At 48.7% G+C, this 144,179-nt stretch overlaps 1 protein-coding gene and 1 non-coding gene across 2 annotated transcripts; both read left to right on the forward strand.

Annotated features, from left to right (window-relative positions):
- The first annotated feature begins 365 nt into the window (after positions 1-365).
- Positions 366-77,443, forward strand: mnd1 (meiotic nuclear divisions 1 homolog (S. cerevisiae)). The gene is made up of 8 exons (XM_038792025.1): positions 366-497; positions 2,635-2,700; positions 12,491-12,548; positions 41,066-41,214; positions 57,948-58,022; positions 66,892-67,006; positions 76,225-76,269; positions 76,385-77,443. The coding sequence occupies exons 1-8, from the start codon at positions 405-407 to the stop codon at positions 76,489-76,491; spliced, it is 708 nt and encodes a 235-aa protein (XP_038647953.1). The 5' UTR covers positions 366-404; the 3' UTR covers positions 76,492-77,443.
- A 49,154-nt stretch (positions 77,444-126,597) lies between these two features.
- trnam-cau lies at positions 126,598-126,669 on the forward strand. The gene has a single exon. It is a non-coding gene; the product is annotated as a tRNA-Met (tRNA).
- The last annotated feature ends 17,510 nt before the right edge of the window (positions 126,670-144,179 follow it).

A 144,179-nucleotide genomic window follows, 5' to 3' on the forward strand; every position in this document is an offset into this window, starting at 1 on the left:
CATTCCCCCAGAGGCTTTATATTTAGGAGTTCAATATTTTTTTCTTTCAGGAACATATTTGTTCAGGTCCTTATCCTCCAATAACTCTCACTGCTCTGACATTGCTTTAGCTTTAAGTAGCTGTTTTAAGTCACTTGACCTTTCTCCAGTTAAAAACTTTTACTCTTGGTCTTCTTTGCCCTTTTCCAATGACTGTGCTAAATCTAACTGAGTTATGATCACTAACACAGTAATGCTGTCCCATTCCCTTCCATCACCCCAGTTTATTCCCCCACTGAATCCCGTGCCCTCTGTGAGCGGCCACTGTCTCCAGTCGGCAGTGCTGAGTGAGATCTTTTGCTGAGCGTCGGGAAAGCCGGCGGGGGACTCTCTTGCCCCTGGAAGTCTTTCCTTGGCAGATTCGCATGGGATGCTGGGTGGCCGGAAGGCGCCAAGATTCGAGCTTTGCGGCCGGTCGCCCTGGAGACGGCGGAGAGTCTGGGCTTGCAGATAACATGGTGGGTGTGAATCTCCCCTGTAACCCGGCCGAGGGGGAAAAGCAGCCGGTCACCGTGTCTGGAGCCGCCTCCTGTCTTGGCTCCGTGTACATCTCCCTCAAGCCTCCCAATGTTCAAACCCTCATCACTTGCCTGCTCCAAAATCCCAAAGAACTGACACCACCTGTGACTCTTGACTGCTTCGTATATTTTCACTGCATTATCCCAGCGAATTAAAATTATAAATGTAAAATCTTCCGATATTTAGAGTCCGACTGCAGTCTTAATCCAGATCACAGTCTATTTTCCAGCCTCTTCTACCGCCCTTTTGGATGTGTTTTATTCAGTTGACTACTTCTTCTAGCCTCTTCTCCATCATCCAGCCCGTGACCATTTCTTGATTTCACTAATATCTTGATTTCGCTAATACCCTGATTTCAGCAGTGGCTTTTCACTATAACTTCCAGCGTGCCAAGAGAGTTTCCTTGAATTCCTCCTCCCCTTCCATGTCTACAGCTTGCCCTGCCTCTCTTTCTGTACCTTGTGTTCACTACAACTTGACGACTCTGGCCACGTTTTTGTCACCCTGAACCTGATTTCTCCAATGCCTTCCTCAGTGGCCTCCAGCATTTTGAAACTCGGCTGCGAATCTCATGTGCTGCACAATTCACTCCTCGTCCTGGGGGCCTCACGGTAGCATGGTGGTTAGCATCAATGCTTCACAGCTCCAGGGTCCCAGGTTCGATTCCCGGCTGGGTCACTGTCTGTGTGGAGTCTGCACGTCCTCCCCGTGTGTGCGTGGGTTTCCTCCGGGTGCTCCGGTTTCCTCCCACAGTCCAAAGATGTGCGGGTTAGGTGGATTGGCTATGCTAAATTGCCCGTAGTGTAAGGTTAATGGGGGGATTGTTGGGTTACGGGTATAAGGGTTACGTGGGTTTAAGTAGGGTGATCATTGCTCGGCACAACATTGAGGGCCGAAGGGCCTGTTCTGTGATGTACTGTTCTATGTTCTATGTTTCTTCTGTCCTCTGAGATGTGCAGTGCTGTGTCCACGCCCCCCATTCAGTTCTCTGTACTTTTGACAGTCATCCAGACACAACGTCAGCTCCCTTCCCCACAGATGTTGTCAGGCCTGCTGTGATTGTCCAGCATTTTCTGTTTGTGTGCAGTGACTCATCACTTGAAAAGAAGGATGAGGACTGGGGTCCAAATTGCCTATTTTAACTATTAAGTGGTGAAAACTGCTCCTTCTCTCCAATGGCTTGAATTGTTAATTGCTGGGGAGACAAAATCCTGTGGCCAAATTTGGGAATTGCCCGAAGAAAATTTCTTGCTGATGTTCAAAGGCGTTTGAATAAACTTCATGAGACTTGTTGCTCGTGATGCCTCACTAGTTATACTTCTTTTGAAAAAACCTACATAATTCAGTGTTAAGCACACAGAGTTGTGTGTGACTAAAATATACAATTTTGATGCATTGGGCCAGTTGACTTGCTTCCCCAATCTGTTGTATTCTTAATTGTAGATACATTTGCTGTCTACGTATCCTGGATCTTACAATAAAGACTAAGTCACCATAGTCCCAGATGATCATAGGCTACTTTCCCCTTTGAGGGTGGGAGCTGACAGGTGATTTAACCTGAGAATCACCACACCTCAGGCGAGGGTAAGGCTGAGAAGGCGAGGCCGTCAAGAATAACATCAGCCAGTTTGGGAATTGGAACACGCACTGCTGGTCTCACTCTGCATCACGAACCAACTGAACTGAACCCCCCCCCCCCCCCCCCCCCCCCAATAAGAAGCACGAAGGAGAAGCCTCAAAAATAAAATACATGGGATTAAGTTAAATCCAGGAAATGATCATAGAATAAAACTGCCCTATGTACAAATGAATGTACCATTCATGGCATTTGTGATTAAAATTTTCATCGGTAAGATGATGAACTAAAATCCCCTAGCATTCGTTCACCACCTAATCCTTTTGTAGTGTACATTTCTTCCACTGAGTCCAAAATAATGATCTTGGCAGAATCACTGGACCAACTTTATAATTTAAACAAAATGGCACGAGTTGCACAATTACTGATTGAAATGCTTTGCATATTGTAACTATCAGGTAAGCTTACATACTTTTTTATGTTAATCCTTGAATCCTTAGTCTAAAAAGAGGGGACTGAGCATTGAAGAGAAGCGAACTCGTATGATGGAAATATTTTTTGAAACGGTGAGTCTTGAAAATTCCTACTGTAAAGCTGAAATACTTCAGTATTGTTTATTTCATAGATTGATCAACACTACATTGCATGTGAAGTAACAGAAGCATGTAATTAAATGTTTATTTTGCACTTAATTAGTTTTTTTTTCAGAATAATTGACTGTTGGACTTAAGTAGACAAATGGGAACAATCGGGTTGCATACTTGACTTTAGAATGACACTCAAACCTGAATGAAGTCATTGGGCCTGCTGCTCTTCGATTATTTGCACCAATAACAATGCGTTGTTGCATCTTCAAAGTCGTAAAAAGCCCCAAGGTGTTTCATAAGAGTGTTATCAAATACAATTTAGTAGTGAGCCTTTAAGGAGATATTAGGAAAGGTGTCCAAAGTTTGGCTGAAAACCTAGGAGATTAGAGGAAGAGAGGGAGATGGGAGGTTTAAGGAGTAACTTACAGAAATTTAGAACCTAAGCAGTGGGAGGCCTTGTTGGCAATAGTAATTAAAACCAGGAATGTGCAAGGGGCCAAAATTGGAGGGACGCAGAGATTTCAGTGGGTTCTGGAGTTGCAAGTGGCTGGGAAGGGTGAGGCAATGAAAGAGATTTTAAAATCTCGGTATTACTGGACTGGGGTGTAGGCTAGCAAACTCAAGGCTGGGTGAATGGACTGAGTGCATGTTAGGATAACATGAAATGGGAGCAGGAGTGGGCCATTCAATTCTTGAGAACCTGCTCTGCCTTTTTAATAAAATTATGGCAGATCTGATGATGCCACATTCCTGCCTTCCATGTAGATCAAAAATGTGTTTAACTTGTAAGGCCTACCAAAAAGCGATTCAACTTTGGCGGTAGCATAGCAGTAAATACAATAACCCATATTTCAAGGGAAGTGGGGATCATGCATGTTAGCCGTTCATTACATTTCACTTGCCAACAGGTGTATTGTGGGTTTTTGGACTGGAGCTTGTGCCAATAAGAGCAATAACATCACAGTGCCCTCTGCAGGAGATGTGTGTGAACAGAATAATTAACTGTATATCTCCTCAAGCAAACAGATTGAAAAATCCTTACTGAGACAAAAAGGGAAAGTGAATGTTTCAATGATTTCAATAATTATTTCAATGTCAAATCATGCAAGAAACTTGGAAATAAGAGGCAGAAAGGAAAAGTAAAACAAAAATATTTTAAAATTTCTAACATTAATTAAAATCTGAATCTATGAGAATCCATATCTCTCAAGTTGATTTTCAATGTCTGAGCAGTTGCTTTGAAGTAATTAAGATTTATCAGGTTGGTAAAAATCCACAAAGTCCACCCTCTTGTCCTCCCCACAGAACCTGGACAGTGAAAAAGGAATAATCAAACCAGGTTAAAGTACAGTGGTACTCCTTATGTCTTGGAAAACTTCAGTTAGAGGGAAAGCCTGTTAGGAACCCTAGAAATACTCAGCAGACAGGGCTCTGGCAAACAAGTCCTCACTGGTAGAATAGATGGAGGAAGTTGTGCCATCTGGAATATCTGAACGGCTTTTCTGACGGACAAAGGCTGCAGCGGAATGAAACCTTTGTCTTGGTTTCCTTGCCATTGGAGCAAGGATTCATTCTGTTGAGACATGTGGAAGCTGCTGTGCAAGTTTAACACCACTAAAAGATGTTGCACGCTGTTGTCTTTCTCTTCAAGCACATCTCCCAAGTCCTTCAATAACTAGCAGGGGGTGATAGGAGTAGGATTGTGTTGTCAGGAAGCTTTTAGGCATAATCTGCAACAGAGGTGGTAGTTACAAGATGGTCGCCTAATAATTGGATGAAGTAGAGGTGCCTTTCAACAACTGTAACGGTTACTAATCAGCCCTTTTTAGCATCCATTCTATCTCCTTCCTTATTGGAGAGGGGGCTAGAAAAGGTGCCCTAAACATAGTCTGCCTCGCCTCTCCCAACTGGATAGCCATGCTCAGAGGATCACCTTGTGCAGTAGAAACACACAAAAGACAAATGTAGTAAAATTTGCTACCTGGAACATCATGGACACCGCTAATGAAAAGCTAGAGCATTGCATGGTGTTTGTCGACCAAGAACTACAGTAATTGCTGCTCTCACTGAGACACGTTGAGTTGGAGAGAGGCAGCTCAAGGAATTTTTGAGGCAGTGAGACTTATTTCTAAAAAGAGAAATCAGAAGAACAGAGAGTTCATGGAGTTGGATTGAACCATCAATAATGAACTTTTGAACCAGCTTCATGAGTTCCCTCTTGGAAGAAGCAAATACCTCATGATACTCTCTCAAACTGGCGAGCAGCAAATTTGCCACCATGATCAGTACATATTCCCCAATTCTGGACACCAATGACAAAACCAACTATGCCAAGTCCTCTCTGAAATTCCAAAAGGAGGCAGCTTATTCTTAAAGACTTCAATGTCAAAGTTGGAAGAGATTCCAGTCTCTGGAATGGAACTATTGGCAAGAAAAGAACTGGCAATGTCAACTCCATCGGCATTCTTCTTACCAAATGTGCAGAGCATGGGCTTATCATCACCAATACCCTGTTCCACCAGAAGATCAAGTACTTAACATAATGACAGTACCCATAGTCCAAGCATTGACACATCATCGCCCGAGCCCGAAATCTCAAAGATGTCAGCACCACCAGAGCAATGACGGGCTGATAACTGCTGGACCAATCACCGACTTAATCATTCAATTGTATCCATCAAGATTATCTCCCAAATGATGGGTGCGATGAAAGAGATGTTCACGAAAGGTCAACCTTAAAATTCTGAAGGATCCAATCAAAAGAGATGATTCCAATAATGCCTTGGGGAAGAAACTTTCAAACTTCAATCACAGACAGAAGAAGAGTGTCCACAGTGGATTGGAATGTCGTTAAGTCGAATATCATCAATGCCTGTAAAGACTCAATTGGATTTTTTGTCAGGAAGCATCAGGATTGATTTGATGAAAATGATCTGAGCATAACAAACTGATCCCAAACATTAAACCTTCTGTACCTGGCAAAATAACCTGAACTCAAAGCAACAGAACCTGTTTGAAGAACAAGTAACGGCTGAGTTACAGAGGTGCACTCATAACATGCAGAACATGTGGGCAGACAAGGAAAAGAAAATTCAACATCTCACTGATGTGAATGATATCTGTGGCTGCATTACTGCCACAAAGATCATTCATAGCCCAAATATTCAAGAACCAGCTCCTCTGAGGTTCAAGTATAGGGTCAGATCTGATCAAGGAAAGGGAAGCGTCCTATGCCTGTTGAAGGGAGCACTTTGAAGAGCTTTTATATCAAGAATCAATTGTTAAAGGAGACAAGGACGTACCCACAACCGCCACGACAGACACTACCGGAAGACCTACTGGACGCAAGTATCCTAGAGAAAGGGAACTGTAGCGACTAGTATGACCCTATGGTAGAAAGGGACGACACCGTACTGGACGCAACAAGAAAGAAATGGGAGGATGACCTGGGGATTGAGATAGGGTGGGGACTCTGGAGCGAAGCACTGCATAGGTCAACTCCACCTCCACGTGCGCAAGGCTCAGCCTGACGCAACTAAAAGTGGTACATAGAGCCCACTTAACAAGAAACCGCATGAGTAGGTTCTTCCCGGAGGTGCAGGACAGATGTGAACGGTGCTAAAGAGGCCCGGCCAACCACGCCCACATGTTCTGGTCTTGCCCCAGACTTGTGGAGTACTGGACAGCCTTCTTCGAAGCTATGTCCAAAGTGGTGGGGGTGAGGGTGGAGCCATGTCCGATAGTGGCGGTCTTCGGGGTTTCAGACCAGCCAGATCTATTCCTGGGGAGGAGGGCGGACGCCCTTGCCTTTGCCTCCCTGATCGCCCGCCGTAGAATCCTGTTTGGCTAGCGGTCAGCAGCACCGCCCAGAGCTGCAGACTGGCTGTCCGACCTCTCGGAATCTCTCCAAATGGAGAAAATCAAATTCGTCATCCGAGGGTCAGACGACGGCTTCCACAGAACGTGGGAGCCATTCATGCAATTGTTCCGGGACCTGTTTGTGGCCAACGAACAAGAGGAAGAATAGTCGGGTGGCCAAGAATCAGGGGAAAATGGACGGGAATCGGGGGAAGGTGAGGTGGGGGGGGGGGGGGCGCTACGGGTTCGTTATGGGGGTTTGTTCTCATGGTTTTACGCTTATTTATTTTTCTTGTTAATTTATTATTTTTGTATTGGAGGGGAGGGGTTACTGTTTTTCTCTGTTGTGATAAAATTTGTTGTTGAAAACTTGAATAAAAATTATTCAAAAAAAAAAGGAAGGAAGGACAAAGCCGCAAGCGACAGTCTGATGGCAAGCTAAGGCCCAAAACGAAAGTGTAAATAAATGCCTATAAACATGTGCTTCGGCCATATTGGGGAATGTAAAATATGTATGCCGGTTAATGGGGGTGGCCACAGTTGTTATTATGAAGCTGCTTACCTGTAAATATACATGTTAATTTATGCGTGTTTTTTTTCTAATAATTTGCACTTTGTTGGATATAAAATATGAAAACTCAATAAAAAACATTTCCAAAAAAAAAAAGAATCAATTGTTGATCAGATATTTTCAACACCATTCTACAACACGCAGTCAGAGACAAACTCGGAATTCTGCCAGCGCCTATGGAAGTGATGAAAGCCATTACACAAATAAAGAACAACAAAGAAGCAGGACGTGGTTGAATCCCCACTGAAATGTTTAAGCGCAAAGGAGGGGAACTAACATTAGAGTTCCATGCCCCTCCTGCAGATCTGGAATGAAGAGGAAGTCTGGAGTGATCTCAAGTGACACCATGATTATGATAATTTTCTAGAAAGGAGGCAAATCCAACTGTGGCATCTCCCTGCTTTCCATTTCATGAAAGATCATTACAAGATTTAAATTCTCAATCGACTTATTGCACTTGCTTGTAGAACTACTCCACGAATCTCAGTGTGGCTTTAGGCTATCAAGAAGCAGAGCCGACATGACTTTTTCAGCTTGCCAAGAACAAGAAAAATGTCACAAAAAATGGCAACTTCGCTACATAGCTTTCTTTAACTTAACAAAGGCCTTTGACTCTAAATCGTGAGGCACTCTGGGAAATTCTGCTGAAGTAAGCATGTCCTCCAGAAATCATTACAATCCATGGTTTGGGGACTCTTGAGTGAAGCACTGAACAGGGCCAACTCTACCTCCTCCTGCACAAGGCTCAGCCTCATGCAGTTCAAAGTGGTGCACTGAGCACACATAACCAGAACCCGAATGAATAGGTTCTTCCTGGAGGAACAGAGGGATCTTGGGACCCACGTACATAGATCCCTCAAAGTTGCCACCCAGGTTCATAGGGTTGTTAAGAAGGCGTATGGAGTGTTGGCTTTCATAAACAGGAGGGTTGAGTTTAAGAGCCGGAGTATTGTGGAATATTGTGTCCAGTTCTGGTCGCCTCATTATAGAAAGGATGTGGATGCATTGGAGAGGGTACAGAGGAGATTTACCAGGATGCTGCCTGGACTGGAGGGCATGTCTTATGAAGAAAGGTTGAGGGAGCTAGGGTTCTTCTCACTGGGGCGAAAAAGGCAGAGAGATGACTTGATAGAGGGGTACAAGGTGATGAGAGGCATGAATTGAGAGGCATGAATAGAGTGGATAGCCAGAGACTTTTCCCCAGGCTGGAAATGGCTGTCACGAGGGGACATAATTTTAAGGTGATTGGAGGAAGGTATAGGGGAGATGTCGGAGGTAGGTTCTTTACACAGAGACTGGTGGGTGTGTGGAATGCACTGCCAGCAGAGGTGGTGGAGTCAGAGTCATTAGGGACAGTTAAGCGACTCTTAGACAGGCACATGGACAGCAGTAAATTGAAGGGGTGTAGGTTAGGTTGATCTTAGATTAGGATAAATGGTCGGCACAACAGCGTGGGCTGAAGGGCCTGTACTGTGCTGTCCTGTTCTATGTTCTATGTTCTATGTTCCCAGAGGTGGAGGACAAATGTGAACGGTGCCAGAGAGGTTCGGCCAACCACACGCACGTGCTCTGGGCCTGCCCCAAACTTGCTGGGTTCTGGACAGCCTTTTCCGATGCAATGTCCAAGGTTGTGGGGGTGAGGGTGGAACCGTGCCCAAAACTGGCAATCTTCGGGATATCAGAGCAGCCAGAGCTACACATCGGGAAGAGGGCCGTCGCCCTAGCTTTCGCTTCCCTTATCGCAGGCCGGAGAGTCCTGCTCGGCTGGCGATCAGCAGCACCACCCACAGTTGCAGATTGGCTGGTAGACCTGGCAGAATTTTTCAATTTGGAGAAGATAAATACACCATCCGAGGGTCGGAGGAAGGCTTCCTCAAAGCATAGGGGCAATGGGCAGCACGGTAGCACAGTGGTTAGCACTGTCGTTTCGCAGCTCCAGCCAGGGTCCCAGGTTCGATTCCCGGCTTGGGTCACTGTCTTTGCGGAGTCTGCATGTTCTCCTCATGTCTGCGTGGATTTCCTCCGGGTGCTCCGGTTTCCTTCCACAAGTCCCAAAAGATGTGCTGTTAGGTGAATTGGACACTCTGAATTCACCCTGTGTACCCGAACAGGCACCAGAATGTGGCGACTAGGGGCTTTTCACAGTAACTTCATTGCAATGCTAATGTAAGCCTACTTGCAACAATATAGATTATTATTATTTGTCAGCCTGTTCCAAGACCTGTTTGAAGCCAACGATAACTAGAAAGGAAGAAAATAAATTCGACAAAGACTGACAGGAATACACAACCCTGGGGGGGGGGGGGGGGACCTGAAGGAAATGAAGGGAACACCAGAGGGAGAGGTGGAAGCCCTCCATCCACTAGGCAGACATGGCAGAAAGCACAAAGGAAAGAAGGGGGGAAGGGAGAGAGCAGAAGCGAGAGGGGGCACATCTCTGAGGGAACAGGGACGATATCAAGGGGGTGGAGGGGGAGAGGAGAGGATAGTGCACCAAGACAGATGGGAACAAAATGCAAATATATATATATAAAAGAATCGCATAAACTATATCAAACACAAAATGCAACTATATATGAAATTGAAAATGCTAATAAAAATATATATTTTTTAAATTGCACTCCTTCGCTTGCTTCACAATGATATATAAGCGATGATCCTTAACAATGGATCCATTTCCCCCTCTTTTGAGGTTAAGACAGGGGTCAAACAAGGTTGTGTCATGGCTCTTTTTAAAAAGATTCCTTGCTGTCATTCTTCAACTAACTAGAGACAAGCTCCTTGCTGGAGTGCAGCTTATTTATCAAATGGACAAGAAATATTTTTTTTAAATGTATATTTTTATTGGAATTTTGCATTTAATATCAAAACTTTGCAGGACAATATAAAAACAATAATAGTAGCCGAAACGAAAACAACACCAACACAGGTATCACACGTTGCCACCACGTCTGTGAGAGTAGTCCCAGCACTATCATTTCCTACATTATTTACATTAGTGTGTATTGTACAGTTTTTAAAAAAGGTGTTCTTATTGGGAAGTTTAACGTTTCAAAAGAATTATACACAACTTTACATACGTATTTATAATTGCTGGCAGGACTTTCAACTTTGTTTATGATTACTTTTGTTTTGGTGGTGATGGGGGTGGGGAAGACCTATTCCCCGGCTTGAGTTCTCAAGGGCGGTTATGATGGTCCACCTCCCCGGTTTCACACGTGTGGGAGGGATCCGTGTCCCCTCCTACAACTGGTCTTCCTCTCCATTTATTTGTTGCTATACGCAAGCTCTCTTTCATCCAGGAGGTGCTCCCTGTACGTCTCCCGCCAATCCTACCCCACCCCTTTCTTTTGCCCCCTGCCCCCCTTCCTGTCTGCTTCCCCCCTAGGTTAGTTGCTGGTTGCGAACAGGTCTGCGAAAAGGTTTCTGAACTTCTTCCACGTGTCTAACCCCCTAATCGAGAATTTTATTATTTCCAGTTTCAGGAACTCAGCCAGGTCTGAGCCACTGCGAGGCCCTGGGTGGCGCTGCTGACTTCCAGCCTCGCAGAAGTCTCCGCCTGGCGATTAGTGAGGCTAAGGCCTTGGTGTCCGCCGCCTTTCCTGTCCAGAGCTCTGGATGCTCTGACACCCCGACGACTGCCACAGATGGACACGGCTCCATCTCGACCCCCACAACCCTGGACTTGGCTTCTAACATGGTCATCCAGAACTCCCTGTGTCTGGGGCAGGACCAGAACATGTGGCTGTGTTTGGCTGGGCACCCCTAACACCGTCTACACTTATCCTCCACCTCCAAGAAGAATTTGCTCATGCATGTCTTAGTAAGGTACACTCTGTGCACAATCTTGAGCTGCGTTACTCTTAGCCTGGTGCAAGAGGCTGTGGAGTTAATCCTGTGCAGCGCCTCGATCCAGAGTACTCCCCCTTACCTCCATGGCCAGCTCCTCTTCCCATTTCCATCTGGTCTCATCCAATTAGGTCCTGACCTTTCCTATGACCGACCGTAAATGTCACCACATTTGTCATCCCCTAACCAGTCCAGCCCTACCACTGTGTCCAGAAATGTGTGTCCGGATCTCTGGGGCCTTATTGCTACTAAAGTGAAGGTTGTGCTGCTTGAGGTAGATGCAAACAGGGTGACCCTCTGTGCCACTCCATAGTTGAGTATCTTACCATCATTGTTGTTGGATTTATCAGCTCTTTGCTGCATGGAAGCTGCAGGTAATGCTGCAGTTCCACAACTGGCTGTCTAATGGCCCAGGCTCTGTGAAGGCTATTTCCCACCACCGTTGTGTCACATTTGAGTGCCAGGGCTAACAGATATGATTTATGCTATCTTGGAAGATGTCCCCACTCTGCAAACATTGTCTGTACACCCTGGCATATCTTCTTTCCTATGCCCATTTCTATTGTAATACGGTGCTGATGGAAAGAAAACTGAACAATTGGTTTGATTCTCATAACCTAGATTGCAGCAGGTTTTATTTAAAAAATTGAACTAGTCAAATTGTCACCCAAAGATTACTTTTCTGTGTGATTTGTATTGGCTACTAGCACAGTTGATTCCCAAGCAACCCTGGTAACCTATTTCAAGGAGAATCTTATGTTTCAATAGAATCGCCTCTTATTCTTCTAAACTCCACTGAGTGGATGGCACAGTGCTGGAAGAACGTTTTCACTCAGAGAGTGGTGGGAATCTGGAACTCGCTGCCTGAAAGGGAGGTAGAGGCAAGAACCCTCACAACATTTAAGAATAATTTAGATAAGCTCTTGAAACACCATAGCATACGAGGCTACGAGCTGGAAAATGAGATTAGAATAGATTGGTGTTTCATGGCCAGCCAATACACGATGGGCCGAAAAGTCTCTTTCTGTGCTGTAAAACTGATGGCTCTAAGACTCAAGGGAATTGGATAGGCACCTGAAGAGAGAATATTTGCAGGATTACAGGGAGGGGGTGAGCTGTGGGACTCGCTAAATTGCTCTAGCAGAGAGTTGGAATGGTCTTGATGGCCAATGTGATTTCCTACTCTGTAACATTTTTGTCACATTTACTAAAGATTTATTGCTTTCCCATAAGTTCCTTTGCTTTACATATTAATGAAAATTTGAATCACATATGAATTTTAGTCAAAATTTAGTATATTTGAAATGCAACCTGGTTTTGTTTCCTTGAAGTTTTTGTGTTTTCTTCAATACTTATGTCTGACAAAAGCATTTTTGTTTGTCTCTGTAGATGGAAGAATAAAATGGATGGTCAGATTTCTGCTAGTGCTGAAAATTTTAGAAAATTCTGAATCTGTTGATGCTTGACTTATAAAATTGTCTATGTTCTTAGAAAGATGTGTTCCAGCTGAAAGATTTGGAGAAGATTGCCCCGAAGGAGAAAGGGATCAGTAGGTATCAATTTTATTGTAACTATTCTCTGCTCTCTTGTCTGCGAGGTTACAGTATTTGGAACTAGTTATGGCTCAGTTTATTTTTGCACATTTAATCATGCACAGATTACATAATGGGTAGTTGGCATCAGTTGACAATAACATTGGCGTCATTTAGGAATGTATGTAACAGTTATATTTAAGAAGTTAAACCAGTATCCCTCTCAACTGGAGTGGATTGGGTAACACAGTTGGTAAACACACTGTCCTTTCACCTCCAGAATTAGATTCATTGCATCTCGCACTGATTGGATTAAAATGTTTCTATGTTAGCATGAGGGCATGTGGAAAATTTCAAACTATTTTAAACTATCCACAATCTGGTACAAATTAACCATCAGAATAATTTATCTGATTCATAATCCTGCCAAATTGGCACCCACTGTTACCAGGCAACATAATCTTTATTATTGTCACAAGTGGGCTTACATTAACACTGCAATGAAGTTACTGTGAAAATCGCCGAGTCGCCACACTCTGGAGCCTGTTCGGGTACACTGTGGGAGAATTCAAAATGTCCAATTCATCTAACAACACATCTTTCAGGACTTTTGGGAGGTAACCGGAGCACCCGGAGAAAACCCACGCAGACACGGGGAGAATGTGCAGACTCCTCACAGACAGTGACCCAAGCCAGTAATTGAACCTGAATGCTGGTGCTGTGAAGCAACAGTGCTAACCACTGCTACCATGCCACCCCTGTGCTACCGTGCCGTCCTTGTGCTACTGTGCCCTCTTTATGTTACTGTGCCGCCCTTATGAAGGCAGGAGGCAATTTAAATTGACGATGCTACGTTTACAGTTGCTGCTAAGATCATCCAGGGCAGCACGGTGGTGCAGTGGTTAGCATTGCTGACGCACAACGCCGAGGATCCGGGTTCGACCGTGGCCCCGAGTCACTGCTCGTGTGGAGTTTGCACATTCTCCCCGTGTCTACATGGGTCTCATCCACACAACCCAAAACGATGTGCAGGGTAGGTGAATTGGCCACGCTAAGTTGCCCTTTAATTGGAAAAAAGAATTGGGTACTCAAAATTTATTTAAAAGAAAGACTTTGTCACTGAGCCGTTTTCTTGTTGAAACTACTTCCCTTCTGCCTTTATATCACTCTAAACATTGAAAGAATTGTCAATCCCCCTCCCTTTATAGCCAGAAGATAAGAACTAGGAGCAGGAGTGAGCAATTCAGCCCCTCAAGCCTGCTCTGCCATTCAATGCGACCATGGCTGATCTCCTCTCAGCCTCAACTCCACTTTCCTCTACCTTCTCCATAACCCTTCAACCTATTACTAATTGAAAATCTGTTGATCTGCTCCTTAAATTTACTCAATGTCCTGGCATCCATTGCACTCTGGGATAGTTAATTCCACTAATTCACGACCCTTTGAGAGAAGTAATTTCTTCTCATCTTTGTTTTAAATCTGCTACTCCTTATCCTAAAACTATGACCGCTCATTCAAGATTGCCCCACAAGAGGAAGCATCCGCTCTACGTCTACTTTGTCAATACCGTTTAACATCTTATATATCTCAATTAGATCCCCCCTCATTCTTCTAAACTGGGGAATATAGGCCAAAACTGTTCAATCTCACTCCATATGACAAAACCCTCATCTCTGGAATCAATCTAGTGAACCTCCTCTGAACTGCCTCCAATGTAACTACATCCCTCCTCAAATAAGGGGACCAAAACTGTGCACAATTTTCCAGGAGCAGATCGACAAGTTTTCAATTAGTAATGGGTTGAAGGGCTATGGAGAAGGTAGAGGAAAATGGAGTTGAGGCCGTGATGAGATCAGCCATGATCGCATTGAATGGCAGAGCAGGCTTGAGGGACTGAATTGCTCACTCCTGCTCCTAGTTCTTATGTTCTGGCTATAATATGGAGCGAGATCTCACCAATACCTTGTACAATTGCAACAGACATCCCTACTTTTATACTTTATTTCTTTAGCTAGAAATGCCAAAATTTCATTTTTGTTTCTTTGTGTCTTGGAAGAGAAGGAGTACCAATGTATATTAGCAAAGGCTTCTCCTTGCACTCAATCATGAATCAGTGTCTCTGAGGGTTCCACTTTCCAAAGATATTATATTATTGTTATTATTATATGCTGGATGTTGAGAGTGGACTTTGAGCCCACCTCTTCCATATGTACCACTCTCCCAGTGACCGTTAAAGTCACAGGTGTTATTAATGTCTGTCCCAACTTGTTGTTAGACTGTCTCTAGGAACATCAACATAATTGAAGGAACTGTTGGTGCACAGTTAGTAATGGCTGCATTGCTTTGTTATCTAAAGCTAACCGTAATATTGGATTCCCTATGGAATTTCTAAACTGGTGCCAACATGCTAGGTCTGGTTGTATTGAGTGACTGGATTTTCCAAGGTGTCCATAGAATTTATAGAAAGCGTGTCAGGTTATCAGTTGAATCCCTACAGTGCAGAAGAAGGCCATTCAACCCATCGAGTCTGCACCAACTCTGAAAGAGCACTCTACCTAGGCCCACTCCCCCGCCCTATTGTGGTAATGTTGTGCATTGATCATGGCCAACCCACCTAACCTGCACATCTTTGGACACTAAAGGGTAATTTAGCACAGCCAATCCACCTAACCTGCACATCTTTGGACCTTGGGAGAAAACCAGAGCACCCGGAGGAAACCCACGCAGACACGGGAGAAAGTGCGAACTCCACACAGAGAGTCACCCAAGGCTGGAATTGATCCCGGGACCCTGGAGCTGTGAGGCAGCAGTGCTGATCACTGTGCCACCGTGCTGCTGAGGTCCACAAAGCCATAGATTGTACTCATGTAGCCATATTTGTTCTTGATCATTGGCCAGGTAAATGTTCACAGATAAAGACACCACTCAGTCAATGTGAAACTCATTTTTGACCAGCAGTAAATTATTATACTTCCCCTCAGTGCTATTAAAATTATTTTATTGTAAGGTTTTCCACCAACGTTAAGTATTTGGGTGGCTGCCTTCCATTGGCGGCCATGGTTTGAGTGGTCGCGCAGAGGGCAACTCCTGCTTGAAGGCATAGAAAAGAGCTCCTTTACCCAGAAACAGGAGTAATTTTGATGGAACAGTGTAGCTGAAATGTGGAGGAGAAGTCGCCCCCCCCCCGGGTGGGGTATGTCTGCTGGTTATCAAATCCAGCAGAACAAGTTGAAAGACCTGGCCTTGGAGTTGGAAGAGACCTGTGGCACAACAGCTATTGGAAGGATGGCAGAGGGGGATGGGTCAGTTGGAAGGCTCCAGATGGACCAGTTTATGGCCTTCATCAGGGAAGAGCTCCGTCAGCAAAGGAAGGAGATATAGGAGAACAGATCAAGGGCCATCGAATGGGCTGTGGCACAGCTGAAGGGCTCGATGGAAAAGGTCGAGAAGTGTTTGGACGCACAGGGGTTGCAGATCCAAGAGATAGAGAGGGTGATGTTGGACCACAGCGATTGGGTGGTGGCGGCGAGCATGGGGCTCTTAGGAGACCATTGCAAGATGTTGAGAGAAAAGGTGGATGAGCAGGAGAACAGGTTGAGAAGGCAGAATTTGCATATTGTCGGCCTGCCTGAAGGAGTGGAAGGTACGATTGCCACGAGGTATGTCTCGAGGATGCTGGCGGGGCTGGTGGCGGAGGAAGTGCTGGACAAGGCCCCTGAGGTGGACAGAGTGCACAGATCTCTGAGGCAGAAGCCAAGAGCTGGGGAGTCGCCACGGGTGGTGATCGTGAGACTCCAGAAGTTTGTGGAAAAAGAGAAAATCTTGCAGTGGGCCAGCGAGAAGCGTAACTGCGAATGAGAGGGGAACGAGGTCCATGACATTGGAGCTGAATTGGCAAAATGGCACCCTGGGTTCAACAGGGTCAAGTCAGTGCTGTATCGATGGCAGATCAGGTTTGGGGTGCTCTACCCAGCAAAACTTTGGGTGATTTATGATGGCCGGGAATATTATTTTGAGACCCCAGAAGCGGCGAATGACTTTATCAAGAAACATAAACTGGGGGAGAGCTGAACTTTATTGGGAGACGGAGATGCTGTCACTTTGAAGTAATGGAAAATACGGGTAGAGTGGAGGTTAGCGGGAGGGTGGGTTTTTTCTTTTCCTCCCAGGCGGGTATTTCTTTTTCCTGTGTTTTTCTATTTTGTTTGCCTTGGGGGAGGCGACCTGTGGTCGGATGTGTCTTTGGGTGAGGGAGGGGGAGGTCCGCGGGGAGCCTTCTACACAGAATAAAGAGGGGAGGTGTGGGGGGGGGGGGGGGGGGGGGTGTCAGTAGGAGGAGCCTATGGGCAGGAGTTGCCATGCTGGCAGGTAATGCTGGTGAACGGAAGTGAGGTGTGAGAGATGGCCGGGGAGGGATGGGAGGGAGAGGCGACGTGGCAGGGTTGCAGAAGAAGTGTGGTCAGTGATGGAAAAAGCACCATCTTGGATGTGCCCGGTGCAGGGCGAAATTAGAAGGGGCAGAGCCGAGAGGACAGGATGACGGATGGTAGACGGGAATGGAGACATAAGCCATTGGTAAGACTTATAACATGGAACGTGCAAACGCTCAATGGACTGGTGAAAAGATCTCGGGTCTTCCCACACCTCAGGAGTTTAAAGGCGGAGGTGGTCTTTTTGCAGGAGACGCACTTCTGCTTGAAGGACCAGGTTAGGTTGGTAAACGGATGGGTGGGCCAGGTATTTCATTCGGGGGTTGATTTGAAGTCGCTGGGGTGTGGCCATCCTGATGAGCAAGAAGACTGGGTTTGTGAGTGCGAAAGAAGTGAGGGACCCGGGTGGGAGATATGTGATGGTCAGCGGGCTATTAGAGGGGTGGTGTTGATGAATGTATATGACCAAATTGGGACAATGTAGGGTTTAAGAGGAGGTTGCTGACAGTGATCCCGGACTTGGCTACGCACCAGTTGATCATAGGAGGAGATGTTAATTGAGTTCTGGAGCCGAGGGTGGATTGGTCGAGCCCCAGATCAATGGGAAGAATACGAATGACAAAGGGGCTGGGCGACTTCTTGGAAAAGGTGGGTCAGATGCACCCACGGCACTTTTAAGAACCCAGGGGAAGGCGAGTACCCTTTTTTTCTCTTGTTTGCAGAGTATACTCTTAGGGCAGCAGGGTAGCATGGTGGTTAGCATAAATGCTTCACAGCTCCAGGGTCCCAGGTTCGATTCCCGGCTGGGTCACTGTCTGTGTGGAGTCTGCACGTCCTCCCCCTGTGTGCGTGGGTTTCCTCCGGGTGCTCCGGTTTCCTCCCACAATCCAAAGATGTGCGGGTTAGGTGGATTGGCCATGCTAAATTGCCCGTAGTGTCCTAATAAAAGTAAGGTTGAGGGGGGGGGGGGGGGTTGTTGGGTTACGGGTATAGGGTGGATACGTGGGTTTGAGTAGGGTGATCATGGCTCGGCACAACATTGAGGGCCGAAGGGCCTGTTCTATGCTGTACTGTTCTATGTTCTATGTTCAAATCGACTTGAGTCGGGAGGTTTTGGTTTTGGGTGGAGGGGAGTAGAGAACGCGAGGATGATAATTTCGGACCATGCACCCCATTGGCTGGAGATTTGGCTTAGATCAGGACGGGAGCAGAGGCCGGGGTGGAGGCTTGATTCGGAGTTGTTGGCAGATAAAGGGTTCTGTCTGATAAGGTGTGGTCGGCGATTAAAGACTATGTAGAATTGAACCAGAACGGGGAGGTGTCAGTGGCCACATTTTGGGAGGCACTGAAGGCGGTGGTCCAAGGGGAGATTATCTCGTTCAAGGCTCATGAGGATAGGAAAAGGAGGGAGGAGTGTGGCCGCTTATTGAACGAGATAGTCAAAGTAGATAGGGAGTATTCGAGGGTGCCCACCACGGTGGGATTACTGAGAAGGAAAAGGTTGCAGGGGCAATTTGATCGGTCGACGAGGACGGTGGGCCAGCTGTGCGGGGCAAGGGGGGTGCAGTACGTGTGCGGGGAGAAGGCAAACCGAATGCTAGCACATCAACTATGGAAGCAGGGAAATATTACGGATACGGACGGAGACGGGAGGTGGTGTCGGAGCTGGGGAGGATAAATGAGACGTTTAGAGAGTACTATAAGGAGCTGTACAAGGCGGTGAAGAAGGGGACATGGAGCAGTTTTTAGATAGGCTGGATTTTTTGCAGTTGGAGAAAGAGAAGAGGCAGGCATGAGAGGGGCCTCTGGGGCTGAGGAAGGCCTTGGACATTTTAAGGGGTATGAAGTCGGGAAAGGCCCCGGGGCCCGATGGTTACCCGGCGGAATTTTATAAGGAGCTTGCGGCGGAACTGGCACCGCATCTACTGAGGGCATTTAGTGAGGCGTTGGAGAAGGGGGAGCTGGTAGAGACGATGACGCAGGCAACAATTACATTGATACCAAACATGGAACATATAGTGCAGAAGGAGGCCATTCGGCTTATCGAGTCTGCACCGACCCACTTAAGCTCTCACTTCCACCCTATCCCCGTAACCCAATAACCCCTCCTAACCTTTTTTGGTCACAAAGGGCAATTTATCATGGCCAATCCACCTAATCTGCACATGTTTGGACTGTGGGAGGAAACCGGAGCACCAGGAGGAAACCCACGCAGACACGGGGAGAACATGCAGACTCCGCACTGACAGTGACCCAGCGGGGAATTGAACCGTGGACCCTGGCGCTGTGAAGCCACAGTACTATCATGCTGCAAAGAAGGGGAAGGACCCGTTAGAATGTGGGTCGTACAGGTCCACATCACTGTTAAATACGGATGTAAATACTAGAGGCAAACAACTCTCTAGTAATATAAGGAGGCTGTTAAATGAGATCACGACTCCATCGACAGGTCGGGAGATAGTAGTATCTATGGATGTGGAGTACACATTTGACCGGGTGGAGTAGTGGCACCTGTTTGATGTCTTGGGAAGGTTTGGGTTTGGGCTGAAGTTTGCTGCATGGGTGCGCCTGTTATATGTGGCACCACTGGCGACTGTACGGACCAACGATATGGGCTCACGGAATTTTGGAATACACAGGGGAAGAAGGCAGGGTTGCCCGCTCTCGGCGTTCCTGTTTGCGCTGGCTGTAGAGCCTCTGGTGATGGCCCTCAGGGCAGGCATTGTCAAAGTCGGGGCCGTGACCTGCAGGGGGGTCGCAGGCGGGTGTCGGGAGGGTCGCGGAGCCTCCGTTGCAGTGCTCCTGTTCGCGCAAATCCGCACGCAACAGCCGCAGCAGCCGGATTTTTATAACGCCGGCTGCAAGCGGCCTTCAAAATGGCCAGGAAGATATAAAGAAATACGGCCGCACTGCGCATGCGTGCCCGCTCATCGGTGCGCATGTGCAAAACTCTGCGCATGCGCACCGATGAATGGGCACGCATGCGCAGTGCGGCCGTATTTTTAAAAATCTGGTTGCAGCCTTTTTGAAGGCCGTTCCCAGCCGGCATTGTTAAAAGCCGGCTGCAAAAAGGTTGTGGAGAATGATGTGATTGGTTGCTTTCTGAACTTTGCTGATGAAGTGGAAGTCTCTTACTCCAAGAATGGTGAGTGATCAAACGATGGTTTCACCGTAGCTGTAACTTCAACCAAGAGATGTCAACTTTTAAAATTTTGATTTTTTTTAAACATTCCAAAACAAAGTGCCTGCAAGTCGTATTTGGAAGCTTTATCAATTAATTGATTTTTAAGTGTCTTATTTTTTTACATTTTTAATTGTAATGTTTCGGTGAAATGTGTTGAACCTCCAATTTCTAGAGGATGAAAACATTTTCATTTTCTGCATTTTCTTCCTGTTAAACTTTATAAAATAACCCCCCCCCCCCCCCCCCCCCCCCCCCCCCCGAACTTGTAAAACAAAAAGCCGACTGCTGTGGCTGTTGCCCGCGAATTTGCGCAATCAGAGACGCAAAAGATTTTTTAAAAAATTCTATATAATCTTCCTGAGGCATGGTGGAGGATGTTCGTGGCCATGTTTGAGGAGTTGTTTGAAAATGAAATGAAATTAAAATTGCTTATTGTCACAAGTAGGCTTCAAATGAAGTTACTGCATAGCTGCTAGATGGATAAAGAACTGGCTGGGCAACAGGAGACAGAGAGTAGTGGTGGAAGGGAGTGTCTCAAAATGGAGAAGGGTGACTAGTGGTGTTCCACAGGAATCCGTGCTCGGACCACTGTTGTTTGTGATATACATAAATGACCTGGAGGAAGGTATAGGTAGTCTGATCAGCAAGTTTGCAGATGATACTAAGATTGGTGGAGTTGCAGATAGCGAGGAGGACTGTCAGAGAATACAGCAAAATATAGATATGGAGAGTTGGGCAGAGAAATGGCAGATGGAGTTCAATCCAGGCAAATGCAAGGTGATGCATTTTGGAAGATCTAATTCAAGAGCGGACTTTATGGTCAATGGAAGAGTCCTGAGGAAAATTGATGTACAGAGAGATCTGGGAGTTCAGGTCCATTGTACCCTGAAGGTGGCAACGCAGGTCGATAGAGTGGTCAAGAAGGCATACAGCATGCTTGCCTTCAGCGGACGGGGTATTGAGTACAAGAGTCGGCAGGTCATGTTACAGTTGTATAGGACTTTGGTTAGGCCACATTTGAAATACTGTGTGCAGTTCTGGTTGCCACATTACCAGAAGGATGTGAATGCTTTAGAAAGGGTGCAGAGGAGGTTCACCAGGATGTTGCCTGGTATAGAGGGTGCTAGCTATGAAGAAAGGTTGAGTAGATTAGGATTGTTTTCGTTGGAAAGACGGAAGTTGAGGGGGGACCTGATTGAGGTCTACAAAATTATGAGAGGTATGGACAGGGTGGATAGCAACAAGCTTTTTCCAAGATTGGGGGCGTCAATTGCAAGGGGTCACGATTTCAAGGTGAGAGGGGGAAAGTTTAAGGGAGATGTGCGTGGAAAGTTTTTTACGCAGAGGGTGGTGGGTGCCTGGAACGCTTTGCCAGCGGAGGTGGTAGAGGCAGGCACGATAGCATCATTTAAGAGGCATCTAGACAGATATATGAACGGGCGGGGAACAGAGGGAAGTAGACCTTGGAAAATAGGAGACAAGTTTAGATAAACAATCTGGATCGGCGCAGGCTGGGAGGGCCGAAGGGCCTGTTCCTATGCTGTAATTTTGTTTGTTCTTTGTTAATTCTGGGTTGTCCAGCTGGGCAAATAATTGATGCTAATGATAAAAGGCTGTACAGCATCCTATCTTTCGCAGCTCGAAAAATATCCTCCTCCTGGATCAGTGGCTATTTTTAAAAATATTTTTTATTCTCCTTTTTCACATTTTCGCCCAAATTTACACCCACCAACAAAAACAATAATCAGTAACAAATATGTCAATCCCCATATCAATAACAACGAAACCCCAAACATTAGCCCGCATGTTCACACAAACAAATGACAAAAAGGAATTATGGATCACCCATAGTCGCCATTAACACACACAGACCCCCTCCCCCCAACCCTCCCACTCACCCGCCCCAACGAATGTTCGATATAATCTAATTCTTGAAAGTGCATAATGAATACTGCCCATGAATTGTAGAACCCCTCCTTCCTTCCCTTCAGTTCAAACTTAACCTTCTCAAGAGTCAAGAATTTCAACAGGTCCCCCCGCCACGCCAGGGCACTGGGTGGAGAGGTTGTTCTCCAACCTATCAGGATCCGCCTTTGGGTGATCAACGAGGCGAAGGCTATAACATCTGCCTCCGCACCCGTTTCCAACCCTAGGTGGTCCGACACCCCGAATATGGCCTCCAGGGGGCTCGGGTCCAGTTTCATGTGCACCACTTTAGAAATTACCCTAAAAATCTTCCAGTAATCCTCTAGCTTTGGACAGGACCAAAACATATGAAGGTGATTAGCGGGGCCCTCCCTGCAACGTTCACACTGCTTCAAAGAATCGGCTCATCCTCGCCCTCGTGAGGTGTGCTCTGTATACCGCCTTCAGCTGTATCAGCCCCAACCTTGCGCACGAGGTGGAGGCATTCACCTTCCGGAGCACCTCACATCTGGAGGCTGTGAGAGAGACCAGCATGGCGGGTGTTCAGAGCAAGGAGCCGACAGCCCAGCCCACAATGGAGCAGCTGCTGCAGACTATGCAGGTTGGTTTTTTGGCTTTGAAGTGTGACAACTTGGAGCCACTTCAGAATTTGATTGATCGGATGGGAAAAAGGCTGGATGATCAGGCTGAGAAGCTCCAGCAGTTGGAGAAGTCAGTGGAGGAGCAGGCTGACTTTCAAGCGGTGGTGGATGTGGCGATTCGGAGGCTGAGAGACCAGCAAAAAGTGCTTCTGGAAGTACCTGGACAACAGATCTCGCCGGCAGAATGTGAGAATCGTGGGCCTCCCAGAGGGGGCAGAGAGGCTAGACGCTGCCGTATTTGTGGAGGGTATGTTTCAGAAGTTGCTGGGGAACGAGGTGTTCCCGCACCCGCTGGACAGGGCACACAGAGTGCAGGTGAAGCAGCCGCGACAGGGGGGTCCCCCACGAGCGATGGTGGTACGCTTTCACAGGTACCTGGACAAGGAATGGATGCTGCAATGGGCAAAGAGCACACAAAGCTGTATTTGGGAAAATACCACCCTGCGGGTGAACCAAGATTTGAGCGCGGAGGTGGCCAGGAGTAGGAGAGGCTACAGACAGGTGAAGGAGATACTGTATAAAAACAAGGTGAAATTCGGGATGTTTTTTCCTGCTCGACTGTGGGTTACGTATAAGGGTCAGCACCACTATTTCGAGGAACCCGAAGAGGCGATGGACTTTGTTACGAAGCAAGGGCTGGCCCTGAGCTGACGACGTTTGGACTCATGTTAGAGCTTTTAAGTATATGTTGTGTCTCTACTGTTTTAGGATGTATCTTTTTTTTCTTGTTTTTGCGTGGTTTACCTGAATGTTTCCTGTTTGGGCTCTTTGCTTAGTTGGAGTTTGGCTGGGGGGGAATTAATAAAGAAAACAGTTAAAAGGGTTGGGTTAAAATGGATGCTTCAGGGTAACTTTGTGCAATCTTTTTCTGTGTCTGTATGGGTAGGACTGAAGAGTGGCTGTTATTTCTTATCTCTTTTTTTTCTTTAACTTGAATTGTGCTATTATGGGGGTTGTTTATGACTTGTATAGAGTGTTTGCTTAAGTAGGGCTGATCTGGGGAAGTGGTGTCGGGGGGAGGGGTGACTGGGAACAATGGGTGGGAGACGGGCTGGTGCTGAGGCTGGGAGCCCCAGGCTAGCTGAGTGCAGCTAGTCAACGGGAGCCGAGGTGAGGTGTGTCCATATAGTGAGATTAGAGCAGGGGTTAGGTGATAGGATTGTGCTGCGGGTGGGGGGGGGGGGGAGTTGTTCTGCTGACAGGGATGGAAACTGGGCATGGTAACAGTCAGGAGGCCATGGGTGGGGCAGGCCAGGTGAAGCGCGACACATGGCTGGGGGGCTGGTCAAGGAAAGGGGATGGCTGATCGGCAAAGGGGGGGGGGGGGGGAAGTGCCCCCCAACCAGGCTGATCACCTGCAATGTTAGAGGGTTAAACAGGCCAGTGAAGAGGGCATGTGTGTTTGCGCATCTGTGGGTTCTGAAGGCGGACATAGTCTTGTTGCAGGAGACGCACCTGAAAGTAGCAGACCAGGTTAGGTTAAGGAAGGGCTGGGTACTCCCTGTGGTCCTGTTAGGTCATGTGCATCCCCCTGTTCCCCCGTTCTATTGGCTGTTGACTTCAAACAGGTCTTGGAACAATTTGGTGAATGGCCTCCAGGTTTTGTGGAAGCCCTTCCCTGGCCCTCAGATGGTGAACTTGATCTTCTTCAGGTGGCGAAATTACGGTAGGTCTGCCAGCCATTCTGCAGCTGTGGTTGATGCTGCTGATCGCCAGCCGAGCAGGATTCTCCGGCGGGCGATTAGAAAAGCAAAGGCACTCTTCCGGTGGCGGCTATGAAGTAGTAAGTCGGGCAGCACGGTGGCTCAGTGGTTAGCACTGTGGCCTCACGGCGCCGAATTCCCAGGTTCGATGCCGGCTCTGGGTCACTCTCTGTGTGGAGTTTGCACATTCTCCCCGTGTTTGCGTGGGTTTCGCCCCCACAACCCAAAATATCTGCCAGGTAGGTGGATTGATCATGTTAAATTGCCCCTTAATTGGAAAAAAATGAATTGGACACTCTAAATTTATAAAGAAAAAAAAATGAAGTAGTAAGTTGCACATTTGGTGGCTCCCGCTCGGGTAGGACGTTTGGACCTTTTCCCCCGATTTTCTACCGGACTTGAACTGTAAAACTGAAGACAGAGGCACTTGTCATAGAACTATAGACTTTACAGTGCAGATGTGTACTGAATTCCCACATCGATGCATGGAGAGAAGGACTAGAAGTGCTCGAAAAAGCAGAAACAGAAAGACAGCGAAAGCTTGGGCTGAAGCTGCAGTGGGAGACAGCATGGCTGAGGACAACCCAGCGGTCAACGGAGCAACTGCTGCAAGTTATTCAGAAAGGCTTTGCTAAGCAGAAACGGGAGTGCTTGGACCCGATAAAAGAGTCGATTGCGCGGCTGGAGCTTAGATTGGATGCCCAGGATCGGCGATCCAGAAGGTGGAGAAGGCGCTGGCTGAGCAGGAGGAACATCAAATTGCGGTGGAGTTGGAGGTGGGGATGCTGAGACACCAGCAGAAGAAGCTCCTGGAGAAGGTGGAGGACCTAGAGAATAGGTCCCGCCGGCAGAATTTGAGAATCGTTGGGCTCCTGGAGGGGTCCGAAGGAGCGGACGCTGGGGCATACATCGCAGATATGTTTGAGAAGCTGCTGGGGGGGTGGGGCATTCTCCCAACCCTTGGAGGTGGACAGGGCTCACAGAGCACTCCAAGGAAGTCGCGAACGGGAGACCCCCCCCAGAGGGCAATGGTCGTGAGATTCCACAGGTACTTTAATAAGGAGCGCATTCTACAGTGGGCCAAGCAGACATGGAGCTGTAAGTGGGACAATAGTATCCTGCGGGTCTACCAAGACCTGAGTGTGGAGGTGGCCAGGGGAAGAACAGGCTTCAACCAGATTAGGTCGATCCTTTTTAAGAAAAAGGTGAAGTTCGGATTGTTGTATCCGGCCCGTCTCTGGGTCACGTACGAGGAACAGCACTTAGTCTGAGTTGCCTGAGGACGCGCTGGACTTCGTGAAAATGAAAGGACTGGCGGTGGACTGAGAACTTTTGAACTTTGCTGCAACGTTCATGTTTTTAAAAAATGTTGTTTCTCTGTTCTTTTAAAAAAAAAAGCTTCTCGTTTTTCGTTTTGTGGAAACTGTTTGCAATGCCTACTGTATTGATTTGGGACCAGTGGCAGAGCTGAGTGAGTTAAGGTTTTCATTTACACTGTTGGGAGATGGAGGTGTGCTTGTTTAGATTTTGATGTTTTTCTGTCGGGCAGTTGTGTGGGGATTGTTTGTAGTTGGAGTATGTTTGTATGAGCGGGGTGGGGAGGGAACAATAGGTGGGAGACTATCCGGCGCCAGGGATGGGGCCACCAAGCTAGATGGGCGGGCTAGCTCACGGAAGCGCACTGGGGGGTGTGCATATGTTCGGCTTATCAAAGGGGTTGGGTTACAGAGTGTTGTTACTAGGGCGGGGCGGGGGGAAATGTTCTACTGACGAGGGAGGGACTTGGGCCAAGGGGCAGAGAGGAGGTTGGGGGCGGAGGCTGCCTGGGGGTGCACAGCATGGGCTGGAGGCGGGCCCAAAAAGGGGGATGGCTGATCGGCAAAGAGGGGGCAATGAGCCCCCCAACTAGGCTGATCACCTGGAATAGATAGATAGATAGAGAAATTTCTCTGTATATATACAGCACAGAACAGGCCCTTCGGCCCACGATGTTGTGCCGAACTTTTGTCCTAGGTTAATCATAGAATTTTGGACAATTTTTCATGGCCAATCCACCCAACCTGCACATCTTTGGACTGTGGGAGGAAACCGGAGTACCCGGAGGAAACCCACGCAGTCACGGGGAGGATGTGCAGACTCCACACAGACAGCGACCCAAGTCCAAATCGAACTTGGGACCCTGGAGCTGTGAAGCAATTGTGCTATCCAGAATGCTACCGTGCTGCCCTTAAGAAGTTAACCTACACTCCATTATTCTACCCTAATCCATGTACCTATCCAATAGCCGCTTGAAGGTTCCTAGCTTTTCCGACTCAACTACTTCCACAGGCAGTGCATTCCATGCCCCCACTACTCTCTGGGTAAAGAACCTACCTCTGACATCCCCTCTATATCTTCCACCATTTATCTTAAATTTATGTCCCCTTGTAATGGTGTGTTCCACCCGGGGAAAAAGTCTCTGACTGTCTACTCTATCTATTCCCCTAATCATCTTATAAACCTCTATCAAGTCGCCCCTCATCCTTCTCCGTTCTAATGAGAAAAGGCCTAGCACCCTCAACCTTTCCTCGTATGACCTACTCTCCATTCCAGGCAACATCCTGGTAAATCTCCTTTGCACCTTTTCCCAAGCTTCCACATCCTTCCTAAAATGAGGTGACCAGAACTGCACACAGTACTCCAAACAGCTGCATCATCACCTCACGGCTCTTAAATTCAATCCCTCTGCTAATGAATGCTATCACACCATAGGCCTTCTTCACAGTTCTATCCACTTGAGTGGCAACTTTCAAAGATCTATGAACATAGACCCCAAGATCTCTCTGCTCCTCCCCATTGCCAAGAACCCTACCATTAACCCTGTAATCTGCATTCATATTTGTCCTTCCAAAATGGACAACCTCACACTTGTCAGGTTTAAACTCCATCTGCCACTTCTCAGCCCAGCTCTGCATTCTATCTACGTCTCTTTGAAGCTGACAACAGCCCTCCTCACTATCCACAACTCCACCAATCTTCGTATCATCTGCAAATTTACTGACCCACCCTTCAACTCCCTCATCCAAGTCGTTAATGAAAATCACAAACAGACAGTTCAGGTTAAATGGGCCAGTCAAGAGGGCATGTGTGTTCGCGCATCTTAGGGGACTGAAGGCGGACGTGGTAATGTTACAAAAGACGCACCTTAAAGTAACTGACCAGATTAGATTGAGGAAAGGCTGGGTCAGTCAGGTCTTTCACTCGGGACTGGATTCAAAGACAAGAGGAGTCGCGATCCTGATCAATAAGCGGGTGGTGTTTGAGGCGGGTAGAATAGTTTCGGATGTGGGAGGTCGGTACATTATGGTCAGTGGGAAACTGGAGGCAGTGCAGGTGGTATTAGTAAATGTGTATGCGCCAAATTGGGATGATGTGGAGTTTATAAAGAGGTTGCTGGGGAAGATACCAGACGTGGACTCGCATGGGAGTCATGGTTGGTCATGGGAGGGGACTTCAACACACCTATTGACCCTGGCTTGGACCGGTCAAGCTCGAAAATGGGCAGGGTGCCAGCAATGGCAAAGGAACTAAAACGGTTCATGGAGCAGATGGGGACGGGGGTTTGGGGGGGGACGGGGGTTTGGGGGGGTGGAGGATCCATGGAGATTTGGGCAGCCGAGGGTGAAGGATTTCTCCTTCTACTCACACGTGCATAAAGTGTACTCCCGGATCGATTTCTTCATTTTGAGCAGGTCCTTGCTGGCTGGGGTGGTGGGCACGGGGTACTTGACGATTGCAATCTCAAACCATGCTCCGCACTGGGTTGACCTGCAGGTTAGTAAAGACAGTAACTAGCGCACACACTGGAGGTTAGATGTGCTGACGAAGGGGTGTGCGAGCGGCTGAGGAAATGTATCCAGAACTACCTGCAGGTCAACGACACGGGGGACATTTCAGCAACGATGGTCTGGGAAGCACTGAAGGCGGTGGTCAGAGCGGAGCTGATCTTGATACGGGCCCATAGGGAGAAGGTGAACAGGGGAGAGACGGACCGACTGGTTAAGGAGATACTACAGATCACAGATCATAGAATTTACAGTGCAGAAGGAGACCATTCAGCCCATCGAGTCTGCACCGGCTCCTGGAAAGAGCACCCTACCCAAGGTTAACACCTCCACCCAGTAACCCCACCCAACACTAAGGGCAATTTTGGACACTAAGGGCAATTTATCATGTCCAATCCACCTAACTTGCACATCTTTGGACTGTGGGAGGAAACCGGAGCACCCGGAGGAAACCCACGCACACATGGGGAGGATGTGCAGACTCCGCACAGACAGTGATCCAAGCCGGAATCGAACCTGGAACCCTGGAGCTGTGAAGTGATTGTGCTATCCACAATGCTACTGTGCTGCCCACAGATCGACAGGAGGTATGCGGAGGCTACAGGCGGAGTTCGGTTTGTTAACACAGGGAGGGCAGTGGAGCAGCTGCGAAAGGCGAGGTGGGCGATCTATGAGCATGGAGAGAAGGCCAGCAGAATGTTTGCACAGCAAAGAAGGAGGCAGCCAGGGAGATAGGGAAAGTAAATGACGGAGATGGGAACCTGGTTGGAGATTCAGCAGGGGTGAATAAGGCATTTAGGGATTTCTCTAGTAGGCTGTATAGGTCAGAACCTCCTTAGCTAAATATGGGGAAAAGCTTGTGGTCCAGGAGAGGCGATTGGGGAGCTTTTTTTAGATTAGTAGGGAGAAGCTTTAGGTACCTAGGCATTCAAGTGGCGTGGGAATGGGACCAGCTGCATAAATTACATCTGGCCCGGCTAATAGACCAAATGAAGGACGATTTTCGGAGCTGGGACACATTCCCATTGTTATTGGCTGGGAGGGTGCAGTCGGTGAAGATGACGGTCCTACTGAGATTTCTGTTTGTGTTTCAATTCCGCGGTCCTTTTTTAAACGGATCAACAAAGTGATCTCCGGCTTTGTTTGGGCGTGCAAGACCCCGCTGGTAAGGAAGGTAATGCTTGAGCGGGGGAGAGGGCGGGCTGGCGCTGCCAAATTTTAGTACCTATTACAAGGCGGCGAATATAGCCATGATCAGGAAATGGGTGGTTGGGGAGGGGTTGGCATGGGCGTGTATGGAGGCGGCTTCATGCAAGGGCATCAGTTTGGGGGCGTTGTTAACTGCGCCTCTGCCATTCCTGCCGGCCCCGTGGTGGTGGCGGCCCTGAGAGTCTGGGGGCAATGGAGGAGACATGTGGGAGCAGAGGGAGCATCGGTCCGGTCCCCAATCTGTAATAATCAGCGGTGTGCCCCGGGAAGTATGGATGGGGGGTTCTGGATATGGCGGAGAGCAGGGATTGAGAGGATGAGGGATATGTTTATAGAGGGGAGCTTTCCGAGTATGAGGGCGCTGGAGGAGAGATTTGGGTTGGCGAGGGGAAACAAATTCAGGTATCTGCAGGCGTGGAACTTCGTACATAAACAGGTGTCAACCTTCCTGCTCCTACCGCTAAGGGGGATTCAGGACAGGGTAATTTCCAGAGGGTGGGTAGGAGAAGGGAGCGTCTCGGACATTTACAAGGAATTTATAGGGTCAGAGGAGACGCAGACCGAGGAGCTGAATCGCAAGTGGGAGGAGGTGCTGGGAGGAGAGATAGAGGATGGCCTATGGGCGGACGCGTTGAGTAGAGTCAACGCATCCGCAACATGTGCCAGGCTCAGCCTGATACAATTTAAGGTCGTTCATCGGGCTCACATGACAGTGGCCCGGAGGAGCAGATTCTTTGGGGTGGAAGACAGGTGTGCAAAATGTGCGGGAGGGCCAGCGAACCATGTCCACATGTTCTGGGCATGTCCGAAGCTTAGGGGATTCTGGCAGGGGTTTGGAGACGTCATGTCCACGGTGTTAAAAACAAGGGTGGTGCTGAGTCCAGAGGTGGCGATTTTCAGGGCGTCGGAAGACCCGGAAATCCAGGAGGAGAAAGAGGCAGACGTTCTGGCCTGTGCTTCCCTGGTAGCCCGGAGACGGATACTATGAGGGATTCAGCCCTCCGAAGTCGGAGACCTGGCTATCGAACATGGCTAGCTTTCTCTGTTTGGAGAAAATCAAGTTCGCCTTGAGAGGGTCACTGTTAGGGTTCGCCCGGAGGTGACAGCCATTTGTTGACCTCGACGCGGAAAATTAATCGTCAGCAGAAGGTGGGGTGGTGGTTAGTTTAGCTTAGAGAAGGGGGTTAATAAAGTTGGGACCTGTAAGGGAGGGAGATGGCTTTTGCACTATGTTTATAGTTTCATGTACATTGTTTATTGTGCTGTTGTTATAATACCAAAAATACGGACTTCCGGTGACGCCGGGCGGGAGGCGACTGCGCAACGGAGGGCTCCCGATCGGGAACGGCATTTTCGGGGCTTTAAGCCTGGTCCCAAGGTCCACGGAGAAGTCAAAGGCACGGAGAAGGCGCAGAGGAGGCACAGCAGAAGATGTCAAGGGTCAGTAAGAAAACGGCCGGTAAAAGAACAGCTGAGGACCCATCGGGGAGTGGAGAGGTCACCACGGGATCACCAGGGAAAAAGGCGATGGCGAGTAAAGTGGTGGAGATGCGGGCTCAAGGCGTGCGCTGAAGGTAGTGGAGGAGACGGTGGCGCAGCACGGTGATCAACTTACCTCGATGGGGAAGGAGATGCGGAAGGTGATGGAGGTGAACAAGGATCTGCGAGGAAATTTGGAAGACCTGGAAAACAGGTCCAGGCGACAGAATTTGAGGATTGTGGGGCTGCCCGAAGGAGTTGAAAGGCCGAGTATTTTGCCGCTATGCTGGCGAGACTATTGGGGCAGGGGGAGGATCCCTCCCGATATGAACTAGATCGGGCACATCGGTCGGGGAGGCCTGTACCAAAGGCGGGTGAGCCGCCAAGAGTAGTGACTTTGTGCTTCCATAGGTACTGAGTGAAGGAGAAGGTCCTGTGCTGGGCCAAGCAGAAGTGGGTGGTGCAGTGGGCTGGAGCTGGTATACGTGTACACCAGGACTTTACGGTGGATCTGGCGAGGAGGCGGGCTGCTTTCAACCGGGTGAAGAGGGCACTGTACATCAGCAAGGTGCAGTGCGGCATTGTATATCCAGCGAAGCTGAGGGTGATCTACAAGTTCAAGGACTTTTATTTTGGAACGGCGGAAGCAGCGGAGGAGTTTACAAAGGCAGAAGGACTGTGGCAGAACTGAGAAATTGAGATATGGCCATGTGCCGATGCAACCTCAGGACTGTATTTTCTTCTTTTTTGTCTCTTTTTTGTTTCACTGCGTGCGGGTGTATGGGCTAAAGGAGCCAATGTTCTATATATTTGGACAAGGGAAATGATGGGACTTGCACTAGAAGTGAGGGCTCTTTGGGGTGTAGGTGGCTATGCGGGGTGTGTGTGCTAAAAGGGGATTTCTGGGTTTTCCTAGGGCTGGGCAAGGGGGAAAGGGACCCGGGCGGGGGCCAACGCGCTGGCCGGTTTAAGCCGGCCAGTGAACGGGAATGAGGTGGGGGGAGGGGCTGCGGCCATTCGGAACCTGGCAGAACAGGGTCCGAGTGGTCTAGCCGGGGTGGAAAGTTAGGGGGAAGGAACCGAGGTTGGGAGGAGGAGTTTTACAAGAGGCAGTGGGCGGGATGGAGTTGGAGGGGAGGGGAGGGTTTCCAACTCTACAACTCTTGGGTATCACATACAGTACTCTTTCAGAGGTTGGACGGCGTTGAGTGTGGGGGGGGGCGGGGGAGTGGATTCTAGGGTGACCATGGGGGGGGGGGGGGGGGGAGTAGTGGACTCTAGGGTGACCATGGGCAGTCCCGGACTCCTTTCTCTTTTTCTCTTTTGTTTGTTTGTTTCCACCGTGGGAGGGTTTGTTTTATTGGATGCATGTATTGACAGGTGGGCTGTTGTTTGGGGTGGTGGGAGGATGGGATTGTTGTTATTGTTAAGGGGGTTGACTTTGTATTTGTTACCGTTTACTGTTTGGGGGTGGGGTGTGAGTTTTGGAGGAAAATGTGAAAATGAAGAATAAAAACATTTTAAAAAAATAATACCAAAAATACCTCAATAAAATGTTTATTAAAAAAAAAGCAAAGGCAAGGGCGCCGGCCCTCTACCTCATGATAAGTTCTGGCTTGTCCGATACCCCGAAGACTGCCACTTTTGGGTGCCTCCACCCTCACCTGCAACCTTGCACATTGCCTCGAAGAAGGCTATCCAGAATCCAATAAGTCTGGGCATGTCCAGAACATGTGGGTATGGTTGACGGGCCTTGCTGGCACTGTACACATTTGCCCTCTACCTCTGGAGAGAACCTGCTCATTCTGGTTCTTTTCAGGTACGCTCTGTGCACACTTTCAGCTGCATAAGGCACATGAGGAGGTGGAGTTGGCCCTGCAAAGTGCTTCACTCCAGAGTCCCCACCCTATTTCTGTCCCTAGTTCTTCCTCCGATTTTTCCCAAGTTTCATCCAGTGGGGAGTGCATCCTTCCTAAGAGTTGTCTGTACAGGTCCCCACAGTTTCCCCTCCCCAGACTGTCCATGTCCAGTAACTCCTCTAGCTGTGCTTTTCGGGGTTTGTGGGTACGCTGTCTTCTCATTGTGGAGAAAGTTTTTAACCTGTAGATGTCGCAGTTCATTTCCGTTTGGTAGTTCCAGTCTCTCCATCAGCTCCCCTGAGGTCGCTAGTCTGTCAACCGTGTAAAAGTCCCTAACCGTCAGTGTCCCCCCTGCCCTTTCTCCACCTCTTGAAGGTGGCTGGTGTTGAGCATGGCTGTTGCAAACCTATGGTTGCTGCAGATGTGGGCCATGATGACACACAGATCAGACTGAAATGTTCCCTCATCTGGTTCCAAGTTCTCAGGGTCGCTACCACCGCTGGACTTGTTGAGTGTTTTGCTGGCAGTGGCGAGGGCCCAGCGGGTCATCTCTGTGCAGGAGGACTCCTCCATCCTCACCCTTCCATGTTTGGGACCTATACCCATCCCCTCACTCTTTCCTCCATGGTGCCCAGTGGTAATATTGCAAGTTCAGGGGGGCCAGACCACCCATGTTTTTCTCCTTTGTAGTCCCTGTTTTAGGGATTGTTGGAGTCTTGAACAAACCCCCCCCGCACACACACACACACAAACGCCATTAACATTTTATCTATTGAATGGAAAAATGCCTTGGGGATGTAGCGGGTATCCCTGTCTTGTGCTTCTGTGCAGCTGGAAGTATTCAGAAGTGGTGACATTGGTCCGTATGCTTGCCTTGGGGATGTTGCATAGGAGTTTCACCCATGAGGTGAACTCTGTCCCTAGTGCAGCACGGTAGCACAAGTGGTTAGCACTGTGGCTTCACAGCGCCAGGGTCCCAGGTTCGATTCCCCGCTGGGTCACTGTCTATGTGGAGTCTGCACGTTCTCCTCGTGTCTGTGTCGGTTTCCTCCGGGTGCTCCGGTTTCCTCCCACAGTCCAAAGTTGTGCAGGTTGGGTGGATTGGCCATGTTAAATTGCCCTTAGTGACCAAAAAGGTTCGGAGGGGTTATTGGGTTACGGGGATAGGGTGGAGGTGTGGGGCTTAAGTGGGTGCAGACTTGATAGGCCGAATGGCCTCCTTCTGCACTGTATGGTCTATGTTCTAGTCTAAACCACTCTAGCACCTCAATGAGGTGTTTCCACTTGACTCTCTTGAAGGCCTTTTCTGGGTCCAGGAAGATGATCACCTCTGGTGTTCTCTCCCCGAGTGGGTCATTATCAAGTTCAGCAGGCCTCTGATGTTTACAGTTAGCTGTCTACCCTCAACAAAGCCCGTCTGGTCTTCTGCGACCACTCTGGTATGCAGTTCTCCAGCTGCTTAGCCAGGACTTTTGGGAGTATTTTCGCGTCCACATTGAGCAGCGAAATGGGTCTGTATGATCTGCACTCCGTTGGGTATTTATTCTTTTTGTGCATCAGCGATATGGTGACCTGTGTTAGTGTTGGAGGCAGGGTAGCGAGGTGTTGGAGGCAGGGTGTCTCTCACTAACGAGTCTGAACATTTCCCACAGGTGTGGCGGGGTCAGTGCCGTTGTAAATATTTTGTAGAGGTCTGCTGGGAACCCATTGGGTGCTGGAGCCTTCCCCACCTCCATGGAGTTGTTGCTCTCCATGACCTGTCCCAGTCCTAGTGGTGCTTCCAGCCCCCTCTGTCTATTGTCCCCCATGACTGACATGTCCAGTCCATTGAGGAACTATTTCATCCCGGAGTCCCCGTCGGGATTTTCGGAGGTGTACAGTCACGAGTAGAAGGCCTTGAATGCTTCGTTGACCTTTTTTGGTTCGGCTACTAGTCTGCCTCTGATAACCTTTTTCTGGGTTATTTCCCTCATGACTGCCTGCTTTCTCAGCTGGTGAGCGAAAAAGCAACTAGCCTTGACTCCATGCTCATAAAAGAGCAAAGAACAAAGAAAAGTACTGCACAGGAACAGGCCCTTCGGCCTTCCAAGCCTGGGTCAACCATGCTGTCCGTCTAAACTAAAATCTTCTACACTTCAGGGGCCTGTATCCCTCTCGGTCCCCTGTGTCTGGTGGAGTTGGTACACTGCTTTCCTGGTGGCTAGCAGGTTAAAGTCCATTTGTAGCTTTTTCCTCTCCGCCAGAAGCTCTACGGTTGAGGCCTCGGAGTGCTTTCTGTCGACTTCCAGGATGGAGTCTATCAGTTGTTGCCTAGCCGCCCTCTCTTCCCTGTATCCGGTTGTTAGTGATGTACTCGAAGAGATGCTTTCAACAAGTAAAAGCCATCTTGTATAAAAACGGAGTCAAATCTGATGTATTATTACTGGGCAACCTGATGTATTATTACTAGGCGGCGAATGTGGAGAAGGTACGGAGCTGGGGCGGAGGGGTTGATTCCCAATGGGTCAGAATGGAGGAGAGTTTGGGTAGGGGGTTGGGATTAACGGCGCTAGCGACAGTGCCATTCCCGATGGCCCCGGGAGATACTCAGGGAGTCCGGTAGTAATAGCTTCGTTGAGAATTTGGAAGCAGTTTCGCCAGCACTTTGGGTTGGGGGGCAGGGTCAAGGGAAATACCGATTCGGGAGAACCATAGTTTTGAGCCAGGGAAGTGGGATGGAAATTTACGGAGGTGGGAGGAGAAAGGAATTAGGACACTAAAAGATTTGTTTCTTGGCGGTCATTATGCGGGATTGAAGGAGGCGGGAGTGAAGTATGGGCTGGAGCAGGGGGAAGTATTTAGATACATGCAGGTTCGAGACTTTGCCAGAAAGGAGATACAGAGCTTCCTGGTAGAGCCGGCTTTCACATTGCTGGAGGAGGTGCTGACGACAGGAGAGAAGGGGGTAATATCGGCGATTTGCGGGGCTATTTTGGAGGAGGAGAAGACGCCGCTAGAAGGGATCAAGGTAAAGTGGGAGGAAGAGTTGGGAGAGAGTATGGAGGAGAATGAACGCCTCCACCTCGTGTGCGAGGTGGGGGCTGATACAGCTGAAGGTGGTATATAGAGCGCACCTTACAAGGGCGAGGATGAGCCGGCTCTTTGAGGGGGTAGAAGATGTATGTGAATGTTTTGGTCCTGTCCAAAGTTGGAGGATTACTGGAAGGAGGTGTTTCGGGTAATCTCTAAAGTGGTGCACGTGAAACTGGACACGGGCCCTCGGGAGGCCGTATTCGGGATGGCGGACCAGCCGGGGTTGGAAACGGGCGCGGAGGCAGATGTTGTCGCCTTCGCCTCGTTGATTGCCCGAAGGTGGATCCTGTTAGGGTGGAGATCAATTTCTCCACCCTGTGCCCTGGCATGGCGGGTGAACCTGCTGGAATCCTTGGCGCTTGAAAAGGTCAAATTTGAACTGAGGGGATCAAGGGCGTTATTCATTCTGCACTTTCGAGAATTGAATCACATCGAATATTAGGGGGGTTGGGGCTGGGAGTGAGGGGTCTGTATGTGTTAATGGTGAGTATGGTTGATTCCTCTTTGTAATTTGTTTATGTTAACATGCGGGCCAATGTCTGGGGGTTTGGTGGGAGGATTGGATCGTTGTTTTTGATATGGGGATTGACATTACATTCGTTACTGATTATTGTTTATTGTTGGGTGTAGATTTGTAAGAAAAAGTGAAAAAGGAGGAGAATGATTTTTTTTTAAAAAACGGAGTCAGATTCGGAATAGTCTACCCAGCTCACCTTCGGGTGACTTTTGGGGGAAATTAAAAGCCCCCAACCCCCCTAGGAGAATCTAGAACTGGAGTTCACTGTTTAAAAATAAGCGGTTTCCCATTTAAAACAGAGATGAGAGAATATTCTCTCTGAGGGTCATGGGTCTTTGGAACTCTCTTCCTCAAAAGGTGGTAGAAGTAGGTTCTGAATATTTTTAAGGCAGAGGTAGTTAGATGCTTGGTAAGCAAGGTGGTGAAAGGCTATCGGGAGTAGGAGGGACAGGAGGGAATAGGAGTCCAGGTTAAAATCAGATCAGCCATGACCTTATAGAATGGCGGAGGAGATTGCTCCGCCCCCCACACCTCAACAACGCCATATTGAAACAGTAAAAAACAATACAGTGAACTCCAGTTCTAGATTCTCCCACAAGAGGAAACATGCTTTCCGCATGCACCTTATCAAGACCCCTCAGGATCTTGTTTGTCTCAATCGAGTCACCTCATCTAAATGCTAATGGATACAAGCCTAGCTCGTCAAACCTTTCCTTATGAGACAACCCTCCCACTTCAGGTCTGAGTTGAGTAAACGTTCTTTGAACAGCGTCCAATGTATTTATACCCTTTCTTAAATAAGGAGACCAATACTGTATTCAGTGCTCCAGATGTGGTCTCACTAGGGCCCTGTGTAACTGAAGCATAACATCTTTACTTTATATTCAATTTTCCTCATAATAAACAATAACATTCTCTTCGCTTGCCTAATTACTTGCTGTACCTTTTGTGATTCATGCACTAGGGAACCCAGACCCCTCTGCAGTCTCTCACTATTTACATAATATGCTTCTTTTCTACTTTCCTGCCAAAGTGGACAGTTTCACATTTTTCCACATTGTATACTATTTGCCAGATCTTTGCGCACTCGTTTAACCTGTCTTTATCCCTCTGTAGCCTCATCATGTCCACAACTTACTTTCCTACCTATCTATCTTTCCTCATAATCAAATTTAGGAACCATACATTTGGTCCCATCATCCAAGTCATTTATATGAATTGTAAAATTTTGAGGCCACAGCACTGATCCCTGTTACACACCACTCGTTACATCTTGCCAACCAGAAAATGACCCATTTATGCCTGCTCTCTGTTTCGTGTTAGCTAGCCATTATTCATGGCACCATGTTACTGCCTACACCATCAGCTTTTATTTTCTGCAATAATCCTTATCGAATATCTTCTGGAAATCTAAGTATAGTAAATTCACCAGTTCTCTTTTACCCACAACACATGTTACTTCTTCAAAGAACTCCAATAAATTGGTTAAGCATGATTTCCCACTCACAAAACCACATTGACTCCGCCTGATTATCTTGAATTTTTCCAAGTGCCCTGCTTTAATAATAGCTTCTAACATTTTCCCAGATATTAGACTAACTGGCCTGTGGTTTCCTACTTTCTGCCTCCACCCCCTTTTGAATGAAGGAGTTATATTCACTATTTTCCAATCTAATGGGACTGTCACTGAATCTAAGGAACTTTGGAAAATTAAAACCCATGCATCAACTATCTCATTAGCTACTTCATTTAATACCCTCGGATGAAGTCCATCAGGACCCGGGGACTTGTCAGCCTGCAGTTCCAACAATTTACTCATCACTTCCTTGGTGTTTGTAATTTTCTTGAGTTCCTTGCTTCCTCGCATTTTCTGATTTACAGCTATTTCTGGGATGTTACTTGTATCACTTGTATTAAAGAACAATGAAAATACCTGTTCAATTCATCTGCTAACTTATTTTCCATTCTTAATTCCCGAGACTCACTTTCCACAGGACGTAACGCTCACTTTGTTAATTCTTTTCTAAATATCCATAGATACGCTTTAAATTTCCAGCTAGCTTTCTCTAGTAATTTAATTTTTCTATCCTTTTCAATGTTTTAGTATTATTCTTGTTTTTATATTCTGTCTAATCTTCTGATAGGCCATTGATCTTTGCACAATTACATGCTTTTTTTTGAGTTTGATACTATCTTTAATATTAACCACAGATGGTGGGTCCTCCCCTTGGAATTTGCCTTTGTCGTAGAAATGTATTTGTTCTGTGTGTTCTGAAACATATCCTTGGATGTCGCAACTGCATCTCTATTGACCTATCCCTGAACCTAATTTGCCAATTCACTTGAGCTAGCTCTTCTTTCATGCCCTCTTAATTGCCCTTATTTAAGTTAAAAATACTAGTCTTAGACCCACTCTTCTCTCCTTCAAACCAAATGTAAAAGTCAATCATATGATCACTGCTACCTAAGGGCGCCTTAATCAATTATTTCTCCAATACCAGGTTTAGTATAGATTGCTTTTTGATTGCCTCCAGAATATGTTGTAAGAATCTATCCCTAAAATATTCTATGAACTCCTCATTTAGGTACCTTTGTCCATCTAACTTTTTCAGTCTATACGTTGATTAAAAGCCCCCATGATAGGGCAGCACGATGGGGCAGTGGTTAGCTCTGCTGTCTCACGGAGCCGAGGTCCGAGGTTTGATCCCGGCTCTGGGTCACTGTCCGTGTGGAGTTTGCACATTCTCCCTGTGTTTGCGTGGGTTTCGCCCCCACAACCCCACACCTACATGCAGGGTAGGTGAATTGGCCATGCTAAATTGTCACTTAATTGGAAAAAATTAATTGGGTACCCTAATTTTTTTTTAAAGCCCCCCATGATTGTCGCAAATTCATGTAAACATTATTATGTTATATTATGTAAACATTTAGGCCTCAGTCAATAATTCCAAAAACAGATTACCAGGCCATTTACATTACTGCTATTTTGTAGGACCTTGCTGTATGTGAATGGCTGCTGTATTTGCTGTGAAACAACAGTGTGCAGTGCTTTGGAGCTGCCTGACGATATGGCTCAGCCCACTGTTTACATCTTTCATTACTATAATCATAAGAAAGCAAGCATTTTAGCAGTTTCTTTCCTGTCATCAGGACATTGCCAAATGTTTTGAAATGTAGTAATAATATTGTCATGGGAGTGTCCCTTTAAGAAATGTTTCTGTCTTATCACATGGCTTCAGTGATGTCACTGTAGGTGGAACTGGGCTGTGGCTCTGAGTTTTACTTTTGCTTCGGTTTGGTACTGTTTTGTGGCTTTGAATTTTTGCTTTCGTTTTCACATTTGGCTGCTGGACTCGGACAGAGAAGTTTTGTCTTCTCTCTCTCTCTCTCTCTCTCTCTCTCTCCATTTTGAAAGCTGTTTCCAAATTACTTAATAACTTGAAAAGAAATAATTGTTTCCTAGAAGAAATTCAAACCTGCTGTTTTGGAAAGGACACAGGAGCATCTAAAATCTGTCTTGAGTGATGTGTGCTGGGCCACGCATTTAAAAAGGGTTTTCTGGTTTCTGGACCTTGTTATTAAATTGGAACAGTTTAAGGGGAAATTTATTACAGGTTATATATAGAGTACTGTAGCTGTGTGAACTATTTATGTTTGTCGTTGATAAAAATGCCTACTGTGTGTGTTTATAAAAATGTTAACTAAATTCGTAGAATAAACTTTGTTTTTGATTAAAAGTGCTTAAGGCCCCTGTTGAATAACACCGGACAAGTAGGCCCTTGTGCTCCTCATAACCAAAATTTAATACACAGTTGTAGGTCAGGTGAACTCCATGATATACTTTGGAGTTTTCTAAACCCTGGCCCATAATGATATAGGGAAGTATGACAACCAGTTAGTGCACAACAAGGTCCTGCAAATTGCAATGCAAAAGATACAAAGAACAGTACAGTACAGCACAGGAGCAGACCCTTCAGCCTTTCAAGCCTGCTCCGATCATGAAGCCTGTCTAAACTAAAGCCTTCTGCACTTCCGGGGTCCGTATCCCTCTATTCCCATCCTATTCATGTATTTGTCAAGGTGCCTCTTGAACGTCGCTATCATAGTTGCTTTTTAATATTAATTACTATTAATCTCGTTGATTGATAAATGTTGTCTGGGGTTCATGAAGAGCTCATTTGCTTTTCTGCAAATAGTACACAAGATCTTGAATTGACAGGCAGGGCTCGCCCAAAAGTCAGAACCTTTGAAAACATGTCTCCCTAGATAGAGCTGCACTGGGGCTTGAACGCTTTACCTTCTGAGTCAGAGATCAGTGCGGCACCACTAAGCCAGGGCTGACACCATAGACGATAATTGGTTCCTCTAAGAGGAAAAGCAGTGTTTGCTCTTTAAATTTATCAGAGATCACTTGTGCAGCAGGACAGGAAAGTTGCCTAACTTCAAAAGTTCAATAGCACTCTACCACAAGTTAATCATGTTCTCAGTTGCCCCAGCACAATGTTGAACGACTAGTGATGTCAATGAAGCACCTTAAGCTTTTGTTTCTGGCTAGCCATAATTTAGAGGTGCTGGTGAAAATCTTGTCATACAGCTGAAGCCTTTCTGTCTTACACTAATCATGCTTAATTTTCAGTTGCTTTATTCTGAGGGGCAAGTGCAAGCTGCTGATACGTTTTTACTATTTTAGCCCTCATGTCGGTGAAGGAAGTACTACAGAGTCTAGTAGACGATGGAATGGTGGACACTGATCGAATTGGAACTTCGAATTACTTCTGGGCACTTCCAAGTAAAGCTCTTCATATCAAGACAAAGAAACTGGAGCAATTGGAGAGTCAGGTAAATGTAGTGTCAGAGATTATCAAATTATTTCTGGACTTTGTCATATATAATGGCCTTGAACTTGTCAAGAATAATTGTCACCTGTATTGAATCTCAGATGAATATTTAAGTAAAATGATTATTCAGGGGGCGACACGGTGGTGCACTGGTTAGCACTGCTGCCTCATGGCACCAAAGACCCAGGTTCGATCCCAGCCCCGGGTCACTGTCCATGTGGAGTTTGCACATTCTTCCCGTGTTTCCGTCGGTCTCACCCCCACAACCCAAAGATGTTTAGGGCAGGTGAATTGGCCACGCTAAATTCCCCCTTAATTGGAAAAAATAATTGGATACTCTTAAGTTCGTAAAATGCAGAATTTTAATTTGCTTGTCTGTTTGTAAACAGCTTGCCCATGTGCAGTGATACCAATTTATGAATACATATTATAGAAAACTGTGGGAATGAGGAAAGGATATTCAATCTCATCCAACTTGATTTTATCTCAAATTTTCAGATTGGCCTAACCATTTTTTCCTTTTTTAAACTCCAATCCCATAAAACTTGATCCTTTTGGTTTTGCTTTGAAACTTAATGCATTGGTCAAATTTGCTAATTTTTTTATCCATTCAACGGATGTGGGCTTTTCTGGCTAGACCAGCATTCATTGTCCATCCCTAATTGCATGAGAAGGTAATGGTGAGCTGTCTTCTCGAACCGTTGCAGTACATGTGGTGTAGGTGCACCCATGGTGCTGTTAGGGAGAGAGTTCCAGGATTTTGACCCAGCGACAGTGAAAGAACAATGATATAGTTTCAAGTCAGGATGGCGGGTGACTTGGAGGGGAACTCACAGGTGGTGGTGTTCCCATGTATCTGCTACCCTTATCCTTCTAGATGGTAGTGGTCATGAGTTTGAAGGGTGCTGTCTCAGGAGGCTGGGTGGGTTCCTGCAGTGTATCTTGTAGGTATACACTTGGCTGCTGGTATACATTGCTGGTGGAAGGAGTGAATGTTTATGGAAGGGATGCCAATTAAGTGGGCTGCTTTGTCCTGGATGGTGTAGTCAAGCTTTATGACTGTTGTTGGTGCTTCACTTATCTGGCATGGGGAGTATACTTTGGGTACACTCCTGACTTTTGCCTTGCTGATTATGAACTGGCTTTTGGGGAGTCAGGAGGTGTGTGACTCACTGCAAGATTCCTAACCTCTGACCTGCACTTATTGCCACAATATTTATATGGCTTGTCCAGTTGAGGTTTTAGTCAATGGTAATCCTCAGGATGTTGATAATGGAGGATTCAGTTATGGTAATGTCATTGAATGTTATGGGGCAATGGTAAAAATCTCTCTTGTTACTATGGTAATTGTCAGGCATGTGGGGTATATCATGCCACTTGTCAGCTCAAGCCTGGATATTTTCCAGGGGCACGGTTCACCAAACATAAATCAAAGTCCATTCGGGTGCAAATTATTTGATGTTTGTAAACATTACTGTTAGTTTCATAGCTGACTACTTACATCACTCAAGCTTGAAGGGAGATGAATGGAACAATGCTTTTTTAAAAAAAAAACATAATTTTTATTGGAATTTTTTGAAAAATATATATCAACAGAACCATAATAACAATAACAATAATAATAAACACCCCCCGGCACCCGTAACAACGCATATAACAAACCCCCCCACCCTCCCCAAACCCAATAAACAACAAAATAAATTAACAAGCAAATTAACTTAAACACTATCCCCCTAAACCTCCCCTCCTTCCCCCTCCTTTCCCCCCCTCTTCCCCCCCCCTTCCCCCCCTCCTTTCCCCCCTCCTTCCCCCCTCCTTTCCCCCCTCCTTTCCCCCCCTCCTTTCCCCCCCTCTTTCTCCCCTCCTTTCCCCCCCTCTCTTTCCCCCCTCTCTTTCCCCACCTCCTTTCTTTCCCCCTCCTCTCTTTCCCCCCCTCCTATCTTTTCCCCCTCCTCTCTTTCCTCCCCTCCTCTCTTTTCCCCCCTCCTCTCTTTCCCCCCCTCCTCTCTTTTCCCCCCCTCCTCTCTTTTCCCCCCCTCCTCTCTTTTCCCCCCCTCCTCTCTTTCCCCCCCTCCTCTCTTTTCCCCCCCTCCTCTCTTTCCCCCCCTCCTCTCTTTCCCCCCCCTCCTCTCTTTCCCCCCCTCCTCTCTTTCCCCCCCCTCCTCTCTTTCCCCCCCCCTCCTCCTCTCTTTTCACCCCCCCTCCTCTCTTTTCACCCCCCCTCCCCCCGGGTTGCTGCTGCTGCTGGCCTAGTACTGGCCTCGTTGAGCCAGAAAGTCGAGGAAAGGCTGCCACCTCCTAAAGAACCTTTGTACCGACCCCCTCAGGGCGAATTTGACCCTCTCCAGCTGAATGAATCCTGCCATGTCATTAATCCAGGTCTTCACGCTCGGGGGTCTCGCATCTTTCCACTGCAGCAAGATGCTCCGCCGGGCTACTAGGGACGCAAAGGCCAAAACATCGGCCTCTTTCGCCTCCTGCACTCCGGGCTCCACCCCAACCCCAAATATCTCGGGCGAGATTCTCCCAAAACGGGAGAAATCGTAAAGCTGGCGTAAAACCCGGGCGGGTTTTACGGCAGCGCGCCCCTTCCCGACCGGGGACCGATTCTGGTCCCCGGTCGGGGCTCGCAGCCCGACGCCGTAGGCTCCGGCAAGACGGGCTTAACGAAAATCGTTAAGCCCGCTTGCCGGAGTTAGCGCCGGCTGACGCGTCATATGACGTCAGCCGCGCATGCGCAGTTTGGAAGACTCCAACCCGCGCATGCGCGGGTGACGTCATCGCGTTTTTGCGCGAAACCCGCGCATGCGCGGGCCGGGTTGCCCCTCAGCCGCCCCGCGAATGGATACTGCGGGGCGGCGGAAGGACAAGTAGTGCGCGGGCATCGGGCCCGCTGCCCGCGATCGGTGCCCACCGATCGCGGGCCCATGGCACCCTTGGCACGGCCATGGTACGGCCGTGCCAATCGGTGCCATGGTTATTAATAGCGAGTTTGTGACGCCGTTTTTACGAACGGCAAGACCAGGTGTGTTTGCCGTTCGTAAAAACGGCGGAAAGGGCTGGGACTTCGGCCCACCTAACAGCTGAGAATCGCTGCCGGCCGTAAAAAAAAAACGGCGGCAGCGATTCGGGTCGGGACTTCGGCCGGGGGGGGGGGGGGGGAATAGCGGGAGGGCGGCAAAAATGTCGGGAAGGCCCTCCCGCTATTCTCCCACCCGTCGTGGGGGGCGGAGAATTTCGCCCCTCGAGTCCCCATCCTGGCTTGACCCTGGATCCCACCACCCTCGACACCGTCCTCGCCACCCCTTTCCAGAACTCCTCCAGTGCCGGGCATGCCCAGAACATATGGGCGTGGTTCGCTGGACTCCCCGAACACCTGACACACCTGTCTTCGCCCCCAAAGAACCTACTCATCCTAGATCCGGTCATATGGGCCCGGTGCAGCATCTTGAACTGGATGAGACTAAGCCTCGCACATGAAGAGGAGGAGTTCACCCTCTCCAGGGCGTCCGCCCATGTCCCCTCCTCAATCTGCTCCCCCAGCTCCACCTCCCACTTAGCCTTCAGCTCCTCTACCGACGCCTCCCCCACCTCCTGCATTACCTGGTAGATGTCAGACACCTTCCCATCCCCGACCCACACTCCGAAAGCATCCTATCCCTTACCCCCCCCCGCGGGGGCAGCAAAGGGAACCCCTCCACCTGCCGCCTCGCAAATGCCTTGACCTGAAGGTACCTGAACATATTCCCCAGGGGGAGCTCAAACTTCTCCTCCAGTTCACCAAGGCTCGCGAACCTCCTGTCAATAAATAGGTCTCCCAACTTCCTAATGCCCGCCCTGTGCCACCCCAGGAACCCGCCATCCATGTTCCCTGGGACAAACCGGTGGTTCCCCCGCAGCGGGGCCTCCACCAAGCCCCCCACTTCCCCCCTGTGTCGCCTCCACTGCCCCCAAATTTTGAGGGTAGCTGCCACCACCGGGCTCGTAGTGTACCTCGTTGGAGGGAGCGGCAGCGGCACCGTTACCAGTGCCTTCAGGCTCGTGCCTCCACAGGACGCCATCTCCATCCGTTTCCATGCTGCCCCCTCCCCATCCATTACCCACTTACATACCATCGGGACGTTAGCCGCCCAATAGTACCCCAAGAGGTTGGGCAGCGCCAGCCCCCCTCTATCCCTGCCCCGCTCCAAAAAGACCCTCCTTACCCTCGGAGTCCCGTGCGCCCAAACAAATCCCAGAATGCTGCTGTTCACCCTCCAAAAAAAGGCCCTCGGAACGAAAATGGGGAGGCACTGAAACAAAAACAAAAACCTCGGGAGCACCGTCATTTTAACGGACTGTACTCTACCCGCCAACGACAACGGCAGCATGTCCCACCTTTTAAATTCCTCCTCCATCTGCTCCACCAACCTAGTAAAATTGAGCTTGTGCAGAGTCCCCCAGCTCCTAGCCACCTGAACCCCCAGGTACCTAAAACTCCTCACTGCCCTCTTTAGCGGGAGCCTACCAATCCCCTCCTCCTGATCTCCCGGGTGTACTACAAACAGCTCACTCTTGCCCAGGTTCAATTTATAGCCCGAGAAACTCCCAAACTCAGCAAGAATCTCCATCACCTCCGGGTCTGCTACATACAACAGCAAGTCCTCCCCATCTCGCACCAAACCCCTCCACCTCCCCGACTCCCTGAAAGCCATGGCAAGAGGCTCAATTGCCAACGCAAAAAGCAAGGGGGACAGGGGGCACCCCTGCCTCGTCCCACGGTGGAGCCTGAAGTACTCGGACCTCCTCCCATTTGTCGCTACACTCTCCATCGGGGCCTCGTACAGCAACCTCACCCATTTAATAAACCCCACCCCAAACCCGAACCTCTCCAACACCTCCCACAAGTACCCCCACTCAACCCTGTCAAAGGCCTTCTCCGCATCCAATGCCACCACAATCTCCGCCTCTCCTTCTGCTGCCGGCATCATTATCACATTTAGCAGCCTTCGCACGTTAGTGTTCAGCTGCCTCCCCTTCACAAAACCCGTCTGATCTTCATATACCACCCCCGGCACCCAGTCCTCTATTCTAGTGGCCAAGATCTTCGCCAGCAACTTGGCGTCTACATTCAGCAGTGAAATTGGCCTGTATGATCCGCACTGCAAGGGGTCCTTATCACGCTTCAGGATCAGGGAAATTAGCGCCCGAGACATCTTCGGGGGCAAAACACCCCCCTCCCATGCCTCGTTGAAGGTCCTAACCAACAGGGGGCCCAGCAGGTCCGCGTATTTCTTATAAAATTCAACCGGAAACCCATCCGGTCCCGGCGCCTTCCCCGACTGCATGTGGCCAATCCCACTGACCAGCTCCTCCAACTCGATCAGCGCCCCCAGTCCTTCCACCTGCTCCTCCTGCACCCTTGGAAATCGGAGCCTGTCCAAAAAACTCTCCATTCCCCCTCCCACCGCCGGCGGCTCCGACCGGTACAGTTCCCTATAAAAGTCCCTAAAGACCTCATTGACCTCTGCCCCCTGCCGCACCACATTCCCACCCCTATCCTTCACTCCACCAATCTCCCTAGCCGCGTCCTGCTTACGAAGCTGATGCGCCAGCATCCTGCTCGCCTTCTATCTATACTCATAGACCGCTCCCTGCGCCTTCCTCCACTGTGTCTCCGCCTTTCTGGTGGTCAATAAATCAAGCTTGGCCTGCAAGCTACGCCGCTCCCCCAGCAATCCCTCCTCCGGGGCCTCCGTGTATCTCCTATCCACACTCAACAGCTCCCCCACCAGTCTCTCCTTCTCCCTCCTCTCCCCCCTCTCCCTATGGGCTCGGATGGAGATCAGCTCCCCCCTAATCACTGCCTTCAGAGCCTCCCACACCATCCCCACCTGGACCTCCCCAGTATCATTGACCTCGAGGTACCTCTTGATACATCCCCGAACCCTCCTACACACCTCCTCATCACACAACAGCCCCACATCCAGACGCCAAAGCGGGCGCTGGTCCTGCACCTCCCCCATCTCCAGATCCACCCAATGCGGAGCATGGTCCGAAATCGCAATAGCCGAATACTCGGCCTCCTCCACCCTCGGGACCAGTCCCCTACTCAAAACAAAGAAATCAATGCGGGAATAAACCCTGTGCACGTGGGAGAAAAAAAGAGTACTGCCGAGCCCTCGGCCTCCCGAACCTCCAGGGATCCACTCCTCCCATCTGGACCATAAACCCCCTCAACACCTTGGCCGCCGCCGGCCTCCTGCCTGTCCTTGAACTAGAACGATCCAGTAGGGGATCCAGCACCGTATTGAAGTCCCCCCCATGATCAAGGGATGCGGCCCAACATAAGCCTCATGAAACCAGCATCATCCCAGTTTGGGGCGTACACATTTATCAACACCACCCTCTCCCCCTGCAGCTTACCGCTCACCATCACATATCTGTCGCCACTATCAGCCACAACCTCAGACGCCTCAAACGCATCCCTCTTCGCCACCAGGATCGCCACCCCCCGGTTCTTCGAGTTGAGCCCTGAGTGGAAAACCTGCCCCACCCACCCCTTCCTCAGACGGACCTGGTCCGCCACCTTCACGTGGGTATCCTGGAGCATGGCCACGTCCTCCTTCAGACCCTTCAGATGCGAAAACACCCGGGCCCGCTTAACCGGCCCATTCAACCCCCTCACGTTCCATGTAATCAGGGGGAACCCCTCCCCCATTGACTAGCCATAGCCCATCGACTGCTCGCCCCTGGCCAGCACCCCTTCGGCCCGTTTCCCACGGCAATAGAACCTCACCCCGACCGCCCCGAACTCCTCCCTGGCCAATCCAAGCAGCAACCCGGTATTCCCCCCCCAAGGCTAGGACCCCTCCTAGCTGCGACGCTCCCTCCACTGTACTCCAGTGAGCCAGCTGACTTTTGCTGACCCCGGCAGCTCCCGCTCTAACTCCGACCCCTCCCGATGTGAGGTCCCCCCTCCTCCCCTGCATCAGCTCCTTCAGCGCGGGAAAACCGGTCTAATAGCCACGCCCCTCGCCACCAGCTCCACCCCCCTCGTCCCGCAGCGTGGGAAACCAGAGAAAAGCCCGCGTTTTCACACTGCCCCACCCCACCAACGCAGCTCCCAAACAGCAGTCCCATCCCAACCACCAACTCCGTACAAACAAAGACACAGATCAACCACAAACCCCAGTACCCCCCTTAAAACACAAAACCATAACCCACATCGTCCGAAAGCGAGAGAAAAAACAGAAACAAACAAAATAACCAGCTACAGCATAACCCCCAATCTCTAGTTCGAGTCCAACTTTTCAGCCTGCACAAAGGCCCACGCTTCCTCCGGGGACTCAAATTAGTAATGCCGGTCCTTGTAGGTGACCCACAGGCGCGCAGGCGGCAACATGCCGAACTTCACCTGCTTTCCGTGGAGCACCGCCTTCATCCAGTTAAACCCGGCTCTCCGCTTGGCCACCTCCGCACTCCAGTCCTGGTAGACACACACTACCGAATTCCTGGTAGACACGCACTACTGAATTGAATGGAACAATGCTGACAGCTGCGTGTGTGTGAAAGCTGCCAAACACAGCCTAGTTAAAATCAATATCAAAGAGAAATGAATTAATGGCTTGCTGATCAACAAACTGAGAGGGTTTAAACCCAGCTGCCTGGTTTTCTTTTTCAAGGTGCTGCTTCCTCTGCCTGAGCCAGCAGGTGTATTGCACAAATGAGTTTGGAAGCAGAGATTTTTTTCACTGCCTCTGTCTGTCTGAACTGCTCTCTTGCTTCCAGGCAGGGGTCTCTCTTCTGGCAGGTCTCTCTAATTAGGTGGCCTCTGGGAGGTCTCTCTAATTAGGGGTGCCTGGAAGGAGTCTCTTTATCTAGGGGATCGTTGGGGGGGGGGGGGGAGGTTTCTTTATTTAGGAAGTCTAGGGTGGTGTCTCTTTATTTAGGTGGTCTCTGGGCGGGTCTCATTAATTAGGTGGCTCTCGTGGGGGGGGGGGGGGGGGGGGGTCTGCTGGGGGTGGACTGGGCAGTTCTTGCATTGTGGGGGGGGGGGGCCCTCTGATGGACTTTGGGAACAATTCCCTTAAAAGAGTTAGCCCTTTAATCCACCCCGTCAGGTGCACGCTTGTCAAGACCTGCACCAATTCTCGCCCACATGTTTCCCGACCCAGAGAATATGGTTCCCAGCCTGTTAATAGGATACAAGTGGTTCTTAAAGATCCATTTGCATACTCCTGCTGGTACATGCATGAATCTCAATCCCGACGCCAGGGGAGGACCGGAGGGTGCGGTACGGTGGCACAGTGACTAGCACTGCTACCTCACAGTGCCTTGGTCCCAGGATCGATCCTGACCCCGGGTCACTGTCCGTGTGGAGTTTGCACATTCTCCCCGTGTCTGTATGGGCCTCAGCCCCACAACCCAAGGATGTGCAGGGTAGGTGGATTTGCCACTCTAAATTTCCACTTAATTAGGAAAAAAAAGAATTGGGTACTCTGAATTTTAAAACATAGAAAAATAAAAAAACAAGGGGGGAGGACCAATCCCATTTTTCCCCGATGCTGGATTCTTTGCCCAAATCGTCCTACCAGTGTCGAGAAGCAGAGAATCCAGCCTGTTGTGTTTAAACTTAAGCAAGTCATAGGATTTGAGTAGAATAGGGATGATGTAATTAATGGGAGGAGCCAGATCTGTATCAGGTCTCCAGCAGGCAATTTAGTTTAGTGTTTCTGGAAGCTGTGAGCTGAACAACAGCTGTTACAGATGACTGATAGATTCACTATCAATCTGATCGGCAGGGTCCTGCAGGGTATTTACTGAAAGGATCTCTCTCTCTCTCTCTCTAAGCAGTCTCTAAAAAGATCTCACTATCCAAAGATAAGCAACTAATCCTGTATTTGCTAACTTATTTAAAAATGGGTTTTGACCTGTGATGGACTTTGCTTGATTGGAGATTAAGAAGGTAGCAGTTAGGAGTTAAAGTGATTCATTTTATTGTTAAGCATTGTTTAACTGGTAATTGTAAGCTATATTTCTGGGATGATAATGTAGTTTGATACTGTTGCTCGCTCTACTGTTAGTGTGATTAACACGCCTCCAATAAAGGACATGTGCTTAACACTGGTTTGGCTCTGTATCTGTATCTATGCTCTGGAGTCGCCAGGTGCCGTAAGAGACACCGTCACAAGTGATCAAGTTCAAAGCAATAAATCTAAACACCGATCAGTAAGTCCAAACAATTAGTGTTTATTATAACAAATATAATAAATACTCATGCACACGCTAAAAATAATACTTATTCCTACTATTAAACGACTAAATACTTATCTAGAAAGGATTAGGCAAGGTCAGGGGGCAAGGCCTTCGTCCCGTTCTTGGTCTGCAACTTCTGGTTATTAAAGTCGGCAAGAGTATAAGCAATGCTTGGGTCACGTGGCGATCGTTGTTTTGGCACTTACTGATAGATGGCTGATGCTCAACGGCCGGTGATGAAAGACAGGATCTGGAGGCTGGAGTCGGAGGCCGGAGTCAGGATGCAACAGCCTAGGCCGGAGTCAGGAAGCAACAGACCGAATCATGTGTGGGACCTTCTTTTTATAGGTCCCAGGAGGTCCAGGCCCCCTTGGGGCGGTTCCCTCATCGATTGGGTCTTTCCCGATCGATACGTTTTGAACTCCCCTATCCTGGGGTCGTTTCTCAATGGCTGGGGTGGTTCCTAGGGGGTCATTGTTCTGGTTTCTCTGGCGCCATCCTGGCTGGGTAGCTAAAGAAAAGTATCGATTGATACTTAAAATGTTTCTATTGTATCTGGGACTGGGCCGGTATCACCTCATTAGTATGCAGATCGCTTTCCTATTTGCACCTTTGGCTGAGTTTCTGCAACTGCCTTGAAACCGGTTTTGTATGTGCAAAATGCTAAATGCTTCTGCAAGCTGTGTGTCCTTACTATGGCTGTTTTTCCCTGTATTCTTTGCGGTTCTCCATTTTGTAGACTGATGTCCATCTTAGAGGGCTACAATACTGTGTTAATAATAAAGTTTGTTTTAATATACCATATCTCTATTTGTGTGTGGAATCACTCCTGCAGCAAAGTATCCTCGCCTCACAGTTTAACAAAAAGTGGTTTGGGATTGTGTCCTGTATCCTAGCAAATGTTGGGATCTGGTCTGGTATCGTAATATCATCGATGAAGCAGCTGAAGATGGTCGGGCATCTCCTGAGGACACTCTCCTGAGGAACTTGTGCAACAATATCCTGGAGCCATCCAACCAGCACAATCATCTTCCTCTGTGCCAACCAATGGTGATTTTCCCCCTTGATTTCCATTGACTCCAGTTTTGCTAGGGCTCCGGGATGCCACATCTGGCCAAATGCGCCCTTGATATCAAGGGCAGTCACTCACTCCCACCTCTGGATTTCAGCTCTTTCATCCATGTTGGAACCAAGGCTCTAATGATGTCAAGTGCTGAGTGGCCCTGACGGAATCCAAACTAAGTATCCAGGAGCAGGTTATTGCTAAGCAAGTGCCACTTGATAATACTGTTGTTGACCCTTCCATCACTTTATTGATGATCAAGAGTAAGCTGATGGGGCAGAAATAGGCAGAGTTAGATTTGTCTTGCTTTTGTGGCCCTTCAACACCCTTCATTGAACCAGGGTTTGTCCCCTGGCTTGGTGGTAATGATAGAGTGGGGGATATACCAGGCCATGATGTTATAAATTGTAGTTGAGTACAATTCTGCTGCTGCTGACTGCTCACAGTGCCTCATGGATGCCCAGTTTTGAGTTGCCAGATCTGTTTGTAGTCTATTCCTTTTAGCATGGCAGTAGTGCTACACAACGCGATGGAGGGAATCCTCAATTAGAAGACAGGACTTTATCTTCGCCCGGCCTGTGCAGTGGTCACTGATATTATCATGGGCAGATGCATCTGCGGCAGGCAGGTGGGAGAGAATGAGGTCAAGTATGTTTTTCCCTCTTGTTTTTTTCCCCATGATATCAAGAAACAGCTGAAGGCACTGGATACTGCAACGACAATGGGCCCTGGCAGTATTCCAGCAATAGTACTGAAGACTTGTGCCCCAGAACTTGCCACACCCCTAGCCAAACTGTTCATTACAGCTACAACACTGGCAGCTACCCAGAAATGTGGAAAATTGCCCAAGTATGTCCTGCCCACAAAAAGCAGGAAAAATCCAACTCTGCCTATTTCCGCCCCATCGGTCTACTCTCGATCATTAATAAAGTGATGGAAGGGGTCATCAGCAGTGCTATCAAGAGGGACGCTCAACAATAACCAGCTCCTGGTGTTCAGTTTGGGCTCCACCAGGGCCACTCGGCTCCTGACCTCATTATAGCCTTGGTTCAAACATAGGCAAAATTGCAGAACGCGAGAGGTGAGGTGTGTGTGATGCCCTTGATATCAAAGCCACATTTTGACAGAGTGTGGCGTCACGGAGCCTTAGCTAAACTGGTGTCAATGGGAATCAGGGGAAAACTCTTTGTTGGTTGGAGTCATACTGGCACGAAGAAAGATGGCCGTGGTTGTTGGTGGTCAGTTATCTCAGCTCCAGGACATCACTGCAGGATTTCCTCAGGAGATTGTCCTAGGCCTAACCATCTTCAGATACTTCATTAATGACCTTCCTTCAAGCATAAGGTCAGAAGTGAGGATGTTCGCTGACGATTGCACAATTTTCAGCACCATTCGCGACTCCTTTGATACCGAAGCAGTCCATGTTCAAATGCAACAAGACCTGGACGATATCCAGGCCTGGGCTGACAAGTGACAAGTAATATTCGTACTACACAACTGCCAGGCAATGGCCATCTCCATTAAAAGATACTAACCACCTCCCCTTGACATTCAGTGACATTACTGTCACTGATTCCCCCACTATCAACATCCTGCTCTGTTTTGAATTGACCAGAAACTAAACTGGGCCAGCCATATAAATATTGGGGCTGCCAGAGCAATCAGAGGCTGGGAACTTTATGGAGAGTACTTCACCTCCTGATTCTCCAAAACTTGTCCACCATCTTCAAGACTCAAGTCAAGAGTGTGCTGGAGTACTCCCCACTTGCCTGGTTGAATGTAGCCCCAGCAGCAAGAAACTTGACATGATCTTAGACAAAGCAGCCCACTTGATTGGCACCCCGTCCACCATCTTAAACATTTACTCCCTCCACCACCGACGCACTGTGGCAGCAGTGAGTACCTTACCATTTGCAAGATTCACTGCAACAACTCACTAATGCTCCTTTGGCAGTATCTGGCAAATCCATGACTACTGACACCTAGAAGAACAAGGGCAACAGATGTGTGGGAATACCACCTTCTAACAAGTTCCCCTCCAATTCATACACCATCCTGACTTGGAACCATTTTGCCATTTCTTCGCTTTGCTGGGTCAAAATCCAGGAACTCCCTCCCCAACATCACTGTGGGGTGTGGGTATACCTACACCACATGGACTGCAAAAAGGCCACTCACCACCACCTTCTCAATGGCAATTAGGGACAGGCACTAAATACTGGCCTCATAAATTAAATGAAAATGTCATACATTATCTTGACTGGGAACTATATCACCAATCCTTCACTGTCACTGGGTTAAAGTCCTGGAACTGTCTTCCTAACCATACTGTAGTGTTATGGGAGCGGCGTTTTCAGAACCCCAAAATGTATCATGGAGTTCAACCAACCTCTCCCTTTAATGTATTGTTGCTTTTGAAGCACACGGCTTGGTCTCCAGGTGTGGTATTACAATTATGGACATGTGGGTTTTTAAACACAAAACAATGTTTATTCCATGAATTCAACTGAACCTTTTATCCCTTAACCCCCCTTACTTCAAAGATAACCCCGAAAATAATACAACACTAAATAATCCCTCAAAATGTTCCTTCAAACCTCCAAAAGACTTAACACCTTTAAACAGAAACACATCAGGTTAAAGACATTACTATTATGAGTTTAAATCACCCAAATGATTCAGAGATAGTCTTTTCTGGCAGAGATAGTCTTTTCTGGCAGAGATCACAGCAGATCCAGCTTGCTGCAAACACAGACACACCCAAGCTCTTTTCCTCAAAACTGAAACTAAAACTCCCAAATAGCAGAAGTGAGCTCAGCTCAGCTCCCCCCTCTGACATCACTTCAGTAATATGAGCTGATCCATTTCTTAAAGGTACATTGCTTAAACATCCATTTCTTAAAGGTACTCTCACATGACAATGGGAGCTCTGACAACATGTGGACTACAGCAGTTCAAGACAGCCGCTCGCCACCACCTTCCCGAGCACAATTGGGGATGTGCAATCAAGGCTGGCCGAGCCTGTGACACTTGCATCCCATGAATGAATAAATAAATATATTATGACATTTATTGGTGTTATCAATATTCTGCATGATTGATTAATTTTTCTGTTCACCAGTGTGCAGTTTTCTTCCAGCATATATTGAGTTGTTGGCCTCGACACTTCCTCTGCTATGTTTTGAATTTCTTCGAAGCATTTCATATTTTTATTTGAAACACTTCCCATTGTATATCAATATGGTTACCATTGACCAGAAACCAAACTGGACTAGCCATATAAATACTGTGGCTACAAGAGCAAGTCAGAGGCTATGAATTCTGCGGCGAGTAACTCATCTCCTGACTCCCCAAAGCCTGTTCCCCACCTATGAGGCACAAGTCAAGAAAGTGATGGAATGCTCCCCACTTGCCTGGATGAGTGCAGCTCCAACAACACTCAATAAGCTCAACATCATCCAGGACAAAGCAGCCTGCTTGATTGGCACCCCTTCCAGAAACATTCACTCCCTTCACCACCAACACAGAGTAGCAACAGCGAGCACCATCTTCAAATGTATTGCAAGAACTCAGCTTAGACAGCACCTTCCAAACCCACTACCATCTAGAAGGACAAGGGCAGCAAGTAAGTGGGAACACCACCAGCTGGAAGTTCCCCCCCAAGTCATTCCATCCTGACTTGAAAATATATTACCGTTCCTTCACTGTCATGGTGTCAACATTCTGGAACTCTTTCCCTAACAGCACAGTAGGTGGTGTATCTACACCACATGGACTTCACCGGTTCAAGAATCTAATAATCTTTTATTATTGTCACAAGTAGGCTTACATTAACACTGCAATGAAGTTACTGTGAAAACCGTCTAGTCGCCACACTCTAGTCGCCCCTGTTCAGGTACACTGAGGGAGAATTCCAAATTACCTAACAGCACGTCTTTTGGGACTTGTGGGAGGAAACCTGAGCACCCAGAAGAAACCCACGCAGACACGGGGAGAACGTGCAGACGCCCCACACAGACAGTGACCCAAGCCGAGAATCGAACCCGGGTCCCTGGCGCTGTGAAGCAAAAGTGCTACCCAGTGTGCGACCATGCCGCCAGGAAGCTCACCACCGCCTTCTCAAGGGCAATTAGGGATGGGCAACAAACGCTGGCCTAACCAGCGAAACCCACATCCTGTAAAAATTAATTTTTTAAAATCTGAATATCTTTGGTTAATGAGGGCTTTTCTATCACATTCTTTTGCGATTAACTATGGGCAATAATCCCAAAATGACATGCACAGGAAAGTTTTCATTTCTTGATGCAGAACTGGTAAACTACAATGCATTTGCAGTGAATCAAAATGCTAAAGACCGGCAACAGTTTTCTGACGCTGTGGACTTTCAGCCTTTGCACTTCAGATGTTACTGCATGCCAGTGTTCGTGGCCTGTTAGTTTTAGGCAGTATTCTTATCTGCTTGGGAATGAACTGGGTGTGTTTGAAAATTTCTTGCAACTTTTAACTCAAGACATGCTGCAGTTTAGTGATACAATTTCCCACCACGAGGTGTCATATGATGATGGATTGTAATCTGTGACACCCAGTGGTGGCAAGTTGATGAATATCAACACTGGCAGCGGTAAAACCTGTTTTAAAGAGAAGTACACAAAAATATTATTTTCTAATACTGTCATTTTGGATTGAGATGGAATAAGTTTTTTTTTAAACTTAGAATTTGGTAATGTGTTGTATAATTCCTTATACGTGACTAATTTTTCTGATTAAACACCATTACAGTGATAGTGTGTGTTCTTTAAAGTGAAGTTAATGAATGAGGATGTATTAACACAGTATGCCTTCAGGGTGTGCTCTTAGCTGTGGTGCTGGAGTGCTTGGCTGAGACAAGGAGTGGAAACCAATTGGTGTGGTCAACTTGCATACTTTCTGTTGGGTAGAGCACTATTATAAAGGCCTAGTATCTTGGTTCCAAAATAATATATATGAGTGGGGAGCCATTAAGATTACATTTTTGAAGCGAGATATAATTCTGTCTCTGCACGCGTGTATGGTTTATTATTGGTTATTGATTGACAGGTGATTGATAAAGTACACACAAGATATTTGCTACATTAACTTTCTATTCTGTGCCTTTGTAAGGGACATCAGTAATTTTGCTAAGATAAATATCACATCTAAAATAAAGTTGGTGATCTAAAACAGTTTTAACTCTTGTTCAACATATAAAACCATAATTAGTTAAAAAAAAAGTTTACAACCTTTTAGTGTGATACAGAGGCATTTCCATTTCACTGTGTTGATGGTGCAGTAGTAATGCAACTACAGCCTAAATTTGATGTAGAAATAAACATCGATTTCAGGGGATCATTCAATATTACTCTAGCTTTCCCCATTGAATACTGTATTCTGCTTTGGAAATAGCATTGTTATTTATAAAAACTTTTTTTTAATTGCAAGGGAAGTTAGTTTTCTATAGTTGACATCAGTCTGTGTTGAGATGGGGGCGGGATTCTCCGATCGCCGATGATGAAATCGCATTCGATGATCAGCCGGAGAATCCCCGTTTGTGAAGAAATCGGAGGGAGGGGGGTGCCGCTTTCACGATGTCCCGCCCCCTCCAAAGCGGCGTACTCTTGGAGCATCAGGATGTTGCCTGATACCGTCTCCCGACCGGCCGAATTACGAACTGTATGGGTCTCTCATGCTACTTTTTGTCGTGACTCGGCTTGGCAGCTGGGAGTTTGGCAGGGGCTGGGCCGCCATAGTCGGGGGAGAGCTAATCTGCGGGGAGTTTGGTAGGGGTTGTGGGCACTGTTGGGGGGTGGTCCGGGGGTCGGGAGCCTGGCCAAAGAGTGGCACTATTTGGCAGGCTGAGTCTGTGAGCGGCCGGCGCCGTGTTGCACGGCGCGGCCATTGCAGGTCGAGACCATGCGCATCCATGGACCCGGTAATTCTCTGGCGTATTGGCAGCTAGAACCGGGTGCTCTACGCTGCCTGCCCGCTAGCCCCCCGCCAAACAGAGGATCGGTTGCCGTTTTACGCTGATTTTTCAGTCGTAAAACGCCACCGTTCCCAACTGGCATCAGGACATGGTCTGAAAATCGGAGAATGCAACCCAGGAATTGCCTTTGCTCTGGAGGATGTTCCTGGAGTAATGAATGGTTTTGAAAGATGCATGATAATGCCCAAATGTTGGCAAGATCCAGTGTTTGATGCATAAACTTGAGTGGCTGATTCAGTCAAGCCTGTCCCTTTTGAATAATCTTCTTTGGCACAGATTCCATTTTGTCTCATCATAACTCATAATGTTATATAAAGCAAGCAATCAATTGTATCCGTAAAGCTTGTGAATCTTGAATTCTACATTTATGCATAAACTCATACTACTTTCTAAATTTGCTTTCTGAATTTTATTTCCCCTTTTCCCTTTGCAGATCAATCAAGGAACCCAAAAGAAACAAAGTTTACAGCAAAGTATTGAGAAAGCCAAAGTGGGACGCCAGAATACAGTAAGAATTTTTATGTTGGAACTTGGGTCTACCTGGGCAAAAATGACGAGATTGGCAAATGTGGGTTTTCCTAATTGGATATACTTATTTTCAACAATAAAAAACTACTTGAATACTTATTTGAGAATTTATAGCTTGGCATTATTATAACAAGTTTAAAATGTCTATTTTTTGAAAGGACTGCCTTGTATCTCCGTATCAGAGAGATTACATATCTTGCTTAATATGTTATGTCGTGTTCAAAGCAAATTGACTAAGAAATATCACAAATGACATTGACGTGCTGTTTAGCACTGATAACAGCACTGAAGACAGTCATTTCTGTTTTATAGATGGTTAGCTTTGTTTTGCAGGTTCTATCGGGAAAACCATCAGGTCATTTCTGTGCCACTGTGCACCTCTTGACAGGCAGTGCTGTGTAATTGGGAGTTTTCTTTTGTGTCATCTATCTCTCCTAATTCAGTAGGGTAGAACTAAGGTCTTCTATAACATTTGTTCAGTAAATAACAACTTTGTCACGTAGTTACCAAGTGGGACAAATGGAAGATTCTGAAAATATCATTTCATGTATAAACTTTGCACCAAAGTTGTTGGTCAAACTAAGAGTAATTCATTAGAGTTTAAAGATACTTTATTTTGTGCTTGAATACATAAGTTAAGTCAAAAACCTGACCTCTAAACCTGCAGGTTTTTCATTTTGCTTCTGATTTTATTAATAAAGTTTTATAGTTGTAGTTAAGATATACAGTGTCCAATTGTTTGTCTGTTGGAGTAGTCCATCGTCACAGTTTCCAGTGTTGATATTGACACTAAATGGGGTTAACTGTTTGCCTAGCCACTGTGCCTCCCCAATTACTTTCCATACATGATCGCCTATGGTTTCATATGAAGTGTGCCCCTCCTGCTTAAATGGGCCTTCTGGCTGGATGCACTTAATACTCTAGCGAGCCTCTTAACTGTAATTGTGGGCACAGGATAGTTATTTACTCTTAGCCCCATACCACCTAGAATTGTGAAAGTTTTGCTGGAATAAGAAGCTAACCAGGATTTCCACAGTTTTGAACGGTAGTTTGTGCTTGCTCTGTGTATGCAATTTTGATTGAAAAATTGCTGCCATGCATATTCGACTGATTCTAATACTCGCAGTGCATTGGTAATTGAAAAGAGCACTGAAATGCTGAATTGATATAACCGTACTTTATTTTCAGCATCTAATTAAAATCATATATAAATACAGTTTTAGTAGGCCTACACTGAATTATAGTTTCTTAGGAAAATTTAATGTGCTGTAAAATCCACCCTGTTAAAGGTAGGTTGTAAAAATTATCTATACTTAATTTAAGTTTGCCTCTGGTAGTTGCCTGTACGAATGTTAAGATGTATATGTATGAAGTTTTAGAAATATATATATTTTCCCTCTGGTTTACATAAGGTTTTTGATATTTGTGCTTTGTCCTGTGGGTATTATTGTACATCTTACAGACTTGTGTTCTTCTTGAGTTCTCTACCCAAAGCAAGTCCAACCCACAGCACTGCAATCTCCACCACAGGTAGGGCAAGGAGGTAGGTTCCGAATCTACCACAGCTGGAACTCTTATGCTGTTGACACCAACCTGGTCAACACTGGCTGTCCAACCAACTGAGTAACTCGCCCCCAAGGACTCTTTGAGTTGCTGTAACTACATGTATGTTGTAGCCTGGAGCTATGGCTAGTGATGGTAGAGGCTCCAATTTCTTTCCATCACATGGCTGACCAGGAATGTCCCCCACTCTTACTGCTGCCATTGGTTTAAGTTGGAAGAATTTGAAAGTTGTCACTCAAAATGTTTGGCCGCATCACAAACGCATTTTCCATGGCCATCAAGTCCTGGAGTGGAGACTTGAACCTGGAGCTTCTGGCTCAGAAGCAGGTACGCTACCCTTAGAAAACCCCCAATAATGAAACTTCCTTCTTTGTACATAGAAACAGTTCAGTGTGATTGATTTCAAGTGCTTGGTTTGATATGGGAAACTTATTATGCGATGAACCACAGGTACAAATTCACGTTGTACCACTCCATGGGTAGTGTATTATTATCCTGTGATTCTTAAAGTCTTTTGTTTGAAAGACTCTTTTTAAAATGAATTAGAGTAATCACTTTATGATTACTAATATGAAATGCTACATGTAAAGGGTGTACAAATAATGCTTTTAAGGAAACTAGATATCAGTGAGATGGGTGTGTCTGCTTGTCCTGCAGAGTCTGTTTATCCTTGATGTGATGTTTGACAATGACGCTCGTAAATCATTTAATACAAACATCAAACATTTCTTGCTTTTTCAATGAAAAGTGGATGGATTTACAGAATATGGTCTTCAAAATACCTCTAAAAATCCCATACAATCAAATTTTGATTACTCTGATAAAGCAGTGACCCTGCAGAACATTTAGAGCCAAACTGAAGGAATGTTTGAGACCAGTTTGACGGCTTTGTGTGTTTTGTTGAGTGACAGTAAAGTAGGCTGCAGACTCTTGTAACATTTACCATATCACTTCGCACAGGCCTTTTAACAAATGAGCTCAATGCCTTAAGCAATGGCAGTCACTTCTGAGTGGCTCATTGGGAGGAAGATGCAATCCAAGCCTTGCTGATGGTGCCCTGGGCGGTCACCTCATCTGTTATGATCTCCTTTAAACCTAAATTTCTGTGATCTAATGAGACTTCCAAATGGGTGGGGTAAATGTACTTACTGCACAAACCTTCCCTTGTTTTCACCTGCATCCTGTCATGTTTAAATGGATTTCATCAAGGACAGAGTATATTAGTTTGTCTATCAAATAAACGGTTTGAGTTTCCAGGGCTGCTCAAGATAGTCTGCTTGCCCAACCTATACATTGAATGGCTTATAGCTGTTTGGTGTGTAACATTTCAAATACAAGAAAGCATTTTGTGTCCCAGTAAAGCCAATCAAAAACATTCAGTGCTCAAGTTTACTGTAGTCAAAACAGATGTAACATACATCTTTGACAAAAATGGTGACAACATGACATACAACACTTTTGACATTGCTGATGGAGAAAAGTAATTGAATATTTTTGTTTCAATTCCTCCCCTACAAGTACAAAGTTAATTGTGTTCTCTTAAATATCTGGATAATGCTATATTCATGTGGCAGGAATCATAGCCTAGAACTAAGACTCAGATCACTGGAAGCTTTCAATTTACTGAGGATAACATCGAGAAATAGTGGACCGGCATGTAATTATTGGATAATGCAATGATGTTTTAAGACTATTTTCGAAGGAATATGTTCCATTGCTGAAATTTATTTGTTATAAGTAACGTTTGGATTTTGTCAAGTCTTAATCTTTGGAAGTCTCGCTTCACTGGCATATCGGAACATGTTTATTAAATTATTGCAAAATGGTATTTTCAAGAACTTTTTGGCATGTCACTAGGAAGCTGCAAGATCTGCCAGCATGTTGTAACTGGTAATGAATTGGCAGGTAAACAAGTATGGTTTGGCTGAATTTAAAGCTGCACAGTGTACTTTCTTTGCTAAATTTTTGGATTGTATTGACAATATGTGCTTAGAAAAAGTAGCCTCAACATTTACAATAAGTTTTTTTTGTAATAATTGAGTCAAATTAACTTGTAGACTCTAATGCAAAAGGAAACCATTGTGGATGTTGGAAACCTAAAATTAAAACAAAAAATGCCATAAATACTCAGCAGATCAGGCATCATCTATGGACAGAGACCCTGAATTAACATTTCAGGACCTGTTTGCTGATCTACACTGGTTTCGAGTTAAGCACTACCTCCATATTAAAATAACCATTCTTCTTTTCAAATGCCTTGATGGCCTGGCCCCTCCTTATTTCTGTAATATCCTTCAGCCCTACAGCTGTCCAAGATACCTGCACTCCTCTAATTTAAGAACATAAGAGCAGGATTAGGCAATCAGTCCCTCGAGCCTGCTAAATCATGCTGATTGTTGACCTCAATGCCATTTTCCTGCACTATTCCCTCATCCCTTGTTTTTAGTATCGAGAAATCTGTCGATCTCTGTCTTGAACATGATCAATGACTGCGTTTCCACAGCCTATTAGGTTAGAGAATTACAAAGATTCACTACTCTCTGAGTGAAGAAATTCCTCATCCTTTCAGTCCTAATTGATAAGATTTGGTGCCTTTTACCATCTTTAGATTGGGAAGTCAGGTCCGACTGGGTAATAATAATAATCACTTATTGTCACAAGTAGGCTTCAATGAAGTTACTGTGAAAAGCCCCTAGTCGCCACATTCCAGCACCTGTTCGGGGAGGCTGGTACGGGAATTGAACCCGCACTGCTGGTCTTGTTCTGCATTACAAGCCAGCTGTTTAGCCCACTGTGCTAAAGGGCAGCACATGAACAGTTAGACTTTTTTACGTCCTTTAAGCCGGAAACCGGCTCTGCGCACATGCGCAGAAGGAATGAAAGCAGAGAACACGAGTTAAAATCCCTCCATGGCAGCTGGTGGAATTTGAATTCCATTCATAAATAGGGAATGTAAAGCTAGTCTCAGTAATGGGAGCCATTAAACTGTAATCGATTGTTGTAAAAACAATTGGTTTACTAATGTGCTGCGCAGAAGGAAATCTGCCATCTTTACCTGGTTTAGCCAGACCCACAGCAATGTGGCTGACTCTTAATTGCCTTCTGCAATGGCATGGTCAGCCCTCCGTTCAAGGGCAAGAAATCCCTACTTAAATGCAACAAATGTTGCTCTTACCAGCGACACCCATATCCCAAAATTGAGAGGAGGTGTCCCAGGTAGTAGGGCATTGGGAGGGTGACAGAGAGAAGAATCCAAACCAAGAAGAAGGTTCCAAACCAGGGTGTGAGACAGTAAGAGGTCCCAGAAGAAAGTCCCAGGCAGGGACAAAGACAAGGGGCGGGATTCTCCGACCCCCCGCCGGGTCGGAGAATCAGCGGGCAGCGTGAATCCCGACCTGCCGCTCCGACACCGGTTGCTGAATTCTCTGGCAGCGGATTTTCGGCGGGGGCGGGGATCCCGCTGCGCCGGGCGGGGGCCGCTGCCCCCCCCCCCCCCCCCCCCCCAGGCAGTTCTCCGGGCCCCGATGGGCCAAGCGGCTATCTGTTTTCGCCGGCGTTAAATAGGCAAGGCCCACATTGGAGGGTGGTTCGCAGAGTCCGCAGGGGGATGGGGGTGGGCGGGAGGATCCGGCCCCGGGGCCCAGCGATCTGCGGACGGGCCTGTGCCGTGGGGGCATTCTTTCCCTCCGGGCCTGCCTCTGTAAGGCTCCGTGATGGCCTTCGGGGAGAAGAAACCCCCTGCGCATGCGCTTGAAACACGTCAACGGTTCTGCGCATGCGCTAGAACACGCTGGCGGTCCTGCGTATGCGGCAACTTGCGCTGGCCAATGTTTTTCATGTATGGAATGATCTGCCTAGACTGTACGCAGAACAATACTTTTCACTGCACCTCAGTACAGGAGTAAAGGCGCTGTTGTGGTTTCTTGCTCGTAGCATCGGCGTGGATGGGCCAGGACAGATTGTTGGTGATGTGCACACCTGGGAATTTGAAGTTGCCAACCATCTCCACCTCGGCACCATTGATTCAGGCAGGGGTATGCACGATACTTCGCTTTCTGAAGTCAAAGACCAGCTCCTTAGTTTTGCTGACATTAAGTGAGAGATTGTTGTCGTTACACCACACCACGAGGTTCTCTGTCTCTCTCCTGTACTCTGGCTCATCATTGTTTGAGGTCCGACCCGGACTAAAGTCATGTCATCAGCAAACATGTGGATGGAGCTGGACCCAAATTTTGCCACACAGTTGTGTGTGTATAGGGAATATAGTAGGGGGTTAAGCACACAGCCTTGCAGGACCCCAGTATTAAGGACTATCATGGAGAAGGTGTTGTTTATCCTTACTGATTGTGGTCTGTGGGTCAGGAGGTTCAGGATCCAGTTGCAGAGGGTGAAGCAAAGTCCTAGGTTTTGGAGATTTGATATGTGCTTGGCTGGGATTATGGTGTTGATGGCGAAGCTTTAGTCAGTGAATAGAAGTCTGACTTGGGAGTCCCTTTTGTCAAGATGCTCCAGGGATGAGTGTAGGGCTAGGGAGATAGCATTTGCTGTGGACCGGTTGTGGCAGTATGCGAATTGCAGTGGATCAAGGCATTCTGGGAGTATGGAGTTGATGTGTCTCATGACTAACCTCCCAAAGCACTTCATAATGATAGATGTCAAGGCCACCAGGCGGTAGTCTTTAAGGCACGTTGCCTGGTTCTTCCTTTGCACTGGTATGCTGGTGGCCTTCTTGAAGCAGATGGGAATCTCAGAACAGAATAAGAAGAGGTTGAAGATGTCCGTGAATACACCCGCTAGTTGGTCCGTGCAGGATCTGAGTGCACAATGAGGACTCCATCAAGACCCATTGCTTTCCAAGGATTCACTTTCAAGAAGGCTGATCTGACTTCGGAGGCTGTGACGATAGTTACGGGTGTGGCTGAGGCTGCTGGGGCAGTTGACAATGGTTTGTTGGTTTCCTGCTCGATCCCTGAACCTTCCTCCTCTACCCTAGGGAACTACAACATGCCTACCTCATACCCTCCTCCTCAGGCAGAGACTCCGACTTCTGCAGCCTCCTGTAGAAGGCCTCAAATGCCTCATACACCCCCTCTGGGTCCAACACCACCTTGTCCCTCTCGCCCCTCGCCCTACTAATCTCCCTTGCCTCTACCTGCTTCCTCAACTGATGGGCCAGCACCTTGCTTGCTTTTACACCGTACTCGTACACCACCCCTCTGGTCCTCTGTAATTGCCCTCCTGCCTTCCCCGTAGACACCAACCCGAGCTCCATCTGGAGCCTCTGTCTCTCCTTAACAACCCTTCCTTTGGTGCCAATGAGTACCTCCAATCCACCATCAAACTCTCGTTTATGAGCCTTGCTCGCTTCTCCTTCCATCCTCTGCCTATGTGCCCGGATCAAAATACATTTGCCCCTAACTACCGCCCTAAGTGTCTCCCACAGCATGGAGGCCGAGACCTTCCCTGTGTCATTCCGCTTCACATACCCTCGAATGGCGGCCCTCACCCTCTTGCACATCCCTTCATCCACCAACAACCCCGCATCCAACCTCCACTCCGGCTGTTAGACCTCCCGCTGTGCCACCCGCAAATCCACCCAGTGCAGCATGTGGTAAAAAATCCCGATCGCCGAATACTCCAAATTAGCCACCCGCGCCAGCAGCGTCTTGTCCATCACAAAGAAATCAATCCGGGAGTACACTCGGTGCCCATATGAGAAGTACGAGAACACCTTTGTCCTCGGCCTTCCAAACCTCCACGGGTCCACCACCCCCCAACCAACCGCTGCCGACACCTTCAACGACTTAAGACTCGACCGGTCCAGCCTTGGATCCAGAACCGATTTATTAAAAACAAATTAAAAGATGGCCTGCGAGATTCTCTGTCAGCGGGAGCCTCCGACGGCATGGGATGGCTACAATGGGAAACCCCATTGGCCGGCAGACAGAACGGAAGATCCCACTGCCGGCGGGGGAGCGTCATGGCGGGAAACAGGGCTGGCGGGACAGAGAATCACGCCCAAGATCTATCAAGCCCGTTTTTACGCTGGGATTTGATACACACAGTGATTAGCACTGCTGTATCACAACGCTAGGTTTAATTCTGGCCTTGGGTGACTGTGGAGAATTTTCACATTCTCCTCGTGTCTGTCTGGGTTTCCTCCAGGTATTCTGGCTTCCTCCCGCAATCCAAAAATGCTCAGGTTAGATAGATTTGCCATGCTAAATTGCCCCTTTAGTCCAGGGATGTGTAAATTAGATGGGGTTACGGGGATTGTGCAGGGAAGTGAGCTTGCGTGGGGTGCTCTTTCAGATTGTTGGTAAAGACTCATTGGGCCAAATGGCTTCCTGCACTGTCAGGATTCTGTGACAAGTCCAGTATTAACATCAGCTAGATCACAACAGACGGTATGTTCACTTTCTGTGCCTTCTTTGCCTTATGATTCAGAGTAAGCCTCATCTCTCAAGTATGTGTTGCACTTGCTTTCAACGAGAATATGAATTTGCACATTCTCCCCGTGTCTGCATGGGTCTGATCCCCAGAATTGAAAAATGTGCAGGGTAGGTGGATTGGCCACACTAAATTGCCCCTTAATTAGATAAAAAAGAATTGGATACTTTAAATTATAAAAAACATAAAATAAATAAATGCCAATGTTGATTATAGTAGTATAAACTCCTCAATCCTGATTTTCATTTGGGTTTAACTAGTGACTTTATAAAATAAATAAATGCCAATGTTGATTATAGTAGTATAAACTCCTCAATCCTGATTTTCATTTGGGTTTAACTAGTGACTTTATAAATGCCAGAAGCATCCAGTAGGGGCTAAAGTGCAATTATTAGATTTTGCCTCCACTAAGTAAAAGTGGTATAAAATATTTCAGTGTGGTTAATAATTTGCAGTGCATTCAATAAGAATAACATTATGCATGCCTTGGTCTTTCATCACATGCATTTTCACAGTTAATCACAATATAGTTCTTTTGTGTTTCATATGTTTTTGATAGAGCCATTTTGTATCTATTTGTATTTCTGTGCCTAATTTTACACTTTGCATTAAAAAGATGCAATTATTTTGTGAGGATTGTCTAACAGGAGATTAACCCAGAGAAGTAACTACCAAGGGGTAATTTTCCAGAGTTTCCTCTGAACTTGCAGTTGGAGGTTGGATGTTCTAAGAATCAAACAGAAATTTGGAGTGGATAACGTTTAAACTTCCAATGTTACATTATCACTTCGTAATTACCCATGTGTAAAAGCATTACATTTCATTTTCTAAAACAGGATAAACGTGCAGCTATGTTAGAAGAATTGGAGGGACTTAGAAAACAAAGAAGTCAGTTGAAAACAGAGTTAGAAAAATACCAAGAATGTGATCCAGAAGTAATTGAAGAAATCCGTGAGTAATCCATCAGTTAAAATAGTTGTAATTTTCTATCCTGAGAATTTTGCTTTTCTCTGCTAGTTTAAACTGAGAAAACAGTTAATCGTAATATAATGCTGAAGTATGATTGAAATTATATTATTGCCTTAAAAGATTGTGCTGTATCTTAAATGAGCAGTTTCAATCCGTATGGTCTTAGTTCCTTTTTTTTTGAAAATCTTCTTATTGGCTTTTCACATATTTATAAACAGTTGTTACTTATATACATTACAGTTTCCTTTCATTTTTTTTTCTTCTTCCCTGGCTTGCTCCTCGTTGCTTGCCACGAACAGGATTTGGAACAGGCCGACAAACTGCCCCCAAGTATCCAGGAAGCCTTCCTCTGACTCTCGGATGGCGTAGTTAATCTTCTCCAGGTGGAGAAATTCCGAGAGGTCAGCGAGCCAGTCTGCAGCTTTGGGCAGTGCTGCCGATCGGCAGCTGAGCAGGATTCTCCGGCTTGCGATTAGGGAAGCTCTGGCTGCTCCGATACCCCAAAGATTGCCACTATTGGGCATGGCTTCACCCTCACCCCCACAACCCTGGACAGTGCCTCGGAGAAGGCTGTCCAGAACCCAGCAAGCTTGGGGCAGGCCCAAAACATCTGGGTGTGGTTGGCCGGGCCCTTCTGGCACCGTTCACATTTGTCCTCCACCTCCGGGAAGAACCTGCTCATTCGGGTTCTGGTCAGGTGCGCTCTGTGCACCACTTTGAGCTGCATTAGGCTTAGCCTTGCGCAGGAGGAGGTGGAGCTCACCCTGCTCAGTGCTTCGCTGCAGAGTCCCCATCCCACCTCTGTCCCCAGTTCGCCCTCTCATTTTTGTCTGGTCCCGTCCAGTGGTGTTTGAGCTCTGTCCAGTAGCTGTCCATATATTTTCCCACATAGTCCCCCCTTCTCGCTGCTTGTGCCTATCAGGTCCTCTCGTAGTGTGCTTTCTGGGGTCCCGGGGTACCCTACTGTCTCTTTGCGGAGCAAGTGCTTTATTTGGAGGTGTCTCCATTCCTGTCCTCTTGATAGTTTCCACTTCCTCGTCAGTTCGTCCAGTGTCGCCAGTCTGCGCCCTACATAGAAGTCCCCGACCGTCAGTGTGCCCTTGTCCTGCCTCCGTCTTTTGAAAGTGGTATCTAGCATGGCTATGGGGAATCTGTGAAATGCCGCAGATGGGTGCCATAAGGGACATTTTGGTTATCCCAAAGTGCTGTCTTAACTGGGTCCACGTTCTCAGCGTGTCCGTTACCACTGGGCTCGTTGTGTACCTTGTTGAGGAGGATGTGAGTGCTGATGTGGCCGGAGCTCGCAGGGTTGTTCCTTTACAGAATGCCTCCTCCATTTGTACCCAATCTGTGTCGGGTTCTTGTACCCATCCCCTCACTTTTTCTGCCGTTGCTGCCCATTGGTAGTATTGTACGTTCGGTAGAGCCAGGCCCCCTCTAACTTTCCCTCTTTGTCGTGTCGGTTTGGGAATTCTCGGATTCTTGCCCCCCCCCCCACACACACACACACAAACGCCATGATTACCCTGTCTATGTTTTGGAAAAAGGCCTTGGGGATGAAGATCTGGATGGATCTAAACAGGAAGAGGAACCGTGGCAGTACGTTCATCTTGATCGTCTGCACTCTTCCCGCCAGGGAGATTGGGAGTGAGCCCCACCGTTGAAGGTCTTTTCTTACTTCCTCCAGCAGGCTGGTCAGGTTCCACTTGTGGATCTGTGTCCAGTCTCTGGCTATCTGGATCCCCAGGTAATGGAATCTGTTCTGGGCTGTTTAGAACGGGAGCCCTTTCAGCTCTGTCCCTCCCCCTTTTGGGTTCACTGGAAATGTCTCGCTTTTGCCCAGGTTAAGTTTGTAGCCCGAGAAGGTTCCAAACTCTTTCAGGACCTGCAGTATTGCCTTCAGTCCCTCCTGTGGCTGCAAGACATAGAGGAGCAGGTCATCTGCATAGAGTGAGACTCTGTGCTCTCTGTCTCCTCTCGGGATTCCCTTCCAGCATTTTGCTATCGCCAGGGGTTCAATCGCTAGCGCGAACAAGAGTTGGGACAGGGGGCAGCCTTGTCTTGTTCCTCTCTGTAGCTGGAAGTATTCAGAGCTGGTGGTGTTAGTTCGGACACTCGCTTCGGGAGCGTTGTACAGGAGCCTCACCCAGGCGGTGAATCCCGCTCCTAGCCCAATCCATTCCAGTACCTCGAGGAGGTAGCTCCATTCGACTCTGTCAAAGGCCTTTTCTGCATCCAGAAAACTTCTGGTGTTCTCTTCCCGGAGGGGGGTCATTATCACATTCAGCAGCCGCCTGATGTTCGCTGTGAGCTGCCTATCCTTGACAAAGTTTGGTCCTCTGCGACCACCTCTGGTACGCAGCCTTTTGGCCAGGACCGTTGCGAGTATTTTCGCATCCACGTTCAGCAGTGAAATGGGGCTGTATGATCCACATTCTTTTTTGGATATCAGTGAGATTGTGGCCTGCGCTAGCGTGGGGGCAGGGTGTCCCCTGCCAGTGAGTCCGCGAACATGTCCCTTAGGTGTGAGGCCAGGACTGGTGCAAATGTTTTGTAGAAGTCCGCCGGGAACCCGTCGGGTCCCGGTGCCTTCCCCGCCTGCATGGAGCTGATGCTGGCCATGATTTCTCCCAGGTCTATTGGTGCTTCCAGCTCCCCCCATCTGTCTTCCCCACCACTGGCAGTTCCAGTCTGCCTAGGAACTGTTTCATTCCCGCATCCCCCTCGGGGGTCTCGTAGGTGTACAGTCTCCGGTGGAAGATTGACCTCCTTTGGCTCTGTTACCAGTCTGCCTTTGCTATCCTTAACCTGCGTTTTTTCCCTCGTGACTGCCTGCTTTCTCAGCTGGTGAGTCAATAGGCGGCCAGCCTGGTCTCCGTGTTCGTAGAAGGTGGAGTTGATACACTGCTTTCCTAGTGGATAGCAGGTTAAAGTCCATTTGCAGCTTTTTCCTCTCCACCAGCAGCACTACGGTCGGGGCCTTGGAGTACTTTCTATAACTTCCAGAATGGAGTCCACTAGCTGTTGCCTGGCCACCCTCTCTTCCCTATCTCTACTTGCCTTGTAGGCTATGATCTCTCCTCTGATCACGGCCTTCAGTGCCTCCCAAAACGTGGAGGGTGAGACCGCCCCTTTTTGGTTGTTACTAACGTACCTATGGCCTGCGATATTTTTTGGCAGATAGCCTTGTCGGCCAGGAGGTCCGTGTCCAGCCTCCATGTGGGGCGCTGGGCCCGGCCTGTCTCCAACCTCACATCCATATAATGTGGAGCGTGGTCGGAGATAACGATCGCGGAGTAATCTGTTCCCGTGATCACTGGAAGCACCGATTTCCCCACTGCAAAGAAGTCTATACGGATGTAGACCTTGTTCACCTGCGAAAAGAACGAGAACTCCTTTTCTCCCGGGTGCAGGAACCTCCATGGGTCCACCGCCCCCATCTGTTCCATGAAGGCCTCTAGCTCCCTAGGCATGCCAGACGTTTTCCCCGCTCTGGGGTTTGATCGGTCGGTCAGTGGGTCCAGCACGCAGTTAAAGTCGCCCCCCATAATCAGTCGGTATGTGTCAAGGTCGGGGATTTCCGCTACGGTCTTCTTTATGAATTCTGAGTCGTCCCAGTTGGGAGCGTACACATTTACAAGTACGACAGGTGCCCCTTCCAGGACACCGCTGACCATGACGTACCTTCCCCCCGCGTCGGTAACTGTCTTGGTTCCCGTAAACCTCGTCCTTTTAATAATTAATATTGCTAACCCCCCTAGCCCTTGTCCGGTAGCAAGAGTGGTAAGTCTGTCCCACCCAGCCCTTCCTTACCAGCAATCGGTCCTTCTCCCTCAGGTACATCTCTTGTAGGTAGATTATGTCTCCTTTTCGGCTTCTTAGGTGGGTGAAGACTCTGGATCTTATCACTGGGCCGTTGAGTGCCCTTACATTCCAGGTAACAATCCTGGTGGGGGGTTCTGACCCCCCGGTCCTGTGGGATCACCCATGCTTACCTGGTGGACACGCCCCTGCACTCCGGGTTTCCCTTTGCTAGGGGGCCGCCCAAAATGGCCAGGGTCACCGTTCTCACCATGGGGTCGGGCCCCAGCGCTCAGGGGTTTCCCTTTGCCCAGGGGGCACCCAGTGTGGCCACCAGCTGTGTGTACACCACACGGGTGCGCCCCTGCGCTCCGGGGTCGCCCTCCGCCCTGATGTCCTCTCGGGTGGCTGTTTGCAGTGTCCTCTTGGTTCCTCGCCCTGCTCCCTTTCCGCTGAGGCCTATGTCTGTACTGCTTCACTATCTCACCCTTCTCTTTGCTTCTCTTTTGTTCTGCGTTCTCCCCCAGACTCACCTCCCCCCCCACCCCCAGCCCTGTCCCTTTGTTCCCACCCCCTGCATTCTCCCCCCTTCTGCCCCCCCTCCCCTCCTTGTGCTAGACGCTCCCCTCCCCTGAGAGGGGGCCGCGGCCCTCCTTCCTTCCTGCCTCCCGTGCTGGCTCTCCTCGCTAGTACGGTGGCCCTCCTTCCAGTATTTGCCCAGTTCTGGCCCTGTTTAACCTTTCGCCTACTGGCACTTGTCTCACCCTCCTGTTTGCTTTCCTCACCCTCATTTCCCTCGCTCCACCCCCCACCCCCCATTGCATTGAGGGAGGAGACAAGCTCTGAGACAAGGCAGCACAGTTCCGCGCAAGGCATAACACACGTGCACAGTTCATGAGTCCATTGCCCTTGTTTGCGGTCTGTCCTCCGCTCTTTGTTCTGGTTTTCTCTTCCTTTTTCCGTCCCCATGTCTTTCATTGCGATTGCGTGTGCTCCTCCCCCAGCTTGTTCGCTCTAACAAACTCATCAGCCACCACTGGGGTGTTAAAATACAGCTCTTTCCCCTCAAATGTGACCCAGAGTTTGGCCGGGAATAACATCCCAAATTTTACCTTGCTTTTGTGCAGTGCTGATTTCGCCTTGTTGAATTCAGCCCTTTTTTTGGCCAGGTCCACCCCAATGTCCTGATACACCCTTATGGTCTTCCCCTCCCACGTGCTCTGTTTTGTTTTCTGGGCCCACTTTAGGATTCTCTCCCGGTCTTGGAACCGGTGCAGCTTCGCAATAATTGCTCTGGGCTGGTCCCTGGCTTTGGGCTTGGGTCAGAGTGACCTGTGTGCCCTGTCTATTTTCAGTGGGTTTGGGAATACCTCCTTTCCCACTAGCTTGCTCATCATTTTGGAGATGTAGCCTGTTGGGTCTCTGCCCTCTATCCCCTCTGGCAGACCCACTATTTTAATGTTCTGCCGTCTGTACCTATTTTCCTGGTCCTCCACTTTTCCTCTTAGAATCCCCAGGGCCGTTACTAACCTCTTCACCTCGGCTTCTAGGCTTATCACCCTGTCGCTCTGGCCCAAGGCGGCCCTCTCCAACTCCAGAATCATTTTTTCCTGCGCCTTCACTTCCCTTTCCAGGCCTTCGATGGTCTGCTGCATTTTGTGCGTCGTCTCCTTCATCATTGCTTGGAGCTCCGACCAGAGCGCCTCCTTTATGCGGGTCGCTGCGTCCTGCTCACGCTCCATTGCTTGGTCCGCCATCGTTTTCTCTTTCAGGCTCGCTTGTACCTCCTTCTCGTCTTGTGGGGCCGTCTGGCTGCGCGTCCGCCACTCATGCGCCTTACCCTCGCTGCTGCTGTGCTTGCGTCTCGCTGTTTAGTTCCTTTTTTGTGAGCAGTGTGCGACAACTTCATTCAATCAATCGCTTCTCGGCCCTTTGGCTAAGGTCAAGGGTCAGATCAAACCCAATATGAGGCGCCATGCCCTTTATTGACAGCTTGGATCGTGTATGTCTCTCTTGTGGCGACCGTGAATTGGCTTCAGTTTGAATCTGACTTGGTGTTTGGAGCAAGCATTGAGATGGATTAAGGGTTAGCCCTGTCCACTCTGCACATTGGCTTTGTAACTTTCAGGATGGGATTTAAAAATAAATGTTTTAAACTTTATTCAATCGCTCTCAACACCATGTTCTTGGGTAATCTGATGGTACTGAGCAACTTTTTATTTGGTGGTGGAGCATGTCAAAGCATTCAGTCATTTAAACTTGTAACAGTGCATCTGTAATGTGCTTTTGATTTCAATTGAAGCAGAATATATATGTTGTAGGCCACCAAATAGTAACATTATGATGGGGCGGGCAATAAACAAAGAAATAACTGATGCATGCAGAAATGGTACAGCAGTTATCATGGGGGATTTTAATCTACATGTCGATTGGTTAAACCAGATCGTTCAAGGCAGCCTTGAGGAGGAGTTTATAGAATGTATCCGCTATAGTTTCCTAGAACAGTATGTAATGGAACCTACGAAGGGAACAAGCGATCCTAGATCTGGTCCTGTGTAATGAGACAGGATTGATTAATGATCTCATAGTTAGGGATCCTCTCGGAAGGAGCGATCACAATATGGTGGAATTTAAAATACAGATGGAGGGTGAGAAGGTAAAATCAAACACTCGTGTTTTGTGCTTAAACAAAGGAGATTACAATGGGATGAGAGAAGAGCTGGCTGAGGTTGTCTGGGAGCAAAGACTTTATGGTGAAACAGTTGAGGAACAGTAGAGAACCTTCCAAGCAATTTTTCACAGTGCTCAGCAAAAGTTTATACCAACAAAAAGGAAGGACGGTAGAAAGAGGGAAAATCGACGGTGGATATCTAAGGAAATAAGGGAGAGTATCAAATTGAAGGAAAAAGCAGACAAAGTGGCAAAGATTAGTGGGAGACTAGAGGATTGGAAAATCTTTAGGGGGCAACAGAAAGCTACTAAAAAAACTATAAAGAAAAGTAAGATAAATTATGAGAGTAAACTTGCTCAGAATATAAAAAGATAGTAAAAGTTTCTACAAATATATAAAACAAAAAAGAGTGGCGGAGGTAAATATTGGTCCATTAGAGGATGAGAAGGGAGATTTAATAATGGGACATGAGGAAATGGCTGAGGAACTGAACAGGTTTTTTGGGTCGGTCTTCACAGTGGAAGACACAAATAACATGCCAGTCACTTATGGAAATAAGGCTATGACGGTGAGGACCTTGAGACGATTGTTATCACTAAGGAGGTAGTGATGGGCAAGCTAATGGGGCTAAAGGTAGACAAGTCTTCTGGTCCTGATGGAATGCATCCCAGGGTACTAAAAGCGATGGCTAGGGAAATTGCAAATGCACTCGTGATAATTTACCAAAATTCACTGGACTCTGGAGTGGTCCCGGCGGTTTGGAAATGAGCAAACGTGACACCACTGTTTTAAAAAGGAGGTAGGCAGAAAGCGGGTAATTATAGGCCGGTTAGCTTAACTTCGGTAGTAGGGAAGATGCTGGAATCTGTCATCAAGGAAGAAATAGCGAGGCATCTGGATGGAAATTGTCCCATTGGACAGACGCAGCATGGGTTCATAAAGGGCAGGTGGTGCCTAACTAATTTAGTGGATTTTTTTGAGGACATTACCAGTGCGGTAGACAAAGTTGTGCCAATGTATGTGGTATATCTGTATTTCCAGAGAGCTTTTGACAAGGTACAAGGTTGCTGTTTAAGATAATGATGCATGACGTTAAGGGTAAAGTAGTAGCATGGATAGAGGATTGGTTAATTGATAGTAAGCAAAGAGTGGGGATTAATGGGTGTTTCTCTGGTTGGCAATCAGTAGCTAGTGATGTCCCTCTGGGATCAGTGTTGGGCCCACAATTGTTCACAATTTACATAGATGATTTGGAGTTGGGGACCAAGTGTAATGTGTCCAAGTTTGCAGAGGACTCTAAGATGAGTGGATAAGCAAAAAGTGCAGAGGTTACCGGAAGTCTGCAGAGGGATTTGGAAGTGAATGGGCTGGGGTCTGGCAGATGGAATACAATGTTGACAAATGTAAGGTTATCCATTTTGGTAGGAATAACAACAAAAGGGATTATTATTTAAATGATAAAATATTAAAACATGCTGCTGTGCAGAGAGACCTGGGTGTGCTAGTGCATGAGTCACAAAAAGTTGGTTTACAGGTGCAACAGGTGATTAAGAAGGCGAATGGAGTTTTGTCTTTCATTGCTAGAGGGATGGAGTTTAAGCCTAGGGAGGTTATGCTGCAATTGTATACGGTGTTAGTGAGGCCACACCTGGAGCATTGTGTTCAGTTTTGGTCTCCTTACCAGAGAAAGGACGTACTGGTGCTGGAGGGTGCGCACAGAAGATTCACTAGGTTAATCCCAGAGTTGAGAGGGTTGGATTACGAGAGGTTGAGTTGACTGGGACTTTACTAATTGGAATTTAGAAGGATGCGGGGGGATCTTATAGAAATATATACAATTATGAAGGAAATAGATAGGATAGATACGGAGAGGTTGCTTCCACTGGCGGGTGAAAGCAGAACCAGGGTGCATAGTCTCAAAATAAGGGGAAGTAGATTTAGGACTGAGTTTAGGAGGAACTTCTTAACCCAAAGGGTTGTGAATCTATGGAATTCCCTGCCCAATGAAGCAGTTAAGGCTCCCTCATTAAATGTTTTCAAGATATAGATAGTTTTTTGAAGAATAAAGGGTTATGGTGTTCATGCGGGAAAGTGGAGCTGAGTTCACAAAGGATCAGCCATGATCTTATTGAATGGCAGAGCAGACTCGAAGGGCCAGATTGCCTACTCCTGCTCCTAGTTGGTATATTTTTATGTTATATTATTAAATGGTTATAAGCTATAGACATTGCTGTGAGGCCAATGGACTCAATTGGGATCGACTGTATTTTTAGTTCAAACACTATCAGTATGTTGAATGCAGGATAAATGGTATTTTCTTATCCTGTACTTTCCGGCTACGACGTTGGTAGCTGTGGAATTAGCCACTGTTTTAATTTGATTTTTTTAGATTAACCAGCTCATTTTCCTGCACAGGACTGGGCGAACTAAGTCCAAGTAGGTATTGTTAATTGTTCTGAAGCATGGAGCATGACAATTGCGACAACTGACCACAGAAGTAAACCAAAAGAAAATCATTTGAATTCTACTTGATGATGGTAACTAGTGTTTTGGGCTTGGTAGCTACAGTGAATAGTTTAAATCTGAATTTAAATTGATGCTACATTATCTAATCTGTTGCAATTTCTCTTGGTGCAGGAGACAAAAAATATTGCCCCGCTTCTTCTCCAGTTAGGAAAAATAAATTTGTGTATAAGTAATATGGGCTATTTTATTTTTTTATTTATAGGGCAGAATAACAAGGTGTCAAAAGATGCGGTCAATAGATGGACTGGTATGTTACAAAAGACCTGTATCTCATTGTAAAGTTCTCCAGTTCTTTTTCATCCATTTCCAGATGTCTCAATATCTCTAATTTATGTTTGTTTAATTTATGTTTGTTTCTCTAGATAATGTATTTGCCATAAAATCCTGGGCTAATAAAAAATTTGGATTTGAACGGAATAAAATTGACAAGGCTTTTGGAATTCCAGAAGATTTTGACTATATTGACTGAAGTATCGGTACAAATTAATCTTGCTTTTTTTGAGTTTGTATCAAACTTTGTGTTTATTGAAAAATGGTCTGATTTTATCATAAGAAAATTGAACCTTCCACATCTGGCCTATCAGTTTTGTGGAGTTCAATTTGCTTTTGATACTTTGAGTCTTTTATTCTGCTGTTTTGAGGGATTCTATGATTCTAAATCAGTGTTTGCAGCAGAGAATTATCTCACATGCCATCTGCCATTATGAGGATAAATCCCGGCAGGTATTGGCAATTGATGGAGGATTGAGTCCAGCTAAATTAAAGAGCAACTGAATAACGCAGTGTTTACCACAAGCCTGCTAATAATAGTGCAGCCTGCATATGAAGTCCCCTCCATAACCTGTTGAAATAGTAATTTTTGATAAACCAGCCCTGATAAATAACGGTTTGTCCTGTCCGCTAAGTGACCCATTTTCACGTTCTTACAATGCTGATTTATTTAGAACCATCCCAATCTGAGATTAGTTCATCAATTGAGCCCGTGTTTTATTGCATATTCCTTCCCCACTTTACTAACAAAGAAAAATGCAGTGCGATTTTATTATCAGATCAGTTTGGATAAAAATCTAAAGCCAAATTGCAGCTAAAAATATTTTTTTAGCGCAATAATTGTTGGCTCTAAAGCTATCAAGTGCTTGTTGCTCAAATGTTCCACACAGATATTTCTATAGTGTTTTGCTTAATTTTGTAAAGAAGGAATAAAACCTTCACAGGTACAAATATTTGATCCATAATTGAGATTGAAACCAGATTATCTAATGCAACAAAATTGACTGCACTATACTTATGTTGACTAAGTCAGGAAGAAACCGGGAAGAGATAAAGATTTTCATTGTGCCAGAAACGTGTTCTATGTCCAAGTGAATTGCTTTGTAAATCAGAACTTTGTAATACTGCAATAAACTTAGAAACCCAGTCTATTATTTGCTCATTATTATTGACATAAATACTGAACTGTTTAAGTGCCAAGCGCCTGAAGGTAACTTTTGTTCATTATTTTACAGGGGAAACCACCAGGTTGCTCCACAGCCTAACTGTAGATAAAGCTTTAATTAAATAATAAATTTGAAACCAAATGCCAAAACCTAGAACTGAATGTGCAAGTGTTGCATAGGTATATATGAGTTTTAAATATTCTTGTGTGTTTATAATAATAATCTTTATTGTCACAAGTAGGCTTACAATAACGCTGCAATGAAGTTACTGTGAAAAGCCCCTAGTCACCACATTCCAGCGCCTGTTCAGGTACACGGAGGGGGACTTCAGAATGTCCAAATTACCTAACAGCGCGTCTTTCGCGACTTGTGGGAGGAAATCAGAGCACCCGGAGGGAACGGGTGACACAGGGTGAACGTGCAGCCAAGACCTGTAACTTGGTTGTTGTCATTTGACTTCAGAGTACAAAGCTGGAGTCATATTTCAGGTTGTAACTTGCATTCTGCCTCCTAAAAAAGGTGGTACATTCCTGCTCTTATGGCATTCTTGTTTTAATATTAATAGAGTGCAAGTAACTATTTTGTGTATTTCGTTCCGTTCTGTGTATTTCTCACCCCATCATTCATCCTAGGCCACTATTCCTTAAGTGCTTCTAGGCTTAATCTACATTTAGACCCAAATCACTGACACCCAGCAAGTCAGTTTTCTTGCATGTATAATGAAGCAACCGATGGGATAGCTAATTTTCCAATGTGTTCCACAGGATAATCATTTGATTTGGAAAATCACGTATTTGCCAAGAGTCCATAGTTCATTAATAGTTTTGGAGGTGGTTCCATGATATTCATAGTGGGGGAATTCTACAGTGGTAATGCCATTGAATGTCAAGGGTGATAGTTAGATTCTGTTGGAGATGGCCATTGCCTGGTACTTATCTGTCCTGAATGTTACTTGCCACTTGGCAGTCCAAACCTGAATTCCCACGGTGAGCATTCAAACCAACACCACCAGCTCTGAATACTTCCAGCTACAAAGAGGCACAAGGCAAGGCTGCCTATTGTCCCCACTATTGTTCGCGCTAGCGATTGAACCCCTGGCAATAGCCTTGCGGGACGTGAAAAGCTGGAAGGGCATCCAGAGAGGAGACAGAGAGCATAGAGTTTCACTCTATGTGGATGACCTCCTATATATCTCAAAGCCGCAGGAAGGGCTGAAGGCAATCGTGCAGATCCTGAAAGAGTTTGGAACCTTCTCGGGCTACAAACATAACCTGGGCAAAAGTGAGGCATACCCAGTGAATGCAAATGGGGGAGGGGTAGAGCTGGAGGGGCTCCCGTTTAAAACAGCCCAGAACAGATTCCGATACCTGGGGGTCCAAATAGCCAGGAGGTGGACACAAATCCACACGTCGAGCCTGACCAGCCTGGTGGAGTGGCGGGGAGAGTGCAGATGATCAAAATGAACGTACTGCCAAGGTTCCTCTTCCTGTTCAGATCCATACCGATCTTCATCCCCAAGACCTTTTTCCAAAACGCAGGCAGTTTAATCCTAGTGTTTGTGTGGTGGGGTAAGAACCCGGGAATTCCCAAACTGACATTGCAAAGTAGGAAAATCAAAATTGGCTTGGCAGTACTACCTGCAATACTACCACTAGGCAGCAACGGCGGAAAGAGTGAGGGGATGGGTACAAGAACCCGACTCAGATGGGTGCAGATGGAGGAGGCCTCCTGTAAGAGAATGCCCCTCCGGACCCTGACTACAGCAGCACTCCCATCCCCCTCGACAAAATACACAACAAGCCCAGTGGTAGTGTCCATGCTGAGAATGTGGGCCCAACTGAGACTGCACTTCGGGCTAACTAGGATATCCCCCATGACCCCCATCTGCAGCAATCACAAATTCCTCCCAGCCGTGCTAGACACCACCTTTAGGAAATGGAGACGGGACGGGGGCACACTGATGGTTAGGGACTTTTACGTAGGGCGCAGACTGGCGACACTGGACGAACTGCCGGAGAAGTGGAAACTGCCGACAGGACAGGAAATGAGAGACCAGCAAATAAAGCACTTGCTCCGCAAAGAGACAGTAGGGTACCCAGAGGCCCCAGAACCACACTATTAGGGGACCTGATTAGGACAGGCAACAAAGAAGGGGGACTATGTGGGAAAATGTATGGACAGCTACTGGACAGAGATCGAACACCACTGGACGAGACCAGACGGAAATGGAAGGACGAACTGGGGACAGAGGTGGGATGGGGACTCTGGAGCGAAGCACTGAGCAGGGTGAACTCCACCTCCTCCTGCGCAAGGCGTAATGCAGCTCAAAGTGGTGCACAGAACGCACCTGACCAGAACCCAAATTAGCAGGTTCTTTCCGGAGGTGGAGGATGGCCTGGATCAGCAGCACCACCCACAGCTGCAGACTGGCTCGCTTACCTTTCGGAATTTTTCCACCTAGAGAAGATCAAGTATGCCATCCGAGGGTCGGAGGAAGGCTTCCGAGATGCATGGGGCAGTTCGTCGGCCTGTTCCAAAACCTGTTTGAGGCCAGCAACAACAAGTAAGATAGGAAAACCGGAGAGATAGGAAGTAAAAGAGGAAGGACAAGGGGAAAATAAGGATAGGAGGGGAACCATAGGAATGCGCAACCTGGGAGGGGGGAGGAAGTGGAAAGGCTGGAAAGACAAAAAAAGGGAACAACAGTGGTGACTAGCACAGGGAGCGGGGTTGGCTCCCCCCCACCAGGCACCTCCTGTCCACATGGCACCAACTTCCCAGAGAGTCTGTGGAAGATTTCTGGCGTGCCCTGCTCGCCCTGGTGAGACACTGTGACTGCCAGGCCATTTCGGCCACTGAATATTCGAATCTGCTAATGAGAGACGCATTCATTACGGGCATAGGGTCTGACTACATCCGCCAGCGCCTCATAGAAGGGGCCACGCTTGACCTCGCGGCGACCAAGAAACTAGCGCTCTCGCTCACTGTCACCTCACAGACTTATGCCCCCGACTGCACGGCCCACCCCCGCCCTGTGCATCGTGGACGGACCCCATCAGCGATCGCCCTCAGCCAACACTGTGCCGCGCGGCAGCCAACCATCCCTGGGGGACCCAGACAAAACACCCCGGCGCGGAGCGCACCCTGCGAGGCCTACGGCAAGAAGGGACATTTCGCTGCAGTGTACCAGGCCCGCTCAATTGCCGCTATTGTCCCGGCACCTCCCACGTGCGGCCAGTAGGCGCCGGCATCTTGCTTCACTCAACACGTGCGGCCTGTGGGCGCCGCCGTCTTGCTTGCCTCAGAACCAATGTGCGCCGCCATCTTGCCTGCCCAGGACACATGTGGCCTGAGGGCGCCGCCATCTTGCCTACCCCAGGACACGTGCGGCCCGTGGGCGCCGCCATCCTACCCGCCTCAGGACCCCTGCCTGTCAGGCACCTCATCAAGCAGCTCATCGCCTGCAACCGCCGACGACCAGCCGCTTCTCGCCTTGGTCACGATAGACCAGTCTCGACTGCACAACCTCGCGACCACTTTGGCAAAGGTGAAGGTCGACGGGCACGAGATATTCTGCCTTCTGGACTCCGGGAGCACTGAGAGCTTCATCCACCCAGATACGGTAAGGCGCTGCTCCCTCGCGGTACACCCTACTAACCAAAGAATCTCCCTGGCCTCCGGATCCCACTCTGTGGCGATCCTGGGGTACTGCATCACCACCCTCACTGTCCAGGGCGTAGAGTTCAGCGGCTTCCGGCTCCACGTCCTCCCCAACCTGTGCGCTGCCTTGCTACTCGGCCTGGACTTCCAGTGCAACCTCCAGAGCCTAACCCTGAAATTTGGCGCTGCCTGTACCATTTCCTTAGGGTTCCCTTCGGCGTCTTCCAATGGGAGATGGACCGAATGGCTGACCGGTACGGACTGCGGGCCACTTTCCTGTACCTGGACAACGTCACCATCTGCGGCCACGAACAGCAGGACCACAACGCTAACCGTTCCAAATTTCTCCACACCGCCACTCTCCTCAACCTAACTTACAACAAGGAGAAGTGTGTGTTCAGCACGAACTGCTTAGCCATCCTCGACTATGTGGTGCAGAACGGCGTTCTAGGGCCCGACCCCGACCACATGCGCCCCCTCATGGAACTCCCCCTCCCCCACTGCCCCAAGACCCTCAAACGATGCCTGGGGTTCTTTTCGTATTACGCCCAGTGGGTCCCAAACTATGCGGACAAGGCCCGCCCACTCATTCAATCCACCGCTTTCCCACTGACGGTCGAGGCTCACCATGCCTTCAACCTTATCAAGGCCGACATCGCCACGGCCGCGATGCACGCGGTCAACGAGACGCTCCCCTTCCAAGTTGAGAGTGATACATCAGACGTCGCTCTGGCCGCCACCCTCAACCATGCAGGCAAGCCCCTGACATTCTTTTCCCGCACCCTCCATGCCTCTGAAATTCGGCACTCCTCCGTCGAAAAGGAGGCCAAAGCCATCGTAGAAGCTGTGCGACATTGGAGGCATTACCTGGCCGGCAGGACATTCACTCTCCTCACTGACCAACGGTCGGTTGCCTTCATGTTTAACAACACACAGCGGGGTAAGATCAAAAATGATAAAACCTTGAGGTGGAGGATCGAGCTCTCCACCTACAATTGATTTTGTATCGCCCCGGTCAGCTCAACGGGCCCCCCGATGCCCTGTCCCGAGGTACATGTGCCAGCGCACAAGTGGACCGACTCCGGACCCTGCACAACGATCTCTTTCACCCAGGAGACACCCGCTTTTACCACTTGTTAAGGCCCTCAATCTGCTCTACTCCATTGAGGAAGTCAGGGCTATCACCAGAGACTGCCGGGTCTGCGCGGAGTGTAAACTGCACTTCTACCGGCCTGGTTAAGGCCTCCCGCCCTTTGAATGCCTCAGCGTGGACTTCAAAGGGCCCCTCCCCTCCATCAACCGCAACACTTACTTTCTTAATGCGGTCGACGAGTATTCCCGATTCCCCTTCGCCATCCAATGCCCCGATATGTCGTCTGCCACCGTCATCAAAGCCCTCAACACCATCTTCGCTCTGTTCGGTTTCCCCGTCTACGTTCACAGCGACTGGGGATCCTCATTTATGAGTGATGAGCTGTGCCAGTACCTGCTCAACAGGGGCATTGCCTCGAGCAGGCCGACCAGCTACAACCCCAGGGGAAACGGGCAGGTGGAGCGGAAGAATGGGACGGTCTGGAGGGCCGTCCAGCTGGCCCTACGGTCCAGAAATCTCCCGGCCTCCCGCTGGCAGGAGGCCCTCCCCGACGCACTTCACTCCGTTTGGTCGCTCCTGTGCACCGCGACTAACGAAACCCCCCATGAACATCTCTTTGCCTTCCCCAGGAAGTCCACCTCCGGGGTTTCGCTCCCAACGTGGCTGGCAGCTCCAGGACCCGTTCTCCTCCGTAAACACGTGCGACTCCACAAGGCGGACCCATTGGTTGAGAGGGTACAGCTACTCCATGCAAACCCGCAGTACGCCTACGTAGCGTACCCCAATGGCCGCCAAGACACAGTCTCCCTCAGGGACCTGGCACCAGCTGGGTCCCCACATCCCCCCCACATCCCCCCCCCCCCCCCCCCTTGCCTCGGCACCACCCTCCCTTCCCCCGGCGCACCCCACCGCAGCCCCTGCTCCAGGACAATCCATCCTCCCCTTGCTCCCATCTGGGGATGAAGAGGATTTTGACACGCTCCCGGAGTCACCGAAGACCAAGCCGACGCCTGAGTTGCCACCAGCACTGCGGCGCTCTCAAGACAGGTCAAGGCGCCCGTTCGTCTAAATTTGTAACCACCTCTGTAATTTAAAAACCAATCTGTATGTGTATAGTATCCCACCACCCCCGCTGGACTCATTTTTAACAGAGGGTGAATGTGGTAGTCACAACTGTTGTATTATATTGTATATATTGGGATTACAGTACTACAGGTACGGGGGTAGATCCCTGCCTGCTGGCTCCGCCCAGTAGGCGGAGTATAAATGTGTGTGCTCTCCGAGCTGCAGCCATTTTGTCAGCTGCTGTAGGAGGCCACACACCTCTGTGTGATAAAGCCTCGATTACTCTCTCGTCTCGTCATAATTGTTTGTGCATCATCATCACCCCCCCCCCCCCCCCCCCCCCCCCCCCCACACACACACACACACACACACACACAATCACAGGGGGAACACAGCCGAAGTTGACGGAGGAAGGAAAGAGTGGGGGGGGGGGGGGGGGGTGCGGGAGGGACCACATTCCGAGCCAGATGGTGGCAAAATGTACAGAGGATAAATTAAGGGAAGGACAGGACAAACCTTTCTTACAGTAGAATAAACTAACGCGGCAAACAATGTATAACTGTATAAATTTGGAAAATACCAATAAGATTTTTTTTTTAAAGGCCGTTGACAGAGTACTTCATAGAGGTACTGGAGCGGTTCAGGCTTGGAATAGGGTTCACCGCTTGGGTGAAACTCCTATAAACCGCTCCCACGGCGAGCGTATGGACAAACACCACCAGCTAGCTCTAAGTACCCCCAGCTGCATGAGGCAGGGATGCCCACTGCTGTTCGCGTTAGCGATTGAGACATTTGTGATCACACTCGGGGCGGCAAAGATTTGGAAAGGGATCCGGAGAGGAGGCAGAGAGCACAGAGTCTTGCACAATGCAGATGACCTGTTCCTCTGCATCTCAGACCCGTGAAACAGCATGGAACGAATCATGGCGCTCTTGAAAGAGTTTGGAACCTTCTCGGGCTTCAAACGTAACATTAGCAAAAGCGAGGTCTTCCCGGTGAATCCGCAAGCGGGAGGGGCAGAGCTGGAGGGGTTATCATTAAATTCCACTACCTGGGGATCCAAATTGCTCATGACTGGCTATGGATCCACAAGTGGAACCTGACCAGCTTGATGGAAGAAGTTAAAAAGGATCTGCAGAGATGGAACACGCTCCCACTCTCCCTGGCGGGGAGGGTGCAGACGATCAAAATGAACCTACTGCCCAAGTTCCTCTTCCTGTGTTGATCTATCCTGATCTACATCCCCAAGGCCTTTTTCAACTCACTGCACAAACTGGTTGTGGTGTTTGTTGTGGGGGGGTGGGGGGAAGCAAGAGTCCAAGGATCCCAGAGAGTACTGCAGAGAACGGGATCCCAAACCTGCAATATTACCACCGCATAGAGAGTAAAGGGGTGGATAAAGGAGCCAGAACAGAAGCTGAGTGGGTGTTTATGGAGGAGGGCTCCTGCAGAGGGACCTCCCTCCTAGCCACGGTGGCACTCCCATCCCCACATAATAAATATTCAACGAACCCAGTGGTGGTAGCAACACTCCAGTCGTGGAACCAACTGCAACAACATTTTGGGCGAACTGAAATGTCCGATAAAGCCCCCATCTGCCACAGCCACAGGTTCGCTGTGGGACTCAACGCTGGCGACCATGGATGCCTCCTTCAAAAGGTGAGACAGGATGGAGGAATGCCGTTAGTTAGGGACTTATACGAAAACAACAGATTAACAACGCTCGAAGAGCTGACAGAAAGATTTCAGCTGACCGAGGGAAACAAACTTGGGTACCTAAAACTCAAAAACGTCATGAAGGGAGGCAAGGATGTACTCAAGACCACTACGACAATCATTGCTAGAGGACCTGCTGGACGCGGACATGTTAGGGAAAGGGAACTGGTGACATGTACAGACGACCCTAAGGGGGGCAACGGGCAACACCCAACTGGACAAGACAAGGGAGAAGTGAGAGGAGCACTTGGGGTTTGAAATAGGGTGGGGACTCTGGAGCGAAGCACTGCACAGGGTCAACTCCATATGCACAAAGCTAAGCCTAATGCAGTTAAAAGTGGTACACAGAGCCCACTTTTTTTTTATAAATGTTTTTTATTCAGTTTTCATGTTTTATATTGAACAAATTACAAATTGTTAGAGAGAGAGAAAAAAAAAGAACACGCAAAAATTAACATATATATTTACAGGTGAGCATCTTCGTAGTAATAACTGTGGCCTCCCCCTTTTCGCCGGCATACATATTTTACATTCCCCAACATGTTTATTGGCATTTATTTAGTTTGGTTTTGGGCCTTAGCTAGCCATCAAACCCCCGTAACGAGCCCGTAGCCCCCCCCCCCCCCCCCCCCCCCCCCCCGCCGGCTACCTTCCCCCGACTATTCTTCCTCTTGTACGTTGGCCACAAACAGGTCCCGGAACAATTGCATGAATGGCTCCCACGTTCTGTGGAAGCCGTCGTCCGACCCTCGGATGGCGAATTTGATTTTCTCCATTTGGAGAGAATCCGAGAGGTCGGACAGCCAGTCTGCAGCTCTGGGCGGTGCTGCTGACCGCCAGCCAAACAGGATTCTACGGCGGGCGATCAGGGAGGCAAAGGCAAGGGCGTCCGCCCTCCTCCCCAGGAATAGATCTGGCTGGTCTGAAACCCCGAAGACCGCCACTATCGGGCATGGCTCCACCCTCACCCCCACCACTTTGGACATAGCCTCGAAGAAGGCTGTCCAGTACTCCACAAGTCTGGGGCAAGACCAGAACATGTGGGCATGGTTGGCCGGGCCTCTTTGGCACCGCTCACATCTGTCCTCCACCTCTGGGAAGAACCTACTCATACGGTTTCTCGTTAAGTGGGCTCTATGTACCACTTTTAGTTGCGTCAGGCTGAGCCTTGCGCACGTGGAGGTGGAGTTGACCCTATGCAGTGCTTCGCTCCAGAGTCCCCACCCTATCTCCACCCCCAGGTCGTCCTCCCATTTCCTTCTTGTTGCGTCCAGTACGGTGTCGTCCCTATCTACCAGTCGGCCATACATGTCACTACAGTTCCCTTTCTCTAGGATACTTGCGTCCAGTAGGTCTTCCAGTAGTGTCTGTCGTGGCGGTTGTGGGTACGTCCTTGTCTCCTTTCGTAGGAAGTTTTTGAGCTGCAGGTACCGTAGCTCGTTCCCCCCAGCTAGCTGAAATTTCTCTGTCAGTTCGTCCAGTGTTGCGATCCTGTCGTCCGTGTATAGGTCCCTGACTGTCAGTGTCCCCCCGTCCTGTCTCCACCTTTTGAAGGTGGCGTCAGTCAGTGCTGGTTTGAACCTATGGTTGTTGCAGATGGGAGCCTTGTCCGACATTTTGTTCAGGCCAAATTGCTGCCGCAGTTGGTTCCAGGATTGGAGGGTGGCTGTCACCACTGGGCTGCTGGAGTGTTTTTTGGGTGGGGATGGGAGTGCTGCCGTGGCGAGGGCCCGGAGGGAGGTCCCCATGCAGGAGGCCTCCTCCGCACGCACCCACTCGGCTTCTGGCTCCTGGATCCATCCCCTTACTCGCTCGGCTGTTGCCGCCCAGTGGTAGAATTGTAGATTCGGGAGGGCTAGCCCCCCCCTGGATTTTGTTTTCTGTAGGACCTTCTTTGGGATCCTAGCATTTTTACCCCCCCCCCATACGAGCGCCATGATAAGTTTGTCCAGCGCTATGAAGAAGGCCTTGGGGATGTAGATCGGAATGGATCTAAACAGGAAGAGGAACCTGGGCAATACGTTCATTTTGATCGTCTGGACTCTTCCTGCGAGGGAGAGTGGGAGTGTGTTCCATCTTTGCAGGTCCTTTTTTACTTCCTCCGCCAGGCTGGTGAGGTTCCATTTGTGGATCACAGAGCCCACTTAACCAGAACCCAAATTAGCAGGCTCTTCCCCGAGGTGGAGGACAGATGCGAACAGTGCCAAGGAGGCCTGGCCAACCATGCCCACATATTCTGGTCTTGCCCCAGACTTGCTGGGTACTGGACTGCCTTCTTTGAGGCAATGTCTAATGTGGTGGGGATGAGGGTGGAGCCATCAGAACAGCCAGGTCTATTCATGGGGAGGAAGGCCTTTGCCTCCCTAATCGCCGGCTGGAGAATCCTGCTCAGCTGGCGGTCAGCAGCACCACCCAAAGCTGCCAACTGGCTTTTCGACCTATCGGAATTTCTCCAAATGGAGAAAATTTAATTTGCCATCTACAGGTCGGAAGAAGGCTTCCACAAAATATGGGAGTCAACTCGGTTGTTCCAAGACCTGTTTGAAGCCAACAAGTAGGAAGCCAAAGATTAGGAGAAGATAGCCACGACACAGTAAGGAAGTGGGGGGGGGGGGGGGGGGTCAGAGGAAAAAGGAACTCAGCCAAGCCCAACAAAAGAACCAGGAGACACTGGTGGTGGGGGCAGGTGCAACAACAACAACCTGAACCAAAGGGAACAAAAGCAAAGAGAAAACCGGTGGGAAAGTAAACATGGGGACTACAATAACCACGGCTAACATTATAAGGAATAAAAGGAAGGGGAAATTGTGATGTCTTTATGTAAATAGTCAAAACTGATCTAAATGTAAATAATTCTAGTTTTATTTCTTGTATTCTCTTGTTTAACTCCCATTGTTTGTTTATATTTGTTTTGTATGCCAACAACTCAATAAAAACATTTATATAAAAAAAAGAATAGTAGTCACCTGGAACGTTGGGACTCAACGGCCCAGTGAAAAGATCCAGTCTTTACTCATCTAAAAAGCCTGAGGGCTGACATACTCTTCCTCGAGGAGACACACCTGAGGTAGAGGGGGTAAGAAAGAGCTGGATAGGACAGACATACCAAGTGTGCTTCAGTAAGGGCACAAGGGGGGTGGCCATACTGTAAAGGATGACCTTTACAGTGACGAATACGGTGACGGACCCGAGGGGGGGGGGGGGGGTGGTATTTAATGGTCAGCGGTGTCCTGGAAGGGGCACCGGTGGTGCTTGTGAAACATATGTCTCTAACTGGGATGATGCAGACTTCATCAAAAAGACCATGACAGAAATTCCTGACCTAGACTCCCACCAACTCATCATAGGGGGAGACTCCAACTGTGTGCAGGACTCAGGACGGACAAATCCAGCTCCAAATCAGGGAAACAATCAGTTATGGTAAGGGAACTGAACACCTTTATGAAGCATGAGGGGCATACAAACCCATCTCACTCCTGAACACTGACACCAAAATCTTGGCGAATGCCCTGGCAAGATGACTAGAGAGTTGTGTGCCAGAGGTCGTGGCGGAAGATCGGATGGGCTTTGTTAAGGGCAGACAGTTGATGGCGAATATCAGACGCCTGCTGAACATGATTATGGTCCACCCAGGATGAATACACCAGAAATAATCATCTCCCTCGGCTATTGACAGAGTCAAATGGTGGTACCTTGTGGAGGTACTGGAACAGTTTATGTTTTGGCAGGGTTCACCTCTTGTGTGAAACTACTGTACAGCGCTCCCATGGCGAGCATATGAACGAACACCACCTGCTCTAAATACTTCGGTTGCACAGAGGCACACAGCAGGGATTACCATTGTCCCCGCTGCTAAATGCACTCGCAATTGAGCCGCTGGCCATCGCTCTCAGATCAGCAAAGGGGTGGAGAGGCATGCAGAGGGAAGACAGGGAGCACAGAATCTCACTCCATGTGGATGACCTGCTCCTCTACATCTCGAACCCCCTAACCAGCATTGGAGGAATAATGGAACTCCTAAGGGAGTTTGGCGTCTTCTCAGATTGCAAACTTTTTTTTTAAAATAATTTTTATTTAAATTTTTACAAAATATAAACATCTCAACTCTATTAACAAAACAACCGCGGTAACACCCCAAGAACAATACCCACCCAACTTCAAAAGCAACTACAAACAAAAGAAAAAAAAACACCAAAAGAACACCCAAACAACAAAAGGGAAAGAGATAACACCCGCCACATCCCACAAATCCATGTACACAGTTCTCCCTCCCACCGATCCAAACCCCCCCTCCCTTCCCCCCGGGTTACTGCTGCTGCCGGCCTATTTCCCTACCGTCCGCCAGGAAGTCCAGGAAAGGCTGCCACCGCCTAAAGAACCCTTGTACTGATCACCTCAGGGCAAATTTCACCTTCTCTAATTTAATGAACCCCGCCATATCATTGATCCAGGCCTCCACGCTTGGGGGCCTCGCATCCTTCCATTGGAGCAAGATCCTCCGCCGGGCTACTAGGGACGCAAAGGCCAGAACATCGGCCTCTTTCGCCTCCTGTACTCCCGGCTCCACTGCAACCCCAAAAATTGCGAGTCCCCAGCCTGGCTTGACCCTGGATCCCACCACCCTCGACACCGTCCTTGCTACCCCCTTCCAAAACTCCCCCAGCGCTGGGCACGCCCAAAACATATGGGCGTGGTTCGCTGGGCTCCCCGAGCACCTAGCACACCTGTCCTCGCCCCCGAAAAACCTACTCATCCTCGTCCCAGTCATGTGGGCCCTATGCAGCACCTTGAACTAAATGAGGCTAAGCCTCGCACAGGAAGAGGAGGAATTCACTCTCTCCAGGGTATCCGCCCACGTCCCCTCCTCAATCTCCTCACCCAGCTCCTCTTCCCATTTACCCTTCAGTTCCTCCACCGAGGCCTCGTCTACCTCCTGCATTACCCGCTATATGTCCGAAATCCTCCCTCCTCCAACCCACACCCCCGAGAGCAACCGATCCCGCACCCCTCGTGGGGGCAGCAAGGGGAACCCCTCCACCTGCTGCCTGGCAAACGCCCTCACCTGCATGTACCTAAACATGTTCCCCGGGGGGAACCCAAACTTCCCCTCTAACTCCCCCAAGCTCGCGAACCTCCCCTCCATAAACAGGTCCCTCAACCTCCTAACCCCTGACCTGTGCCAGCCCAGAAATCCACCATCAATGCTCCCTGGGACAAACCGATGGTTCCCCTGTATTGGGGCCTCCATCGAGCCCCCCACTTCTACCCTATGCCGTCTCCATTGCCCCCAAATTTTGAGGGTAGCCGCCACCACCGCGCTTGTGGTATACCTCATTGGAGGGAGTGGCAACGGCGCCGTTACCAGCGCCTCCAGGCTCGTGCCCACACATGACGCCGCCTCCATCCTCTCCCATGCTGCCCCTTCCTCGTCCATTACCCACTTACGCACCATCGCTGCGTTGGCAGCCCAATAGTACCCACAGAGGTTGGGCAGCGCCAGCCCCCCCCTATCCTTGCCCCGTTCCAGGAACACTCTTCTCACCCTCGGAGTCCCATGCGCCCACACAAATCCCGTGATACTCCTGTTGACCCTCCTAAAAAAGGCCTTCAGGATAAGGATGGGGAGGCACTGGAATAGGAACAAAAACCTCGGGAGCACCGTCATCTTAATGGACTGCACCCTCCCCGCCAGTGACAGCGGTAACATATCCCACCTCTTAAACTCCTCCTCCATCTGCTCCACCAACCTTGTGAGGTTGAGCTTGTGCAGGGCCCCCCAGCTCCCAGCCACCTGGACCCCTCGGTACCTGAAGCTCTTCCCTGCCTGCTTCAGTAGGAGCCTACCAATCCCCTCCTCTTCATCCCCCGGATGCACCACAAACAACTCACTCTTGCCCAGGTTCAACTTATACCCCGAGAAACCCCCGAATTCACGAAGAATCCTCATCACCTCCGGCATCCCCCCCTCCCCCCCACGGATCCGCCACATACAGCAACAGGTCGTCCACATACAGCGACACTCGATGCTCCTCCCCACCCCTCACCAGGCCCCTCTAGTTCCCTGACTCCATCAATGCCATGGCCAGGGGCTCAATCGCTAACGCGAAGAGCAAGGGGAACAGGGGGCACCCCTGTCTCGTCCCCCGGTACAGCCGAAAGTACTCCGAACTCCTCCTATTTGTGGCTACACTCGCCATCGGGGCCTCGTAGAGCAGCCTCACCCACCGGATAAACCCCTCCCCAAACCCAAACCTCTCCAACACCTCCCACAAATACTCCCACTCAACCCTATCAAAGGCCTTCTCCGCATCCAATGCCACCACTATCTCCGCCTCCCCTTCCATGGCCGGCATCATAATGACATTGAGGAGCCTTCGCACGTTCGTATTCAACTGCCTTCCCTTCACAAACCCCGTCTGGTCCTCATGAATGACCCCGGGCACGCAATCCTCTATTCTAGTGGCCAGGATCTTTGCCAGCAGCTTAGCGTCGGCATTTAGCAGCCAAATCGGCCTATATGACCCGCACTGCAGAGGGTCCTTGTCCCGCTTCAGGATCAAGGAAATCAGCGCCCGTGACATAGTTGGGGGCAAAGCCCCCCCCCCCCCCCCCCCCCCCCCCCCCTCCCTTGCCTCGTTAAAGGTCTAAACCAACAGGGGGCCCAACAGGTCCAAATACCTTTTATAAAATTCCGCCGGAAACCCGTCCGGCCCCGGCGCCTTCCCCGACTGCATGCTCCATATCCCTTTGACCACCTCCTCCAGCTCGATCGGCGCCCCCAGTCCCTCAACCTGCTCCTCCTCCACCCTCGGGAATCGCAGCTTGTCCAAGAAGCGCCCCATTCCACCCCCCTCCACCGGGGGTTCCGACCGGTACAGTTCCCCATAGAAGTCTCTGAAGACCCCATTAACATCTACTCCCCTCCGCACCACCTTCCCAGCCTTATCCGTCACTCCCCCAATCTCCCTGGCTCCCAATCTCCCCAATCTCCCATATTCATACACCGCCCCCTGTGCTTTCCAGGGCCGGCTCAAGGTATCGGCAACTCGGGCAGTCGCCCGGGGCGCCATGTGCTAGGGGGCGCCATCAAGGAGTGCGTGACCGGCGTCAGAGACCTGGCGCCGCGTAAAAGACTCGGGTCCCGCGCATGCGCAGTTGGGCCGGTGCCAACCAGCGCATGCGCGGTGGCCGCCCTCCCTCAGGCCGCCCCGCACAAACATGGCGGGTGGATCCAGGCTCGCCGGTGGTCACTCCGCCCCCCCCCCCCCCCGCCCGCCCCCCCCCCTCCAGCCCCCCCCCCCCCCCCCGAAGGGCGCCGAAGTTCAGCTTGCCCGGGGCGCCAGCAACCCTAGGGCCGGCGCTGGTGCTTGCCTCCACTGGGCTTCCGCCTTTCTGGTAGTCAATAGGTCGAATCTGGCCTGAAGGCTACGCCTCTCCCCCAGCAATCCCTCCTCTGGAGCCTCCGCATATCTCCTATCCACCCGCACCATCTCCCCTATCAGTCTCTTCCCTTTCCCTCTGCTCCCCCCTCTCCCTATGGGTTCGGATGGAGATCAGTTCCCCCCTCATCACCGCTTTCAATGCCTCCCAGACCGTCCCCACTCGGACCTCCCCGTTGTCATTGGCCTCAAGGTACCTCTCGATACACCCCCGAACCCTCTCAGCCACCTCCTCATCTGCCAGCAGCCCCACCTCCAAGCGCCAGAGCGGACGAAGGTCCCTCTCTTCCCCCAGCCCGAGGTCCACCCAGTGCGGGGCATGATCTGAAATGGCAATGGCGGAGTATTCCACATCCTCCACCCTCGTCACCAGCCCCCTGCTCAGGACAAAAAAAATCAATCCTTGAGTAGGCCTTATGTACATGGGAGAAAAACGAGTATTCCCTGGCCCTTGGCCTCGCAAACCTCCAGGGATCCCCCTCCCCCCCCCGCCCCCAAAATCTGGTCCATAAATCCTCTCAACACCTTGCCCGCCGCCGGCCTCCTACCCGTCCGGGACTTGGATCGATCCAATGGGGGATCCAGTACCGTGTTGAAGTCCCCCCCCTCCATGATCAGGCCCCCCCACCTCCAGGTCCGGAATGCGGCCCAACATACGCCGCATAAACCCCGCATCGTCCCAATTTGGGGCGTAAACATTCACCAACACCACCCGCTCCCCCTGCAGCTTGCCACTCACCATCACGTACCTCCTGCCACTGTCAGCCACCACATTTAACGCCTCAAACGACACCTTCTTCCCCACCAGGATCGCCACCCCCTACTCTTCTCATCCAGCCCTGAGTGAAATACTTGGCCCACCCATCCCTTCCTCAGCCGAACCTGGTCCACCACTCTCAGGTGTGTCTCCTGGAGCATGGCCACATCCGCCTTCAGTCCCTTCAGGTGCGCAAATACCCGGGCCCGTTTGACCGGCCCATTCAGCCCCCTCACATTCCAGTATATCAGCCGGATCAGAGGGCTCCCTGCCCCCCTCCGCTGCCGATTAGCCATACCCCATCCCTTGCCCACCACCGGCCAGCGTCCCCCGCTCTGCCAGTTTCCCACGGCGGCAACACCCCCCCCCCCTCCAGCACCCCCTGCGTCCTCCAGCTCCTTCCTGACCGTTTCAGCAGCAACCCGGTCCCCCCCCCCCCCCCCCCCCCAGGCTAGGACCCCTCCTAGCCGCGCCCCTCCCTCCATTGCACTCCCGTGAGCCAGCTAACTTCTGCTGACCCCGGCGACTCCCGCCCTACCTCCGACTCCTCCCCACGTGGGACTACCCCTCCTCCATCGTGCCCGTCAACGGGTCCTCCCCCCCCCCCCCCCGCTCTTGCGCGGGAAAAGAAAACAGCCAGCAACGACCCGCGCTTCTCAGCCCCGACCCCGCCCCCACCACCTCCCAGCGCGGGAAACCCGCAGAAAGCCCGCGCTTTCGCCCTGCCCGGCCCCGCCTCCTCCAGGGCAACTCCCATTGTCAGTCCCCCCCACCAGCTCCCCGAACTCCCCGTTTACCCCCCTGCCCGAACCCGTCCACCAGACCCCTACAGAGAAAACCATATAGAAAAGACAAATCGACATCACCCCACCCACCCTAAGACCAACCCACATCTTACAATAAACCAAGCAAATACAAATACAGTATTATACAGCATCCCCCATCTTAGACCCTCAGTTTGAGTCCAATTTCTCGGCCTGTACAAAGGCCCACGCCTCCTCCGGGGTCTCAAAATAATGGTGCCGATCCTTATAGGTGACTCACAGACGCGCCGGCTGCAACATGTCGAACTTCACACTCCGTCTATGGAGCACCGCCTTCGTCCGGTTAAACCCGGCCCTCCGCCTCGCCACCTCCGCACTCCAGTCCTGGAAGATCCGCACCTCCGTGTTCTCCCACTTGCTGCTCCGCTCCTTCTTGGCCCACCGGAGCACACACTCACGATCCACGAACCGATGAAACCGCACCAACACCGCCCGCGGTGGCTCGTTCGGCTTGGGCCTCCTAGCCAGAATTCTATGGGCCCCCTCTAACTCCAGGGGCCCCTGGAAGGACCCAGCCCCCATCAGCGAGTTTAACATAACCGCCACATAGGCCGCCAGGTCCGACCCCTCCAGCCCCTCCGTGAGGCCCAGGATCTGCAAATTCTTCCTCCTCGACCGGTTGTCCAGCTCCTCGAACCGCTCCTGCCATCTTTTATGGAGCGCCTCGTGCATCTCCACCTTCCCCGCCACGGCCACGACCTCATCCTCCCTTTCGGAGGCATGCTGCTGCAGCTCCCGGATCGCAGCCCCCTGGGCTGTCTGGGTCTCCATCAGCTCCCTGTTGGTTATCTTCAGCGACTCCAGCAGCTCCAAGCTTAAGCTCCTGGAAGCAGCGCAGCAGAGTCGCCTGCTGCTCCTGCGCCCACTGACCTCAGCTCCTCAAGGCCTCCTGCCGGCCGCCATTTTGTCTTCCTTCCCCCGCTTTTTCAGGGGTGCTTTCTCCGGTTTTCTCCTTACCCCACTCCTGGTCCGGACCATAGGACCATTGGGGTCGACTCCTGTCCTCTTCCCACGTCGGGATTTGCCGACACAGCTCCGTTGGGGGCCCTGAAAAGAGCCCCAAAGTCCGTTTTCAGCGGGAGCTGCCGAATGTGCGGCTTAGCTCCGCATTGCCGCCACCGGAATTATCCTCAGATTGCAAACTCAATCTGAGCAAGAACAAAATCTTCTTCGTGAACCTGCAGTGGCGGGGGAATCACAGCTGAGGAACTTGCCATTTAAGTTGGCCCAAACCAAATTCTGAGACCTTGGGATCCAAATAGCCCATGGCTGGACACAGATCCACAAATTAAGTTGAGTCTGGTGGAAGAGGTAAAGAGGGGCCTACAGAGGTGGAACTCACTTCCAGTCTCCCTCGCGGGGAGAGTGCAGGCAATTAAGATAAACATGCTTCCCAGGTTCCTCTTCCTGTTCAGGTCCCTCCCGACCTTCATCCCTAAGGCCTTCTTCACCAAAGTAGACAAATTAATGCCATTTGTGTGAGGTGGGGAGGAAGAACGTCCGACAGAGAAAGAGGAATATGGTCCTTCCGCACCTTCTATTCTACTGGGCAGCTACCGCGGAGAGTACGGGGATCGATCAAAGAGCCAGGAGCAGAGTGGGTAAGAACAGTGGAGAGCTCCTGTATGGGGACATCCCTCCAGCACTGGCCACAGCCCCATTCCCATTCCACCCAGTCAAGTACTCAAGAAGCCCAGTGGTGGTGGCCATGCCGAGAACATGGAATCAACTCGGGCATCACTTTGGTCCGATCGCAATGTCCACCATGGCCCCCATCTGCAAGAACCATAGATTTACCCCGCGACAATATTCGCCTCTTTTAAAAGATGGAGACAAGAAGAAGGAGTACTGACAATCGTAGACCTATATGTAGACAGCAGAGTTGTGACCCTGGGAACTAAAGGACAAGCTCCAGTTCCAGAAAGGGAACAAACTCTGATATATGCAAATAAGGAACTTCCTCTGCAAGGAGACAGCAATATTCCTCCAGCTTCAGCAACCAGGGTACAGGGTAGGCAAGGCAGGGGAGCCAGAGGGGACAAATGGCAAGGAAGCACACGGGTGCGACCACATCAACAGCACCAAGGTATGCCTACATGATGCCAAATGCACCCCTAATATGTTTTAATGCCTGGAGGCAACGTGTATAAAATCAATACAGCACGGTTATAGGAACCGATCAATGGGGGCCCAAAGTTAAGGGGGTCGTATCTGTATAAATGTTACCCTTGTATACATACCTGTTTAGAACAGTACAGCACAGAACAGGCCCTTCGGCCCTCGATGTTGTGCCGAGCAATGATCACTCTACTCAAACTCACGTATCCACCCTATACCCGTAACCCAACAACTCCCCCTTAACCTTACTTTTTAGGACACTACGGGCAATTTAGCATGGCCAATCTACCTAACCCGCATATCTTTGGACTGTGGGAGGAAACCGGAGCACCCGGAGGAAACCCACGCACACACGGGGAGGACGTGCAGACTCCGCACAGACAGTGACCCAGCCGGGAACCGAACCTGGGACCCTGGAGCTGTGAAGCATTGATGCTAACCACTATGCTACCGTGCTGTTTATGTTCTTAGTTTTTAATTTTCATATACCCATTCTGTAGATTACTCTTTATTACTGTGTGATGTTCCTTGCAATGTTATTAGAAATGCAAAACCCCCAAAAATTGTTTTAAGAAATCTCAGGAGCCTTGTGGAAGACTGGAACAAGTTAAGCATAGATCACAACAGATGCATGATCCACTTGCCTCAGGAGTCTAAGCTACCAGTAGTCCATGAATGCAAATTATATATTATCTATAAAATAATATTTAATAGACTGAGTAGTGATGTGTTATGAGGATGGAGGATGGTTTTATGAGAGTGGGGGTGATATTGTATGGATTAGGGAGAAGAAAAAGGTGGTCTTTTTAGGGCAAGATTCCCAAACTGTGTCTTGCTATTTGTAGTGTATATAGATGATCTAGGCGGAAATGTGGGTATCAGTGAGTTCGCAGATGACACAAAGCTTGGGGTGTGTTAAATGCCAAGGGGGAAAATCTTAGATTACAGGACGATATAGACGGGCTGGTCAGATGGGCAGAAGGGTGACAAATGGAATTTATTCCTGAAAAGTGTGAAGTGATGTATTTTGGTGGGGACTAACAAGGCAAGGGAATATACAATGAAACGGTAGGACACTAGGAAGTAGAGAGGACATGTAGGGTGCATGTCCATAGGTTCCTGAAGGCAGCAGGACAGGTTGATAAGGTGGTTCTGAAGGCATATGGGATTCTTGCCTTTATTAGCCAAGGCATAGAATATAAGAGCAAGAAGGTTTTGATGGAGTTGTATAAAACTCTAGTTAGGCCATAGCTAGAGTACTGTGTGTGTAGTTCTGGTTGCCACACTATAGGAAGGATATGGTTGCACGAGAAAGGGCGCAGAGGGATTCACCAAGATGTTGCCTGAACTGGAGCATTTCAGCTTTGAAGACAGGCAGGTTAGGCTGGGGTTGGTCTCTTTAGAGCAGAGAAGGCTGAAGGGGGACCTGATTAAGGTGGACAAAACTATGAAGGAGATAGGTGGATGGGAAAAAATATTTCCCCTTAGCTATGAGGTCAATAACCAGGGGGCATAGGTTTATGGTAACGTGCAGGAGATTTAGTGGGGATTTCAGGAAAAACCTTTTCACCCAGAGAGTGATTGGAATCCGGTGCTCAATACCTGAAAGGATGGTAGAGGCAGGAACCATCACAACATTTAAGAAGCATTTAGATGAGCACTTGAAACACCATGGTATACAAGGCTATGGACCAAGTGCTGGAAAAGGGTATTAGAATAGATAGGTGCTTGATGGCCAATTTGGACTCAGTGGGCCGAAGGGCCTCTTTATGTGCTGTAAAACTCTACAACTCTCCTTACACCCTGAAGCTGCTACTTTGTGCAGTAACCTTTGATCTGACACTTTATCAACTCCTTTCTGGAAATTCAAGTACAGTACATCAGCAGGCTCCCCTTTGTCCACAGCACATGTCACGTCTTCAAAGAACTCCAATAAATTAGTCAAACGTCATTTCCCTTTCACAAAACCTTGTTGACTCTGCCTGATTGCCTTGAGTTTTTCAAATACTCCTTTATAAACTCCTTAACACCCTCCCCATAACCGATGTTAAGCTTACTGGCCTATAATTTAGTGTTGCCTGCTGCTCTACCTTGAATAGAGAGGATATATTTGCTGCTTTCCAGTATGGTGGAACCTGTTCCAGAATCTAGGGAATTCTGTAAAACTAACACCAATGCATCTGCTATCACATTAGCCACACCTTTTAAGACCCTAGTATGAAGCCCATCTGGATCCGGAGACTTGTCAGCCCACAGCTCCATCTGTTTGTTCAGTACTGCGTTCCTAGTGATTGTAATTTCATAAAATTCATCTCTCCTTTCTATCTGATTTACACCTATTACTGGAATATTTCCTCTTTCTTTAATGAAGACAGCAACATAATATTTGTTATTTTCATCTGCCATTTCCTTATCTACTATTAGCTCCACAGTCTCATTCTCAGGGACCAGTAGCCACTTTACTTCGTATTTTTCTTTTTAAATACCCTGTAGAAACTCTTATTATTGTTTTTTTACATTTCTAGCTAGTTTCCTTTCATACTCTAATTTCTTTCTCCTGATTAATCTTTCAGTCATTCTCACCAATTATCTGATCTGCAACTCATCTTTGCACAGTTATATGCTTTCCTTAAGTTTGATGCTTTCCTTAACTTCTCTAGTTAATTATGGATAGTGGTTCCTCCCCTGAGAATTTTTCCATTATACTTATTCTGAGTGTTCTGAAATATGCACTGTTGCAAATTTTGCAGATGATACAAAGATGTGCAGAGGGACAGGTCGTGTTGAGGAAGCGGGGTGGGGGGGGGGGAACGTTGCAGAAGGACTTGGACAGGATAGGAGAGTGGGCAAAGAAGTGGCAGATGTAATGCAATCTGGAAAAGTGAGGTTATGCATTTTGGTAGGAAGAATAGAGGCACAGACTATTTTCTAACTGGGAAAAGGTTGAGTAAATAAGCACAAAGAGACTTAGGGTCTGAGTTCAAGATTCTCTAAAAGTTAATGTGCAGGTTCAGTCGGCCGTTAGGAAATGTTATTCATGTCGAATGGGCAATAAAACAAGAGCATGGATGTACTTCTGAGGCTGTATAAGGCTCTGGTCAGACCCCATTTGGAGTATTGTGAGCACTTTTGGCCCTGCATCAAGGAAGGATGTGCTGGCCATGGAAAGGGTCCAAAGGAGGTTCACAAAAACGATCCCTGGAATGAAGAGCTTGTCGTATGAGGAGCATTTGATGACTCTGGGTCTGTACCTAGAACATAGAACAGTACAGCACAGAACAGGCCCTTCGGCCCTCAATGTTGTGCCGAGCAATGATCACCCTACTTAAACCCACGTAACCCGTATACCCGTAACCCAACAATCCCCCCATTAACCTTATACTACGGGCAATTTAGCACGGCCAATCCACCTAACCCGCACATCTTTGGACTGTGGGAGGAAACCGGAGCACCCGGAGGAAACCCACGCACACACGGGGAGGACGTGCAGACTCCACACAGACAGTGACCCAGCCGGGAATCGAACCTGGGACCACTGGAGCTGTGAAGCATTGATGCTAACCACCATGCTACCGTGAGGCCCCAAACTACCTGTTGGAGTTTAGAAGGAAGAGGGGGGGGGGGGGGGGGGGGGGGGGATCTCATTGAAACGTACAGGATACTGCAAGGCCTGGATAGAGTGGACATGGAGAGGATGTTTCCACTTGGAGGATTAACTAGTACCCGAGGGCACAGCCACAGACTGAAGGGACGATCCTTTAAAACTGAGCGGAGGAGGAAGTTTTTCAGCCAGATGGTGGTGAATCTGTGGAATCCTTTGCTGCATGAAGCTGTGGAGGCCAAATTACTGAGTGTCTTTAAGACAGAGATAAAGAGATTTTTGATTAATTAAAGGATATGGGGTTATGGGAAGGAGGCAGGAGACTCGATGGGCCGAATGGTGTGGTTCTGCACCTATGTCTTATGGTTTCAATTGGGTTCTTTGGGAAGCTGCGAGGCGTTTTGTGACAGGTCAGGCTGATATGTGAAATTTAAAAATGTTACAAATTAGGGAGAGCAGAAGAGCAGGATTGTGGCAAGGGGGAAACCAGGGCGAGGGCTAGGGTGCAGGGCAAATGGGGATCACTGGTATGTGAGACAGAGAGAGAATCAAGGGTTTGTCTTTGTGTGGATGTGTGTGTGTGAGAGAGAGAAAGAGACAGAGGAGAGTGTGTGAGTAAGGAAGGTGACAGTGGTGCACGTGCAAGACAGGTGAGAGAGTTGTGAGTGGGCACGTGCAAGAGTCGTGAGTTCACGCACGAGAGAGTAGTGAGTGCGTGCACAAGAATGGTGAGTGCGTGAATGAGAGTAGTGAGTGCGCACAGACGCGCAAGAGAGAAGTGAGTTTGAACACGAGAGTGGTGAGTGTGCGCAGAAGAGAGAATGGTGAGTGCGTGCACGCGGGAGTCATAAGTGCGAGCGTGCACCTATGACTCCCGCAAGAGGTGACAGCTGAGTGCAAGAGCGAGAGAGGTGAGAATGGCGAGTGCGTGAGAGAGGTGAGAGGATGGCGAGTGTGCAAGAGAGGTGAGAAAGTGGTGATTGAGGTGAGAGGGATGCGAGTGTGTGCGAGAGAGGTGAGAGAGTGATGACTGCGAGAGAGGTGAGAGAGTGGTGACTGAGGTGAGAGTGATGACTGAGGTGAGAGAGATGACTGAGGTGAGAGAGTGGTGACTGCGAGAGAGGTGAGAGAGTAGTGACTGAGGTGAGAGGGTGGCGAGTGCGTGCGAGAGAGGTGAGAAAGTGGTGATTGAGGTGAGAGAGTGGTGACTGAGGTGAGAAAGTGGTGATTGAGGTGAGACAGTGGTGACTGAGGTGAGAAAGTGGTGATTGAGGTGAGAGAGTGGTGACTGAGGTGAGAGTGGTGACTGCGAGAGAGGTGAGAGAGTGGTGACTGCGAGAGAGGTGAGAGAATGGTGACTGAGGTGAGAGGGTGGCGAGAGCGTGCGAGAGAGGTGACTGAGGTGAGAGAGTGGTGACTGAGGTGAGAGAGTGGTGACTGAGGTGAGAGAGTGGTGACTGAGGTGAGAGAGTGGTGACTGAGGTGAGAGAGTGGTGACTGCGAGAGAGGTGAGAGAGTGGTGACTGCGAGAGAGGTGAGAGAGTGGTGACTGAGGTGAGAGGGTGGCGAGTGAGCGCGCACGAGTGTGTGTCCGACATGAGCATCCAGGTTTATAGCTTATTACAAATGGCTTAACTATTTTTTTAAAATTTAGAGTACTCAATTATTTTTTTCCAATTAAGGGCCAATTTAGCATGGCCAATCCACCTACCTTTCACATCTTTGGGTTGTGGGGGTGAAACCCACGCAGATACGGGGAGAATGTGCAACTCCACACGGACAATGACCCAGAGCCGGGGTCAAACCTGGGACCTAGGTGCCGTGAGGCAGCAGTGCTAACCACTATGCCATCGTGCTGCCCTGACTTAACTATTTATAAAGATAACTTTTTAACTATACTAAACCTATGCATATAAGAAATAAAAATGACTTCTATAAATTAATTATTTCTGTGTTTTGTACCTATTGCGCAAAAACAATCATGTTTTGCGATTTGGGGCGGTACTGTGGCGCAAGGTTAGCACTTCTGCCTCACGGAGCCGAGGACCCGGGTTCGGCCCCGGCACCGGATCACTGTCCGTGTGGAGTTTGCACATTCTCCTCGTGTTTGCGTGGGTTTTGCCCCCACAACCATGGAGCACACCAGAATGACGGGGAGTGGGATGGCTTGATCTTGGTTTCGGACAATGCTCGGCACAACATCGAGGGCCGAAGGGCCTGTTCTGTGCTGTACTGTTCTATGTTCTAACCCAAAGATGTGCAGGGCAGGTGGATTGGCCACGCTAAATTGCCCCTAATTGGAACAAAAAAGAATTGGGTACTTTAAATTTATATTTTACAAACATTTTCTTTCTGGTTTTACAAACATTTTTTTGTGGTTTAACTCTTCATCACAGTAAAAATGTTTCTCTGGTTCCATCAGTATTCTTAGGTTAAAAAGTTTCTGCGGCTGGAAAAGTTTGGGAAACCCTGCTCTGAGGTTAATGCTACCTCTGAATATGACTCAGATTTGCTCTGTCATCTCTGGGTATGGTCACATAGGGGTGATGTTACTGAACTAGTGATCCAGAGGCCAGGACTAATGATTCAGAGACATGAGTTCAAATATAACAACACCTACTGGGGGATTTTTAATTCAATTCATTAAGAAATGTAGGATAAAAGACTAGACCTTTACCGAAGTCTGTCATTCTGATCCGATCTGGCCTATATATGACTCCAGATTTACTGGTATAGGGTGGATACGTTGACTTGAGTGGGGTGATCATTGCTCGGCACAACATCGAGAGCCGAAGGGCCTGTTCTGTGCTGTGCTGTTCTATCTATCTATCTAACTAGCATGATCAAATTATACGTTTTTAAAGTAACTTATAGAATAGTATGATTGTATATAATACTGCATTCATTATTATACATTTCATTGTATTTATAAGAATAAACAAAATGGGTAAGAGGAGCTAAAATTGTATCTAGTTTAGAACATTGAACATACAGTGCAGAAGGAGGCCATTCGACCCATCGAGTCTGCACCGACCCACTTAAGGCCTCACTTCCACCCTATCCCCGTAACCCAATAACCCTTCCTAATCTTTTTGGACACTAACGGCAATTTAGCATGGCCAATCTACCTAACCTGCACGTCTTTGGATTGTAGGAGGAAACCGGAGGACCCAGAGGAGACCCACGCAGGCACGGGGAGAACGTGCAGACTCCACACAGACAGTGACCCAAGCCGGGATTCGAACCTGGGACCCTGGCGCTGTGAAGCCACAGTGCTAGCCACTTGTGCTACATGTTTAATCAATTTTAAAATATGTATTCACTTATCTTTAATATCTTGTATATAAATTCAACTTGGGTTATTTTAATTATTGAAACAATATAACATACAATTTGCCTAATTAGTGTAATCTGAATTTATTTGTTTTATTATATACTCGTTTGTGTAAAATGTAATGTCTATGTATTACAAGAATTAAAGAGTGTTCTTGAGACATGACTTGGAATTTCCCAGGGGCGGGCCAGCATGGTTAGGGATAGAGGAGAAGGTGAGAATGGTCTGGAGGATTTAAACACCAGCAGTTAGAATTGGCTGAGTGAAAGAATTGAAAAATCAAATACCTTAGGAGAAGGGGAGTTGGCCAGTTGGATGAGCGAGGACGGCCTTGGAACTGTGATGTTCTGGGAGGTGGCAGTCAGGGTGGCGAGGAAGAAATAAAAACTGAAAGAAAGAGTAAGGCACAGACAGAAAATGTAAAAAGTTTGTTCTCAAATGTAAAGTGAAGTTTAAAAATTAAAGTTGATGCAAAAGAAAAATCAGAAAACCGTGAGAGTGAATCGGCCATCTTGTTTTACCTCATTGATTTCACTGAAGTGCAAAACAGGCTGCTCAATCACTGTTACCCATCTTTACCCAGAGATAAAAGTTATTGCTGGCAGAAAAGTCTCTGAAATCTGCTCCTGATGACGGCTCCAGTACCTGCATGGAGGTTGAAAACAAGCTTCTCAACAAGCCTTGGGTTTGGAAGTGGCCTCTTGAGTCAAAATGTTCAGTCCTGGGGATTGTAGATCATAGCTCTGGCTCTGAATTTTGGGTTTACAGTCAACAGAAAATATTCATTCTACATGTTGTCGGAGCCCTGTCCACCAGCTAGGTATGGCCATCGAAGGAATGATCATATTGTGACTTGTCAGAATGAGTCTTTTGACTACTTTCCATTATTCCCCAAGAGAGGAGTGTGTCATGTCTTCTGGTCCCCACAAGGTGAAAACAAACAGACTTTAGACTTAAAAATGCTGGAGCTTCAAGTGTATGTTGCGCTAACAATTGCACACAGAAACACGAAACGGTACAAAAGAGGCTTTATTACCATGAGATGTTATTACCTCAAGTGGAGCTGTAAGATGGCAGCTCAGGAGACCTCAGCCGCCTCCTCCTGTGGGCGGAGCTAGCCAGCAGGGGCTTACCGACAAACTATGCAGGAGCTTACCGACAAACCTGTAATAGCCGATACTATTGTACATCCCCTAATAGAGGCACACACATATATATACAGTGGTATTACCACAGTGTATTTATTGTATCTCCACGTTGTTGGTATACTGGTATATTGTTACTTGATACATGACTACTGCAGCAAAATGTGGCACCCTCATGTACATTTCATAACAATTTGTTACTATTTTGTCATAAATAATATCTTTCTTTAAAAAAAAAGCCTTGATATTAATTTAACTGTTCCAAGCATTTCTTTAGTTTAGAAAAAAAGTCACATTGACAATCGGAATTTATAATTTAAATTATTTTCTTTTCTAAAGATATTATTCACGGTATCGTTAGGGTGTTGTGCCTCCATCTTGTGGCGTTGCCATTAATCACTCTCAGTGGTAAGTTGGCACACTGTTCAGGTGATAATAAGGGTGTTGCTCCTGGTTTGCAGCATGATGTTGCTAACGTGTTATTTGTTGGTGACATTGATGTTGCACCGCTTGTTGATGATGCTGTTGACATCTCGCTGGTTAGTGATGTTGCTGGTGTTAATTATCTTTTTTGCTCTTCAAGCTGGGATGTGGGTTGAATATGGATTCTGTTCTCATTTGCTTACCGTCTTTGGTCTCAATGACGGATGACCTTGGAGTCTCAGCTTCATCAGTGACCTTTGCTGGGTTCCAGGTTTTTGTGATTGGTTTCTGGATACATAATGTTTTCCTTTCAACAGTTGAGGCAGGTATTTAGCATGCTTGTTGAAATGTTAACCTCCCTCTACCTGTGTGCCAGTGATTTGTTCTCTTACTCCCTCCAAGTAATCAGGAGTAGATATCTTGCTTTACATTGGGGAATGAATCACTGGTTTAACTGCTGGGTCAATAGTGATGTGATACTCAATCCCCAAAGTATCCAATCGTCTCATCAAAACGCTCTGGATACGTTTGGATCTTCCTGAACTTCCTGCCTTCTGGTCATGGAGCACTTCTCAATGGTCCACTGAGATCAGCTGCAGTCTTTCACAGCTGCTTAACCCCAGGATGGCAGGAAATCTGTTTCAGTGATGTAGAACAACCAATTAAGATCTTTTCCTTTGTGTGTCCTATGATTTGGACTGCTCCTAGCTGTAGAGTCTCAGTTCCACCATATCCTGTTGAAGCATCACACTGCTCAGTTTCAGAGTGCCCGTCCTTTGGCGTGCCTATTTTCTTTCAAATGTTCTGTCTTCTGATATAGTCTGAGCGGGATGATGTTCGTCTGTAAACTGGTATCAAACTTCAGCTTCAGATTTACAGTTCTGGGTTTATTTCTCACCCTCTTCCTGATCTGAGTGGCTGTGTGAATTACGTTTCTCTGGGAATTGCCACATCCAGCCATTTCATGCAGTTGTGTGGTTCCAGTGCATATTGTGTCCTCAAGCTCATTGTCGTCTTCTAGGGTGTGGATGTCCTGTTTCCTTTTACTTCTCATTCTCCCTCTGGCTCTGCCTCTGCCTCTGCTATTTATTTACCATCTTCTTTCTTTGTTCTGCACATGTGATTTGGCTTTCTACAAGCTGTGCAGTGTAGTAGGAAAGTACAGCACCCCCAGATATACAGTCTTAATTAATTCTTATTCCTTCATGCACAATATAACAGAATGTGAACCTGTGGCCAATTATTCTTTCACTATAAAATAATAGTTAATGTTCGTGACATAGGCTGTGAAAGAAGTGTTACATTTTCCTAACCTTGAAGATACTATGGCCGTGCTATCTCCAAACACAAGTAGGTACATGTAATGGATTTTCAAAGCAAATTCACATATACCTGGACAATCTCTGATATCGTGCGTCAGCGACCCTAGTGCCAGACACCAAGGAGTCTCTCTGTTAAGTTTCTGACAAAATGGATTTGAAGAAATGTAAGAAAATTACAGAAAAAGGGAAATATGCAAAAAAACCTTATTAAAGAAAAGGGAAGTTAAAAATACAGTTCTCTGTCATCAAATGACTCTAGTTTACTTTGAAACATAAATTAGCTGTGCAAGATTCAAACTACTTTTCAGAAGTTCAAACCATGAACATATTTTAGTAATATTGCCCTTTGCCTTCCTTGCGTTTCCCAGATCAATTAATTATGAGAACGCAAAATACAGAAATAGAAATTCCTTTTGCTCTTTTTCTTTTTGTTTCTAAGAGATTACACTGAGAATAAAGTCTGCTCGTGACCTTTTTAAAACCTTTTCCTTCCTACTATCCCTTAGTGCTGAATTTAGCAGGAAAATACTCATTCATGCAGTGCCTTTAGTGTAGGTGACAGAAAGCACAGGCATTATTAACATAGCACCTTCCACGGGCTCAGGAGTTCCCAGCTTTATAACCAGTGAAGCTCATTTGGCCAGCTGGCTAGCGTGTGGTTCAGAATAATGGCAACTGTGTGGAATTGATTCCTGTTCCATCTGAGGTAGACTTGGGACCTGCTTCCTCACCATGATCGAAAGGCAATGGAAAACCAACATAAACTGCCAAGAAAACAGCTCATCAGACATTGAGGCAAGGACCTGCCTCCAGGCAGAGCACATGTGAGTGAATGAATAACCAATTCACCTGTTGGAATGTGGTCAGAGTTGAGCGATAAATATTGGTCACAATATCAGGGTGAACTCCCACTACTCAATGGTGTGGAACTTAAACCCACACCCTTCTGACTCAAAGCAAGAGTGCCATCACTGACACACAGGCTGGGATTTTCCATTCCAGACCTCAGTCCCATGTCATGGGTGGGAACCAGGAGTGTTTCCTGCCGCAGAGACTGATGGGAATCAGTGCCCATATTAAAAGGCGTCCAGACATCAGTTTCTTTGTCACATACCCACCACTGAAGTGGGGGGTGACCTTGCCATCCCAGCCTTGGCCCTCAAATTCAGCGGTGCCTCCCTCGGTGTGCTGCTCAATGCAGTAGAGGCAGGAGGGACGTACCTCAAGAATGAAAGGAGGAGGCTGAGCTGTGTGACCAACCCTGCATGGGAAGATGTTTCCAGGTTGGTTAGTCTCCCGGAGGACTGCCCTGCAATGTCAGAAACAGATGAGTGACCTCATCTGCATTGCCAGGGTAAGAGAACCCTCAGCTTCTCATGTTCACCTCATTGAATGGTACAGGGGACATGGGCATCAGGGGCAAAGGCACCATATCTGTGGCCCATACATAAAAAAGCTACTCAATGTAATACTGTGATGCCTCATGGCTCCATTATAGTCTATCTAGTCTGCGGGTAGAGAAACCACTGTGGGTCCCCACCCCACATAGGCAGCTGAGACCTAGGGGGAAGCAGTGCTGGGCATTGAGGACATCATCAAGCACTGCTAATGCCAAGTCTCTGTGAACCTTATCTTTTTGGGCTCACCAATCTGGAGGGTGCTGCCCCAGAACCCTTGTGGGCAACCTACAATTCATTAGTCAGATGGCACACAATCCAATTGGTTATTTGTAAGAGAGGAAGCATGAGAATTATCCCTGAAACACAATTGCTTTCAAAAACATCTTATCTCTTTGCACAGGAAAGTTACAGCCTGTGCAGATGGATAGGTCAGCGGCCTCCACCCTGTAAGGGTAGATGCTTAATGAATAGAATCTACCTTGATTCATGCATTCCTCCATGCAATCACTCGTTCCCCCCTCTCTCACCAACAGGTGCTAGCAGGAAGAGGGGAAGGCCAGAAAAGGAAGCCTTTTCCAGCAGGTACTCCAGCCCACACAGAAGACCGAAGGCATTGGGGAAGAGGAAGAATGTGCACCTTAGAGCAGTCTCAGCAGTTAATTGCACCCTTCACCAGCACAGTGACACACACCTTGGTTGGTACTAGATCTAGTTCAGGTAGGGTCTCACATTCAGGCAGTCGCCACACAGATACATGTCTGTGGCAGGAAGAGGCAGGGCAGCCAAGTTCAACGGCACTCAGAGGACTGCTGGGAAGAGATATCTGCGAGTCAGGTGACAAGCCTCCGGATTGAGATTCTGCGAGAGGTGAGGAACAGAGACCCTCAATGGGGTGGCATGTGACACAATGGAATCTGTCCGCTTGCCTTCTGATGAAATGGTTCCAACCTTTGTGCGCATGACGGTCTCCAGAGGGATGATGGCAAATGCCATGGGATCCTTGTCCAGCACAATGCCGATTTTCTTTGGAAGATGCACACGGGCCTGAGTTCAATCACTGCAGCCATGGGTCAGGTCTTGCTTTGGCTTTGTGATAGGTGGAAGGGTTTCTGTTATATCATTCCAGGTACCCTTTTTCCTCAAGAAGTCAGGTATGGGCCCTTGGGCACCCAAAGGGAGGATGAGTGGCTGTTGGACATGGTTGAGACCTTCATTCAGGACTCCCTACCCGCACTTCAACATGAATCTTCCCACCCTCCCGCTCTATACCTCCTGGTCCATTCCAGGACCCCTGCGGCATCTTTATTTTTCCCTTACAGCCCCAGCTCCCCCACCTCCTGTGGACTTCCACACCTGCCCCACCGCTTCATTCCTGTCCCTCCATCTAATCTTCTTCCCCCACCCTCTCTAGCATATTCTATTGCTGCCCAGGAGTACTTCATGGACCTAAATCGCAAAGGTCCTTGCCCTGGAAGCTCCTGCAGCACAAGATTGACGTGTTGATGCTCCACCCACCCACTGCAACACATGCTGTTCCTTCATCTTCCACTCTCCACAAGTGGCTCTAGGTCTCCTTCCAGGTGAGTCCGGACATGTCCACGCCACGTTGATCCCCGGACATGCTCTGGACTGGTGCACTATCCCGCTGGTGGGGTGGGTGATTGGCAGAGTGGTGATTCCGGTCGGGCCTTCATCTGCATCCCATTAACGGGATGCAAAACACCTTCATGCCGACCTCTGGCGGAATGGAGCACGTCCCTACTGTCATTTCATGTGAAAAGTCCCTAGTTGCCACATTCCAGCCTGTTCGGGGAGGCTGGTACGGGAATTGAACCGTGCTGCTGGCCTGCCTTGGTCTACTTTCAAAGCCAGCGATTTAGCCCTGTGCTAAATAGCCCCTTGACACAGTTCAAATAATTGTGGCATTTTTTGCTCTTCACTCTGCGCTGCAAAACATCACCAGTGAGGAAAGGGGGGGGGGGGGGGGGTCCAATGTTGCATTAACTCTTTTAAGTTTTTTTAAGAACATTCCCTTTACTATACTGTGAGAGGCTGACTTCTTTAAGTTCTGGGAAATGGTGTTCTCGTTCCTGTCTGACACCGCAGTAGGAATATGATTCTTCCAACATAACTAACCTTAAATGTGTTTACTGGGTAGCACGAAGGAAAGGAGATGATGTATTTTATCTGAATTTGTCTGCAATGTTTCAATAATTATGTAATTGCATATTCTTTGAAATTCACAATAGGGTCAACAAAAAATGTAAATGTCTAACTAGCTGCTTTGAAAGTAATTCCAGTCCTATTTCCTTTGCCAATTTTCTTGCCTACTCTCTTTAAGATGGTGACTCAATCGATAGTACAAGAGTAGCGGTTGACCTCCAGTGAATAAAAGTGGTGGTTCTTCATGTATTAAGCTCGGCAGGAAGTACTGGAATGCATCAGTTGAGCCTAATCCTGTCTTTTGCCCAGCATGTGCACTTTGCTACAAAGATCACTGAGCGGGAGGAGGCAACTTTGTCTGATATTTAGCTTTTTTTTAAATTCAAACTCCACTTTCATATTTTTAATCACTCTATAACCCCTTTTTCTTGTGTCTTTCATTATTCAATGGTTGCAAATTTCAACTCCGTGTCTCGGTAGTTTCAGTACTACACGCAAAGTTTTCACACTAAAATGGCGTCCAGTATATGCCACGTTCCATCTTGGTAAGGATTTTATGAGCGTGCGCTGGAAGAATGCAGAGTAGGTAGGCCATGATGTCAGTCAGCATCCCACTCCGATTTGATGCTAGTACTGCCCTTTTAGTCATCGCTGCTCTAGTTAACAACCTCTCTTCAACACATACAGTTCAACGTTCAGCAGCAGCAAGCACCAACCCCCCACATCGCCCCAAACAGTCCTATTTCAATGGATCAACAACTTTGTTGCTGACTGCTTCCAGCTGGAAGTGCTGGGCATTTTGAGGAGTTGGTTGCATTTGAAGACTGCATGCAGTGGTGCTATCCATGGAGAAGGTACTTCTCGGGATTGTCAGGGCTCTGCATCACTTAACTCCAGTCATGGGGCTATTGTAGGAGTTCCCCTTCTGCTGCAGCATGAGGGGGAGGTGATGCAGAGGCAGCACATTAGAAGGCAAGTTGCTTGCTGAGGGCGGAGACAATGGAGGCTCAGAGCAGGAGAGCGTATCCACCTCAAGATTTCCAGATGCACTTTTCTTATCTCCACTGAGTGTTCAGCGTTTGTGATTTACAAAGAAATCTACCACTTCTTGGAACCAGACCTATAGCCTGGAACAGGCTATATCTCTGACATCTCCCAATGCGCTGTCCATTACTGGATCCGTGAGGTGATAATGGCTCTTCATGGCAGGAGCGAAGACTTCATTGTGTTCTCTCTAAACAGAGAGAAGCGGGTAGAGCACGTGTGTGGGTTTTCCAGGAAAGCGAGTTGCCACAGAGTACAGGGTACCATCGGCTGCACACTAAGCTTTGGTTTGTTGTCGCTGAATCTAAATGGTGTGATGTACCGCAGCCACAAAGATTACCATTCATTGAATATGCTATTGCTGCATAATCATGCTCATGCTGGTTGAATATCTGCTATTCTGGCGCAATGCATTTATTCTCCACCAGTCCATTGTTCCATCGGTATTTCAACCACCACAGCAAACCAGTGTGTGTCTGCTAAACGTTGAAAGCTATCTGCTCCACACCTAGCTGATGACTCCCCTCCAACCACATCTGGCCGCCAGCACTGAGATAATGCTGCCACCAGGAATGTCATTAGGCTGTTGATTGAAGAGCTACAACAACAGTTCTGTCTCAACCATTCTAGAGAAGCCCTCCAATACTCGCCGGAGTGGGTGTTGGAATTCATGGGGATCCTCCACAACCTCATCATGAGGGCATAACCCTTTCCACCAGGGGTTTGTGAGGGTCTCAGGAGGAGGAAAAAATGAGGAGACAGCCAACAGCTACATCCAAGTCCTGGAGGGTTCTCTGATTAATTTCAGTTCCCATGAATGTAACCTCAAATCCTGTTGTTCAACAGGCTCACACGTTTCCATCTCTGTTACAGACCATTGCAGCATCCTCTTGGCCATAATCCCAAAATAATAACCATTCCGTGTTATATTACCTGACAAACCACCCAATATTGCATACAAAACTCAACAAATCACTCATATTCCCTTAGTCCCTGTCTTGTGCTGCTTTTGCCTGTGCTGGTGCTCCTAAACAGTCTTACAGTGACAGTGGTCTAGACTGGCTTTCTGAAAGGCAACAGTAAGAACACTGGCAGTGCTGGGCTGGAGCACGAATGTTGTCATCCTGAGAAAGGAGTGTTGGTGTTTGCATCACAGAGAAACTGCCAGTTCTCAAGTCAGCATCTCAGTAATCCGAATCATCTGCTGGCAGACAGATAGCTGGATGATTTGAGACCCTGAAAGTCCCTCTGAACACTGCTGTCCACAACCACAATGGCAACAGTGTGAGTCTGTGCGGGAACGAGCTGAGATCCCTTACCTCAGTCTGAACGTTGACTGCAGCAGTCTGACATTGTGTGTCTGTTACAGTGGAAGCTGGGACAACGATTATCAGACACTGCATTATGGCCACAAGTGTTCTTGTTGGACTGAATTTTCCCGGGTCGTAGGAGGCAATGGGGTTGGTGCAGTTCTAATAAAGGTCTACGGATCGGTTTTCCTGACTGTTTGCCTCTGGCTGGTTTTCTAGATGCCGGCTGGCTCCGATACTGACAACACACAATCGTGACAGAGTGCCAGTTAAGGTTGTTGAATAACCAATTGTCATCACACAACAAGTTTGTTGGTGTCATGCATGCCTCCTGCTGATGGGGTGGCAAATAAGAGGAGGCAGTTTTACAGCACGAGGTTGGAGTTCGGCAATGAGCTGAAGAAGTTTTATAATGATTGCTGGCAGAAAATGTCAAGGCTGCTTTCTTTCCATGTTACAGCCTTGCCCATTGAGTGAGGATTTCCTAGAGACACTATCTCCACCATCATTATGGGCTAAAGCAGCGGCAACGACTCCTTGATATTGATGGCACCTCTATTACTTCCTCACCATCCCAGCTGCTTGACCTTCAGCAGCATTGTAACTGTGACACAGTGAAAGCTATGAGTCACCCTTTTAGCGGTCTGACCTTCCACCTCAGGCACCCCCCCCCCCCCCCCCCCCCCATGGAAAGAACAGGCTCCAAGCTCGAGGAAAAGCCCAATATCAAAGTGGAGGCAGACTCCTCCATGCTCCTTGGCAATGATACCAAGCTCTCTGGTTGGCTGGCCATGCTTCAAGTTTTTCTGTTTGCCTGCCCATTAGGTTTTTATTCTGCGCTGTCCCATCAAGCCCTTACCTGAGACCACTGCCGCAGAACCTATCAGCTACCTTCCATCCCGTGGAACTGGCACCCAAATGATCCTTTTCCCCTGCCTGGCGCAGCTTACTCTTGTCTGGTGGCTCATCATATACGGTTCTCACCTTTACACTACCCACTAAAGCTACCCACACCGCATCTGAGCTGTCAAACAGAGTGATGATATTTCTTCTTCACCAGTCACTTCTTCTTCGGCCTTCCACACTGGCTGGCCAGGTGGCTGTTCTTGGGTACCTGAAAGCATAAAGGCAAAACCACAGGGTTAAAGTGATGGGAGGAAAAGTGAGTATGTATGCACCAGGTATAGACTGCACGCAATCACAGATTATGGGATCAGGATGAAGTGGGATATGAGAAGGTGCATTAGACAGCAACCGACTGGCATCCCTGATATGTTCAGCCAGGCCATTGGCCATGGCCCCATTTGTGGCTGCTCCAATGATTGCCACTTCTCCATGGAGGTAAATACATGCAGCATGTCTTCTTCCTGCTAGATGGACATTGCCCTTCTGGTTATGGGTCACCATTCCCTCTGACAGAGACGCAAGTGTGTCAGTGAGTGCGATGTAATACATCTGGGCAATGTACCTGCTGCAATTGAATAGGTGTCATGTGTGTGAGGTGTGGACGCGTTAGGGTGAGGTGAGGCTATGAATGTGAAGCATGAGCTGTGAGTTTATAGAGTGAAGGAGGTGTGGTGAATGGTGCTGTGAGCGAGGCTCGTGGTTTATTTGCAAGGAAATGGCATGGTGAAGTTACATGCACTGCCCTTGACCACTCATGTGAGATAGTTGAACTTGTGGCGTTGCATCCAGGTCCTCAGGGAAACACTGCAGACATTGACCACAATGGCAGCTTTCACTTGCCTTCCTTGTATCTACTTGGAAGGTCTCCAGAGAGAAAAGCTTTTCTCCTTCGTTGCACTTTCTGCACCTGGCCTCCAGCGCTGCCGTAGACAGCCTTGGGGTGTGTTGTCTTGCACCATTTTTCAAGGTTGGGTTTGCTCTTTCACTCTTCCCTCACCACTTCTTGCGACAGTTGCAGTGAGAATGCATTTCATCTTTCAGAGGTTTGTCTGACTTTCGATAGTGCAGGCTCGCTACAAGGGGTACAGCCACTCAACGGCATGTTCATCACTGGGCTGCACACCACAATCGTGGTCATTAGCAGGAGCAGGAAATACCTGGGATGACTGCACCTTTGGAATGAGCTCAGCACAATTCCACGTTGTCAATCCCATGCTAGATTTCAGGGACTATCCAATCCCCCCCCCCCCCCCCCCCCTAATTCTTTGTACTTCTCTCAATTCTCTGTCCAATAAGCCACTTCTTTCAAATTCAGTCTTTCCGCTACTACACCCCAATTGATTGAAAGTACTTGGTTTGGCTACTACCAGAACTAGAAATTGTCTGGGTAATACTTCTGGAAATAGTACAAATGGAAACAGCTGCAAAAAGAAAAGACAACCTTCACTTTTATTTTACTAACAAGAGGAAGTGGGAGTGACGTGAAAAATTGTTGTGGTTTTTTGAACTAAAAGTTGATTTGCTGAGACCAATGTACTCTTTCCCCTGACAGCGGAGAAAGTGTTGCTTTTGAACTCCAGATACATTTGCAACCTGAGAACGAATAGCCATTTTTTCGAGGTGTTTCACTGTACTATATCAGCCAGGCACTGTTTTGCTCCCTGCTCCAATAAGTCTTTTTTGTTACAATAATCAAATTTCCAGTATTTTGTGCAGTCTATCAACCCCTGGACCTAGGGCATCCAGTCGATTACAAGAATCCTGCTGCCCGGGCATCTTGTTGGGCTTGGTCCATGTCAAAGTTTATATAATTTTCCACCCAGGCAAACACAGCATCCATGACCTGTTAGGTGCACCTGTGGGCTGCAGCCTGAGAGATGCTGCATCAGTCCCTACTCAAACCCTGGAATGATCCTAAGGCATAAAAGTTCAGGGCTGCAGTGACCTTGACGGCAATGGAGAGTTGATGTCCTCCTCCTCCACGTGAGGACATGGCACAGGTGCCGCACCGTCTCCTTGTTTAGGCGGAGCTTCCTGCAGCATACGCTGTCCATCGTCTGCTCGAACGACTAGCGGCACTTGTACACCATGGGCCATCGTGGGCCTCCCCCATGGGTCCCACCCTGGCCTGATGGGTGACCTGGCCCACAGGGTGTGGGGCAGAGCCCGGCACATGGGCCACCATCTCAAGTCTCTGTTGGTGCTGTTGCCGCCACTTTCTCTGGCGCCTGGCTGCCCGGCCTGCCAGCAGCACCACTACGGCAAGTTCAGTATCTTTAAGGAATCGGGAGAGGGTGTGAGACTGACAAACAGTGATTTCCTCCACCCCGGGACCCTCCATTCCCACATTGACCTGGAACGCCCTGCCCTCGCACACCCAGCTGCAGCGGGGGGCCCCTCTCACCGGACCCCAGACTCTGCACCGGGAGCAGGTCCCCTTCCCGTTTCACTCACCCACCCACCGTCAGGGTACATGTGCCCAATGCAGAGGACCATCCTCTGGGTGTTCAGTTGTTGGCTTCTGCATTCGTGGTGTCGCTTCCTGCCGTGTTCAGGCAGAGTGACCGGGCATCACAGTCTGATTGGGATGCCGGGCAATAACTCCCACATGCTACATCGCCCGCCTTCCCATGGGAATTTTAAGGGGATGAGATTAGTGAATGTAAATAGGAAAAACTTACTGACAAATAAATAAATAGAACAGCACATTTAAAATGGTGATAAACAGAGCCCATGAGATATTTTGTTGATGAAGCACTACTTCAAGCAGCATTATACAGACAGCATTGATTCTCCATATCACACAGCACTGCAGGATGCTAACTATGGGTGTTTTTCAATTATGTCAATGAAGAAACCTGCATGAGCTGCAAAAGTAGTAATCTATGGTGCTCCTTGCCCCTCGGGAATCAACATAGTCTGAGCAACATGAAGCAGAAATATGTGAATAACTGAAATAAACAATAGTCAATTTCCAATTTCAAAAGGGAAGTCCATGTTTGACCAACCTTGTTGAATTCTTTGAAGAAGTAACAGAAAGGGTAGATAAAGGTAATGTGTTGGATGTAATAAATGTAAGTTCCCAAAAGGCCTTAAATAAGGTACCGCATAGTATATTTATGACTAAAGTAAGAACATGTGGAGTCAGGGTCAGGTAACAGAATGGATAACAAGATAGATAGGAAACAGTGAACGCAGAACTCAGTTAATCAGATTGGCAAAAGGTGGCACATGGTGGTCCTCAAAGATCAGTGCCGGGGACCAATGTTGTTCACCATTTACAATTGGAATCAAGAGGCTGGTTTAGCTCACTGGGCTAAATCGCTGGCTTTTAAAGCAGACCAAGCAGGCCAGCAGCACGGTTCGATTCCCGTACCAGCCTCCCCAAACAGGCGCCGGAATGTGGCGACTAGGGGCTTTTCACAGTAACTTCATTGAAGCCTACTCGTGACAATAAGTGATTTTCATTCAAGAGTACAATTCCAAAATTTTCAGATGACACCAAATTTGGGAGTATAGTTAATACAGAGGATAATGATAAAGTACAGGAAGGTATTAATAAACTTGAGAATGGGTATGTATTAGACAAGCAAACTTCAAAGAGATAAGAATGACGGATTAGTTTGGGATGGGAATAAGGCAGCACATAGTCATAAGAACATAAGAACTAGGAGCAGGAGTAGGCCATCTGGCCCCTCGAGCCTGCTCCGCCATTCAATGAGATCATAGCTGATCTTTTGTGGACTCAGCTCCACTTTCCGGCCTGAACACCATAACCCTTAATCCCTTTATTCTTCAAAAAACTATCTATCTTTATCTTAAAAACATTTAATGAAGGAGCCTCTACTGTTTCACTGGGCAAGGAATTCCATAGATTCACAACCCTTTGGGTGAAGAAGTTCCTCCTAAACTCAGTCCTAAATCTACTTGCCCTTATTTTGAGGCTATGCCCCTAGTTCTGCTTTCACCCACCAGTGGAAACAACCTGCCCGCATCTATCCTACCTATTAGAGAAATAGAGAAATACAGCACAGAACAGGCGCTTCGGCCCACGATGTTGTGCCGAACTTTTGTCCAAGGTTAATCATAGAATTTTGGACACTAAGGGCAATTTTTCATGGCCAATCCACCCAACCTGCACATCTTTGGACTGTGGGAGGAAACCGGAGTACCCGGAGGAAACCCACGCACACACAGGGAGGATGTGCAGACTCCACACAGACAGTGACCCAAGTCGAAATCAAACTTGGGACCCTGGAGCTGTGAAGCAATTGTGCTATCCACAATGCTACCGTGCTGCCCTTAAGAAGAAGTTAATCTACACTCCATTATTCTACCCTAATCCATGTACCTATCCAATAGCCGCTTGAAGGTCCCTAACGTTTCCGACTCAACTACTTCCACAGGCAGTGCATTCCATGCCCCCACTACTCTCTGGGTAAAGAACCTACCTCTGACATCCCCTCTATATCTTCCACCATTTATCTTAAATTTATGTCCCCTTGTAATGGTGTGTTCCACCCGGGGAAAAAGTCTCTGACTGTCTACTCTATCTATTCCCCTGATCATCTTATAAACCTCTATCAAGTCGCCCCTCATCCTTCTCCGTTCTAATGAGAAAAGGCCTAGCACCCTCAACCTTTCCTCGTATGACCTACTCTCCATTCCAGGCAACATCCTGGTAAATCTCCTTTGCACCTTTTCCAAGGCTTCCACATCCTTCCTAAAATGAGGCGACCAGAACTGCACACAGTACTCCAAATGTTGCCTGACCAAGGGTTTGTACAGCTGCATCTTCACCTCACGGCTCTTAAATTCAATCCCTCTGCTAATGATCGCTAGCACACCATAGGCCTTCTTCACAGCTCTATCCACTTGAGTGGCAACTTTCAAAGATCTATGAACATAGACCCCAAGATCTCTCTGCTCTTCCACATTGCCAAGAACCCTACCGTTAACCCTGTATTCCGCATTCATATTTGTCCTTCCAAAATGGACAACCTCACACTTGTCAGGGTTAAACTCCATCTGCCACTTCCCAGCCCAGCTCTGCATCCTATCTATGTCTCTTTGAAGCCGATAACAGCCCTCCTCACTATCCACAACTCCACCAATCTTCGTATCATCTGCAAATTTACTGACCCACCCTTCAACTCCTTCATCCAAGTCATTAATGAAAATCACAAACAGCAGAGGACCCAGAACTGATCCCTGCGGTACGCCACTGATAACTGGGCTCCAGGCTGAATATTTGCCATCCACCACCACTCTGTGTCTTCTATCGGTTAGCCAGTTTGTTATCCAACTGGCCAAATTTCCCACTATCCCATGCCTCCTTACTTTCTGTACAAGCCTACAATGGGGAACCTTATCAAATGCCTTACTAAAAATCCATGTACACTACATCCACTGCTTTACCTTCATCCACATGCTTCGTCACCTCCTCAAAGAAGTCAATAAGACTTGTAAGGCAAGACCTACTCCTCACAAATCCGTGCTGACTATCTCTAATCAAGCAGTGTCTTTCCAGATGCTCAGAAATCCTATCCCTCAGTACCCTTTCCATTACTTTGCCTACCACCGAAGTAAGACTAACTGGCCTGTAATTCCCAGGGTTATCCCTATTCCCTTTTTTGAACAGGGGCACGACATTCGCCACTCTCCAATCCTCTGGTACCACCCCTGTTGACAGTGAGGACGAAAAGATCATTGCCAACGGCTCTGCAATTTCATTTCTTGCTTCCCATAGAATCCTGTCAGGCCCGGGGGACTTGTCTGTCCTCAAGTTTTTCAAAACGCGCAACACATCTTCCTTCCTGACAAGTATCTCCTCGAGCTTATCAGTCTGTTTCACACTGTCCTCTCCAACAATATGGCCCCTCTCGTTTGTAAATACTGAAGAAAATTACTTGTTCAAGTCCTCTCCTATCTCTTCAGACTCAATACACAACCTCCCACTACTGTCCTTGATCGGACCTACCCTCGCTCTAGTCACTCTCATATTTCTCACATATGTGTAAAAGGCCTTGGGGTTTTCCTTGATCCTACCTGCCAAAGATGTTTCATGCCCTCTCTTAGCTCTCCTAATCCCTTTCTTCAGTTCCCTCCTGGCTATCTGGTATCCCTCCAGCACCCTGTCTGAACCTTGTTTCTTCAGCCTTACATGAGTCTCCTTCTTCCTCTTAACAAGACATTCAACCTCTCTTGTCAACCATGGTTCCCTCACTCGACCATCTCTTCCCTGCCTGACAGGGACATACATATCAAAGACACGCAGTACCTGTTCCTTGAACAAGTTCCACATTTCACTTGTGTCCTTCCCTGACAGCCTATGTTCCCAACTTCTGCACTTCAATTCTTGTCTGACAGCATTGTATTTACCCTTCCCCCAATTGTAAACCTTGCCCTGTTGCACGCACCTATCCCTCTCCATAACTAAAGTGAAAGTCACAAATTCCCTTCATAATTTTATATGTTTCTATAAGATCCCCCCCCCCCCCCCCTCATCTTTCTAAATTCCAACGAGTACAGTCCCAGTCTACTCAACCTCTCCTCATAATCCAACCCTTTCAGCTCTGGGATTAACCTAGTAAATCTCCTCTGCACACCCTTCAGTGCCAGTACGTCCTTTCTCAAGTAAGGAGACCAAAACTGAACACAATACTCCAGGTGTGGCCTCACTAACACCTTATACAATTGCAGCCTAACCTCCCTAGTCTTAAAACTCCATCTCTCCAGCAATGAAGGACAAAATTCCATTTGCCTTCTTAATCACCTGTTGCACCTGTAAACCAACTTTCTGTGACTCGTGCACGAGCACACACAGGTCTCTCTGCACAGCAGCATGCTTTAATATTTTATTGTTTAAATAATAATCCTGTTTGCTGTTATTCCTACCAAAATGGATAACCTCACATTTGTCAACATTGTATTCCATCTGCCAGACCCTAGCCCATTCACTTAACCTATCAAAATCCCTCTGCAGACTTCCAGTATCCTCTGCACTTTTCGCTTGGAAAATAAATACCCAAATAGGTCAGATAAACAGATGGATTGGAGTATAGGGACAAAAATTGGTGAAAATAGTGATAAGGGCATTAAAAAAACCAAAGAGTAATAGAACTGGAAATCAGAGTGGAATTTCATTGGTATGGTGTATGAAGCTTTGGTTAGATCACACTTCCAATTTTAACTTTAAGCAGATGGATTTTAATTAATTAAAATCACACCTCTTGGAGCCTAGGCACCGTTCAGGATAGAATCATAGAATCATAGAACTTACAGTGCAGAAGGAGGCCATTCAACCCATCGAGTCTGCACCGGCCCTTGGAAAGAAAACCCTACTCAAGCCCACGCCTCCACCCTATCCCAGTAACCCCCACTTAACCTTTTTGGACACTAAGGGCAATTTATCATGGCCAATCCACCTAACCTGCACATCTTTGGACTGTGGGAGGAAACCGGAGCACCCGGAGGAAACCCACGCAGACACGGGGAGAATGTGCAGACTTCGCACAGAGAGTGACCCAAGCCGGAATCGAACCTGGGACCCTGGAGCTGTGAAGCAACTGTGCTAACCAGGATGTCGAAGCATGAGAGAAGATGCAAAAAAGATTGATTCACATGAGACCAAAACTAGGAGGTTATACCTTACAGGAAGGGTTGAACTGGCTGGGTTTTTTTCTTGTGAAAATAGAAGATGGAGGAGTGACCTGATAGAGGTGTTTATGATTATCAGATAGTTTTTTTTTAATTTATTTTATTCCAAACTTATATAAAAGGTTACAAAACATAAACAATTCGGGGAGCAAACTCCCCAACAAACAACTATACAGTATGTGTCAATGTTTCCCTTTTTGAGTGGCATGGAGAAGATACATTAACTTGTGGAAGAAACCAGTACAAGGGGCCATTAACAGAAAATAAATCCAATAGGGAATTCAGGTTATAAAATAAAAGCAAATTACTGAGAAACCTGGGAAAGTGAAACAAAAGCAGAGAATGCTGTCAGCATCTGTGAAGAGAGTTAATGTTTCGAGTTGAATATGACTTCAAGACTTTCAGATGAAGGAATTCAAAGATACAAAATTATTACATGACTCAACAGGGTAGATTTGGGACTAAGGTTTTTTTTAAATTTGGAGTACCCAATTAATTTTTTCCAATTAAGGGGCAATTTAGCGTGGCTGATCCACCGACCCTGCACATCTTTGGGGTTTGTGGGCGAAACCCACGCAATCACGGGGAGAATAGGCAAACGCCACATGGACGGTGACCCAGAACCGGGATCAAACCTGGAACCTCAATGCCCTGAGGCAGCAGTGCTACCACTGCGCCACCGTGCTGCCGGTGGGACTAAGATAAGAGGAATTTCTTCAGTCAGGATGGGAAATCTTTGGAATTCTCTAACTCAGACTTTTGAGGTTCCGTCATTGAGTTATGTTCTAGGCAGTAGTAACATATCAAGGGACATGGGATTGTACAGAGAAATGACATTGAGGTAGTAGATCGCCATGATTCATTGAATGGTGGAGCAAGCTCAACAGTCGAATGACCTGCTCCTGCTCCTAATTTCTGTGTTCCTATGAAATGTCTTTACTTTGAGAGTAGCTAGAATGTGGAACTCATTACCACAGAAGTAGTTGAGGTAACCAGCATAGATGGCATTTATGGGGACACTGGATAAACGCGGGAGGGAGAAAGGAACAGAAGGGTATGTTTGATGAGGGTTTAGTAAAAAATGATGGGAGGGAACTCTTGTGGAGCATGAACCTGTTTGGCTGAATGGCCTGTTTCTGTGTTCCAAGAACTGTGTAACTGTATAAAACAGGGAGTCACAGGAGAGGTGCATTGTGCAGGGACCTGGATGCAAGCAGTAAAGAATCCTCTAGATCTTCCCAAGTCCAGCATAATATAGAATTGCACAAAGCTCTCAACTGCTAGCAGTTTCTCACTGGGAAAGAGATTAAATTGCCTGCTTGAACTATGTATTGGTCCCTTTGCGTCATGCGTCCTCATATATCTGTGATTTTAGATAATGTTGCTCATTTTGCCAGTGGCAGTTTGAAATTATTCTAATGCAGGCAAAAGTTAAGAACAAGTGAGATCTTGCTGCACCTGTCAAGGAATTTGACTAACGATCTAGTTAGAACTTGCGTCATAAATAAATGTAAATGTTGCCACGTAAGTAAATCTCAAATCAACACATAAATTCAGGAACCACTCAGCAGACTCTACATAACCAAATAATTCATGAGCGATATGAGTAACCTCAACCACACCCACCTTTCACCAACAGCCTCATGCTCTTTATCTTTCCTCTATCACAGACCATCATATTGTCCTCATTCCGACAGTGATAAATAGCACCAGTAAATTTACTTTCAAATCCAATTTTAGAAATTCAATCTTTGCATTATTAATTGAATTAACATCCCTTGTGTATTCCTTAATGCCTGTCTTCCTTGTGTCTTTGCCTTGCCTCATTCTCCTGACAGGTACTTCCCCAGTCCCTGTAGACTGGATGGTGGAAGATTGTTGAACTTCAATTGAGGAGACTGCACATGACAATGGATGGAAAGCGCAGGCCGCTCTGTACCTGTATGCTTGCAGGGCGTGATCCAGATAATCATACTTAAATGGTGGAAAGAAAGAGGGTACAAGACCCATTCGGTCTAAAATGCCCATTCGGCACACTTAACTATGCGCAGCCTATTGAGATCACATTCTCCCGGCAGACACCGGCTGCACCGGCGATGTCTCACTCCCCTGCGGATTAGTACTAGTGTCCACAAACTGAGGTTAGATGTGACGGCCACGCAGGGGAGTCTGGAGGCCATTGGAGTCCCTTGGGTAGTCGGGGACAGGCAGTGACCGAAGAGTGCCAACCTCTTATCCAGTGCCAACCTGGGAACCCTGGCAGTGACAATGTGGCAATGCAGGGTGCCATATTGGCACTGCCAGGGGAACTGCCAAGGGGCAGGCCATGCCCATGTAAAGGGGAGACATGGCGGGGGTATGAAGGATTTGGGGTGAAGCGGGCTGAAGAAGGGGGGCTCTCATTGCGAGGTATGCTCACTTGGGGAAGGAAGGCGGTGATGCACAGATGCCCACGAGGATGGGTGGATGTGGGGTCGGGTCACCCTCATACCTGGGTGGCTGGGGCTTGGTGCCTTGGACTTTTAGTGATGAGGGCGAGGTTGTTCCTCCGGGGCTGTGGTGTGGGGGTGTTTCCCATGTCTGAGGTGCGTCACGATGTCTGTGAAGGGGGGGAATCCTCAATTTCAACCTCAACTTCAACCTCAAACTGAACCGCAACCTGAACCTCAACTTCAACCTCAATCTCAACCTCAACCTCATTTTGAGATCCGGGCACCCTTTAAGAGCGTTACCCTGATCTCGGAGGAGCTGGTCTTGCCGGCGGCTTTAGTTCTCCGCTGCAGAAAAAAATTCAAAGTGTGGGATGTACCGGTGAGAAACTCCCCAAGCTCCCAAAAAATGACTAAGAGTCCAATTTAACTGAAAAAAAAGAGTCCGTTCTGGGTGGGAAACATCAGGAATGATTCCGCTACCTGACAGCACATTTTTTTCTGGCCACGACACGGAGCAACCTGCCAAGGTCGCACTTAAGCCGCATATCCTGCACTGAGGAGCTCCTAAGTGTAGGAAAGATGGGACGCCATTTTAAAATGGTGCCCCGATCTCTCCCCCCCGCACCACACCATGTCTCAACTCACCTGTTGTGAGTCCTTGAGCTCCCCTACATCCCGCCACATACTGGCAGGGCACCTGGGTGGCACTGCCAGGGTGCTAGGCCGGCCTTTGATCGCCTGGGAGACACCCCCCCCCCCCCCCCCACCCGCCAAGTGCCGTTCCACATGTCCCTGTTTGTAGGGACCAGTGCTAAACGACACCCAGCTGGAGTCTCCTCAGTGAGGCCAATACAATAGATGTCGGTTGGCCATTCGATCCGAGGGCAGCATCAGTTAGGTGAGTTTGTAACTCACAAGGAATCTACACTGGCTCCCTCCCCTGGACACAGGTGAGTGAAGGCAAGGTGGAAGGTGTATGAAAGGTGTTCTGGAGAGGGGTCAGTGGCCTAGGCAAGGGGGTAGCTTTCAGCATGTCATTCACCCACCCCCCCCTTCCAGATGGTGGGTACCTCGATCATATACTGAATGCCTAACAATGTCGCATCCCCACTGGTAGGCCACTGGCAAACCTTTGGAGGCATGAGAAACGTGACATCCCATTTAACCCCTGAGCCACCGCTAAATTTAGGTGGGCTCAGAGATTAGTGTCAATTGTTTTTTTTTGTTTTGTTTTTTTAAAATAAATTTAGAGTACCAAATTATTTTATTTTCCCAATAGGGGCAATTCAGTGTGGCCAATCCACCTGACCTGCATATCTTTGGGTTGTGGGGGCGAAACCCACGCGATTGTGAGGAGAATGTGCAAACTCCTCACGGACTGTGACCCAGGGCCAGGATTCGAACCCAAGTCCTCAGCGCGTAGGCAGCAGAGCTTACCACTGTGCCACATGCGACCCTTCATTGTTTGTTATGACCTAATTATAAACCAACCACGAACAAGCAAATGTCTCATATTGACCCCTTCCTGCCACCTCCAATTTAATTGGGGACGGTTTTCCCAGCGCTGGCAGGCTGACACGCGACCTCTCCCGTGATTAATTAGATGTGGCCACCATGTATCCGCACAGCAGGTTGGATTAAATTCCACTCTAAGGTACATGTATAGACCACAGTCTGAACTAGTCATTATTTCTTCATGAAGAAGTTGTTATTTTCAGAATTTCTTGTCAAATGATGATACCTTTGTTAAACACAGACTAATGTCAAGGGAAAACATTTTTGTAATGAGTAAATTACTCTAGCAATATTGGTCAGGTGTGTATTAGTTGTGATTGCACGAAAAACAAATATGCAATCCAACCTGCTAAGCCGTCAGGTATGTCAGGTGATGTCGATTTAGTCACAGTATTGTGGGAAATTATGTACCATTGTACATTTTAATATACAAGTTATGTGAGAGGACCATGATCTTCCACTATATATATTTTTAATAAATAGATATAGATATCCTCATGGCTATGTCTAAGATTTTAAAAACTGGACAAAGACCTTTTACAATGTCTAAAACTATGTCTACCTGTGACCCTCGAACAAAAGGAGCTATCTAGCAGTGTTTCAGAAACTGGCACCTTATCTCTGAAGGGACCCTCCCATCCCTCCAAATGGGCTGCAGAGACCAAATTCACAGAGAACTACACAGAGGCCATGTACATTTCATAACCTATTTCTACTGGAACATCTGTACCATTGCTTACAAGACTGATTAATCTCTGGATGCCTAAATCATTATGTTAAGTTACCACCACCAGAAGATTGTGCCGCATTTATTTTCAGCCCACTGACCTTATGAAGGAATACCTCATTGGACTTGGACTCTGGGCCCATGCAAAACAATGGCTGGGATTTTGTGCCCAGGTTCACGGTAGGCGCAAATGGCGATGTGGGCGCAAAATCCCACGAGAGGCCAAGAGCGAATTATCGCTGGCAAGATCTCCATCATCCCCACCACTGATGTGATGGGATTCTCACCCAAGAAGATCAGGAACCTCATTTAAACACATTAATATCTCATTGGCAGGCTTACCTGCTGTATTTTTCACCCACATTTGGATTTCTCCCTTCGCCAACATGACGTCATGTTGGTGATGTTTATGACAGGTCTGGGGCAATGTGAGCCAAGTGAAGAGACCTTGCTGGGGTTCACAGGTAAGTCCAGCCTCCAGCGTGGAGAGGGACATGCTTGGGCCGTTCCGGGATGTGTGGGGGGCATTTCCTCTGGAGAACTCATGGTGGGGGGGGGGGGGGGGGGTATTCTCTGTGAAAGGGTTGTGGCCAGCTCGCTACCACCTTCATTTTTATTTTGAGTGCTGGATATGAGAATGCCCTTTTTAAATGCTGCTCCAATCTCTAGAAAGCCAATGTTGCCGGCATTTTCAGGCGCCGCCCCACCAGCGTGATGGTGTGGGAAACGCCTCCAGGATTTTTGCTGAACAATATGGTGAGAAAAGCAATATTTACTTTCTCTGGTCTCTTTTCTCTATCCCTCTTTTACTGTATGAGTGCAAAGGAGGCAGCATTGCTACTGTTCCTGTGTTTGAATGTGTGTAAATAACCTTTGAGTTCATCTATCAAGTTTACAGTGGGGTTATTAATAAAAAAATGGATCACCAAAAAACTGAGGGATTGGGAACTACATTACCACTTTTAGAGTGGGAAACAAATCAAAAACACCTTTCTGTTGCAGTGGTTAGCTCCGCTGCCTCACAACGCCGAGGACCCGGGTTCGATCCGGCCCTGGGCCACTGTCCCTGTGGAGTTTGCACATTCTCCTCGTGCCTGCGTGGGACTCACCCCCACAACCCAAAAAGATATGCAGGGTAGGTGGATTGGCCACACTAAATTGCCCCTTAATTGGAAAAAAATTATTGGGTACTCTAAATTTATTTTTTAAAATCCTTTCTGTTTACAGGACAAAGTAGCCTCTTGATTGCTGCCCTTTCCACAAACATTTAATCATGCCACCACTGACACACTGCAGCAGCCGTGTGTACCATCTACAAGATGCACTGTAGGAACTCACCAAGGCTCCTTCGGCAGCTCCTTCCAAATCCACAGACACTATATCTGGAAGGACAAGAGTAGCAGGTATCTGGGAACACCACCACCTGGAGGTTCCCCTTAAAGCATTCACATGACTTGGAAATATATCTTCGTTCCTGCACCTAAGGAGCAGAGTGGCGCAGCGGAAGCGTGCTGGGCCCATAACCCAGAGGTCGATGGATCAAAACCATCCTCTGCTATTTATATTCTAGGGGCTGGTTTAGCTCACCAGGCTAAATCGCTGGCTTTTAAAGCAGGCCAGCAGCACGGTTCGATTCCCGTACCAGCCTCCCCGGAGAGGTGCCGGAATGTGGCCACTAGGGGCTTTTCACAGTAACTTCATTGAACCCTACTCGACAATAAGCGATTTTCATTTCATTTAATTTCACTGGGTCAAAATCCTGGAATTCCCTCCCTACCAGCACTGTGAATGTACCTACACCTCAGAGACTGCAGTGAGTCAAGAAGGCAGCTCACTCTCGTTCATATGGGGAGGGAAGGTGGCCAGAGTGAGAAAGGTGCTACTACATAGGGCAGGGTGTTTGGGTCTTCCGAACCTGATGTATTATTACTGGGCGGCGAATGTGGAGAAGGTGCGGAGCTGGGTCAGAGGGGTTGATTCCCAGTGGGTCAGAATGGAGGAGAGTTTGTGCAGGGGGTCGGGATTGAAGGTGTTCACAACAGCGCCGCTCCCGATGGCCCTGGGGAAATACTCAGGGAGTCCGGTAATAATAGCTTCATTCAGAATTTGGAGGCAGTTTCGGCAACATTTCGGGTTGGGGGCAGGGTCAAGGGAAATGCCGATTCGGGGGAACCACAGATTTGAGCCAGGGAAGTGGGATGGAAATTTTCGGAAATGGGAGGAGAAGGAGATTAATACACTAAAAGATTTGTTTCTTGGGGATCGTTTTGCGAAGTATGGGCTGGAGCAGGGGGAAATGTTTAGATACATGCAGGTTCGAGGCTTTGCCAGAAAAGAGATACAGAACTTCCCAGTGGAGCCGGCCTCCACATTGCTGGAGGAAGTGCTGACGACAGGGGGACTGGAGAATGGGGTAGTGACGGCGGTTTACGGGGATATTTTGGAAGAGGAGAAGGCACCACTGGAAGGGATCAAGGCAAAGTGGGAGGAAGAGTTGGGAGAGAGTATGGAGGAGGGCTTCTGGTGTGAGGTGCTCTGGAGAGTAAATGCCTCCACCTCGTGCACAAGGTTGTGACCACCTTCTGAAGGACAACTAGGGATGGGTACTAAATGTCGGCCTAGCCAGCGACACCACATCCCTTAAATTAATTTTTAAAAAGGGCAGTGGGAGGTGAAATGAGTGCTGTTTAAATTACCCCCCCCCCCCCCCCCCACTCAACCCACCTGTCCATAACAATTTTAAAAAGTGGTATTGAACAAAGAGACAGAACAAAGGAAAGTACAACACAGCAACAGACCTTTGGCCCGCCAAGTCAGTGCTGATCATGATGTGAGGAGGGTGTGTCAGTATATTATGAGATATGATCATATTGTGATATTGCCTTCTCTGTTAGGAGGGGTGAAGAAAGCATGCCAACAACGTAGCCAATTACAGTCCCCATTTGAGTTATTTCCATTTCAAAACCCAATAGCTATCCTCATTCAGATTTTTCCTATTGCTTCCTAAAATGTGCCACTTGTCAATGAGTGTTCCAATACTTCATGTAGCCACAATGTGCCTCCCCTTCAAAAGATGCAGAATGTCTTTAAGTAGGGATATAAAGATCCTTCTTATTGCATACTGCCATTGAACAGTGCATGTACCGCTGGCTGCAGCAGCAATCGTTTAAAACTGTGATTGCACCAACCTAACCTGCTGCCTGCAACATATTGAATGGACATAGGTAACCATGTACTACAATCCCCTTCTCTGCTTTCCAGAGTTGGCTAATTAACCCCTACTACTCTTTAAAAGAAGAATACAGGACTTCCGGTGGAGCCTATGAAGGAGTAATTCGCACTTTTGGTGGCTCCTGCTCGGGTCGGACTTTTGGACCTCTCCCCCCAATTTTTTACCGGACTTGATTTGAAAAATCAATGACAGAGGCAATTGTGTACTGGATTCCCACATCGGTGCATGGAGAGGAGGACTAGAAGTGCTCGCAAAGGCAGAAACAGACAGACAGAGAAGGCTTGGGCTGAAGCTGCAGGGGGGAGACAGTATGACGGAGGACCGGGCCTCTGGCTTGTCCACCCAGCGGTCAAGTTATCCAGGAGGACTTCGCCAAGCAGAAGCAAGACTGCTTGGACCCGATTAAAGAGTCAATTGCGCAACTGGAGCATAGATTAGATGCCCAAGATCGGGCGATCCAGAGGTGGAGAAGGCACTGGCTGAGTAGGAAGAACATCAAACTGCAGTGGAGTTGGAGGTGGGGATGCTGAGAGATCAGCAGAAAAGGCTCCTGGAGAAGGTGGAAAACCGAGAGAATAGGTCCCGTTGGCAGAACCTGAGAATTGTGGGACTCCGGGAGGGGTCCGAAGCAGCGGACGCTGGGGCGTACATAGCGGACATGTTCGAGAAACTGCTGGGGAATGGGGCATTCCCCCAACCGTTGGAGGTGGACAGGGCTCACAGATCACTCGCGAGGAAGCCGCAAATGGGAGACCCCACAAGGGCAATGGTGGTGATTTGAATATTTTACAGTGGGCCAAGCAGACACAGAGCTGTAAATGGGAGAACAGTATCCTGCGGATCTATCAGGACCTGAGTGTGGAGGTGGCCAGGAGAAGAGCGGGGTTTAGCCAGATCAGGTCAACCCTTTTTAAGAACAATGTGAAGTTCTGCTGTATCCGGCCCGTCTCTGGGTCACGCACGAGGAGCAACATTTTATTTTGAGTCGCCTGAGGAAGCGCTGGACTTCGCGAAAAGGAAAGGACTGGTGGCGGACTGAGAACTTTTGAACTGTGCTGCAACGTTCATGTTTAAAAAAGTTTCACATTTTTCATTTTGTGGCCGCTATTTGTAATGCCTTCTTTATTAATTTGGGGCCAGTTGCAGAGCTGAGTGAGTTAAAGTTGATATTGAAAACAGCGGGACTGGTGGCCTGATGTGCATTTGTTTTAATGCAAGAAGTATAACAGGTAAGGCAGATGAACGTAGAGCTTGGATTAGTACTTGGAACTATGATGTTTTGCCATTACAGAGACCTGGTTGAGGGAAGGACAGGATTGGCAGCTAAACATTCCAGGATTTAGATGTTTCAGGCGGGATAGAGGGGGAGGTAAAAGGAGTGGAGGAGTTGCGCTACTGGTTATGGAGAATATCACAGCTGTACTGCGGGAGGACACCTCAGAGGGCAGCAGAACTATATGGGTAGAGATCAGGAATAAGAAGGGTGCAGTCACAATGTTGGGGGTTTACTACAGGCCTCCCAACAGCCACCGGGAGATAGAGGAGCCGATAGGTAGACAGATTTTGGAAATAAATAAAAGCAACAGGGTTGTTGTGATGGGAGACTTTAACTTCCCCAATATTGACTGGGACTCACGTAGTGCTAGGGGCTTGGACAGGGCAGAGTTTGTAAGGAGCATCCAGGACGGCTTCTTAAAACAATATGTAGATAGTCCAACTAGGCAAGGGGCTATACTGGACCTGGTATTGGGGAATGAGCCCGGCCAGGTGGTAGAAGTTTCAGTAGGGGAGCATTTTGGGAACAGTGACCACAATTCAGTAAGTTTTAAAGTGCTGGTGGACAAGGATAAGAGTGGTCCTAGGGTGAATGTGCTTAATTGGAGGAAGGCTATTTATAACAATATTAGGTGGGAACTGAAGAACCTAGATTGGGGGCGGATGTTTGAGGGTCAATCAACATCTGACGTGTGGGAGGCTTTCAAAAGTCAGTTGAAAGGAATTCAAGACCAGCATGTTCCTGTGAGGAAGAAGGATAAATGAAATGAATGAAAATCGCTTATTAACAAGTAGGCTTCAAATGAAGATACTGTGAAAAGCCCCGTGTCGCCACATTCCGGCGCCTGTTCGGGGAGGCTGGTACGGGAATTGAACCATGCTGCTGGCCTGCCTTGGTCTGCTTTCAAAGCCAGTGATGTAGCCCTGTGCTAAACCAAAAATAATGAGTGGTATTGTAGGCATCGTCAAAAAGAAAAAGGAGGCATTTGTCAGGGCTAGAAGGCTGGGAACAGACGAAGCCTGTGCGGAATATCAGGAAAGTAGGAAGGAACTTAAGCAAGGAGTCAGGAGGGCTAAAAGGGGTCACGAGAAGTAATTGGCAAATAGGGCTAAGGAAAATTCCAAGGCTTTTTACACGTACATAAAAAGCAAGAGGGTAGCCAGGAAAAGGGTTGGCCCAGTGAAGGACAGGGGAGGCAATTTATGTGTGGAGCCAGAGGAAATGGGCAAGGTACTAAATGAATACTTTGCATCAGTATTCACTAAAGAGAAGGAATTGGTGAATGTTGAGTCTGGAGAAGGGTGTCTAGATAGCCTGGGTCACATTGAGATCCAAAAAGATGAGGTGTTGGGTGTCTTGAAAAATATTAAGGTGGATAAGTCCCCAGGGCCTGATGGGATCTACCCCAGAATACTGAAGGAGGCTAGAGAGGAAATTGAGCGGTTTGACAGAAATCTGAGATCCTCACTGTCTTCAGGTGATGTCCCAGAGGACTGGAGAATAGCCAATGTTGTTCCTTGGTTTAAGAAGGGTAGCAAGGATAATCCAGGGAACTACAGGCCGGTGAGCCTTACGTCAGTGGTAGGGAAATTACTGGAGAGAATTATTCGAGACAGGATCGACTCCCATTTAGAAGCAAATGGACGTATAAGTGAGAGGCAGCATGGTTTTGTGAAGGGGAGGTCGTGTCTCACTAACTTAATAGAGTTTTTCGAAGAGGTCACAAAGATGATTGATACAGGTAGGGCAGTGGGTAGTGTCTATATGGACTTCAGTAAAGCCATTGACAAGGTCCCTCATGGCAGACTGGTACAAAAGGTGATGTCACACGGGATCAGGGGTGAGCTGGCAAGGTGGATACAGAACTGGCTGGTCATAGAAGACAGAGAGTAGCAATAGAAGGATGCTTTTCTGATTCAGTGCTGGGACCTTTGCTGTTCGTAGTATATATAAATGATTTGGAGGAAAATGTAACTGGTCTGATTAGTAAGTTTGCAAATGACACAAAGGTTGGTGGAATTGCGGATAGCGATGAGGACTGTCAGAGGATACAACAGGATTTAGATTGTTTGGAGACTTGGGCGGAGAGATGGCAGATGGAGTTTAATCCGGACAAATGTGAGGTAATGCATTTTGGAAGGTCTAATGCAGGTAGGGAATATACAGTGAATGGTAGAACCCTCAAGAGTATTGACAGGCAGAGAGATCTTGGTGTACATGTCCACAGGTCACTGAAAGGTGCAACAAGGTGGAGAAGGTAGTCAAGAAGGCATACGGCATGCTTGCCTTCATTGGCCGGGGCATTGAGTATAAAAATTGGCAAGTCATGTTGCAGCTGTATAGATCTGGAAATGCCGGCGTTGGACTGGGGTGAGCACAGTAAGAAGTCTTACAACACCAGGTTAAAGTCCAACAGGTTTGTTTCAAACACTAGCTTTCGGAGCACTGCTCCTTCCTCAGGTGAATGAAGAGGTATGTTCCAGAAACATTTATATAGACAAAGTCAAAAATGCCAGACAATGCTCAGAATGCGAGCATTTGCAGGTAATTAAGTCTTTACAGATCCAGAGAAAGGGGTAACCCCAGTTTAAAGAGGTGTGAATTGTCTCAAGCCAGGACAGTTGGTAGGATTTTGCAAGCCTATGCCAGATGGTTGGGGATGAATGTAATGCAACATGTATCCCAGGTCCCGGTTGAGGCCGCACACGTGTGTGCGGAACTTGGCTATAAGTTTCTGCTCGCCGATTCTGCATTGTCGCGCGTCCTGAAGGCTTGGACAACGCTTACCCGGAAATCAGAGGCTGAATGCCCTTGACCACTGAAGTGTTCCCCGACTGGGAGGGAACATTCCTGCCTGGTGATTGTCGCACGATGTCCGTTCATCCGTTGTCGCAGGGTCTGCATGGTCTCGCCAATGTACCACGCTTCGGGACATCCTTTCCTGCAGCGTATGAGGTAGACAACGTTGGCCGAGTCGCACGAGTATGTACCGCGTACCTGGTGGGCGGTTTTCTCACGTGTAATGGTGGTACCCATGTCGATGATCTGGCACGTCTTGCAGAGATTGCCATGGCAGGGTTGTGTGGTGTCGTGGTCGCTGTTCTGAAGGCTGGGTAGTTTGCTGCAAACAATGGTTTGTTTGAGGTTGCGCGGTTGTTTGAAGGCAAGTAGTGGGGGTGTGGGGATGACCTTGGCAAGATTTTCATCTTCATCGATGACGTGTTGACGGCTGCGAAGAAGATGTCGTAGTTTCTCCGCTGCGGGAAAGTACTGGATGACGAAGGGTGCTCTGTCAGTTGTGTCCCGTTTTGGCTTCTGAGGAGGTCAGTGCGGCTTATTGCTGTGGCGCATTGGAACTGTCAATTGATGAGTCGAGCACCATATCCCGTTTGTACGAGGGCATCTTTCAGCGTCTGTAGATGTCTGTTATGCTCCTCCTCGTCTGAGCAGATCCTGTGTATGCAGACGGCTTGTCCATAGGGGATGGCTTCTTTAATGTGTTTAGGGTGAAAGCTGGAGAAGTGGAGCATCGTGAGGTTATCCATGGGCTTGCGGTAAAACAAAGTGCTGAGGTGACCGTCCTTGATGGAGATGAGTGTATCCAAGAATGTAACCGATTTTTGAGAGTAGTCCATGATGAGTCTGATGGTGGGATGGAACTTATTGATGTCATCGTGTAGTCGTTTCAGTGATTCTTCGCCGTGGGTCCAAAGGAAAAAAATGTAATTGATGTATCTGGTGTATAACGTCGGTTGATAGCTGTATAGAACATTAGTTAGGCCACACTTGGAGTATAGTGTTCAGTTCTGGTCGCGACACTACTAGAAGGATGCGGAGGCTTCAGAGAGGGTGCAGAAGAGATTTACCAGGATGTTGCCTGGTATGGAGGGCATTAGCTATGAGGAGAGGTTGAATAAACTTGGTTTGTTCTCGCTGGAACAAAGGAAGTTGAGGGGCGACCTGATAGAGGTCTACAAAAGTATGAGGGACATAGACAGAGTAGATAGTCAGAGACTTTTTCCCAGGGTAGAGGGGTCAATTACTAGGGGGCATAGGTTTAAGGTGCGAGGGGCAAGGTTTAGAGGAGATGTACGAGGCAAGTTTTTTACACATAGGGTAGTGGGTGCCTGGAACTCGCTGCCGGAGGAGGTGGTGGAAGCAGGGACGATAGTGACATTTAGGGGGCATCTTGACGAATACATGAATAGGATGGGAATAGAGGGATACGGACCCCGGACGTGTAGAAGATTTTAATTTAGATGGGCAGCATGGTCGGCGCAGGCTTGAAGGGCTGAAGGGCCTGTTCCTGTACTGTACTTTATTTGTTCTTTGTTCTATATTTGAACTGTTTGGGGATGGAGGTGTGTTTGTTAGATGCTGGATCTTCTGTTTGATCTTTTCTTTGTTTAGCGTTTTGTTTTCTTTCTGTCGGGCAATTGTGTTGGGATAATTTGCCATTTGAATATGTGCGTTTGAGGAGTGGGGGGGGGAACAATAGGTGGGAGAATATTTGGCGCCAGGGGTGGGGGCCCACCAAGCTAGCTGGGCAGGCTAGCTCACGGAAGAGTAGTGGGGGATGAGCAGATGTCAGGCTTATCAAAGGGGTTGATTTACATTGTGCTGTTACTGGGGGGAGGGGTGGGGGAATGTTCTGCTGACAAGAGAGAGACTGTTGCTGAGGGACAGAGAGGAGGTTGGGGGTGGAGGCTGCCTGGGGGCGGACCAGTGGAGGCGTGGGACGTGGGCTGGAGACTGGCCCAAGAAAGGTGATGACTGATCAGCGAAGGGGGTGGCAATGAGCCCCCCCCCCCCCCAACTAGGCTGATCACCTGGAATGCACGAGGGCTAAATGGGCCGGTCAAGAGGGCACGCATGTTCGCCCATTTGAGAAGACTAAAGGCGGACGTGGTAATGGTGGAGGAGACACACCTTAGAGTATCTGATCAGATTAGATTAAGGAAAGGTTGGGTCGAACAAGTTTTTCACTCGGGACTGGACTCAAAGACTAGAGGGGTCGCGATCCTGATCAATAAGTGGGTGGTGATTGGGGCGGGAAGAATAGTTTTGGATGTGGGAGGCCGGTACGTTATGGTCAGTGGGAAATTGGAGGGGGTGCAGGTGGTACAAGTAAATGTGTATGCGCCAAATTGGAACGATAGGGAGTTTATAAAGAGGATGCTGGGGAAGGTACTGGACCTGGATTCGCATAAGTTGGTCATGGGAGGGGACCTCAACACAGTTATTGACCCTGGCTTGGACCGGTCAAGCTCAAAAACGCAGAGTGCCAGCAATAGCGAAGGAACTAAAAGGGTTCATGGAGCAGATGGGGGGTTGGATTCATGGAGATTTGGGCAGCCGAGAGTGAAGGAGTTCTCCTTCTACTCACACGGGCATAAAATGTACTCCTGGATTGATTTCTTTATTTTGAACAGGGCCTTACTGGCAGGGGTGGTGGACACGGGGTACTCGGCGATCACAATCTCAAACCATGCTCCGCACTGGTTAGTAAATGTTAGTAATTTATGTTAGTAAAACATGTTAGTAAAGACAGTAACCAGCGCCCTCACTGAAGGTTAGACGTGGGACTTTTAGCGGACGAAGGGGTGTGCGGGCGGCTGAGGAAATGTATTCAGAACTACCTGGAAGTTAACGACATGGGGGAAATTTTGGCAGCGGTGGTCTGGGAAGTATTGAAGGCGATGGTTAGAGGGGAGCTGATCCAGATATGGGCCCATAGGGAGAAGGTAAACAGGGCAGAGATGGACCCACTGGTCAAGGACATACTACAGGTCAGTATGCGGAGACCCCAGAGGCAGGGCTTTTAAGGAAACAGCGGAGGCTACAGGCGGAGTTCGGCTTGTTAACCACATGGAGGGCGGTGGAGCAGCTGGGAAAGGCGAGGGGGGCGATTTATGAGCATGGAGAGAAGGCCAGCAGAATGCTTGCACAGCAGCTTAGAAAGAGGGAGGCAGCCAGGGAGATTGGGAAAATAAAGGATGGAGATGGGAACTTGGTTGGAGACTCAGCAGGGGTGAATAAGGCATTTAAGGAGTTTTACAGTAGGCTGGATGGGTCAGAACCCTCTATGGGGCCAAAGGAATGAGGCACTCCCTACGGGGGCTGAATTTCCCGATGGTGGACGGGGAGCTGGGAGAAGGGCTGGGGGCCCCGATCGGGTTGGAAGAGATAATGGAGGGTCTGAAGGCCATGCAGTCGGGCAAAGTCCCGGGGCTGGGCGGGTACCCAGTGGAGTTCTATAAAAGGTTCTCTGGGATATTAGGGCCGGTGTTGATGAGGATGTTCAATGAGGCAAGGGAGAGAGGGGTGCTTCCCCCGACGATATCACAGGCAACGATTTCGCTGATTCTGAAGGGGGACAGAAACCCGGAGCTGTGTGGGTCCTGCAGGCCGATATCCCTATCCAAACTGCTGGCCAAAATTTTGCCCTCTAGGATTGAGGATTGTCTTCCAGACGTTATTGGGGAGGACCAGACATGGTTTGCTAAGGGAAGGCAGTTGGTGGCCAATGTAAGAAGGTTGTTAAATGTGATCATGATGCCCCCAGAAGGTAGGGGGGTGGAGGTAGTGGTCATAATGGATGCAGAGAAGGCCTTTAATTGAGTAGAATGGGAATAACTGTGGGAGGTACTGGGCCGGTTTGGATTTGGGAGGGGCTGTATTGACTGGGTCAGGTTGCTGTATCAGGCTCCTGTGGCGAGCATACGGATGAATAGGACAACATCGGACTATTTTAGGCTGCATCGGGGGACGAGACAGGGATGCCCCCTCTCCCCACTGTTGTTCGCGTTAGCCATAGAGCCGCTGGCAATTGCACTGAGAGCTTCAAGGGGCTGGAGGGATCTGGTCCGGGGGGGAGAGGAACACAGAGTCTCGCTTTACGCAGACGACCTGCTCCTGTATGTATTGGACCCAGCAGAGGAGATGGAAGAAATCATGAAGATTCTGGGAGAATTTGGCCGGTTTTCGGGGTATAAACTAAATATGGGGAAAAATGAGATGTTTGCGGTCCAGGCATGGGGACAGGAGAGGCGACTGGGGGAGCTACCGTTTAGAGTGGTAGGGGGAAGCTTTCGGTACCTAGGCATCCAAGAGGCGCGGGAATGGGACCAGCTGCACAAACCAAACCTGGCCCGACTAGTGGACCAAATGAAGGAAGATTTTCAGAGATGGGACGTGCTCCCGTTGTCACTAGCTGGGAGGGTGCAGACTGTGAAGATGACGGTCCTCCCGAGATTCCTGTTTGTGGTTCAGTGTCTTCCCATCTTTATTCCGCGGTCCCTTTTTAAACGGGTCAACAAAGTGATCACTGGCTTTGTTTGGGCGGGCAAGACCCCGCGAGTCAAGAAGGGGATGCTTGAGTGGAGCCGTGGAGAGGGCGGGCTGGCGCTGCCAAACTTCAGTAACTAATGACAAAAATGAAAATCGCTTATTGCCACGAGTAGGCTTCAATGAAGTTACTGTGAAAAGCCCTTAGTCGCCACATTCCGGCGCCTGTCCGGGGAGGCTGGTACGGGAACTACTATTGGGCAGCGAATATAGCCATGATCAGGAAGTGGGTGGTGGGGGGAGGGTCGGCATGGGAGCGTATAGAGGTGGCTTCATGTAAGGGCACCAATTTGGGGGCATTGGTAACTGCGCCTCTGCCGTTCCCGGCGGCATGGTACTCCACCAGCCCCGTGGTGGTGGCGGCCCTGAGGGTCTGGGGCAACGGAGGAGGCATGTGGGAGCAGAGCGAGCATCAGTTTGGTCTCCAATCTGTAATAATCACCGGTTTGCCCCAGGAAGGATGGACGGGGGGGTTTCAAAGATGGCAGAGACTGGGATTGAGAGGATGGGGGATATGTTTATAGAGGGGAGCTTTCCTAGCCTGAGGGGGCTGGAGGAGAAATTTGGATTGGCGAGGGGAAACAAATTCAGGTATTTGCAGGTACGGGACTTCCTACGTAGGCAGGTTTCAACCTTCCCGCTCCTACCACCAAGGGGGATACAGGATAGGGTAGTTTCTAGAGTGTGGGTTGGAGAAGGGAGGGTCTCTGACATTTACAAGAAACTTATGGGGTCACTTCCGGTGGCGGCGATGTCTGGGTGAGCCGCACATTCGGCGGGCTCTCATTCCGGCGGTCATTTAGGGGCTGATTCCCCGCAATAGCGGGACCACGGAGCTGAAGGAAGGCGGCGGTGAAAGTGCTGAGGAGCGGGCTGCGGCACATGGAACAGCGGGAGTCCAGGAGGCAGAAGAGAGAGAAAAAGGGACAGAGTCCCCCCCCCCCCCCCCCCCCCCCCCCCCCGGTTGCTGTTGCTGCCGGCCTATTTCCCTACCGTTCGCAAGATGTTAAAGTTAAGGAGCTGGGAGAGGCGGTGGAGGAGCAGGCGGATGCGCAAACGGTTGCAGCGCTAGAAGTTGACGGCCTGAAAGAGCGGCAGAGAAGACTGCTGGACAGAGTGGAGGAGCTGGAGAATAGAGCCCGCAGGAACAACCTGAGGATGGTCGGCCTCCCGGAGGGGGCTGAGGGAGCTGATGCTGCAGCGTTTGTAGCAGACCTGCTGAAGCAGCTGATGGGGGCCGAAGCCTTTCCGTGACCGCTGGAGCTGGAGGGGGCACACAGAGTGCAGGCAAGGCAGGGGCGGCCGGGCGGACCCACCCGCCCGATGGTGATTAGGTTCCACAGGTTCGTGGACAAGGAGCGGGTGCTGCAGTGGGCAAAGAGCGCCAGGAACAGCACGTGGAACAACAGTGTTCTCCGCATTTATCAGGACCTAAGCCAGGAGGTGGCTCGGCGGCGAGCAGCCTTTAAGAATGTCAAGGAGGTGCTGTTCAAGAAGCACGTGAAGTTTGGTCTGCTGTTCCCAGCCCGGCTATGGGTCACGCACCAGGGTCAACACCACTACTTCTCCGAGCCCGAAGAAGCGATGGATTTTGTGAGGGACCTGGGGCTGGTCCCGAAAGGAGGCCCCAAGGACGCGAGTTAGGGCCCGAGGATTTCTGTGGGAAGGAACGCCGAATGTGCCTGGCCTGCTGTTCAACAGTTTGCTGGGTCAAAAGTGCCACGCGGAACATTTGGGACTCTTTCCTTTGTTCATGGACATTGGTTTGGGTTTTTTTTGGGGGTTTTTTTCTCTTATGTTTTTGTTTTTTCCTCTTTTTTCTGTTTTTTCCTTTTTGGGCGGATTTGTACTTTTTGTGCAGCTCGCAGAGGACGCTGGAGCCAGAACGGTAACGAAGGGGGGCCGGTCAGCAAGGGGGGCCAAGGACGTGGGTTGGGTTTTTTTGTTTTGTTGATGTCCATGCCTTCCTGTGCCGGTGAGTTTGCACCAGTGGGTTGGAGAGGGGGATGGGGCGCCGGGGAGTGGGGAGGAGGACGGGGAAACAATGGGAATGAGACAGGAGGGCGCCGGAGTGTTCAGTCACCGGGGCTAGCAGATTGGCTAGTCAAGGGAGTCAGGTGGGGGGGAGATCACAGCCAGTGGTTGGCAGGGGTGGGGGTATCGGGGGATGTTGTGGGGGGGGGGGGGGGGGGTTGTTCTGCTGACGTGGGAGGGACTTGAAATAGGCACTGGAAAGGAGATCGAGGGTGGAGGCAGCCAACAGGCGGGCCAGGAATGGTGCGACGCACAGGCCGGGGGCCGGCCCGAGAAAGGCTATGGCTGACCAGCATGGGGGGGGGGGGGGGGGGGGGGGTGGGTTGGTGTACTGAATGTGATTCACACCGGATTATAATCTGTATATACATGTGTCTATATTGTCTACCTGTCCTCCAGGGGGAGTAGCTCTGGGAATGCTCGAGTTGTACGGGGCTTCTCCCTTGGCTCTGCCCAGGACTCCTCCCCCGGACGCTGCTGTATAAAGATCAGTGCCACATGGTCAGCTGGCCAGTTCACCAAAAGTTCAATGGCTAATAGGCTGGCTCTGTTGTGAGTATATTAAAACCGCTATTCTAATCCTACAAGCACGTGTCCGTAGAATTGTTGGTTCCAACAATTTAATATACTCAGGAAACAGTCGAAGAAATTATGGAAGCAGCCCTCAAGCCCGGACGCCTAGAACTCGACCCAGAGGATGCAGAGGCTAAGGAAATTTTCTCCCACTGGCTGAGATGTTTTAAAGCCTACCTGGCAGAAGCCAGCACCGCCGGAACAACGGAGGAACAAAAACTCAGCCTACTGCACGCGAGGATAAGCCACAGAATATCCACACAGCAGAATCCAGCTGGTTCTTACACCGCAGCGCTGGCGATATTGGACAAAATGTACGTTAGGCCCATTAACGAGGTTTATGCACGCCACGTGTTTACGACTCGCCGTCAGCGGTCTACAGAAATGCTTGCCGAGTTTGTAAGGGAATTGAACAATCTCTCTAATGACTGTAATTATCAGGCCGTTACCGGGGCTGAACATAGGGAGCTTGCTGTGCGGGACGTTTTCGTAGCGGGCCTTAGGTCTAACTATGTGCGCCAAAGACTGCTAGAAAAGGGGGCCCAGGACTTAGACACTACTGTGGAGGCTGCTACCACTATGGAAGTTTCCTTCCGCAGCCTCACCTCGTTTCCCGCGGATCCCGCAACCTCATTGTGGACCCCCGACCAACAGTCCCCCCAAGCCTGTGCCGCACGCCCCCCAGCTACCGCACTGCCAAAGCCAGTTACTCTGCTGCCCCAGCCAGTTACTCTGCTGCCCCAGCCAGCTACTTGGCTGCTCCAGCCTGCCATTTCTGTGGCCAAAGCCAGCACCCGCGGCAGCATTGCCCGGCCCATAACGCGACCTGCAGCAGCTGCGGGCGAAAAGGACACTATGCCAGAGTGTGTCTGGCGAAGAAAGCCCCAGCCTCTAACCCTCGCACGGCTCAAAGTACTCGTTCCCTGAATTCACAGGCCTGCAGGCCCCGAAATGCTGCAGCCTATATGCCGACTCCACCCCCACCCGACATGTGCGACTCATGGGGGCGGCCATCTTGGCTATCCTCCTCCATGCGGCCGGCCATGTGCGACTCATGGGGGCAGCCATCTTGGCAATCCTCCTCCATGCGGCCGGCCATGTGCGACTCGTGGGGGCGGCCATCTTGGCAATCCTCCTCCATGCGGCCGACCATGTGCGACTCATGGGGGTGGCCATCTTGGGATCCATCCCCTTCAAACTCTGAAACTCACCTCGACGACTACGAACTCAGAGGACAGTCATCATGGGGCCACTCCAGCACAGCTGATCGAGCCGCCGACTACCCGCAACTCAGCGCAGTCACCCTGGATCAATCCCGCCCCAAGCACCTACGAAGTTCGATGGCGGAGATCCAGATCAACGGGTACAGCACGCCATGCCTCTTTGACTCCGGGAGCACCGAGAGCTTTATACATCCAGAGCTGATCAGACGCTGTTCGCTTTCTATTTTTCCGGTGAGCCAAACTATTGCCCTCGCTTCGGGCTCCCACTCAGTCCAAATCCAAGTACGCACTGTTGCTATGCTCACAATTCGAGGCGCTAGTTATTCTAAATTTAAACTTTATGTCCTGCCCGACCTCTGCGCACCACTCTTATTAGGCCTGGATTTCCAGTGCAACCTCAAGAGCCTCACCCTCAGCTTCGGCGGGCCCCTGCCCTCACTCACTATCTGCAGCCTAGCCACGCTGCGCATCTCCCCCCCTCCGCTCTTCGCCAATCTCACTCCGGATTGCAAGCCAGTAGCTACTCGCAGCAGGCGCTACAGTCTACAGGATAGGGTCTTTATCCGATCGGAGGTCCGACGGCTGCTCAGTGAGGGGATCATAGAGGCCAGTAATAGTCCCTGGAGAGCTCAGGTGGTGGTCGTCAAGACCGGGGAAACATTTTGCATGGTCGTTGACTATAGTCAGACCATAAATCGCTTTACGCTCCTAGATGCGTATCCCCTCCCCAGAATTGCAGACATGGTTAATCAGATCGCCCAATATCGGCTATTTTCCACGGTGGATCTGAAGTCTGCATACCACCAGCTCCCAATCGGCCCGGAGGACCACCACTACACGGCATTTGAGGCCGATGGCCGCATCTTCCATTTCCTCCGGGTCCCTTTCGGCGTCACTAACGGGGTTTCGGTGTTCCAACAAGCAATGGACCAAATGGTGGACCAGTACAGGCTGCGGGCCACGTTTCCGTATCTGGACAATGTTACCATCTGCGGCTATGACCAGCAGGATCACGACGCCAACCTCCACCGTTTTCTCCAAACGGCACAGAAATTAAATCTCACTTATAACAAAGAGAAATGCGTTTTCCGCACAAACAGACTGGCCATCCTCGGCTACGTGGTGGAGAACGGAGTCCTGGGCCCAGACCCGGACCGCATGCACCCCCTCTTAGAACTCCCCCTCCCTCATTGCCCCAAGGCCCTCAAATGGTGCCTGGGGTTCTTTTCATACTACGCCCAGTGGGTCCCTCAATATGCGGACAAAGCCCGCCCACTCTTTAAGGCCACACGATTTCCCCTGTCAGCTGAGGTGCGCCAGGCCTTCAGCTGCATCAAGGAGGACATCGCCAAAGCAGCCATGCGGTGCGGCTGATGAATCCACTCGCCTTTTCAGGTTGAGAGCGACGCCTCAGAGGTAGCTCTAGCAGCCACTTTAAATCAGGCAGGGAGGCCCGTTGCATTTTTCTCCCGTACCCTATCCGCTTCAGAACTCCGACACTCCTCAGTCGAGAAAGAAGCACAAGCTATTGTGGAGGCTGTTCGTCACTGGAGGCACTACCTCGCAGGTAGGAGGTTCACCCTCATCACTGACCAACGATCGGTTGCCTTTATGTTTGACAACTCGCAAAGGGGCAAAATAAAAAATGATAAAATCCTTCAGTGGAGGATCGAACTCTCCACCTATAGTTACGATATTAAATATCGACCGGGGAAGCTCAACGAGCCCTCGGATGCCCTCTCCCGCGGGACATGCGCCAGCACGCAGATCAGCCGCCTGAAAGCCATCCACGTTGACCTCTGCCATCCAGGGGTCACCCGGCTCGCCCACTACATCAGAGCCCGAAACCTGCCTTTCTCCAACGAGGAGGAAAAAGCGGTCACCAGGGACTGCCCGATCTGTGCAGAGTGCAAACCACACTTCTATAGACCAGACAGGGCCCACCTGGTCAAGGCTTCTAGGCCGTTTGAACGCCTTGCGATCGATTTCAAAGGGCCACTCCCCTCCACTAACAAGAACATTTATTTCCTCAACATCATTGACGAGTTCTCCCGATTCCCTTTTGCCATTCCGTGCCCCGACATGACCTCCCACACAGTCATTAGGGCCCTGCATAGTGTCTCCACCCTGTTTGGGTTCCCCAGCTACGTGCACAGCGACCGGGGTTCGTCCTTTATGAGTGACGAGCTACGTCAGTACCTGCTCGACAAGGGCATCGCCTCGAGCAGGACTACTAGCTACAACCCCAGGGGGAACGGGCAGGTGGAGAGGGAGAACGCGAGGGTCTGGAAGACCGTCCTACTGACCCTCTGTCTAGAAAACTCCAAGTCTCCCAATGGCAAGAAGTCCTCCCAGACACGCTCCACACAATCAGATCCCTCCTCTGTACAGCTACAAATCAAACCCCTCACGAGCAACTCTTCATTTTTTCTAGGGGCACTACCACGGGAGTCTCACTTCCGGCGTGGCTGAGGGCACCAGGCCCGGTCCTCCTGAGGAAGCACGTCAGGGGGCACAAAACTGACCCCCTTGTTGAAAAGGTGCGCCTCCTCCATTCCAACCCCCAGTACGCATTTGTGGAGTTCCCGGACGGTCGCCAGGACACAGTATCCCTTCAGGACCTGGCACCCGCTGGATCCAGCACCCCCCCTACCCCTGCTGAGGAACCCCTTACCCCGTTCCCTATGCTGCCGCCCCCTCGCGCCCCCGATTCCGCAAGCTCACCCCACCGGTTCCACGCGCCAGAACCAGCCCGCCCCCAGCGCCCCCAGTCTCCGGTCGAGCCAGAGGTGTATAAAGTTCGGACGAGACCCGCCCCAGAGTCTGCCATCGTACCCCAGCTCTCAACACCCACCCAGCCACCGCAAGAGGCTGCAACCCTGGTGCTCCGCAGATCGAAAAGAACAATTCATCCACCGGACAGACTAACTCTGTGAGCCACCACCCCCGCTGGACTCGATTTTTTTCACAGGGGGTGAATGTGGTGAATGTGATTCACACCGGATTATAAGACCATAAGACATAGGAGTGGAAGTAAGACCATTCGGCCCATCGAGTCCACTCCACCATTCAATCATGGCTGATGGGCATTTGCTCGGGGGTATAATCTGTATATACATGTGTCTATATTGTAAGTGCAGTTGCACTACCTGTCCTCCAGGGGGAGTAGCTCTGGGAATGCTCGAGTTGTACGGGGCTTCTCCCTTGGCTCTGCCCAGGACTCCTCCCCCGAAAGCTGCTGTATAAAGATCGGTGCCACATGGTCAGCCGGCCAGTTCACCAAAAGTTCAATGGCTAATAGGCTGGCTCTGTTGTGAGTATATTAAAACCGCTATTCTAATCCTACAAGCACGTGTCCGTAGAATTGCTGGTTCCAACAGTTG

Source organism: Scyliorhinus canicula, chromosome 3 (genome assembly GCF_902713615.1).
Source record: "Scyliorhinus canicula chromosome 3, sScyCan1.1, whole genome shotgun sequence".
In the NCBI taxonomy this organism is placed as follows: domain Eukaryota; kingdom Metazoa; phylum Chordata; class Chondrichthyes; order Carcharhiniformes; family Scyliorhinidae; genus Scyliorhinus; species Scyliorhinus canicula.

What these genes read in the sequence shown, in the direction of transcription:
- mnd1 (XM_038792025.1), top strand. Translation starts at nt 405, where the DNA reads ATGGGATGCTGGGTGGCCGGAAGGCGCCAAGATTCGAGCTTTGCGGCC. An exon ending in CTGGGCTTGCAGATAACATG is followed by an intron (nt 498 to 2,634) that starts GTGGGTGTGAAT and finishes TTGAATCCTTAG; the next exon opens with TCTAAAAAGAGGGGACTGAG. An exon ending in AGAAGTAATTGAAGAAATCC is followed by an intron (nt 67,007 to 76,224) that starts GTGAGTAATCCA and finishes TTTTATTTATAG; the next exon opens with GGCAGAATAACAAGGTGTCA.